Here is a 143,772-nt window from a genome sequence, read left to right on the forward strand (position 1 = left end):
TAAAGTCATTAGCAAATCAAAGAAATCTCTGATACAAAGTCACATTTCCAAGGCAAACCAAGAATTCTCCCCAGTGCAGAAAACTCTCCACCCTGCATAACATCTTCACAAAACATGATAAGAAAACTGCCTCCAATCTCTCTGAAGGATATGGAAGATAGGACGAGTAGAAACAATCCAGCATCATAGCTAACATGGAAGTTTAGGGGAAAACATAGCCTTTAGCAACTTAAGCAAGTGAGGTGGGTGGATGGGCAACCTATCAGCTTTCTGCCAGCCCCCCACACCTCTGTCCCCCAAAAATCTAAACTGCAAGGACACTGTCTGCTTGCAATCTCCAACAGGAAATGTTTAAAATGGAAGCACCACAATTCTTTGGTTCTTTCAGCATCCTGTCCTGCATTTGTGTGAGTTCTTTGATACTAGTGTCTTTGCATGCACCCTCCCTGAAAATCAACAGCATCTCAAAAATCGATATTGGATACTGCTCTCCTATGCTTTCTGACATAGCTATAGACTCGCTGCATGCAGTGTTCATATTTACATGCATCTACTGATGTTTTGTGTCCTGCTATTCTGAAGTCATTACCTGCAGCCATGTCCATGGCATTAGGTTTGTTACACAACAAACTACAGGGCCTCAGCTTGATGGGAGTCATTCCATTTTCCTGTAGTCTAGTAAGTAGTGTTGAGGTGTACTGATGCACATTATCCATATAGTAATTTTTTTCGCCTGACCTGTGGTGGCGCAGTGGGATAAAGCGTCAGCCTGGAACACTGAGGTTGCCGGTTCGAAGCCTTGGGCTTGCTTGGTCGGGGCACATATGGGAGTTGATGCTTCCTGCTCCCCCCCTTCTCTCTCTCCTCTCTCTCTCTAAAAATCAATAAAATATTTTTTTAAAATAATTTTTTTTCCTTGTGATTAGGAAAAGGAATCTGAAACTAGGTTCAGAGGGCATTCTGTCTTCGTTTTGTCTAGAATGTATTTTTTTTTTTAAGCAACAGGGAGAGATGGGGACAGACGAGAGTGATGAGAGGCAGCAACTTGTAATTGCAGCATTTTAGTTGTTTATTGATTGCTTTCTTATATGTATTTCTACTGTGTCCTTCATCTGAGCCACTGACCCCTTGCTCAAGCCAGCAACCTTTGGGCTCAAGCCAGTAACCTTGGGCTTCAATCCAGTTACTTTAGGTTTCTAGCCAGCAACCTTAGAGCTCAAGCCAGTGACCAGGATGTCATGTCTATGATCTCATGCTCAAGCTGGTTAGCCTGCAATTAGGCTAGTGAACTCAGGGTTCTCGGCATTCCAGGTCAAGGCTCTATTCAGCATGCCACTTCGTGGTCAGGCTAGAATATACATAGTTCTGCTTGGCATGAAATACTTTGATGAACCTCAAGTTTACCTCATTGAATGTATCATTTAAGACCACTATTTCTTTGTTGATTTTCTGCTTGAAAATCTAGCTGTTGATGTTAATTGAAGTAAAAAATTCCCTTTTATGACTGTATAACTGAATTTTAATATAGTGGCCATGACCAGTTAGCTCAGTCAGTGAAGAGCCTCGTCCCAATGCAAGGTGCTTGGTTTGACCCCCGATCAGGAGCAGCTCGATGTTCCTGTCTCTCTTCCTGCCTCTAAAATAAAATAAACTGGCCAAAATTGTATGCCTATCAGTTATCACCTAAAATAGAAATAAATGCTTCAATCAAAAGTCACAGATGAGTAGAATGGATACAAGAACAAGACCCATATATATATTGTTTATAGGAGACCCTCTTCAGATTAGAAGACAGACTGAGGGTAAGCAGAAAATCTCACCTTGATCTGTGGTGGCTCAGTGGATTAAGCATCACCCTGAAAAGCTGAGGTCACCTGTTTGAAAACCCAAGCTTGCCTAGTCGAGGTACCTATGGGAGTTGATGCTTTATGCTCTTCCCTTCTCCTTTCTTTCTCTCCCTTTATCTCTCTCTAAAATAAAATCTTAAAAAATATTGTTTAAAAAAGAGAAAATGTGCCTGACCTATGGTGGCACAGTCGATAAGGCATCCACCTGGGAATGCTCAGTTCACCAGTTTAAAACCCCGGGCTTGCCTGGTCAAGGCACATACAGGAGTTGATGATACCTGCTCATCCCCTTCTCTTTCTAAGAATGAATAAATACAATCTACAGATATAATTAAAAAATAAGAGAAAAAGTTCTTTTCCATGGAATGTGCTCTGCAGAGGATTATGCTCTAGTGAGAGATCCAACCATGATCTGTGTATATATAATAGGTTTGAGATAACTGTGCTCATACTTAGCTGACCCATGCAATATAGGTGACTATTAATGGTGTCAATATGTAAAACTAATTGTAGATACCCAGAAACTCATTGTGGAAGTTTGTTGGGCAGGTCAGAGCAGGCTTGATGGGAAACTCCAGTAAAGATGCTATTCTTTTATGTAAACCACTTTATTATGCTTTACTTTCACTTCTGAAAAATTAGGAATCACACAAAAGTAAGTGAAATAGCCAAACCCAGCCAACCTCTGCCTTAAAAGCCAAAGGGAACACGGAGTCCTTAGGGTGATGGCACTGTGCAGTCCACACCTATATAGTGTGTGATGCAATGGTCCCCTTTAACACATATCACCCTTCTCCCTTGGGAGTATATGCTGCAACCTAACTCTCAGTTCAACAATGCCATGTGGTGGTCTCAGGGAAGAACGTGTTTCTCCCATGTAGCTCATCGTTCACGTCAGGCCCTTTCCATCTATTGAAGGAGGTGGAGTTGAGCAGGTTCCAGTACTTATACCGAGATGGCAGGTCTCTTAATGGGTAAATGAGATAATGCTTCTCCCATTGGGGCATACAGATGGTTTTCCCAGGTTCTACTTTTATGGTGGCCACACCCAGTGACTTGCTGCACATTGAGGTCTGAGGTGATGGGTCTCATATTTGGCTTCAGTGCCTTACTGAGCCCTAAATGATTGACTTATATTGTATTTCCAGTGCAGTTCTGGGAATTATGGTGGGGTTGGGGGTTAACAGTGATACTGGCCTCATGGAATGTGAACCACAGGCAGAAAGCTTAGGAGGGACCAGTGAGAGCTTTCTCTCTGCAGTCTGGGAGTGCAATGTGGGATCCTGACACTGCTGGGTGTGTGATGTGAAAATACTGAAAAGTGTGGAGGATCAATCTTTGAATACAATGAACGGGGATTAAAAAAAAACACATGGAAGGGATTCCAAGATGGCAGCGGAGTAGACGCACACACTACCACCTCCCACAATCAAACTGGATTATAAATTAATTTAAGAACAATCATGGAGGAAAACCAACTTTGGACTAAAAGAACAGGACTCGAAAACCAAGGAGCACAGAAGAATCCACACTGATTCTGGAAGGAAATATGGGGGCGCGGTGGGGGCTCCCCCACTCGCAGGGAGCGAGGGGAGGCTGAGACTGAGAGTCCAGAAGAGCTCTCATTACAAGGAGAGAGTCCCTGAGATGCAGGGGTCCTCAGTCTAGACCGGAGACCCAGTCTAGAAAACCAGGGTTTGGAGGAGATAACTGGACAGCATTGAGTGGGGAGAAGAGCGAGAGTTCTGTCTGCAGGAAGTGGGTGGTGAAAAAAAGATCAGCTTTAAAGAGACAGAGCAGAAAATATCACTCACAGCCACTTGTCTGGGGCTAAAGGGGCGAGGAGGGCTATGAGAACTGATTCTTAGGAGAAAAGTGAGGAGAGTGAGACAAATGGTGACAGGGAGAGGAGTGCCTGGGCTGACCTGAGACACTGACTCATTCTCTAGTGTGGAGGTGACCATAGCTGGGGGAGGCATTGATTCCTCCACCCAGCACAAGCCTAAAGTGGTTCCAGGTGTCCCATCTCGAAAAAGCTCTCCAGCTCCAATCAGTGTGAAAGACACAGCGAAAAGGAGGAAGTAAAGGGGAGGGGCAATAACAAGTTTCCAGGGAGACCTGAGCTACACCTCTCCCTTCTGATACTGAGAACGCGCCCTGCCCTTGGAGAGCAACTGGCAGAACACGCCTTCAGATTCTCAGAAGTCACACCCACCACATTCCTGGATACAGTTTCAACTAAGCCTCTGCTGAGATCAGCAAACAAGCTCCCTGCTGAGTTAAGAAAACAGACAGCAGGAAAATTAAGACTTGAATGCATCTTTACTAGTTAAAGAGACCACAATTCCAACAGGCCTGCAAGCCACACACAGAAACAATGGGAAGACAGACGAAGTTAAGCCATAGGAATCAACAAGAAAAATCTCCAGAAAAAGATCTGGATGAAATGGAAGTAATCAAATTACCAGATGCAGAGTTTAAAATAATGATTGTTAGGATGCTTAAGGATCTCAAAGCTAAAATGGATGGACTTAATGAGCACCTAAATAAAAAAATTGTAAGCATCAAAAAGGACACTGAAGTCATAAAAAAGAACCAGATGAATGACAAACAAAATATCAAAAATGAAGACTACACTAGAAGGAATTAAAAGCAGGCTAGATGAAGCAGAGGATCAAATCAGTGACTTAGATGACAAGATGAGTGAAAGCATGGAAGCAGAACAGCAAAAAGAAAAGAGGATCAAAATGTCTGAGGAAACTCTAAGAGAGCTCTGTGACAACATGAAGAGAAACAATATCCGCATAATAGGGGTTTCTGAAGGAGAAGAGAAAACCAGAGATAGAGAACCTGATTGAAGAAATTATAGCTGAAAGTTTTCCTAAATTGATGCAGGAAAGAGTCACACAGGTTCATGAAGCAGAGAGAACCCCATTAAAAAGAACCCAAAGAGTGCCTGACCTGTGGTGGCACAGTGGATAAAGTGTCGACCTGGAAATGCTGAGGTTGCCGGTTCGAAACCCTGGGCTCACCTGGTCAAGGCACATATGGGAGTTGATGCTTCCTGCTCTTCCCCCCTTCTCTCTCTCTCTCTCCCTCTCTCTCCCTCTCTCTCCTTTCTAAAACGAATAAATAAAATTAAAAAAAAAAAAGAACCCAAAGAGACCTACACTAAGACTCATCATAATTAAAATACCAAAGCTAAGAGATAAAGAAAGAATACTAAAAGCTGCAAGAGAAAAGCAGTTAATCACCTAACAGGAGCCCCCATAAGGATGACATTTGACTTTTCAACAGAAACACTTGAGGCCAGAGTTAATGTCAAGAAATACGCAAAATAATGCAGAACAAGAACTTAAAACCAAGACTTCTTTATCAAGCAAAGCTATCGTTTAAAATTGAAGGGAAAATAAAAAACTCAGACAAAAAAAATTCAAGGAGCCCTGGCCAATTGGCTCAGTGGTAGGGCATCGGCCTGGCGTGCAGGAGTCCTGGGTTTGATTCCCGGCCAGGGCACACAGGAGAAGTGTCCATCTGCTTCTCCACCCCTCCCCCTCTCTTTCCTCTCTGTCTCTCTCTTCCCCTCCCACAGCCGAGGCTCCATTACAGCAAAGTTGGCCCGGGCACTGAGGATGGCCCTATGGTCTCTGCCTCAGGCACTAGAATGGCTCTGGCTGCAACAGAGCGGTGCCCCAGATGGGTGGAGCATCGCCCCCTAGTGGGCATGCCGGGTGGATTCTGGTCGGGCGCATGAGGGAGTCTGTCTGACTGCCTTCCTGTTTCCAACTTCAGATAAACACACACAAAAAAATTCAAGGAATTCATCACAACCAAACCAATGCTTCAAGAAATGTTAAGGGTCCTATTGTAGACAGAACAAGGTAGGGAAAAAATCTAGTAAAAGAGGAATGTAGATTTAAAGGAAAAAAATGGCAATAAACAACTACATATCAATACATGTAAATAGATTCAATGCTCCAATCAAAAGACAGGGTAGCTGCATGGATAACAAAACAGGACCTGTACATATGCTGTCTACAAAAGACCTACCCTAAAAGAAAAGATACACATAAACTGGAAGTAAAGGGATGGAAAAACATATTTCATGCAAATGGAAATGAAAAAAAAAAAAACTGGAATAGCAATACTTATATCTGACAAAATAAACTTTAAAACAAAGAATATAGTAAGGGGTAAAGAAGTCACTACATAATGATAAAGGGAGCAATCCAACAGGAAGATATAACCATTATAAATATCTATGCACCTTATATAGGAGCATATACATATATGTATATATATAGCAGACTTTGATGGACATAAAAAGCGAGATCAACAGCAATACTATATTAGTATTGCAAAAATATAAGAGTAGAGGATTTCAATACTCCACTAACCTCACTGGATAGGTGCTCAAGAAATAAGATTAGTAAAGAAACAGCAGACTTAAGGGACACACTAGATCAACAAGATTTAATAGATATCTTCAGAACCTTTCACGCTAAAGCAATAGAATATACATTATTTTCAAGTGCTCATGGTACATTCTCCAGAATAGACCACATGTTAGGGCATAAAGTGAGTCTCAACAAATTTAAGAATATTGAAATCATATCAAGCATCTTCTCTATCCACAATGGCATGAAACTAGAAATCAACTACAATAGAAAAACTGAAAAACACTCCAACACTATTAAATAACAAATGGGTCAAAATAGGATCAAGGAAGAAATTAAAAAATTTCCTTCAAACATATGTAAATGAGCATACAACAACTCAAAATTTATGGGACACCACAAAAGCAATACTGAGAGGGAAGTTCATAGCATTACAGGCATACCTTAAGAAGCAAGAAATAGCTCAAATAAACAACCCTGCAATTAAAAGAACTAGAAAAAGTACAGCAAGTAAGGCACAAAGGAAGTAGAAGGAAGAAAATAATAAAGATCAGAGCTGAAATAAATGACATAGAGGCTAAAAATACAACATAAGAGGATCAATGAAACCAAGAGCTATTTTTTTGAAAAGGTAAACAAGATTGATGAACCTTTAACCAGACTCACCGAGAAAAAAAAAAAGAGGACTCAAATAAAATTAGAAATGAGAGTGGAGAAGTAACAACTGACACAGTAGAAATACAAAGGATTGTAAGAAAATACTATGAAGAACTGGATGGCAAAAAATTAGACAATCTACTTGAAATGGACAAATTCCTTGAAAAATATAACCTTTCAAAAATCAATCTGGGAGAATCAGAAAACCTAAACAAACCGATTACGACAGGGGTCTCAAACTCTCAGCTGGCGGGCCGCATGCGGCCCGCCGAACAATTTTGTGCGGCCTGCAGACTAATCCACGAACTACAGTTTCTGGTCGTTTTGTGACACTGAAAAGTGTTGCATAACAGTTGCCTTTTGTAGACCTAGTGTGGCCTGCTGAAAGGCTGTGATCTTGCTCTGCGGCCCACATGCTGAGTTGAGTTTGAGAACCCTAGATTACAACAAGTGAGATCAAAACAGTTATCAGAAAACTCCCAACAAGGCCCTGGCTGGTTGGCTCAGCGGTAGAGCATCGGCCTGGCGTGCAGAAGTCCCGGGTTCGATTCCCGGCCAGGGCACACAGGAGAAGCGCCCATCTGCTTCTCCACCCCTCCCCCTCTCCTTCCTCTCTGTCTCTCCTCCTCCCGCAGCCGAGGCTCCATTGGAGCAAAGATGGCCTGGGCGCTGGGGATGGCTCTTTGGCCTCTGCCCCAGGCACTGGAGTGGCTCTGGTCACAACAGAGTGATGCCCCAGAGGGGCAGAGCATCACCCCCTGGTGGGCAGAGCATCGCCCCCTGGTGGGCGTGCCGGGTGGATCCCGGTTGGGCGCATGTGGGAGTCTGTCTGACTGTTTCTCCCCATTTCCAGCTTCAGAAAAATACAAAACAAAACAAAACAAAAAACCTCCCAACAAACAAAAGCCCTGGGCGAGATGGTTTCACAGGTAAATTCTACCAAATATTCAAAGAGGAACTAACTTCTATCCTCAAGCTATTTCAAAAAATTCAAGAACAGGGAAGACTTCCAAGCTCCATGACTTGTACTCTGAAAATTATAAAACATTGGTAAAAGAAATCAAGATAGATACAAACAAGTGGAAGCATATACTGTTTTCATGGTTAGTAAGAATAAACATTATTAAAATATCTATATTACCCAAAGCAATTTATAAATTCAGTGCAATTTCTATGAAAATACCAATGACATACTTCAAAGATATAGAACAAATATTCCAAAAATTCATATGGAACTAAAGGAGAACACGAATAGCCTCAGCAATCTTGAAAATAAAGAATAGGGCCCTGGCCGGTTGGCTCAGCGGTAGAGCATCAGCCTGGCGTGCAGGAGTCCCGGGTTCGATTCCCAGCCAGGGCACACAGGAGAGGCCCCCATTTGCTTCTCCACCCCTCCCCCTCTCCTTCCTCTCTGTCTCTCTCTTCCCCTCCCGCAGCGAGGCTCCATTGGAGCGAAGATGGCTCGGGTGCTGGGGATGGCTCTGTGGCCTCTGCCTCAGGTGCTAGAATGGCTCTGGATGCAACAGAGCAACGCCCCAGAGGGGCAAAGCATCACCCCCTGGTGGGCATGCTGGGTGGATCCCAGTCTGGCGCATGCAGGAATCTGTCTGACTGCCTCCCCGTTTCCAGCTTTGGAAAAATGAAAAAAAAAAAAAAATGAAGAATAAAGTGGGTGTTATCACACTTCCTGATATCAAGCTATATTATAAGGCCATTGTACTCAAAACAGCTTGGTACGGGCATAAGAACAGGCATATAGATCAATGGAACAGAACAGAGAACCCAGAAATAAACCTGCACCTTTTTGGACAAATGATATTTGACAAAGGAGGTAAGAGCATACAATAGAGTAGAGACAGTCTCTTTAACAAATGGTGTTGAGAAAATTGGACAGCTACTTGCAAAGAAATGAAACTGGACCACCAACTTACACCATTCACAAAAATAAACTCAAAATGGATAAAAGACTTAAATGTAAGTCGTGAAACCATACCATCCTAGAAGAAAACATAGGCAATAAACTCTGATATCACTTGCAGCAATATATGTATATTTGCTGATTTATCTCCACGGGCAAGTGAAATAAAAGACAGGATAAACAAATGGGACTATATCAAACTAAAAAAGCTTTTGCACAGCTACAGACAATATGAACAAAATAAAAAGACAATCCACACAATGGGAGAACATATTTGACAATATGTCTGATAAGGGGTTAATCACTCAAATTTATTAAGAATTCGTAAAACTCAACACCAGCAAGATAAACAATCCAATCAAAAAATGGGCAAAAGAAATGAATAGACACTTCTCCACAAAGGACATACAGATGAAAAAATGTTCAACATCACTAATCATTAGAGAAATGCAAATTAAAACTACAATGAGATACCACACCTCACATCTGTCAGAATGGCGCTCATTAACAAAACCACATAATAAATGCTGGCAAGGATGTGGAGAACAGGGAACCCTCCTGCATTGCTGATGGGAATGCAGACTGGTGCAGCCACTGTGCAAAATAGTGTGGAGATTCCTCAAAAATTAAAAAAGAAACTGCCTTTTGACCCAGCCATCCCACTTTTAGGAATATATCCCAAGAACACCACATCAATGATTCAAAGGGAGAAATACACCCCCATGTTCATGGCAGCATTGTTTACAATAGCAAAGATCTGGAAACAGCCTAAATGTCCATCAGTGGACGAGTGGATTAGAAAGCAGTGGTACATATACTCAATGGAATACTATGGGGTCATGAAAAAGAAGGAAATCTTACCTTTTGTGACAACATGGATGGATCTGGAAATTATTATGTTAAGTGAAATAAGCCAGGCAGAGAAAAAAAAAATCATATGACCTCATTCATTTGAGGAATCCAATGAACAATATGAACTGAGGAACTGAATAGAGACAGAGGCGGGATCAAAGGGACCAGAGGGAAAGGGGATGATAGTAAGGGATCAGAGAAGGGAGAGATTGGTGAAATTATATACACATAACACAACATTATAGAGTAGAAAAGCAAATACTGGAGGGAAGGAGAGAGGGTGTTGTGGGGAGGGGTTAAGTGGGATGTTGAAGGGAACACGGGGGAGGGGGATGCATTTGGGGGGACGCTAGAATCTATGTGAACACAATAAATTAAAAAAACACAAAAACACATGGACAGGCAGGCACAGACCCAAATCTTCCTCTGGTTTTTGAGTCATGCAGAATTTGTGGTTTGCAGAATCTTGGTCACATGAACAAGCTTCATGTCTCTCTGGAACCAGAGTCCTAAGCATAGAGAAGACAGACTCCACCAAGACAGATACTTTGAGTTTATCCTTCATCACACTAGTTATTTATAGAGAGCTTGTTTCTCAAAATCTTGAAGATAGAGGTGGAGACGTAAAGAAGCATCCTTGTATCTCAAACAACTGTGATAACTAGTGCCTGTTGTGGAAATGTGTGAGGATATGGAAAAAGCAGAGGATGCCCAGCTCAGGTAGAAGAAAATAGAAGACTCCCTGCTTGTGCTTGTCCTGGTGCTGATTCTGGGGCCCCGTAGAGTCATCCTGGCACTAATGGAAACAGGCTCACATCTGAATACAGAGTAAAGAGGACTCTTATTTTTGTGTCAGTGTGATAAAATCCACTGGGAATCTAAGCTGAAGTTCAGTTGGCCCAATCTCCCTACAGATGAAGCCCATTGACAAAATATTATTTATACCTAGTCATAGCCTGAAAACGTAAAATATTCCTGTGTGAAATAGTGCCTCTCCTGCTAAGAATGTAAAGCTCTCTTTCGTAGGATCAAATATTTGGATGCATGAACCTTCAAATTATAATGATGTAATAATCCTAATACTTCCAGAGCAGAAATAACCACACAACTCTCATTTTCCAGAGTAAGTTTTCTCAGGGACAATTGTAAAACTTCACTATGTTGAAGCATCTCAAGTTTATGCTTTAGATATTGAAAAACTGATTCTAAAATTTATATTAAAAAGCAAAGGAGGCCCTGGCCAGTTGGCTCAGTGGTAGAGCATTGGCCTGGCATGCAGGAGTCCCAGGTTCGATTTCCAGCCAGGGCACACAGGAGAGGTGCCCATCTGTTTCTCTACCCCTCCCCCTTTCCTTCCTCTCTGTCTCTCTCTTCCCCTCCCACAGCCACGGCTCCATTGGAGCAAAGTTGGCCCGGGTGCTGAGGATGGCTCTATGGCCTCTGCCTCAGGCACTAGAATGACTCTGGTTGCAACAGAGCAGTGTCCCAGATGGGCAGAGCATCATCCCCTGGTGGGCATGCCAGGTGGGTCCCGGTTGGGCGCATGTGAGAGTCTGTCTGACTGCCTCCCGTTTCCAACTTCAGAAAAAAAAAAAAAAAAGCGAAGGAATTTAAAGAGCCAAAAATATCTAAAACATAACCACTGGAATGGCGGGCTCTCATGATCACATTTCAGATCTTTTAAAAAATTTTTATTAATTTTAATTTATTGTTGTTACATGGATTCAAGTGTCCCACTGAATATAACTCCCCCCCACATTTCAAATATTAAAATATGTTTCCTATAATAAAGGAACTTTGGGATTGGCTAAAAGATAGACTCATAGATGAATGTAGTACAGAAGTAGTCAACCTTTTTATACCTACCACCCACTTTTGTATCTCTGTTAGTAGTAAAATTTTCTAACCACCCACAGGTTCCACAGTAATGGTGATTTATAAAGTAGGGAAGTAACTTTACTTTATGAAATTTATAAAGCAGAGCCTGACTAGGCAGTGGCGCAGTGGATAGAGCGTCGGACTGGGATGCAGAGGACCCAGGTTTGAGACCCTGAGCTCGCCAGCTTGAGTGCGGGCTCATCTGGTTTGAGCAAAAGCCCACCAGCTTGAACCGAAGGTCGCTGGCTCCAGCAAGGGGTTACTCGGTCTGCTGAAGGCCCACGGTCAAGGCACATATGAGAAAGCAATCAATGAACAACTAAGGTGTTGCAACGAAAAACTAATGATTGATGCTTCTCATCTCTCTCCGTTCCTGTCTGTCTGTCCCTGTCTATCCCTCTCTCTGACTCACTGTCTCTATAAAAAAAAAAAATTAGCCTGACCTGTGGTGGCGCAGTGGATAAAGCGTCAACCTGGAAATGCTGAGGTTGCCGGTTCAAAGCCCTGGGCTTGCCTGGTCAAGGCACATATGGGAGCTGATGCTTCCTGCTCCTCCCCCCTTCTCTCTCTCTCTCTCCTCTCTATAATGAATAAAAAATATTTTAAAAAAATTAAATTAAAAAAAATTTATAAAGCAGAGTTACAGCAAGTTAAAGCATATAATAATAATTACTTACCAAGTACTTTATGTCGGATTTTCACTAAGTTTGGCAGAATAAATCTTTATAAAACAACTTACTATAGTTAAATCTATCTTTTTATTTATACTTTGGTTGCTTTGCTACCACCCACCATGAAACCTGGCATGCCCACTAGTGGGTGGTAGGGACCAGGTTGACTACCACTGTTGTAGTACAACACAGATTGACAAGTAGACCCATATAAATACATTTAACTGAGTTTTGACAATGGTGCCCAGACAAACCAAGGAAGAAAGAACACACTATCAAATGTTGTTGGAGAATTTGGATATCAAGGGTGTTTCAGGATTGCTTAGTTTTATAAGATGCCAGTAAGCACTTTCCTAGAGTGGCCACACCATTATCATTATCATCACCAGTGTATGAGGGTCACGGTAAATCTACACCTATGTCAACACTTGGCATTTCTGTTTTTATATTTAAGTCATTCTGTGTATGTATTGGTACCCTGCTGTAGGTTAATGTCCACTGACTGATGAATTTTGGAGCTGAGGAATATTTCAAAGGCAAATGTATGTTTTATATCAATGTTTGCAAATCGCATGTTAGAGTATGCTTTTTTCTCTTTTTGACTTCTGTCATTTTACAGTTTTGTACATATTTTTTACATGTTCTCAGTACTAATTTATTGTCTCATTTGGGATCACAAGTATCTTCTCCTGCTTTGTACCACTGTATGGTTTTATTTTTGCACTCTGGCTGGTGTTCATGAGGAACAGATTTACTCTTAGTGGATTGCAGTTTGCTGAATTTTTCACTAAGTTAGTGGTTTGGTATCTATTTCAGGAAACCTATGATTCCACAGAGCTATAAAATATTAGTCTACACTTTTGTTATAAAAACTATAATTGATTTTCTCTTCACATTTTTATCTGTATTTTATCTGAGATTGGTTATTGTTAATGATGTGAAATACGAATGAAAGGTCACCTTGTTTCTTAAACACTCAATCCAGAATAAGGTCATGGAAAGTCCATAATCTCCCAGTCTCAGGTAGAGCGAATTATCACCAATTTGTAGGGGTGGTATCTGTGTGACTGTGCTACAAATGACGGAAATGTGACCTAGAGAAGAGGTAGGCTTTTCAAGTGTCCCTCAAGCATTTATAATCTGGAGGTGCCACAATGATATTAAAACTAGGTGTGTTGCCCTGGCCAGTTGGCTCAGTGGTAGAGCGTCGGCCTGGTGTGCAGGAGTCCCGGGTTTGATTCCCGGCCAGGGCACACAGGAGCAAACCAACAAAAACTAGGTGTGTTTTACTGCCTTCCAACTAGACTCTGAAGACTGTTAATTTTATCTGAATCCTGAAGAGTCTTCATAGTTTATGGATTTTGGTTTTTTTTGTTTTTTGTGTGTCTTTTTTGGTATTTTTCTGAAGCTGGAAATGGGGAGAGACAGTCAGACAGACTCCCATATGCGCCCGACCGGGATCCACCCGGCACGCCCACCAGGGGCGATGCTCTGCCCACCAGGGGGTGATGCTCTGCCCACCAGGGGGCGATGCTCTGCCTCGACCAGAGCCACTCTAGTGCCTGAGGCAGAGGCCAAGAAGCCATCCCCAGCACTCGGGCCATCTTTGCTCCAATGAAGCCTTGGCTGCGGGAGGGGAAGAGAGAGACAGAGAGGAAGGAGGGGAGGGGGGTGAAGGAGCAAATGGGCGCTTCTCCTATGTGCCCTGGCCGGGAATCGAACCCGGGTCCCCTGCATGCCAGGCCGACGCTCTACCGCTGAGCCAACCGGCCGGGGCCGAGTCTTCATAGTTTAAAGAGGAGAGTTACAAGCAGGAACATGGTGCTCTGAAGAGGCAGAAATGACTCAAAAGATTTACCCCCAGGAGATGGAGGGAGACCTTGCTTCTCACAGAAACATAAAGTCAGGTAGAAACTGTGTGTGAAGTAAAGCCTGTATTCCAGGGCCAGAAGGGAGAGCTTACCTTTCCCATGGAAGCAGAATGTATGGCACAGCTTCCCATGGAAGGGGAGAGAATACCTGTTGGCCCTTTAGATCAAGATTAAAGGCTAGAGCTACAAAGCATTGCCTACTTATTAAAAAGCAAATCAAGACTCCTTTTAACATATTGTGGACCAGTAGTTGTTGGAGACTGCAAGCTGACAGGGTCCTTGCAGTGTAGATATTTGGAGCACGGAGGTGTGGGGGACTGGCAGTAAGCTGACAGCCTGCCCAACCCCCCACCTCATTTGCTAGATTAAGCTGCTAAACGCTGTTTCCCCCCACACCTCCAGGTTATCTGTGATGCTGGATTGTTTTTACTCTCCTATCCCCCACGTCCCTAGAAGAGACTGGAGGCAGTTTTCTTTTTACTCTTTGTTTTGTGAAGTTAAGATGTTTTGCAAGGTGGGAGGTTTTCTGCACTGAGGAGAATTCTTGGGTTGCCTTGGAAATGTGACTTTCTTTCAGAGTTCTCTTTGATTTGCTAATGACTTTTCCTATAAATAAAGTGGTTTGGGGGGGTAGCGACTTGGCTCTTGCAAGCTACCAATGTTGCAGAGACCTCCTGATCTTATCTTTTTTCTTTCTGAGTTTATTTCTTCATTCCTTGTTGTTCTCACTCAGGACCTGGACAATTACTAGCTGCACAGGTCTGCGGCAAGTAGTTTTATTGCTAGGTTTACCCAGTGGCCAGATAAGTTTCTATTGAATGAGTACAAAAAAATGTTTTATGTAAATGTTAAATTTAGAGCAGGGGTCCCCAAACTTTTTACACAGGGGCCAGTTCACTGTCCCTCAGACCATTGGAGGGCCGCCACAGACAGTGCTCCTCTCACTGACCACCAATGAAAGAGGTGCCCCTTCCGGAAGTGCAGTGGGGCCGGATAAATGGCCTCAGGAGGCCACATGTGGTCCGCTGGCCATAGTTTGGGGATGCCTGATTTAGAGCTTGAGGGCTCTAGCAGCAGCCACGCTCCTCACAGAAGAGAGCAATAAACTCACTTTTGGAAATCAACAGCAGTTTTTTTCCTTCCACAATCTTTCTGTTTTACTAACTCACAAAGCTACACAAACTCTTCCTCCCAAATTCAAGTTTTTTATATTGTCTGTATAGCCTGTTCACATGTCACCTTGGCCAAATAACCAAAACTTTTCTTTTATATATAATTTTTAAAAGATTTTATTTATTCATTTCAGAAAAAGAAAGAGAAGGGGGGGGGGGTGGAGCAGGAAGCATCACCTCCCATATGTGCCTTGACCAGGCAAGCCTGGGGTTTTGAACCAACAACCTCAGCATTCCAGGTAGATGATTTATCCTCTATGCCACCACAGGTCAGGAAAATGCACAAAACTTAATCCTGCCACTCTCCTGCCTCTGCCTGTTCAAGATACCACCCATTCATGTTCAGACAATCTTGATTTCAGGGCATCTCTCTTTCTGCACATCACTTTACAATCTGCCTAATGCAAAACCACACTTGGTTCATTGATGACAGCCTCTACACATACCAAGAAAATGGGTAGTTGGATATGCCATACTCCTCTTCCAAGACCATATCCCAATAAGCTGACATCACCACAAAACTATCTCTTTGCCCAACCCTGTTATAACTTTCACTATGCCCTTACAAAACAGGCGAGAATTAAAACTCTTCACATCTGAAAAAGGGGGGCCTTTGTTTCTTCAAATGTCAATCCAATGTTTGGGATGCTTTGTTAGACAAGATTAATTGGTATGCATGGCTAACCCTTTTATAGGTCCTATAGCCCTCCTCATCTTCAGCTTAATTTCAGGACCACGGCTTGTATGCCACCTTTCTTTTCTCCAGGACCACCTTGGGGCATTTACAAACCAATCCATCAGAGACATTATGTTACTTTAAGCCACTACTTCATATCAGGCACTAAATAGAACCTCAGAAGACTGATATCAATAACCAGCCAACTCCCATTCATTCCCTCCCCCTAAATATTTCCATGACTCTAACCAGCAGGAAGTAGGTACAGAAGAAGAGAACTTCATCCCTGATCCTTAAATAACAAAAGGCTGGAATGTTAGGTTCAGGTCCAGGGCCCCTTACCAAAAGCCTTAAGTAGCTAGGTTGAGCTCTGGGTGACTCAGCATCAGAGCTGTTCTCATAAATCTTCACATGAGCAATCCTGATAGGTATCTTACCTCTTCCCAACCCTGGGACATTCTGTCAGTCAACCTCCATCACTTATCTGAACATTCTTAGTCAACACCATCCTACCTCCCTTGTTGCTTAAAACTCCATGGGTAAGAGAACTTTTCTCTTGCAGTGAGAATGATACCCAAACTCAGTCCTGTATAGCAGTGTTTTCAACCAGTGTGCCGTGAGACATGGTCAGGTGTGCCGTGGGGAAATTAAACATGGGTCCCCAAACTATGGCCCGCGTGCCGAATACGGCCCGCGGAGGCTATTTATCCGGCCTGCCGCCAGCTGCCTCCATCTGAACATAAACATTCCCCTCACAATCCCTCCAGCTATCAGCGACAGGAAGAGTGGAGGCACAGGGAACACTCACTGACCAATCACCTTCTAGGATTCATCCCAACCACTAGCGTTGAACCAATAGTAGGCCGCCTCTCATCCACACCCAGGAAGGTCCTGCTCGGGCTGCCACGCACTTGTCATTGTGTGGCCAGGGAGAGTAGTTGAAGCTGCTACTCCTCCCCATGGTCCCGATTTCTAATCCTGGTCAGGACTGGAGGTAAATGTTGCCACCACTAGATGAAGCCTCAGCCTCAGCTGGTTATGTCTATCCTGATGGTGTATATAGATATTTGACCTTTTTTTTTTTAAAAGAGGCCCCCGCAGAGGGTGATATACAATGCATCACAATGTTATCTAACTTTAAAGCTAAAGTTTGCTGATCTTCCTTTGGACAGTTTTTGGTTATCTGTTGCCAAAGAGTTCCCCATTCTGGCCAACAAAGCTATTTTGACATTGCTCCCGTTTTCAACCACATATCTATGTGAGCTGAGCTTCTCAAGCTTGACTGCGAGAAAAACTAAAAACAGAGAGAGAGGCCTGACCTGTGGTGGCGCAGTGGATAAAGCGTCAACCTGGAAATGCTGAGGTTGCTGGTTCGAAACCCTGGGCTTGCCTAGTCAAGGCACATATGGGAGTTGATGCTTCCAGCTCCTCCCCCCTTCTCTCTCTCTCCCTCTCTCTCACCTCTCTAAAAAAATGAATAAATAAAATTAAAAAAAATATATTAAAAAAATAAAATAAAATAAAGAGAGAGACTGAGAACTGTTGAGGAAGAGCTTCGTGTGTGTCTTTCTACCATTCCTGCCAGGATATCCCTTTTGTGTTCATCGAAACAGGCCCAGGTTTCACACTAAGTGAGTATAAATACATTTAGAAACTATATTATTAACTATATGTATAATATGTACTGTGTTAGAGTGTCATTTTTTGTCATTTTGGTATGTGATGTGCCCCAGGATTTTGTAAATGTAAAAAATGTGCCGCAGCTCAAAAAAGGTTGAAAATCACTGCTGTATAGGATGTGGCTTATAATCCTTTCACTGCTGATTCCATGAAGGTCTCAGGCCATCTGTTCATAGATGCATAAAGAATTTTATAAAATTCACCAGGTTGGCCTGACCTGTGGTGGCGCAGTGGATAAAGAGTCGACCTGGAATGCTGAGGTCGCTGGTTCGAAATCCTGGGCTTGCCCAGTCAAGGCACATATGGGAGTTGATGCTTCCTGCTCCTGCCCCTTTCTCTCCCCCTTCTCTCTCTCTCTCTCTTTCTCCTCCCTTCTCTAAAATGAATAAATAAAATCTTTAAAAAAAATTAAAATTCACCAGATCTTGTGAGTCACTTTTTTGGTGAGCTAACAGTTGCCTGACCAGGTGGTGGCATAGTGGACAAAGCACTGCTGTCATAGGATGCTGAGGACTCAGTTTCCAAACCCTGAGGTTGCCAGCTTGAGCGTGGGATCATAGACATGATCCCATGGTCTCTGGCTTGAGCCCAAATGTTGCTGGCTTGAAGCCCAAGGTCACTGGCTTGAGACTAAAGTTGCTAAGTTGGGCAAGGGATCACTGGCTCAGCTGGAGCCCCCTGGTTAAGGCACATCTGAGTAAGCAGTCAGTGAACACCTAAAGCGCCACAGCAATGAGTCGATGGTTCTTATTTCATCTCTCTCTGTTACTGTCTGTCTCTTTGTTTCTCCCTGTTTTTCTCTCTTTTGCTTAAAAAAACAAACAAAACAACTTTTGATAGTGGTAAATATTTTGTGTTCTGTGTCCTAAAGAATATATCATCGAAATATTTTTTTTGTATTACAGGGTTTACTTCACTAATTCAAACTACTTCCTGTGTTTATAAAATTTTTGAAATCTTCCATAATTTTGAAGGCCTTCCTTCCTTATTTCTTTCTTTCCTTTCTTCTTCTTTTTTTTTCATAGAGAGACAGTGAGAGACAGGAACATTGAACTGCTGCCCTTCTACATTCCCTGACTAGGGAGTCAAACCAACAACCTCCATGCTCCAAAATGATTCACCAGAGCTATCAGGCCTGGGCTTAATATTTGTTGATTTTTAGAGAGACAAGGGGAGCAAGGGAGAAAGAGGGGAGGGAAAAGAAATATGTTTGTTGTTCCATTCAGTCATGTATTTTTTTGGTTGCTTTCCATGTGAGCCCTGACCAGGGATTGAACCTGCAACCTTGTTGTTTCAGGATGATGCTTTTATTCGAGTGAGCTAACTGGCCAGGGCCAATTTTGTAGTCTTTCATGATATAAATATTAGCATCTGTTTTATAATGAGAAAACAGGGAGCTATGTGTCCAAATTTTGCATCAATTGATTAAGTAGTCTTTTCTCTCTTATAAATGTTTATTTCACTCCCACATAAATTTTACAAGCAACAAAACTTCCCAAAACAGAATAGAATTCTTCACTTTTTTTGAAAATTAGCCTTTCTCCAAATGTTTTGAGTTTGATGAAACATTCTAGCAGCCCTGTATTTATTAGCTTATGAACACGAGAATGCACATGAAATGTCTTTCATGCCAACATGGCTGATGGAAATACTATACAGCTGTTGTTGTAATATAAGGTTATAGTAATTAAATAGATAGAAATATAAAAAATATAGAAGATATATAAAAGTAATTAAAATAATATTTAAAATAATTATTAAAATGAAATAAAGTTATGCCATTTAGATAGGAATTAATATAGTGGGTGCAGATGTGATAAACAGACTCTGACTTTCAAGCAGGGCTCAGTTAGTGTGTGTATGAAGTTATACATAGATAAGAAGTGGCTTGGTGTTATTTACATTAACTTTGTAAATTGATGTAAATAAGAACATCTTAAAAAGTGGTTTGATGTAAACATTTCAGTAGATTAACATAAAAGGGGATTCCCAAAAATGTGGTTTGAGGTGATAATCCTGTATATTGACACCTGTTAGAAGGGGTTGGCCAGAAAAGGTACGAAAGCTGAGGGCCCCCATGCTGTGGTAGTTGCCCAGACTCCAACGTTGATGTGGACTGTCTCCATGCCGCTCTGAGCTCTGACCAAAGCCAGCCAAGAGGAGCAGACCGACGGGGCCCCCTTAAGCTGTACCCAGGCACGCCAAAAGGATTCATGAGTAATAAATTGCCTGTGTGATTATTGCAACTAATTTGTGTGTCGGTCATGTCTTTCTTCCGGTGGCACTTAACAGTAGCATCCTCATAGCCGCCTCAAGAGTAGTCTCCAAGAGGCTGCCAGCCCTGCTGATAAGCAAGAGTGTCCCACTGCACGGGGAAGTCGAATCAGGGATGCCTGACCGACTAGGATCTTGGGCTCTACTGGGACAACAGCCCTGTATGATCTCCATAATCTGCATTCCACAGATCCCCAAATTTTTTTACCAATGTTATATAGTTTTAAAAAGATATTTAGGAACCAACACATGAAATGATTTGACAAAAGCATTACATTGAACTTTCAGTCCTATCAGAATCAACCTTAGAGATTAAAACTATTATGTAGAATATAAGTATAATCAAGTTAAAAATCTGTAAAAATTGTTTTTTAGTTTTTAAAACTGGAAAAATCTCTCCTGGTACCAAACCCACCTTTGCAATAAAGATAGGAAACTTTTGATCTATTCTTCATGAATAACAATATATCACAGTTATACCAGTTAGAGAAAAACTACAGAAATATTCAGTTTGGAAGGACTTTCATCAGGATGAATTTTTACATAGAATCAGGAATGCACACTGAGGGAAATAGTAAAATATAATGAATAAGGCAATGCATTTAGTCAAGAAATACATTAATACTAAACATCAGTTGATATATATTGGGGAAAATATTTTTCAAAATAATATTTGAATTTAAAAAATATTTATTTTGTTTAGAGAGAGAAGAAAGAAACATCCACTTGGTTGTTTTTATTTATATAATTGTTGGTTGATTCTTTTTTTCTTCTTCTTTTTTTTTTTTAAGTGAGAGACAGAGGCACAGACAAGCAGGATGGGAGAAAGATGAGAAGCATCAGTTGCTTGTTGCAGCACCTTACTTGTTCATTGATTGATTTCTCATGTCTGCCTTGATGAAGGTGGTGGTGTGCTCCAACTGAGCCAGTGGCTCCTTGTTCAAACCAGTAACCATGGGCTCAAACCAGCAACCTTTGGGGTCAAGCTGGTGATCATGTGGTTTTGTCTATGAATTCATGCTAAGGCCAGTGACCCCATAGTCAATTCAGGTCAGGTGGTGACCTCGAGGTTTTTAACCTTGGACTTCTGTGACATAGCACAGTGCTCCAACTACTGTGCCATCACCTGTTTAGGCCATTGGTTGATTCTTGTATGTGCCCTGACCAAGGATCAAACCCACAACCTTGGTATATTGAGCGGATGCTCTAACCCTTTGAGCAACTGAACCAGAGCCATCTAGGAAAAAATCTTACAATATGTGTGTCAAAGTTGTAATCTAACATTCAGTCCTTGTGATGTCAAGACAGTGTTCCTTAATATTTTTTTTAATTTTTTTTAATATATATATTTTTTTATTGATTGATTTCTAGGTTGATGCAGAGGGCAAGAGTCAGAGAAACATGGATTTGTGCCCCAAAGTTAAGCCTTCATTGCTTGCTTTATATATGTGCCCCATACAGGTTTCTGCAACATTGGTGTATCTCACAATGACATTTTAACCAAACTACCCAGCCAGGACTTCATCATTATATTAACTTTATGGGAAAAACCATACAAAATTTATGAGTAATGATATTTAAGTTTTACTGAACATTATCTTAGTCAAATTCAATGACTAACAAAAAATTATAGCCCTGGCTGGTTGGCTCTGTGGTAGAGCATTGGCCCAGCATGTAGATGTCTTAGGTTCGATTCCCAGCTAGGGCACACAGGAGAATTGCCCACCTGCTTCTCCACCCTTCCCCCTCTTCTTTCTCTCTGTCTCTCTCTTCCCATTTCGTAGCCAAGGCTCCATTGGAGCAAAGTTGGCCAGGGCACTGAAGATGGCTCCATAGCCTCTGTCTCAGGAGCTAGAATGGCTCCCGTTGCAAGGGAGCAATGCCCTAGATGGGCAGAGCATCGCCCACTAGTGGACATGCCGGGTGGATCCAAGTCAGGCGCATGCAGGATTCTGTCTCTCTGCCTCCTGGCTATTCACTTCAGAAAAAAACACCCATTCAAAAAAATTACAACCACCGAGAAAGGTGGAGGGGAGCTTAAGACACGGCGCGATTAGGTATCTCCCAACCTAATTGATCAGTTATAAAGCCCTGCACACTGTCGGAAAAGCTCAGCCGGCCACTCTCCGGGCTTTAGCGGCAATGCGCACGCGCAGTTCTTTTTTTTTTTTTCCTTTCCACCGCGGAAGCGGCTGAAGCGAAGATCTGGGGGATCTGGAGACGGCCTTCCCGTTTTAAACCTGACACTCCCCGTCCCCTTTCCTGCACGGGGAGCCTGAGGGTCGTTGCGGACGCCGAGAGCCCCGCTCCCGAGCCCCCAGCGGTGAGTGCGGAGTCCCGGTGAGAGGCCCCGAGCCTGCCCGCTGCGCTGCCGGGTGGGGGCTCCGCGTCGGTTTCCGGGGAAACTCTAAGGCCGCCCCGCCCGTGTCCCCCCGCCGTGGGGCGTAGGACCCCCCCTGCCGCGGGGTTTCCTGCCTCGGTCCTGAGGGGGCAGCCCCGCCCCCACGCTGTTTAAAGTCCAGGGAGACGGACAGTGTGCGCCCCTCCCCCGCCCGGCCTCTCTCGGCTGTAGAGCCCGGACTGCCCCCTCCCCCCGGGCCTGGGGACCTGCGGACCCCCTCCTGAGACCCCACCCCATTTAATAAGAGGCCTGGGTGCAGGAAGAGCACACTCTCCATGGGGCGGGGATTCGGGCGAAAACGCGGGGTCCCCAGAAGAGCCCCCGGTCCCGCGCGGGGAGTCCTGTGTGGGAGCGGCGACAGCGAAGGGGCCCCGGGGACGCGCAGAGCGGGGCTGGGAGGGGTCAGGGGACGGAGAGAGACACGGGAGGGGCCATAAAGAGACGGCAACGTGGGGGTGCGGGGGGGACGGGAGCGCGATGGGGAGAGTGACAGTAACCGGGGAGAGGAGCGGGAGGGGAAGAAGGGAGAAACCCCGAGGAGAGGGAGGGGCCCGGAGAGAAGGGCGCAGGGAGGGGACTGGGGAGCAGAAGTGGGGGCGCAGGACCTAGCCGTTCAGAAGGAGGGAGTGGCTCAGAGGAGGAGAGCTGGGGGAGCGAGGAGGGACAGAAAAGGGGTTTAGGGATGAGGAGCCGAGGGAGAAACAGCTCTGAGTCAGCCTGCGGGGGAAGGGGGGAGCAGGAATGACGAACAGGGGCAGCAGGAGACACAGGTGTATGTGTGGGGGGAGAATGACGCGGACATGCGTGGAGATCGGAGTACTCAGAAAGATCAGGGAGAAAGAGCACGTTAAGATCAAATAGGTTTCAAGAGTTTCACGAAGCAGGTGTAGGGACAGGAGCAGAGAAAACGGGAGAAAGAGCGGCGGAGGGGGTGAGGAAAGACCGGAAAGGACAATGGTGCATAGAAGCTGGGAAGAGACAGAAACAGACCCACAGACAGAAATACATAGAAGCAGATAGAAGGGGAGCGGGGACCTGCTGAATGGTGAGCCCCTGGGATTTCATGATTAAGGTGTGATACACGGGCTTGTGGCTTTATAATCTATTTAACAGTCGCTGAATTGTTTTAGTTAAAAAGATTTGAATGAGAATTACCAATTTCCAGTTTCTAAGACTTGTGAATTTTACATTTATTTTCTTACAAGTTGCAGTCCTTGTTCACTCAGAGGGGTGACAGGTGTCAATCATGGGTCTCTTTACATTTCCTGGGATGGCAAGAGGGAGGGGACTTGGGTCAAAAAAATGACTGTCAGCATGTGATACTTTTTCTTTTTCTTTTTTAATTTTTTTTAATTTATTCATTTTAGAGAGGAGAGGGAGAGACAGAGAGACAGAGAGAGGTGGGGGGGAGGAACTGGAAGCATCAACTCCCATATGTGCTTTGACCAGGCAAGCCCAGGGCTTTGAACCAGCGACCTCAGCATTTCCAGGTCGACGTTCTATCCACTGCGCCACCATAGGTCAGGCGTCTTTTTCAAGTAATATTAAAAGATTTGCTCTTTTAAAAAATTTTTTTCTAGTTCGCTGGATTTACTTTTTCATTTTGTGTCTCACATTTCTTTTATTAAAAACTTATTGAGATAAATTATAGTCTGCAGAATATCTGCTTCCCTGTAAATAGTTATTAACTTCTGAAATAATCATTGGTGATATCTCATAACCAGTGCTTAATATTCATTGCCAAATATGAGGCTGTCTGAACTTTTTAAAACTCTGACTGTATATCATTACATTAACAAAGATTTCATATCATTATCCTTTTAAACATATTGCATCTAGTTTACATTCTGAGCCTTACATTCTTTGTAGTGTGTCATATGTTTAAACAGCCATTGGTATTTAGAAATAATATTAGGCTATATGAGTGTGCACTTGGTAAGGACGTCTATGATCTTGTGTCTTGAGCTTTTCTAATGTTCATCAGCTTTTTTTTTTTTTTTTTTTTTTTTTTTTTTTCTAGAGACAGAGAGAGGGATAGACAGGGACAGACAGACAGGAACGGAGAGATGAGAAGCATCAATCATTAGTTTTTCATTGCGCGTTGCGACTTCTTAGTTGTTCATTGATTGCTTTCTCATATGTGCCTTGACCGTGGGCCTTCAGCAGACTGAGTAACCCCTTGCTGGAGCCAATGACCCTGGGTCCAAGCTGGTGAGCTTTTTGCTCAAGCCAGATGAGCCCGCACTCAAGCTGGCGAGCTCGGGGTCTCGAACCTGGGTTCTTCCACATCCCAGTCCAATGCTCTATCCACTGCGCCACCGCCTGGTCAGGCTCATCAGCTTTTTAATCTTTTATGTGATTGTTGAGTTAGGGAGTGTGAGCCACCAAGCTGCTGTTCCTCTCAAGTCCCTCTTGTCCTCTCTGAAAACACTGAAGGATGGCCTGGATTGACCTGAAACTTGGTCCTTATACAACTCTTTTCTATTCATTGTTAATTTGATGTGCATATTTTCATAACTAATTGTTTCTCCATGTTTTCACACTCAAAATCTGTATTCATCAATTACTCTTTTTAAAATAATTTGTGTAATTTCCTCAGGAAAAAAAAAGGAAATTGTGCCCAGGGAGCAGGTCCTCACAATACTCAGAGATCTGAGGGTGCTGTGTCTGATACCTGTCAGCCAGTGCTGCTGAAAACAGCTCTGAGGGAGCAATGCAGGCACCACAGGGACCTAGATAAAGATGCTGTATCCTGGGCCACTGCAGACCCGCAGAACCACAGCTTAGCGTGGAGCCCTCATCCCCAAGGACCTGTGTGCTTATTAAAGCTAAACTGTCCCCACTGTTTCAGATTAGATCGCTTGAGGAATTTTAAGGAAGGATATCATCAGTTCCCTCCCCCTCAGCCTTGGAGAGCTGCTCTGGGTGGGGCGTCATTGTTGTGTTCATGAGCTGCTCCTGGTGATTCCAAGGTGAGCCCACCTATTAGCAGGAAAGTTTTGTGACTCTTGTTTCTTCTTTAAAACAATATTTATTTAGACTGTCATGGAGGTAAAGGTTAGCTTAGGCCCTAAGCCTTAGGGAATACATTTCAGAGGCAAAAGAGGGACCATTGGAGTTTAGGAGAGGGAAAGGTAAAGTTAGGTGGGGAGGCACCGACATGCCCCAGAGAGGAGAGCACCCGGGATGCATTAGTGAGAGTGGGGAGCGGGATGGTCAGGGCAAGTGACAGGGTGTTGTGTTGGGTTTGGGCGTTCAGGAGAGCAGCGCCGTTCTCATTGCTGTGGGAATGTGTGTACGTCTGAGGGAGGACAGACAGGTGAAGACAGGAAAATAATACAGTGTAGTCTCCCTGTAGGAGCTCATTTGTCCTGACTATTCTGTGAGAAAAGACAGAAGAACATGTTTTATTCAGCATTTCCAGGTCCTTCTGTCTGTGACTGAGGTGGAAGTGGATAGAGGGGCTGTGTGGACACCTGTGGTGGCACATTCTCCAAATGCAGACTTGACTCCTCAACATATTGTCGCCTGAGAAAACAAGCAGGAGCAGGACCAGGACAGAATGGCTGCTTCTCAGGTAAGCGATGTGTCCTGCTCAGAAGCTGTGCTTGCTTTTCCTCCTAACTTCAGTGGATTTAGGACCTTCAACCTTTAATTCTCTACTTCTGATGTTCTTGCCTAGTGAGGTTGCTTTTATTTACTTGTTTTCTCTTCTTTTTTACTGTAAAGGTCAGGAGCTTATATACTTCCCTCCTTTTTGTCCCAGAGCCTTCTGTGCATTCTCTCCATTCAGGCTCCCTGAGGCCGTGAACAATCCCCACCATGAATTAATGACCTTCCACTTCTGAAAACATCCCCTTTGTGACAGATCAACCTGGGAGGGCACCGTGTTCACCATCCCTGTGGGGATGGTCAGAGGCTCGGGCATCAGTGAAGAAGGGAGTGTAGGCTTTAGGTTCATGTGGCTGCAGCGACAGCTCTGTGGGACAGGATTAAGGAAATCACCTTCCACAGGTCCGAATAGCACAGAAAGTTCTGGCAGAGAAGAACAGCTGGAAGAGAAATTGTCACTTGATTGGTGAGAAAGACTCACTGTTTAAGGGGAGTGTTAAAGAACAGAACCTGGGGGGATACATGGGATAGACATTTGCAAAAATTATAGAGTACATTTGAAGTAAAACTCAAGGTCTACGCTTCGCTCTGTGTTTCAGAAAATAGTTTCACAACAAAGGAAGAGTTACCTAGTTCTAAGATTATGTATAGTAAACTTTCAGATAGGACTGTGGTGGCTCTGCATCCTCTGTGAGAACAATAAATTCCTGACCTGAAACAAAAATCTTTCAGGTCAGTCATGTATAAATTTCTTCCCATGTATTCTTTCCCTGTGCTATTCAGAAGTATGGCATGGGGACCAGAGACATTGGTGTCAATGGTAAAAAATGAGCTCGTTAAACATGTGGAAACACAGTTTCCATCCCAAAACTCTTGAGTGAGAATTAGCATTTTTAGCAAACTGCAGTTTATTATTGTCCACATGAAAATTGAAGAAGTACTTACACGTACAACTCACCCTTTTTCAACTGAGAAAGATACATGATTGATTGTGAATGATACAAATCCACACGCCTATGTTGATACCTTAATTTTACTGATTGATTCATTGACTGATTTAGAGAGAAAAATATGAATTTGCTCTTTCACTTGTTTTGTATTCATTGGTTGATTCTTGGATGTGCCCTGACCGGGAATTGAATCTGCAACCTGGCATATTAGAATAATTCTCTAACTGATTGAGCTACCTAAACAGCGTGATGCCTTAATTTTAAAATTTGTATTCCTGGCCATTTGGCTCAGCCATAGAGCATCTGCCCGGTGTGTGGAAATCCTGGGTTTAATTCTTGGTCAAGGCACAGAGGAGAAGCGATCATGTGCTTCTCTACCTCTCCCTCTTCTTTTTCTCTCTCACTCTCTTTTTCTCTTTCTCTTCCCTTTCTGTCACCATGGCTCGAATGGTTTAAGCAAGTTGACCCCGGGTACTGAGGATGTCTCCACGGCCTTGCCTCAGCTGCCAAAAATAGTGTGGTTGCCGAGCAATGGAACAGTGGCTCCAGATGGGCAAAATATTGCTCGATAGGGAGCTTGCTAGGTGGATCCTGGTCGAGGCACATGTGGGAGTCAGTTTATTGGCCTCCTGCCCTCTTATTTAATAAAAAAAAATTTGTTTTCCTGAAAAGTAAAGTCTGTGTAGTGTATTTGTAGACAGGTGTTATCCTCTTTCCTCAGTGTTAGAATATATGTTAAACAATATTACTGGTGTAAAAAAAAACAAACAGAAAAATAAACACCCCCCTTTTTTTTTGTGAGAGACAGAGAGGGACAGATAGGGGCAGACAGACAGGATGGGAGAGAGATGGGAAACAGGGAAACGTCAATTCCTCGTTAAGGCTCCTTAGTTGTTCATTGTTTGCTTTCTCATATGTGCCTTGCTCTGGGGGCTACAGCAGAGCAAGTGACCCTTGCTCAAGCCAGAGACCATGGACCCAAGCCAGCGACCATGGGGTCATATCGATGATCTGAGCTCAAGCCAGCAACCTCAGAATTATTAACATGGATGCTGTGCATCCCAGTGTGGTGCTTTATTCACTGTGCCACCACCAGGTCAGGCAACAATAACAACAAAAAATTTAAAAAATTATATTACTTGGAGAAAATGATCTTACTTGATAATTTAGGATTCTGTTCAAGGTCAAAACCCTCTCCTGTGTTTTCAAGTTGGGTGACATTATGAACCCTGCTCATCAGCCTTTGGCAATGTGTCCTTTCTTTCAGGGAACTTTGACTTTCAGGGATGTGGCTGTAGATTTCTCTCAAGAAGAGTGGGAATGCCTGGATGCAGCTCAGCGGAAACTGTACGTGGATGTGATGTCGGAGAACTACAGGAACCTGGTCTCCCTGGGTGAGGATGACTTCCTTCCTGACTTTATTCTCTACCTGCAGGGTTTTGTCTCCTTGATTAGGAGAACATCTCCTTTGAGCTTCTGCCTTGAATGGCTGATTTCAGACCTGCCCTCAGGGAACTAATATGGGGGTTTGCTGGTGTAGGAAGAAAGGCTTCATGCTGTACATTAATCAGAAGTCAGTGTCTGAAAACTTTTGTGTTGTCTAGAATAATTAAGATGTAGCAGAAAACAGTATTTTGGAAAATTAATTTCTTTTTTTTAAAAATTTTTATTTATTTATGTATTTTTTACAGAGACAGAGAGTGAGTCAGAGAGAGGGATAGACAGGGACAGACAGACATGAGAAGCATCAATCATTAGTTTTTCATTGTGCGTTGCAACACCTTAGTTGTTCATTGATTGCTTTCTCATATGTGCCTTGACCGCCAGCCTTCAGCAGACCAAGTAACCCCTTGCTGGAGCCAGCGACCTTGGGTTCAAGCTGGTGGGCTTTTCCTCAAACCAGATGAGCCTGCACTCAAGCTGGTGACCTCGGGGGTCTCGAACCCAGGTCCTCTGCATCCCAGTCCGATGTTCTATCCACTGTGCCACCGCCTGGTCAGGCTGGAAAATTAATTTCTGTAATACTGTAATATTGTACCATGTCCTCTCAAGTTGGGATAAACTGGATTGGAAATAGAAGGTTCTCTGTCAAAACTAATATTCCCTTTTTTAACAAGCGTGTTTTGCTGTCTGTAAGTCCTCGCCCTCTCTTTTTCTCCTTTATTTTATTTCCTATGAGACGGAGGGAGAGAGAGAGAGAAGTGAGAAACATTAACTTGTAGTTTTGACACTATAGCTTTTTTTTTTCTTTCTTTCTTTTTTCATTTTTCCGAAGCTGGAAACGAGGAGGCAGTCAGACAGACTCCCACATGCGCCCGACTGGGATCCACCTGGCATGCCCACCAGGGGGCGATGCTCTGCCGCAACCAGAGCCATTCTAGCGCCTGAGGCAGAGGCCACAGAGCCATCCTTAGTGCCCGGGCCATCTTTGCTCCAATGGAGCCTCGGCTGTGGGAGGGGAAGAGAGAGACAGAGAGGAAGGAGAGGGGGAGGGGTGGAGAAGCAGATGGGCGCCTCTCCTGTGTGCCCTGGCCAGGAATCGAACTCAGGACTTCTGCACGCCAGGCTGATGCTCTACCACTGAGCCAACCGGCAAGGGCCCACACTATAGCTTTTTATTGGTTTCTTCTCACATGTGCCTTGACCAGAGGCTCAAGCCGAGCCAGTGACCTTTTGCTCCAGCCAGTGACCATGGGGTGATCTCATGCTCAAGCTGGTGAGCCTGCACTCAGGCTGGTTTTTATCTTGGGACCTCAGTGTTCCAGGTCAGCACCCTTTTCAGTGTGCCACATGTGTCAGGCTGTCCTTTTTCTCTTCTTGGAGCACTGGAATGTGAAGGAAAATGACAGTATCCTTCCATCCAGGTGGGTGGGATGAGGAAGCAGATGAGGCAGGTAAGAGACCTGAAGAACACGGAGGAGGCCAGACCCTACAGTGTGGTTGGGAAGCTGCTGCAGTGGGAAGGGCTGTGAGAGGCCCAAGTGTATCCCTGTTGTCATAGAGGGACAGCTGGTCTCCAACACGTCCCGTGCTCCTGCGTCCTCTCGGGACTCTGCTTTTGCTTCAGTGACCTCTGTCATCACATTAGCTGAGGGGGCGGGGTCCTCCCTTGAACTGTGAGGGCCGCTGTAATCTGGCTCTTATTCCATTGCTTTGGGGACCTGGGAAAATCTGTGCTCATAGCTGAGGAATTGTATGATAAGCTGCTTTTTTTCTCATGTAACAGTGTATGAAGGAAGTGGTTGAGGATGTTAGAATTAACTGCAGAAATTTCAGGAATCCTGGGGACAGATGTCATGTTTTCAGGTTTATCATTTCTAATCCTGTGGTTTCCCACGAGACCCTACGGAGTGTAGACTCAGTGATCTCATCACAGCACAAGGCAGTTCTGCAATGTGCGAAGATTGAATTCCCTTTCAGAAGGTCCTTTTGTTTAGTATGAAGTATCATTTAAAATTTTCTGCCTATATTTTCTAATTTTTCATGTGAGAATGATTTTGTGTCTGTTTTTTTTTTACAGGGACAGAGAGAGTCAGAGAGAGGGATAGATAGGGACAGACAGACAGGAACGGAGAGAGATGAGAAGCATCAATCATCAGTTTCTCATTGAGACACCTTAATTGTTCATTGATTGCCTTCCCATTTGTGCCTTGACTGCGGGCCTTCAGCAGACCGAGTAACCCCTTGCTTGAGCCAGCGACCTTGGGTCCAAGCTGGTGAGCTTTTTTTTTTTTGCTCAACCCAGATGAGCTTGTGCTCAAACTGGCGACCACGGGGTCTTGAACCTGGGTCTTCTGCATCCCAGTCCAATGCTCTATCCACTGCGCCACCGCCTAGTCAGGCTGTGTCTGTATTTTATAGAGTTCTTTAATAAGTTACTGCCTTAGGCAGTGTTGGCCCCCCCAGGTAGGAAAGTGTCCATGTTACCTGCTTTCATCATCACTGTCATTCTGTAATTCTCTCCTGCCCAGTCCAGAGCTCCTAGCACTGTGTCCTATATCTTCACTTTCTGATGAGATCTTTGTTATAGTTATGCTTTGAGATTCACAAGTGCTAATGCGATGTGCTGGAATGTTCTCCTTTGATAAGAATTGGGTTACAGGCTTAATAAGCATTTTATATTTAGAAATAGGCTTTCTTCCTTAATTCAAGTTCACTTCAGGCAAAAGCAATGATGAGGGTTTTTATTTGCTTTCTCAGCATTCACCTTTATCATGGTGTACTTAATCTGAAATGTGTAAAGTTTTTTTTTCCCCCAATATTTTACAACTTTCTAATGATTTTTTTTTAATTAGAAATGAACATTTTCTTTTTTTTTTTTTCAGTGAGGTGCATTACAGCCTATTCATTTTGTGTAAGAGTAGTTGAAGTATATTAATCCTGAAAAGATTTCTCATGTCATTTAAATGTTACTATATTACAATTATCCTTCAGTTATTTTTCAATGATTTGACTGCTTTGTCTAAGAAATTTTTCTGCTGTATAATACAAGTCATGATGCAAAATGTTTGCTTTTGCAGGATACACTCAGTTATAAATTTTAATTATATAGAACAATATTGTACAAATGGAACTTTTGTATAGTATTCAGAATTCTGGGGATAAATTTTCTATTCTCATTTTGCTTTTTTTTTCATTGAGTAGTATTTTTTAATTAGTTCCAGCTGTACTGCACAGTGGTTAGTCCTTCATATATTTTACAAAGTCTGAAAGTATTCGTTGTGATATTTCTAGGACCCAGCATAGTTATTACAATATTATTTACTATGTTCCCTATGCTGCACTTTACATCCCATGACTATTCTGTAACTACCAGTGTGTTTTTCTCAATTGCTTCTTCTTTTTTTTTTTTTTTGCATTTTTCTGAAGCTGGAAACGGGGAGAGACAGTCAGACAGACTCCCGTATGCACCCGACTGGGATCCACCCGGCACGCCCACCAGGGGCTACGCTCTGCCCACCAGGGGGTGATGCTCTGTCCCTCCAGGGCATCGCTCTGTTACAACCAGAGCCACTCTAGCGCCTGGGGCAGAGGCCAAGGAGCCATCCCCATCGCAGGAGGGGAAGAGAGAGACAGAGAGGAAGGAGAGGGGGAGGGGTGGAGAAGCAGATGGGCGCTTCTCCTGTGTGCCCTGGCCGGGAATCAAACCTGGGACTTCTGCACGCCAGGCCGACGCTCTACCACTGAGCCAACTGGCCAGGGGCTTCATTTTTTTGACCCAGTCTTCCAACCCCCTCTCCTCTGAAAACCATCACTCTGTTTTCTGTACCTATGAGTCTGTTTGTGGTTTGCATATTCATGTATGTTGTTCTTTATTTATTTTTTATAAATGAAGTTGGTTTTTTTTTTGGTTTTGTGACAGAGACAGACGGAAAGACAGACAGGGAGGGAGAGAAATGATGAGCATCAATTCTATGATGGCGGCATCTTAGTTTCCCACTGATTGCTTTCTCATATATGTCTTGATGGGGGGGGGTCTAAAGCAGACCGAGTGACCCCCTTGCTCAAGCTGGTGAGCCTGGTTCAAACCAGAGGAGTCCACGCTCAAGCTGGCAACCTTGGGGTTTCAAACCTAAGTCCTCCGTGTCCCAGTTCATCGCTCTATCCACTGCACCACCACCTGGTCAGGCTAAATGAATTGTTTTTTGTTTTTTTGTTTGTATTTTTCTGAAGCTGGAAATGGGGTAAATGAATTGGTTTTTAAGTGACAGGAAGGGAGATAGAGTAACAAACTACTCCATGTGCCCTGACAGGCTTTGACCCAGCAACCCTAGTCTGGGCCTGATGCTCAAATCAACGCAGCAAACTTCAGTACCTGAGGGTGACACTTATACCTAATGAGCCATCATCATCACCCAAGGCCGACAACCTAACAAATCTGGCTTTTTGATGTGGGAGGGGAAGGAAGAGAGAAGATGAAGACTGAGGGAAGAGAAGCAAATGGTCATTTCTCATGTGTGTCCTGACCAGGGTGCGAGACCAGGACTTCTGCACGCCAGGCTGACACTCTGTCCACTGAGCCAGCTTGCCAGGGTTATATTGTTCTTTATATTCTATATATAAATGACATCATATAGTTCATGTCTTTCTGTGCCTCACCTATTTCACTTAGCACAATTTATTCTATATGTGTCTAAGCTTTTGCAAGTGCTAAGCTTTCATTCTTTATTAAAACATTTATTTCTTCACATTTATCATTCACATTTTTTATCTCTCTTGCTCCTTTTTTTTTTTTTTCTGAAGTGAGAAGCAGAGAGGCAGAGTGACAGACTCCCACTGGGATACACTGGCATGTGCACTAGGGAGCGATGCTCTGCCCATCTGAAGCGTTGCTCTGTTGCAACTCAAGCCATTCTAGCACCTGAGGCAGAGGCCATGGAGCCATCCTCAGCGCCAGGGCCAACTTTGCTCCAATGCAGCCTTGGCTGCGGGAGGAGAAGACAGAGACAGAGAAAGGAGAGGGAGAAGGATGGAGAAGCAGATGGGCGCTTCTGTGTCCCCTGGCTGGGAAATGGACCCAGAACTTCCACATGCTGGGCCGATGCTCTACCACTAAGCCAACCAGTCAGAGCCTCTTTTGCTCTTTTTAACTATTTTTTTTTGTTTGGTAGGTTTTTCTGTTAGTTTTTTTTTTTTTTATTTAGTGAGGCAGAAAGGGAGAGAGATGAGAAGTATCAACTCCTATTTGAGGCATTTTCTTATGGTTCATTGATTGCTTATTATATATGCCTTGACTAGGGGGCTCCAGCTGAGCCAGGAACACCTTGCTCAAGCCAGCGATCTTGGGCTAAAGTTAGCAACCATGGGATCATGTAGGTCAGTGGTTCTCAACCTGTGGGTCGTGACCCCGGCGGGGGTCAAATGACCAAAACACAGGGGTCGCCTAAAACCATCAGAAAATACATATTTCCGATGGCTTTAGCCACTGAGAAGCCGCGCTACCGTCTGCAGCAGCGCTATTCAGCTTGAACGCACGCTGTTATGGACGTGCATTCCAAACTGAATGCCTGCGGTCACTCGTCCGGGGCCTAAGGGGCGGAGGAAGTGGGGGGGGGGGGGATGCTCCACAGTCCATAGCAGCCCGGCTGCTCGTCCATAGCAGCGCATTACGTGTGTCCGGCGCTTGCTGACGTCATCAGTGGGCGGGTGCAGCAAGCGCCAGAGGACAGAAGCCTAGGAGGTGGAGAGGCAAGAGCAGAGAGCCAAGAGAGCCTGCGAGACAGTCTGCTGGTGTAAAAAAGGTTAATAATGTAAAAACAGTACACACACCATACACACAATACTGTGTAAGTGTAAGGTGCTTTGTGTGTAATCATTACACAGTACACAAAGCAGCTTACACTTACACAAAGCACCATACATTTACACAGTGTGAACTACATCGGTCTTATACTATAAGAGACCACTATAAGATGTAGTTCACACTGTTCCCCAATGTATAATTATCTCCCATATCTCCCACTATTTTCCCATATTCTGAATGAGGAAACTGCTGAAATCAGTGGTTTCCGGCATTGAATCCGCCTCCTATTGATTTCATTGAGAGTGCGGCGGATTTTGTGGAAGAGAGCTCCTGAGAATCTCGGGTTACCACACAATCCGACGCAGCCTCCTTTTGATTTCAATAAGAGGTGGAGAAATGACAGTTTCCGACACATTTCTTCCTCTCCTATTCAAGTCAATGGGAGGCCGCAGCAGATTCCGCTCAAATATAGAGCATGTTGCTTAATTTTTTTCACACTAGAACTTTTCCTAGAGCAGAAAAATTCCAAAGGTGGAATCCGCCACCCCCAATAGACTGAAAGAGGCCTCACACTGAGGAATCTGCTGTGCGGATTCTGCAGTGTAAAGGATCTGCCTCCTATAGAAGTCTGGCTCAATGTCATGTTCCTCAAAGAAGGCAGATAATGTAGGAAACATGTAAATTTTATTTTTATCCAATTTATTTTTCCAAAGCTGAAGTTTCATTTGGAATGATTTAATTTTTCGGACAAATCGAGGCACGTTGCATTTGGTCCTTGCAGTGATAAATTTAAGTCATTCAAGATGACAAAGATGTCCACCAAGTAAACTATTTTCTGCAGCTCAGTTTTATTCCTAAAAAGTGCTTCGAATTGCTGTCTTGCTTTCTGATTAAAAAATGTTTTCAGTTCATCACAAAGCTCAAAGACATGTTTTAAAACTTTTACTCTTGACAACCATCTGACTTCAGTGTGAAATAACAGAGCATTGTTTGGCGCATCTAGCTCGTTGCACAGTTGCCAAAACAGCCAACTGTTTAAGGCGCTCGACTTCTGTGAAAGAACATTTGCACATGCTTGCAGACGAAATTTCATCATACTTTCCTAATCTACCTGACACCCCATTTGCACTTGCCAGAAGTCCATTCACAGTGAAAGTTGAAGATGTTCCGGAGACAGCGCAAGAAGAGTTCATTGACCTAATTAACAATGATGCAGCGAGAACAGATTTCTCTACGATGCCACTGACAAAATTCTCGATTAAGTGTTTACAGTTATATCCTATTCTGTCTGAGACTGTGCTGTGCCTTCTTCTTCCTTTTCCAACAACCTATCTTTGCAAAACAGGGTTTTCCAGCTTGCTGGTAATCAAGTCTAAATACCGAAGTAGACTTGTTGTGGAAAATGATCTTCGCTGTGCCCTTGCAAAGACTGCCCCAAGAATTTCTGAATTGGTAAGCAAGAAGCAACCACAACCGGCTCACTGAATTTGGCAGCATACTGTTGCAAAATATTGCACTGTTGTTTACTGTTATATTACTGTTGTTATATTTAAACCCATGCTATGCCATGGTGAAATGTTATTTATTTGGAATTGTTGTTATATTTAAACCCATGCTATGCCATGGTGAAATGTTATTTATTTGGAATTGTTGTTATATTTAAACCCATGCTATGCCATGGTGAAATGTTATTTATTGGAATTAGTAATAAATATTTCTCAATATATAATTAAATATTGTTTTTGTGATTAATCACTATGTTTAAATTATGTTTGATTTGTAGCAATGAGACTACAGAATGCATATCAGGTATTTACATTCTGAATCATAACTGTAGCAAAATTACAGTTATGAAGTAGCCACCAAAATTATTTTTTGGTTTGGGGTCACCGCAACATGAGGAACTGTATTGCGGGGTCACAGCATTAGAAAGGTTGAGAACCACTGATGTAGATGATCCCATGTTCAATTCTGCAACCTTGCACAGAAGCTGGTGAGCCTCTGGTTCTGAGGCCAGAGATCTTTGGGTTGCAGACCTGGAACCTCAGCATCCCAGGTTGACACTCTATCCACTGCACCACCACTGGTCATGCTGTTTCTGTTTTTGATATGTGTCTTCAGTGCTGCAGTCTCTGTGTTTGAACAATTACTTTATTTCAGTAGTCAGTACAGTGCATTTACTATGTACTGCCATTCTCTTTGCACTCTGTGTCATGCAGAACAGAAACAGGTCTCTAGAAGCAGCAAAGCAGTCAGTTCATTGATCAGTACTGTCATCTCTGTCTCTCCTGAGAAGTCCCTGGGAATTGGGAATTCTTATAATATTGCCATTGTGTGGCAGGGTGTTTGAGCAGCTATTATCAGTATTGAAAGCAACTTTGCATCCCTCTCTGATGTGATGTTTCCTCATTATCTTTCTTGGTCTTTTATTTTTATTTATTTTTATTTTTTGTATATATATTTTTTTCTTTCTGAAGCTGGAAACGGGGAGAGACAGTCAGACAGACTCCCGCATGCGCCCGACCGGGATCCACCCGGCACGCCCACCAGGGGCGATGCTCTGCCCACCAGGGGGCGATGCTCTGCCCCTCCGGGGCGTCGCTTTGCCGTGACCAGAGCCACTCTAGCGCCTGGGGCAGAGGCCAAGGAGCCATCCCCAGCGCCTGGGCCATCCTTGCTCCAATGGAGCCTTGGCTGCGGGAGGGGAAGAGAGAGACAGAGAGGAAGGGGGGGGGTGGAGAAGCAAATGGGCGCTTCTCCTATGTGCCCTGGCCGGGAATCGAACTCAGGTCCCCCACACGCCAGGCCGACACTCTACCGCTGAGCCAACCGGCCAGGGCTATTTTTATTTTTTTAATATGCAATAGTGAGAGGAGGGGAGGCAGAGAAATAGACTGCTGCATATGCCCTGACCGGCATCTACATGGCAAGCCCACTAGGGGGCGATGCTCTGCCCATTTGGGACCTTTGCTCCATGACAACTGAAGCCACTTTTATTTAGCACCTAAGACAATGGTTATGGAGTCATCCTCAGCGCCAGCTTCCAAGTAGCTCAAATTGAGCCTGCAGGATGGGGGGAGAAGAAAGAGAGAGACAGAGAGAGAAGCAAAACTGGAAAGGATGGAGAAGCAGATGGATGCTTTTCCGGTGTGCCCTGCCCAGGAATGAAACTCTGGACATCCACACGCCTGGCCATCGCTCTCCCACTGAGCCAACTGACCAGGGCCACCTTTCTTAGTTTTTCTTTGGAATCCTAACCTGCCCATGGAGTACTAAAAATGTAATTTGTTCAGTAATTGCTGACATATCCATTCACTTTGTTTAATTACTGTGAACATTTATTTTGTCTCTTTCAGCTATGTCATTAGTAGAAAACAAGACTGTGTTACAAAAAGCAAGGCTAGAAGATTTCTTCTCTAAAACAACACTGGTAAGATATGGAAGATGTTGCTTTGATAATGTACACTTAATGAAATCCTTGGAATTTCAGGAAGAGTATAGTGAGAAGAAAGGAAGATAATATGGAAAGAACTACCTTGGGGCGCTTATTGCTCTTTTAGAGACAAAGGAGTATAGAGAGATCCTGAGACAGAGAGACAGGGTCAGACAAATATTGACCTGTTCCTGTGTGTGCCCTGACCAGGGATTGAACCGGAAACCTTTGAATATTGCAGAGATGCTCTAACCAACCGAGGTATCAGAGCAGTGCATTACAATTATTTTTAATTAAACTTTTTTCCTAAGGAGGTAAAAAATATTACATTATTTGGGAAACTCCTTTTTTAATTCAGTTAACATTGCATATCAATGTGTTTGTAGAAACAAAGATCGAAAACTAGTTTTTATTATTGTTAATTCTTGGAAGGGAAATCAGAAAAACCTAGGAATTTATGTAATCTTTGGTGTGAATAATCATCTGATTTGTTTAAAATGTATGGTGGGATTACACTTTCAGTCATTTTTTTTTTTTCCTGTATTTTTCTGAAGCCGGAAACGGGGAGAGACAGTCAGACAGATTCCCGCATGCGCCTGACCAGGAACCACCCGGCACGCCCACCAGGGGGCGACACTCTGCCCACCAGGGGGCGATGCTCTGCCCCTCCGGGGCGTCGCTCTGTTGTGACCAGAGCCACTCTAGTGCCTGGGGCAGAGGCCGAGGAGCCATCCCCAGCGCCCGGGCCATCTTTGCTCCAGTGGAGCCTCGGCTGCAGGAGGGGAAGAGAGAGACAGAGAGGAAGGAGAGAGGGAGGGGTGGAAAAGCAGATGGGCGCTTCTCCTGTGTGCCCTGGCCAGGAATTGAACCCGGGACTTCTGCACGCCAGGCCGACGCTCTACCGCTGAGCCAACTGACCAGGGCCTTTCATTTTTAACGTTTAAGATTTATAATGCACATTGAAAATTCAAATTGTGATCAGTTTGGCAAGGCCTTTAACAAGGAATACTTTTTAAAAAATTTTTTTACAGAGACAGAGAGAGAGAGTCAGAGTGAAGGATAGACAGGGACAGACAGACAGGAACGGAGAGATGAGAAGCATCAATCATTAGTTTTTCGTTGCATGTTGCAACACCTTAGTTGTTCATTGATTGCTTTCTCATATGTGCCTTGACTGTGGGTCTTCAGCAGACTGAGTAACCCCTTGCTCGAGCCAGCGACCTTAGGTCCAAGCTGGTGAGCTTTTGCTCAAACCAGATGAGCCTGTGCTCAAGCTGTGACCTCAAGGTCTTGAACCTGGGTCCTTTGCATCCCAGTCTGGCGCTCTATCCACTGCGCCACCACCTGATCAGGCAAGGAATACTTTTCAGCAAGAAATAACATTCTTTTTCATCTCAATGTCTAGCTTTCATAAACTTGGCAGTATATTTTATACAACCATCATGGTTTAATAGTTATCTTAGTTACTTGGGAAATGTGTACAAGTTAAATAAAATTATAGCCTTCATTAATGGCCTTTCTCTCTTCGATGATTACCAGAGTACACATAATGGAGACAGAAGTGATCAATACAATGAACACTGGAAGGACTTTAACCAAGAATCAATTCCTAATCAAAATGAGAAAACTCCATTTCCAGAGAACCAGTATACACATGGTAAAGTGTTTGACCAAATGTCACATTTCAATATCCACCAGGTTATTCATATTGTGGAGAAGAGAAATGAACAAAGTAAATGTGTCAGATCTTTTAAACAATCTTCAAATCATACTAAAGCTGAGCATACTCATACTGAGAAAGAAGTTTACAATTATAATTCATGTAAGAGAGCCTTTAGTGAAATTTTCAATTTCAGTAAACGTAAGAAAGCCCATAGTGGAGAAAAATTTTATAAATACGAAAAATTTGGTAAAGCATTTGATTGGCATTCATGTCTTGCTTTACATGAGAGAAGTATTCACACCAAAGTGAGACCTTACAATTGCAGAGAATGTGGTAAAGCCTTCAGCTATTCCTCAATTCATACTAACCATCAGAAAATTAATACTGGAGAGACGTCTCATCAATGTTTAGAATGTGGCAAAACTTTTATCCAGAACTTAAACTTTACTGTACATCAAAGAATTCACAGGGGAGAAAAACCATACAATCGCAAACAATGTGGCAAAGCCTTTAACAATTCCTCAACTCTTCCTAAACATAAAAAGACTCACACAGAAGAGAAACCATACAAATGTAGAGAATGCAGCAAAACCTTTAGCCATTCCTCAAGTCTTACTAAACATCAAAGAAGCCACACAGGAGATATATCATACAAATGCAGGGAATATGGCAAAGCCTTTAGCAGTTCCGCAACCCTTACTACACATCAGAACATTCATATCAGTGACAGGCCTCATAAGTGTTTAGAATGTGGCAGAACCTTCTTGCGGAACTCAGAGCTTACTATACATCAAAGAGTTCACACAGGAGAGAAACCATACAAATGTAGACAATGTGGCAAAGCCTTTAGCCATTCCTCAACTCTCATTAACCATCAGAGAATTCATACTGGGCAGAGGTCTTATAAGTGTTTAGAATGTGGCAAAACCTTTATGTGGGTCTCACAGTTTACTATACATCAAAGAATTCACACAGGAGAAAAACCATTCAAATGCAGACAATGTGGAAAAGCCTTTAACTATTCCTCAGCTCTTACTAAACATCAAAGAACTCACACAGGAGAAAAACCATACAAATGTAGAGAATGTGGCAAGACCTTTAGGCAATCCTCAACTCTTACTATACATCAAAGAAGTCACACAGGAGAGAAACCATACAAATGTACAGAATGTGGCAAAGCCTTTAGCCATTCGTCAACTCTTACCTACCATCAGAGAATTCATACTGGAGAGAGGTCTCATAAATGTTTAGAATGTGGCAAAACCTTTATCCAGAACTTACACCTTACTGTACATCAGAGAATTCACACAGGAGAGAAACCATACAAATGCAGACAATGTGGCAAAGCCTTTAAGCATTCTTCAACTCTTACAATACATGAAAGAACTCACACAGGAGAGAAACCATACAAATGTACAGAATGTGGCAAAGCCTTTAGGCAATCTTCAAATCTTAATATACATCAAAGAAGTCACACAGGAGAGAAACCATACAAATGTACAGAATGTGGCAAAGCCTTTAGCCATTCCTCAACTCTTACCTACCATCAGAGAATTCACACTGGAGAGAGGTCTCATAAATGTTTAGAATGTGGAAAAACCTTTATCCGGAAATTACACCTTACTGTACATCAAAGAATTCACACGGGAGAGAAACCATACAAATGCAAACAATGTGGCAAAGCTTTTAGGACTTCATCAGATCTTAATAAACATCTGAGAGTTCATACTGGAGAGAGGTCTCATAAATGCTTAGAATGTGGAAAAACCTTTATGTGGAACTCAAAGCTTATTATACATCAGAGAATTCACAAGGGAGATAAACCATAAAAATGTAAAGAATGTGCTAAAGCCTTTAGCTTTTTCTCAAACCTTACTGAAAACCAGAGAATTTATACAGGAGAGAAGCCATACAAGTATGAAGCATGTGGCAAAGACTTTACCTGGCGTTCCTGTCTTACTTCACATGAGGTAGTTCCTACCGGAGCGAGACCTTACAAATGGCAGAGTATTTGCCAAAGTCTTTTGTCATTCTAGGACCTTTACTGAACTTCAGAGAATTCATACTGGAGTGAGGTCTTAAAATGTTTAGAAATTTTCAAAACATTTATGTAGAATTCACAGCTTATTATATCAGAGAATTCACATGGGAGAGAAATGATACAAATGTAAAAGAATGTGGCAAAGCCTTTCTATTGTTATCAAATCTTAGCATAAGAGAGTTCATAATGGACAGAAACTTTACATTTGTAGGGGTACCAGAGAGGCACCTTGCAAATGTAAAGTATGTGGCAAAGCCTTTTACCTGTGCTGAAAACTTGAACATTGCAGAATTCATGATGGAGGTAAAATGTCAGTAATTTGGCAAAACATTATCCTTTGTTCAAGCCTCCTTGAACATCAAAAAAAACAAGCCTTAAAATGCAATTTATGTTCCAGAGTCTTTGTACTTATTCATATGTTACTCAACATCTGATAATACCAGGTAGAAGGAGAACAGACATAAAAAATATGGACAAGCTTTACTCAGTATGCTAACCTTTTTCGACACCCCTGTGAGCAACAATTTCTCACATCTTAGGGCTTTCACCGTGTATTGCTCTTAGAAAAGTTCCTGCGTAACTTAACAAAACCTCACTTTTTTGCTTTATTTTTAACAATCTAAAGTTATCTCGAGAACCATGAAAATTCTGCAGATCCTATTAAAGGCTTGTGCTCTGGGTCCTGCTTCTCTCTTCCTGCATTCTACCGAGGCCTCCACGGGTAGACTCAGGCAGGCTGTGCCGTTCCTCCAGGGCTTACGAGTTGTCCATGTGTCTTGTTTTTATCTTCTTTGTTGTCTCTTGTGTAACTGTTGCCCACCCTCCAATATTACAGTGTTCTGCTTCACACTCTAGTAATTGAAAAAGATCTACTTTGGTATAATTAGTAAGTCCTTTTAACTGTTGAGCCTATATGTATTATTACACATATCTTTCTTTTTTGAGTCCATGTAAACAAATTTCCATGGTTTAATACACAAAATTGCAGTATGTACATTAGTAACCTGAAGATGTAATGTAGGAACAAGGCAACTGAGAAATAAAGAAATCATGCATCAACATAGGTAATTTAACATAGCTGATCAGTAAGTAGCCAAGTAGAATTCTCACAAATTTCTAATGTGAATGATTTTCTGTAAATTGCATTTCTGTACATGTAACCTTTTTCTAAAACTTGTGACTCTTGGTTATAGAAACTCACTATGCAGTTATCACTTTTATTTTAATACAAAACCTACTACAGTTTCCCATGTATAAGGTACTTCCATGTATAAGATGTACCCTAATATTTGAGCCCAAATTTTGAGAAAATGTATTACATAAAGTTATTGAACTCATTTTATTCATAAAATTCATACAACTCATCATTGTCAAAACTTCCATCCATTAGCTTGTCCTTATCTGTGTCTGATGATGAATCAGTCTTCAATAATGAGTGTAAAAACAAGGCAAAAAAGCAGAAAATGCAAGTAAAATAGTCTATAATTACTGTATAAAACCGTTTTTAGACCCCAAAATTTTTGTAAAACAGTGCATCTTATATGTAGGGAAATATTGTACTATAGTTTTTTCTTGTTTCATTGGTCATGGAATGTTGCTTATGTGTCCTGTTCAGAGATTTTAAGAACGGCTTCTTTTGAATATAGTAGCATAAAGATATCAACTGGAAAGTGCATGTAATTTCAGAGATCACATGAAGTTTCATCTTGTTTAGTGTATTTCATTTTACCATTTGAGAATAACAGCATTATATCAACATTTTAAAGTTATTCTCAGCCCTGGCCAGTTGGCTTAGTGGTAGAGCATCAGCCTGGCATTTGGATGTCCCACGTTCAGTTCCCAGTCAGGGCACATAGGAGAAGTGCCTATCTGCTTCTCTGCCGCTCCCTCCTACTCTTTCTCCTCCTCCTGCAGCCATGGTTACATTGATTTAAGCAAGCTGGCCCTGGGGGCTGAGGATGGCTCTGTGGCCTCTGTGTCAGGAACTAAAAGTAGCTTGGATGCTGAGCAATGGAACAATGCCTCAGATAGGCAGAGCATCATCCCACAGGGGTCTTGTCTGGTAGATCCAGGTTTGGGCACATGTATGAGTCTATCTCTGCCTCCCCTTCTCTCAATTAAAAAAAAATAGGGGGACTCAGGTTAGCTGAGTTTGCCCTTTTGTGCCTTTTGCCAAATGGAAAGCTTTGCATAATAAACTGCTTTGCTTGAATGTGGTGCTTTGGTTCTCTCTTGAATTCTTTCTCACGAGGGTGACAACTAAGAAGGGAGAAGGCCTTTTGGACTTGAGCCTTCTCCACTGATAAAGTGACCACCCTCCTGTCCTTCCTCACAGGAGAGTCAGAAAAAATAAGCTCCTACAGGGAGACCACACTATGACAATGTTCTTTACCGTCTTCACCTGTCTGTCCTCCCTCAGACGTACACACATTCCCACAGCAATGAGAACAGCACTGCTCTCCTGAACGCCCAAACCCAACACAACACCCTGTCACCTCCCCTGACCATCCCTGCTCCCCACTCTCACTAATGCATCCCGGGTGCCCTCTCCTCTCTGGAGCATGTCTGTGCCCCCCACTCACCTTCGCCTGTCTCACTCCTAAGATTCCAGGGCTCCTCTTTTGCTTCTGAAACTTGTTCCCTGAATCTACTTACACTTCTGTGACTTTAAAATAAACTTTCTCCTCTAAAAAACAAAACCCCAAATGAATTCAGGAAGTTTCCTGCTAATTCTTGGGATCCCCTTAAAATCAACTGGAGCAGGCCTGACCTGTGGTGGCGCAGTGGATAGTGTCAACCTGGAAATGCTGAGGTCGCCAGTTCGAAACCCTGGGCTTGCCTGGTCAAGGCACATATGGGAGTTGATGCTTCCAGCTCCTCCCCCTTTCTCTCTCTCTGTCTCTCCCTCTTCTCTAAAGATGAATAAATAAAATTTTTAAAAAAATCAACTGGAGCAGCTCATTAAAAAAACAATGATGCTCCACCCAGACCAGGTCTTCATCTCTGTTGGGGAAGGCTCAAGTGATGTCCTTCCTTAAGACTCAAGTGATCTAATCAAAAACAGGCTGGCTTTAATAAGCAAGCAGATCCTTTGTGGATGAGAGCTGCACTCTTAAGTTGTGGTTCTGCAGGTCTGCAGTGGGGCCCAGGATACGGCATCTTTATTGGGCTTGGGACTAGAACTTCTCTAAGGACCTGCCCCCTGGGCACAATTCCTTCTTCTTCTCCAGGAAATTTCAGGAATTATTTTAAAAACAAAAAATGAATTCAGAAAACATGAAAAAAATGTTAGCTATATAAATATGTATATGTGTACACCATGTTCATCACAGCATTATTCACAGTGGCCAAGATATGGAAACAACCAAAGTGTCCCTCAATAGAGGATTGGATAAAGAAGAAGTGGTACATATTTACAATGGATACTACTCAGTCATAAGAAATGGTGACAGTATCATTTTTGACAACATGGATGGACCTTGATAACATTATACTTAGTGAAATAAGAAAATCAGAAAAAGCTAAGAACTGTATGATTCCATACATAGGTGGGACACAAAATTGAAGCTCATGGACCTCTATAAGAGCACTGTGGTTGCCAGGGGAAGGGGAATGGGTGAGGAAAGGGATAAGGGAGGAAGGGGGAGGGTATAAAGAGGGACAAATATAAGATGATGAAGGATGATTTGACTTTGGGTGATGGGTATACAACATAATTGACTGTCCAAATGATGTGGAGATGTTTGCCCAAAACCTATGTACTCTTGACCAGTGTCACCCTGTTAAATTTAATTTTCTAAAAAAAAAGTGGAGACTGCAGATCCAATAAAGTACAATTTTGTTTCTGTTAAATTGGAAATCAAAGCATCTTCATCTCCTAGAAGAAAAAAAAAAGGAAAAGAAGTGAATAAAATTAAACAATGAATAGGCTCTGTAAAAACAAACTTTCAAGTTCTTCAGTGTTTTCAGAGGGTGGACAAAAGGGACTTGAGGAGAACAGCTCCTTGGTGGCTCACAGTCACTAATTCAACAAATCCCGGTAAAGGACAGAAAAAGCCGCTGAACATTAGACAAACTCATAACACAAGGTTCTACCTGTTAAGACCACAGACATTCTTACCAACTGCACACTGAAAAGCCTAAGATTGCTTATTGAATACCAATGGATGTTTCAATGCTAGACACTAGAAAGGATACAGGGCTCAGAATGTAAACTTGACACAATACATTTAAAGACAAACAATATGGAATTTATTATTATTATTATTATTATTATTTACAACAGAGAGAGAAAGGAAGTGAAAGAAAGGTACAGACAGTAAGGGAGAGAGATGAGAAGCATCAATTCTTTGTTGTGGCCCCTTAGTTGTTCACTGCTTGCTTTCCCATATGTGCCTTGATGTGGGGGAGGAGAGGAACCCTTCAGTCAAGCCAGTGACCCCTTCCTCAACCGAGCGACCTTTGGCCTCAGACCAGTGACCATGGGACATGTCTATGACTCCATGCTTCAGCTGGTGAGCCCACGCTCAAGCTGGCGACCTTGGTGTTTCAAACGTGGGTCCTCTGGGTCCCAGGCTATCACTGTATTATTCCTTGTGCTATAAGCTTCTCAGGTGGAATACTTTTTAATGTAATGATTTCTATGGTCAAAGTTTTAAAAGGTTGAGTCTGCCTCATATTGGGCAAAGAATATTGGCCCTGGCCAGTTGGCTCATTGGTAAAGCTCAAACTGGCATGTCGAAGTCTTGGGTTTGATTTCCAGGAAGGGCACAAAGGGGAAGCTACCATCTGCTTCTCCACCCTTCCCCCTTCTCTCTCTCTCTTCCCCTCCTCCTGCAGCCATGGCTCAAACATTTGAGCAAGTCAGCCTGGAGCACTGAGGATGGCTCCCTGGCCTCCCTCGGGTGCTAAGATAGCTCGGTTACCAAGCACTGGACCAGCTGCATCAAATGGGCAGAGTATCGCCCCAGTGAGCTTGCCCAGTGAATCCCTTCCTTCCTCTCACTTAATAAAAAATAAAAAGAATATTAAGCACTGGTTATGAGATATCATCAATTCTAATTTCAGAAGTTAATGACTATTTTTACAGGAAAGCAGATTTTCAACAAACTAAGATTTATCCCAATAAGATTTTAAGAAAATAAATGTGAGATGTAGAATAAAAAATTTAAATCTATGGCGGGGGGGAGACGCAATTCTTTGAATATTCCTTGAAAAAGCATCACATGTTCAGTCATTTCTTGTCCCTGATCCCCTCCCTCTTGCCATCCCAGGAGATGAGAAGCGACCTATGACTGTCAGACAACTCTCACCCCTCGGTAAACAAGGGCTGCACCTGGAAGCAAATGATCTTAAAATTCACAAGTCCTATAAACGGAAAATTTGTAATTCTCTTTCAAATCTTTTTAAGTAAAAACAATTCAGCAACCGTTAAATAGATTATAAAGCCACAAGCTCATGTATCAAAACTTAATCATGCACATCCATTGGCTAACCATTCAGCAGGTCCGGTTTCCCCTTCTTCCCGCTTCGATGTACGTTATTTCCGTTTATGGATCTATTCCTGTCTCTTCCTGGGGCTCTGCACTGTCGTCGTTGCATATTTCTCCTCTTTTATCTATTCCTGTCCCAGCACCCGTTCCTAGAAACTCTTGAAACCTTTTTGTTCTGATATTCGTGGATGTATGTCAGCATCTTCCTCTCTCACCCCAGGCCGTGACCTCGTGGTTTCCCCAGATGGTCTTTGCTGTTTCCTCCCACTCCTGCCGCAGGCTGCCTCTCAGAGCTGTTTCTCCCTCGGCTCCCTAATCGCTAAACCCCCTTTCTGTCCCTACTCGCTCCCCCAGCTCTCCTCCTCTGGGCCACTCCCTCCTTCTGAAGTGCCCCCTCCCTGCGCCCTTCTCTCCGGGCCCCTTCCTCTCCTCGGGGTGTCTCCCCTTTCTTCCCCTCCCGAGCCTCTCCCCGGTTACTGTCACTCTCCCCGTCACGGTCCCGTCCCCCGCACCCCCACGTGGCCCTCTCTTCATGGGCCCTCACTGACCTCTCCTCCCCTCCCGTGTCTCTCTCCGTCCCCTGACCCCTCCCAGCCCCGCTCTGCGCGTCCCCGGGGCCCCTTCGCTGTCGCCGCTCCTACACAGCCTCCCTGCGCGGGCCGGGGGCTCTTCTGGGGACCCCGCGTTCTCGCCCAGAATCCCCACGCCATGGAGAGTGTGCTCTTCCTGGACCCGGGCCTCTTATTAAGTGGGGGGGAGGGTCCCAAGAGGGGGCTGCCCCCACGGGACCGAGCCAGGAAACTCGCGGCAGGAGGGTCTCACACCCCACGGCGGCCTCAGAGTTTCCCCGGAAACCGACGCGGAGCCCCCACCCGGCAGCGAAGCGGGCAGGCTCGTGGCCTCTCACCGGGACTCCGCACTCACGACTGGATGCTCGGAGCGAGGCTCTGGGCGTCTGAAGCGATCCCCAGGCTTCTTGCTTGCAGGAATGGGGACAGGAAGACTGTCTCCAGATACCACCCGATCATCACTACATCCGCTTCCAAAGAAGCTGAGCATGCACATTGCTTCTAAAGCCCAGAGGGTGGGGCCGCGCGCTGAGAACCTTCCAGGAGTGGGTGGGTGGGTGGGTGGTGTTTTAATACTGACCAATCAGAAGTAAAGGCAACGAAAATAAAGGAATGTTTCAAATCAGGGCGTTTCCTGGTATCCCCTCCACCAGATAATTTTTTGTTGTTCATTGAATTTGACTAAGATAATGTTCAGTAAGGCTTAAATATTATTATTCATAAAATTTGTATGATTTTTTTCCAAAGTTAATATAATGAGTCCTTGACTAAGTAGTTCAGTTGGTTAGAACCTTATCTGATATACCTGTTGTATCTGTACCTCAATTCCGTGGGATTACATAGAGACACCAAGTCCAGATGAATTTTGAAGTTTTATTAAAGGAGGAGATTTGTTAAATATGCCAGCCACATATGGCTGACACAGGGCAGCAGATCCAAATTGTGTGCGAGCCCCAAAACTATTTCAGGGGCTGTTTATATACCCTGATCACACAGGTGGGGGAGAGCATGACATGATGGCACAAGCTGACAACATTTGTTCAGGGGATACACAAAAACATTAAGACTTTCAAGGTAACACAATCAAAATGTTTACAAATCTTTTAGGGTTCCTTTGCCTAGAGCAGTGGTCCCCAACCTTTTTTGGGCCACGGACAGGTTTAATGGCAGAAAATATTTTCACTGACCGGCCTTTAGGGTGGGATGGATAAATGTATCATGTGACCGAGACAAGCGTCAAGAGTGAGTCCTTAGATGGATGTAACAGAGGGAATCTGGTCATTTTTGAAAAATAAAACATTGTTCAGACTTAAATATAAATAAGACAGAAATAATGTAAGTTATTTATTCTTTCTCTGTGGACCAGTACCAAATGGCCCACGGACCTGTACCGGTCCACAGCCCGGGGGTTGGGGACCACTGGCCTAGAGGTATGTTACTCTCAGGATTCCAAGAAGGGGGAGGAATTACAATCAATGTAAGCTGGTATGTAAATTTTGTCTCCTATTAAAAAAGAAGAAGTTTCTCAGTTAACCTTAATTTTAGATTTAAAACTAAATGACCCATTGTTCTTGCAAGCCAGAAACTTTTACATTCTTCTCCCTCCCCTCCGCAAAGGAGGGACAGGACAGGAAAGCCTGACCTTTCCTCCTAGAATATCAATATTAAATTTGAAGATTTTTGGTACCTTACAACAATCCCCACTGGTTCTACTTCCTAAGGCATATCCTTGACAATTTACTGAAGAGCATGAGGCTGTTTTGTAGAAATATTAACTTATAGCCTGTAACAGATATTTAACAGACAGCATTAATAGCAATACAGTTCACTAAAGAAATAAATATTACTGGTTGATTTTCTGTAAACTGCACAAATCTTTTGCAACTTACATAAAATTAACTGGTTTTTCTAACAATTTACTTTAAGTCAGAACTCTTCATTTTAAAACCTTTAACTTCCTGGACATGTTTTCTTTGAATATATGTTCCCTGATTTATTGATTTCACCCCAATAACATTAATAAAAATTTATTTATAAAAAATAAAAACAATAAAACCTTTAACTTTTAGTGACAATTAAGTTGGCTTTTGTTTTACCCTAGTTTCCCTTTGTCCCAAAGTCTGATTAAAGAGGGAGTCCTTAGTAAGTTTCTTCATACATTCGCCGAATGTAGACCAACCAGCTTCCTGTTTGTGGTTGAGTAGGGCATGCCATTTTCTACCTTGGCAATAGTGGGAGTCAGTCCCTGGGTGATGTACTGAATCTCCTGGCAATGCTGGAAGCGCCTGTCATCAGTCTTTTGAACAGTCTGTTGTGTAACCTATAAAGTACTGCAAGTACTTAAGGAAGGGGTAGTTACATTTTCCCTGTGATTTGATTTATGCATCTTATTTGTCCTGACCCTTTTGTGGCCTATGGGCACAATGTAACTTCAAATTAGCTTCTAATTCATATTGGGTCCCTTTGCTACTAGCTTTGAGACTTTGTACATAAATGCAGGCCTAACACTAGAATGGGCAAGCTAAATTTGGAAAGAATTCTATATAGCAATTTCCTAACAATTGTCAATTATTTTATTAAAGTCTATTTCTAAATGTTTACTTGAGAAAGTTCCTTTTCTCTTGTTTTTTTAAAAATAATTTCCTTGGCCCTGGCCAGTTGGCTCAGCGGTAGAGCGTCGGCCTGGCATGCAGAGGACCCGGGTTCGATTCCCGGCCAGGGCACATAGGAGAGGCACCCATTTGCTTCTCCACCCCTCCCCCTCTCCTTCCTCTCTGTCTCTCTCTTCCCCTCCCGCAGCCGGGGCTCCATTGGAGCAGAGATGGCCCTGGTGCTGGGGATGGCTCCTTGGCCTCTGCCCCAAGCGCTAGAGTGGCTCTGGTCACGGCAGAGCGATGCCCCAGAGGGGCAGAGCATTACCCCCTGGTCGGCAGAGTATCGCCCCTGGTGGGCGTGCCGGGTGGATCCCGGTCGGGCGCATGCGGGAGTCTGTCTGACTGTCTCTCCCTGTTTCCAGCTTCAGAAAAATACAAAAAAAAAATAAATAATAATTTCCTTACTTTGCTTAGTATTTACTTGGATACAAATTAAATACTCAGATATTATGCCTTCTGTAATAGATTCTAAGTTTGGCTTCTCTAAATATCCCTTTCCCTGTTGGTAACATCTTTTTCTAATTGGTTTTGAATAAACCTTTGGCAATAAGGGCTCCCAAACCCCACTGGTTTTGGGTGGCATTTACTTATGTGAATTACTATGTTCTGATTTTGAGGCAGACTAGAAAAAAATATAAATAAACAATAAGATGTAAATAGCTAATTTTAACAAATACTACAACAAGTGTCTTAATACAATAAAGTGAGGAAAGCCTATTAGATTATTAAACAAAAACAAAGTTCTAAGCAATATAACAGGATTTAAAATAAAATTCTTACAGTCTCAACCTAGATGAAATGGACAAATTCCTTGAAACATATAATCTTCCAAAAATGAATCTGGAAGAATCAGAAAACCTAAACAGACCAATTACAACAAATGAGATAGAAACAGTTATCAAAAACTCCCCAAAAAGAAAAGTCCTGGCCCTGGCCAGTTTGCTCAGTGATAGAGCATCGGCCTGGCATACAGGAGTCCTGGGTTTGATTCCTGGCCAGGGCACACAGGAGAAGCACCCATCTGCTTTTCCACCCCTCCCCCTCTCCTTCCTCTCTTTCTCTTCCCCTCCCACAGCCAAGGCTCCATTTGAGCAAAGTTTGCCCGGGCACTGAGGACGGCTCTTTGGCCTCTGCCTCAGGCACTAGAATGGCTCTGGATGCAACAGAGCAATGCCCCAGATGGGCAGAGCATCACCCACCGGTGGGCATGTCGGGTGGATCCCAGTTGGGCACATGCGGGAGTCTGTCTGACTGCCTCCCTGTTTCCAACTTCAGAAAAATACAAAAAAAAAAAAAAAAAAAAAAAAAAAAAAAAGAAAGAAAGAAAGAAAGAAAGAAAGAAAAATCCTGGGCCTGATGGCTTCACAAGTGAATTCTACCAAATACTCAAAGAAGAACTAACTCCTATCCTTCTCAAGCTATTTCAAAAAATTCAAGAGGAAGGAAGACTTCCAAGCTCCTTTTATGAGGCAAGCATAATTATGATTCCAAAACCAGGCAAAGACAACACAAAGAAAGAAAATTATAGGCCAATATCCCTGATGAATTTAGATGCTAAAATCCTCAACAAAATATTAGCAAACCAGATCCAGCAATATATGAAAAAAATCATACACCATGATCAAGAGGGATTTATTCTTAGGAGGCAAGGCTGGTACAATATTTGCAAATCAATCAATGTGATTCATCACATAAATAAAAGGAAGGAGAAAAACCACATGATAATTTCAATAGATGCAGAAAAAGCATTTGATAAAATCCAGCACCCATTCATGATCAAAACTCTCAGCAAAATGAGAATACACAGAACATACCTCAACATGATAAAGGCCATCTATGACAAACCCACAGCCAACATCATACTCAATGGGCAAAAATTAAAAGCAATCCCCTTAAGATCAGGAACAAGGCAGGGGTGCCCCCTTTCACCACTCTTATTCAACATAGTTCTGGAAGTCCTAGCCACAGCAATCAGATAAGAAAAAGAAATAAAAGGCATCCAAATTGGAAAAGAAGTAAAACTATCATTATTTGCAGATGATATGATATTGTATATCAAAAACCCTAAAGTCGCAGTCAAAAAACTACTAGACCTGATAAATGAATTTAGCAAGGTGGCAGGATATAAAATTAATACTCAGAAAGCAGAGGCATTTTTATACACTAACAATTAACCGTCAGAAAGAGAAATTAAGGAATCAACCCCCTTTACCATTGCAATCAAAATAATAAAGTACCTAGGAATAAATTTAACCAGGGAGATTAAAGACTTGTACTCGGAAAATTATAAAACATTGATAAAAGAAATCAGGGAAGATACAAACAAGTGGAAGCATATACCGTGTTCATGGTTAAGAAGAATAAACATCATTAAAATGTCTATGTTACCCAAAGCAATTTATAAATTCAATGCAATACCGATTAAAATACCAATGACTTACTTCAAAGATATAGAACACATATTCCAAAAATTTATACGGAACCAAAAGAGAACACGAATAGCCTCAGCAATCTTGAAAAGGATGAATAAAGCAGGAAGTATCACACTTCCGGATATCAAGTTATACTACAAGGCCATTGTACTCAAAACAGCCTGGTACCTGCATAAGAACAGGCACATAGATCAATGGAACAGAACGGAGATCCCAGAAATAAACCCACACTTTTATGGACAACTAATATTTGACAAAGGAGATAAGAGCATACATTGGAGTAAAGACAGCCTCTTCAACAAATGGTGTTGGGAAAATTAGACAGCTACCTGCAAAAAAATGAAACTAGACCACCAACTTACATCATTCACAAAAATAAACTCAAAATGGATAAAAGACTTAAATGTAAGCCATAAAACCATAAGCATCTTAGAAGAAAACATAGGCAGTAAGCTCTCTGACATCTCTCGAAGCAATATATTTGCTGATTTGTCTCCATAGGCAAGTGAAATAAAAGACAGGATAAACAAATGGGACTATATCAAACTGAAAAGATTCTGCACAGCTAAAGACAACAAGAACAGAATAAAAAGACAAACTACACAATGGAAGAATATATTTGACAATGCATCTGATAAGGGGTTAATAACCAAAATTTATAAAATACTTGTAAAACTTAATACCAAGAAGACAAACAATCCAATCCAAAACTGGGCAAAAGAAATGAATAGACACTTCTCCAAAGAGGACATACAGATGGCCAACAGGCATATGAAAAAATGCTCAACATCACTAATCATTAGAGAAATGCAAATTAAAACCACAATGAGATATCACCTCACACCGGTCAGAATGGCGCTCATCAACAAAACAACACAGAATAAGTGCTGGCGAGGATGTGGAGAAAAGGGAACCCTCCTGCACTGCTGGTGGGAATGCAGACTGGTGCAGCCACTGTGGAAAACAGTATGGAGATTCCTCAAAAAATTAAAAATCGAACTGCCTTTTGACCCAGGTATACCACTGTTAGGAATATACCCCAAGAACACCATAGCACTGTTTGAAAAGAAGAAATACACCCCCATGTTTATGGCAGCATTGTTCACAATAGCGAAGATCTGGAAACAGCCCAAGTGTCCATCAGAGGATGAGTGAATTAAAAAGCTTTGGTACATATATACTATGGAATACTACTCAGCCATAAGAAAGAATGACATCGGATCATTCACAACAACATGGATGGACCTTGATAACATTATACTGAGTGAAATAAGTAAATCAGAAAAAACTAAGAACTATATGGTTCCATACATAGATGGGACATAAAAATGAGATTCAGAGACATGGACAAGAGTGTGGGGAGTTACAGGGTGGGGGGGGGAGGAGAGGGATGGGGTTGGGTGGGGGGAGGAGCACAAAGAAAACCAGTTAGAAGGTGACAGAAGACAATTGGGCTTTGGGTGATGGGAATGCAGCATAATCAAATGTCAAAATAACCTAGAGATGTTTTCTCTGAACATATGTACCCTGATTTATGAATGTCACCCCATCAAAATTAATAATAATAAAAAAGAATTTGTCTCACAGCTAATTCAGGCAGTTAGAAGAATAGTATAAGGATGCTAATTCTGCTTCTCAGGCCACATCCTGCAAAAGGGGCCCCAAGAGAATTGGTGATTGGGCTCCTCTGATTGTGCCAATTGGATTTAAAAAAAAATAGGTCAGGAATGCCCTGAAATGGCACTAACAATACAAGGGCATAAATTTAAAGGACTTTTAGATACTGGAGCTGATGTATCTGTTATCACTAAGCTACATTGGCCTCCTTCCTGGCCCACTCATGCAGCAGCTACAGAATTACAAGGTATAGGGCAGAGTAAATCCCCTCAACAAAGTTCTAGTTCTTTACATTGGGAAGATTGAGAAGGTCATTCTGGATTTTTTTAAATTTTATTTATTCATTTTAGAGAGGAGAGAGAAGGGAGAGAGAGACACAGAGAGGAGAGAGAGACAGAGAGAGAAGGTGGGGAGGAGCTGGAAGCATCAACTCCCATATGTGCCTTGACCAGGCAAGCCCAGGGTTTTGAACCGGTGACCTCAGCATTTCCAGGTTGACGCTTTATCCACTGCGCCACCACAGGTCAGGCTCATTCTGGATTTTTTAAGCCTTATGTGCTCCCTGGATGGCCAGTTAATTTGTGGGGTAGAGATGTTTTGAAAAATACAGGAGCATTGCTTGCCATTCCTAATGGTTTAGTCAGTACTCAGATGCTTGATCGGGGATTTTTGCCCACTAAGGGACTAGGGAAAGAACAGCGAGGTATTCTCACCCCATAGAAGTGGCACCCAATACCAGAAGGTGTGGATTAGGATATCAAAATTTAGCATAGGGGCCTTGGTAGCTCCTGCTACCCCAATAATAAATTGTGCAGACCCAATTACTTGGAAATCAGATAATCCTGTATGGGTAGACCAATGGCCCCTTTCTTAGGAGAAACTTAGGGCAGCTGCTCAATTGGTACAAGAGCAGCTACAGCTTGGGCACATTGAACCATCTAATAGCCCATGGAATACACTTCCATATTTTGATCCTGTCACCTCCTTGATTATCAAGGGGCATAGGCAACCCTTACAGCTTATAGGTTTTGAGCCTCAAAATTATTGTTGTTCTTTTTTTCAAAAAATCAACAACAATGGCTCTGGGAAACTTCCACTAAATGGCAAATCGCTCTTGCAAATCAATAGACAACTTTATACTGAAACAGTCAACTTAAAATCAGCTCACAGACTAGAATTATATGCTATTATCATGGCTTTTCAGCACTTGCCATATTCCTCCTTTAATCTGTATACAGACAGCAAATATTTACTCCCATCCAAGTACTAATTGGGCCCAACCCTGCTTAGCTTCCGAGATCAGACGAGATCGGATGCGTTCAGGGTGGTATGACCGTAGACGCAAATATTTACTTATGGTTGTTTCCACTATAAAGACTGCTGTCTCAGGGATAACTGCTGGTGAACTATTTCAGCATTTCCTTCTTCTTCAAAGACTTTTATGTCAACATAGAGCTCCATGTTTTATAGGACATATTTGAGCTCACTCCATGCTCCCTGGAGCTTTAGCACAAGGGAATGCCCTTGTTGATCAAGCTACCCAAAAGAAAATTATTTGGAGCAACCATGACAGATCGAGCAATTCAGTCTCATACTATTCATCACCAGAATGCTGCAGCCCTGTGTAAACAGTTTCAACTTTCTCGGGAAGCAGCAGATTGGTAAATCCTGTCCAAGCTGTCCTATTCTACAATCTGTCCCTTCATTTGGAGTTAACCCTCAAGGACCCATACCAGGACAACTTTGGCAAATGGGTGTTACTCATAAACCTTCATTTGGCAAACAGTCATATGTCCACATTACAGTGGATACTTATTCTGGATTTATAGTAACCTCTGCCAGAACAGAACAGGCTGATAAGCATGTTATAGCTCATTGTTTGTATGCATTTTTCTATTATTGGATTTCCTAAACTGGTTAAAACTGACAATGCTCTTGAATATGTAGCAAAAGCATTTACTGTATTTTGTCAAAACTTTCAAATTATGGGTATTTCTTACAATCTTTAAAGTCAAGGTATTATTAAAGTGTACCCAGCAAATATTTTAAGGTCAATTTAAAAAAATTTTACAGGGGGAAGTCATATCCTGGAACTCTACAGGTCTACCATATCATGCTTTTTACTTAAAATTTTTTAAATTTCTTTTGAATGCTGATGAACAGGAGACATCAATCTTTTTCTCCTGCAAACTTTTACCTTCTTTTATTTGATCAATCTAAAAACACTGTTTTGTCTTTTTCCAAATAGCTCCAGATATACAGAAAAGGTTTATATAAGCGGATGGGGATCCTAAAACCCCTCAGTGAGATCTTCTGAACATGGCTTTTAAGGCACCAAGAGGCAGAAAAAGCCCAATAGAGATCAAGTGAACTACCAGCTTCTAGGATACGTCCTTAAAGGCTCCAATGCCCCAAAGGGGTCTCATAGGATTCCATCTGGGTTCTGCTTCAATAGTGAAAAGGAAGGTCATTGAGCTAAAGCCTGCCAGGCTTACATGCCTTTGCTGTGAGGAAAAAGGGACACTGGAAGGTAGGCTTCCTCCTTGCTCCTCTAAGGGAGGGTTCAGTCTCTTCCAACCCTGCTCCAGCCACCTACGACCTAACCTTGCCCAGAAAGCTGGGGTTTGCCACTGAAGGCTGAAAATGCCCAGGGCCGTTGGCCCCATCTACGACACTGTGGACGAGCCTAGGGTATTTCTTTCAAGAAGCAGGTAAACTGATCTCATCAGCACAAGGGCCACTTAATTATATCTTGCCTGAATAATCAGGATTTTTATTCTTCCCTCAAAGATCTCTGTTGTGGGTGTTGATAGTCCTATGCCCCACTCATATTTCAGGCTGGGACCTACTCCTAAATTAGAGCTCTCTTTCACCCTTTTTGCCAACTTCTATTATTTTTTAAAAATAATTTTATTTTTTTAATGGGGCGACAACAATAAATCAGGATACATATATTCAAAGATAACAAGTCCAGGTTATCTTGTCGTTCAATTATGTTGCATACCCATCACCCAAAGTCAGATTGTCCTCTGTCACCTTCTATCTAGTTTTCTTTGTGCCCCTCCCCCTCCCCCTTTCCCTCTCCCTTTCCCCCCTCCCCCGCGTAACCACCACACTCTTATCAATGTCTCTTACTTTCACTTTTGTGTCCCACCTACGTATGGAATAATGCAGTTCCTGGTTTTTTCTGATTTACTTATTTCCCTTTGAATCATGTTATCAAGATCCCACCATTTTGCTGTAAATGATCCGATGTCATCATTTCTTATGGCTGAGTAGTATTCCATAGTGTATATGTGCCACATCTTCTTTATCCAGTCATCTATTGATGGGCTTTTTGGTTGTTTCCATGTCCTGGCCACTATGAACAATGCTGCAATAAACATGGGACTGCATGTGTCTTTACGTATCAATGTTTCTGAGTCTTCAGGGTATATACCCAGTAGAGGGATTGCTGGGTCATAAGGTGGTTCTATTTTCAGTTTTTTGAGGAACCACCATACTTTCTTCCATAATGGTTGTACTACTTTACATTCCCACAAACAGAGGTTCTCCACAACCTCTCCAACATTTGCTATTACCTGTCTTGCTAATAATAGCTAATCGAATAGGTGTGAGGTGGTATCTCATTGCAGTTTTGATTTGCATTTCTCTAATAGCTAATGAAGATGAGCATCTTTTCATATATCTATTGGCCATTTGTATTTCTTCCTGGGACGAGCCTAGGGTATTTCTTTCAAGAAGCAGGTAAACTGATCTCATCAGCACAAGGGCCACTTAATTATATCTTGCCTGAATAATCAGGATTTTTATTCTTCCCTCAAAGATCTCTGTTGTGGGTGTTGATAGTCCTATGCCCCACTCATATTTCAGGCTGGGACCTACTCCTAAATTAGAGCTCTCTTTCACCCTTTTTGCCAACTTCTATTATTTTTTAAAAATAATTTTATTTTTAAAAGGATATGTCTGTTCATATCCTTTTCCCATTTTTTATTGGATTGTTTGTTTGTTTGTTGTTGAGTTTTATGAGTTCTTTGTATATTTTGGATATTAGGCCCTTATCTGAGCTGTTGTTTGAAAATATCATTTCCCATTTAGTTGGCTTTCTGTTTATTTTGTTATCAGTTTCTCTTGCTGAGCAAAAACTTCTTAGTCTGATGTAGTCCCATTCATTAATTTTTGCCTTCACTTCTCTTGCCTGTGGAGTCAAATTCATAAAATGCTCTTTAAAACTCAGGTCCATGAGTTGAGTACCTATGTCTTCTTCTATGTACTTAATTGTTTCAGGTCTTATGTTTAGATCTTTGATCCATTTTGAGTTAATTTTTGTACAGGGGGACAAACTATAGTCCAGTTTCATTCTTTTGCATGTGGCTTTCCAGTTTTCCCAGCACCATTTATTGAAGAGGATTTCTTTTCTCCATTGTGTGTTCTTGGCCCCTTTATCAAAAATTATTTGACTATAAATATGTGGTTTTATTTCTGGACTTTCTATTCTGTTCCATTGGTCTGAATGTCTATTTTTCTGCCAATACCATGCTGTTTTGATTATCGTGGCCCTATAATAGAGTTTGAAGTCAGGTATTGTAATGTCCCCAGCTTCATTCTTTTTCTTTAGGATTGCTTTGGCTATTCGGGGTTTTTTATAGTTCCATATAAATCTGATGATTTTTTGCTCTATTTCTTTAAAAAACGTCATTGGAAGTTTGATGGGAATTGCATTAAATTTGTATATTGCTTTGGGTAATATTGCCATCTTGATTATATTTATTCTTCCTAGCCAAGAACAAGGTATATTCTTCCATCTCATTATATCTTTTTCGATTTCCCTTAACAATGGTTTATAGTTTTCATTATATAACTCCTTTACATTCTTTGTTATGTTTATTCCTAAGTATTTTATTTTTTTTGTTGCAATCGTGAAGGGGATTATTCTTTTGAGTTCATTCTCAATTGTTTCATTGTTGGCATATAGAGAGGCTATTGACTTCTGTATGTTAATTTTGTATCCTGTGACCTTACTGTATTGGCTTATTGTTTCTAGTAGTCTTTTTGTGGATTCTTTGGGGTTTTCAATGTATAGGATCATATCATCTGCAAAAAGTGATGCCTTTACTTCTTCTTTTCCGATATGGATGCCTTTTATTTCTTTGTCTTGTCTGATTGCTATGGCTAGAACCTCTAGTACCACATTAAATAAGAGTGGAGAGAGTGGACAACCCTGTCTTGTTCCTGATTTAAGGGGGGAAAGCCTTCAGTTTAGTGCCATTAATATGATGTTAGCTGATGGTTTAATGCCGGGGTCCAGCCCCGGGGGGGATTCAGGGGTCCCACAGGAGGAGACAGCGTCAGCAAAAATGGAGTGAGAGAGCCAAATTCTTTTCTTTCTCTTTATTCTCTGGTTAGCATTTACTGCCAGGCATCTCTGCCAAATGCTAGTATAGCTCCCTTTTTATACACACACACTGAGTTACAATCACAAGGTGTTAATTATTGCTTTTGTTTCACTATGTTTGCATGTTTCCAGATAACAGTTAATTTACATCTATGAATCACAAACCAGGTAACAAATCATTCAAAATACAAAATAACTTGAATAGCGATAACAACATCAGTAAAAGCTTTTAAAGTATTAGTACTAATAGTTTACTAACTTTACTGCTGTTGTGAGTTAAGGGGCAGAGAGAGATTTAGCAGATGACTAACAATGGACCACCACTTGCTCAGGTAAATGGCCTTGAGTTTATGCAGTGTCCTACTTTTTCTCACAAGATTCTAAAAGGCTTGCCTCTAAAGAAATTAACATAACATTAAGAATAGCTTACATCCAAAGATATGCAGAGTGCACTTGCAAGATAGCCCAGCAGCAACACACTCTATTCTTCTCAGAGTGTACCACTATCTGCAGATCAAATAAGAAGAAAGGAATGTTTCTCTACTTTATCACATGAAAAGGCTAGGGAGGAAAAATGTTGAATTAAGTGAAGGCCGAAGGGTGCTCTGTGCACAGCCACTGCCTCCTACCCATTCACAAGTCACAATCTATTCTTTCTAACATGATTAAGAAGGAATTCTCCTACAGACTTAACCCTTTACAAGGGATATCATAGCCAGCCTCTTATGTCTATGAGCCCAGTTCAAGGGGCTTACAGGCTTTTCTGTGGAACTCACACCCTCTGTCTCATTTCCAAAGAAATCACTATGAATCTACAGGGAAAGCATGGTACTATTATCTCTGTGCCATAATTAATAGCACACACCCAGGGGGATATAAGGCCAGATTAATTCAAAAAGTCAAAGGGGGAAGTATCGTTGTGCCTTTCCTTTGCGGTGACTTTGTCACCCCGCAGCCATTGGTCTTCACTGCAGTGACTTTGTCACCCCGCAGCCATTGGTCTTCTCTGCTGTGACTTTGTCAATCAGCAGTTTTTGATCTTCTTCTGCTGTGACCTTGTCAGCCAGCAGTTGTGGGTCTTCTTCTGCTGTGACCTTGTCAGCCAGCAGTTGTGGGTCTTCTCCTGCTGTGACCTTGTCAGCCAGCAGTTGTTGATCGGCTCCCGACAGTTTATCATATATGGCCTTTATCATGTTGAGATATTTTCCTTCTATACTCATTTTGTTGAGAGTCTTAAACATAAAATTGTGTTGTATTTTATCGAAAGCCTTTTCTGTGTCTATTGATAAGATCATGTGGATTTTGTTCTTTGTTTTGTTGATATGGTGTATTACGTTAACCGTTTTACGTATGTTGAACCATCCTTGAGATTCTGGGATGAATCCCACTTGATCATGATGTATTATTTTTTTAATATGTTGTTGTATTCGATTTGCTAGTATTTTGTTTAGTATTTTAGCATCTGTATTCATTAGAGATATTGGTCTGTAGTTTTCTTTCTTTGTGCCATCCTTGCCTGGTTTTGGTATGAGGGTTATGTTGGCCTCATAAAATGTGTTTGGAAGTATTGCTTCTTCTTCAATTTTTTGGAAGACTTTGAGTAGAATAGGAACCAAGTCTTCTTTGAATGTTTGATAAAATTCGCTGGTATAGCCGTCAGGGCCTGGACTTTTATTTTTGGGGAGGTTTTTAATGGTTTTTTCTATTTCTTCTCTACTAATAGGTCTGTTTCGGCTTTCTGCTTCTTCTTGACTCAGTCTAGGAAGGTTGTATTGTTCTAGGAATTTATCCATTTCTTCTAGGTTGTTGAATTTAGTGGCATAAAGTTTTTCATAGTATTCTACAATAATTCTTTGTATATCTACAGTGTCCGTGGTGATTTCTCCTCTTTCATTTTGGATTTTGTTTATATGAGTTCTTTCTCTTTTTTCCTTGGTAAGTCTTGCCAAGGGTTTGTCAATTTTGTTGATCTTTTCAAAGAACCAGCTCCTTGTTCTATTAATTTTTTCTATAGTTTTCCTGTTCTCTAATTCATTTATTTCTGCTCTGATTTTTATTATCTCCTTTCTTCGGCTGGTTTTGGGTTGTCTTTGTTCTTCTTTTTCTAGTTCCTTAAGGTGTGAAGTTAAGTGGTTCACTTGGGCTCTCTCTTGTTTGTTCATATATGCCTGAAGTGATATGAACTTCCCTCTTATCACTGCTTTTGCTGCATCCCATAGATTCTGATATGTCGTATTGTCATTTTCATTAGTCTGTATATATCTTCTGATCTCTGCACTTATTTCTTCTTTGACCCATTCATTTTTTAAAAGTATGTTGTTTAGTTTCCACATTTTTGTGGGATTTTTTCCCTCTTTTTTGCAGTTAAATTCTAGTTTCAAGGCTTTATGATCAGAAAATATGCTTGGTACAACTTCGATTTTTCTGAATTTGCTAATGTTGTTTTTGTGGCCCAACATATGGTCAATTCTTGAGAATGATCCATGTACACTGGAGAAAAATGTATACTCAGTCACTTTGGGATGAAATGTCCTGTAGATGTCTATCATATCCAGGTGCTCTAGTGTTTTGTTTAAGGCCACTATGTCTTTGTTGATTCTCTGTTTGGATGACCGTTCTAGAGCCGTCAGCAGTGTATTGAGGTCTCCAAGTATGATTGTATTTTTGTCAGTTGTTGTTTTAAGGTCAATAAGTAGCTGTCTTATATATTTTGGTGCTCCTTGGTTTGGTGCATATATATTAAGAATTGTTATGTCTTCTTGATTCAGTGTCCCCTTAGCCATTATGAAATGGCCATTTTTGTCTCTGAGTACTTTTCCTGTCTTGTAGTCAGCATTATCAGATATGAGTATTGCTACGCCTGCTTTTTTTTGGATGTTATTTGCTTGGAGTATTGTTTTCCAGCCTTTCACTTTGAATTTGTTTTTATCCTTGTTACTTAGATGAGTTTCCTGTAGGCAGCATACAGTTGGATTTTCTTTTTTAATCCATTCTGCTACTCTGTGCCTTTTTATTGGTGAGTTTAATCTGTTTACATTTAGTGTAATTATTGACACTTGTGTGTTCCCTATTGCCATTTTATATCTTGCTTTCTGTTAGTTTTGTGTCTTGTTTGATCCTTCTCTTTCATTTTTCTATCTTTTGTTTTCATTTGGTTGTATTCCATACATCTTTCCTCTGTTGCTATCTTTTTTTATCTCATGTGCTTCTGTGGTGGTTTTTTCAATGGTGGTTACCTTTAAGTAATGAAAAGGGTTCCTACACTGGCGAACTATTTTGTGAGTATTTTTGCACTCCATCGTCCTTTGCTACTGTTAGTCTCCATCTTCTCCCCCCCTTTCTTTTTGTTGTTGTCACAGTTTAAATTTGGTTTTATTGTGTTCTTCTTGGAGCTTTTACTTGTGGCTCTGTTTTTTTTTTTTGTTCTTTGTATCTGATTGGAGAACCCCCTTTAGTAATTCCTGGAGTGGGGGTTTTCTGATGATAAATTCCCTCATCTTTACTGTATCTGTGAATATTTTTATTTCTCCTTCATATTTGAAGGATAGCTTTGATGGGTATAGTATTCGTGGCTGAAAGTTCCTCTCTTTCAGGACTTTAAATATTGGGGTCCACTCTCTTCTAGCTTGTAGAGTTTCTGCTGAGAAATCCGATGATAATCTAATGGGCCTTCCTTTATATGTTGTATTCTTCTTTTCCCTGGTTGCCTTGAGAATTTTTTCTTTGCTGTTGGTTTGTGCCAATTTCATTATGATATGCCTTGGAGTAGGTTTGTTGGGGTTAAGAAAACTCGGACTGCCTGACCAGGCGGTGGTGCAGTGGATAGAGCATTAGACTGGGATGCAGAAGGACCCAGGTTCGAGACCCCTAGGTCTCCAGCTTGAGCACGGGCTCATCTGGTTTGAGCAAGGCTCACCAGCTTGAGCCCAAGGTCGCTGGCTGGAGCAAGGGGTCACTTGGTCTGCTGTAGCCCTGGTGGTCAAGTCACATATGAGAAATCAATCAATGAACATCTAAGGAACCGCAACAAAGAATTGATGTTTCTCATCTCTCTCCCTTCCTGTCTGTCTGTCCCTATCTGTCCCTCTCTCTGTCTCTGCCAAAAAAAAAAAAAAAAAAATTAAAAAAAAAAAAAAGAAAACTTGGACTTCTGTTTGCTTCTTGAACTTGACACTTTAGTTTTTTCCACAGGCTTGGGAAGTTCTCATCTATTATTTGTTTGAGTATGTTCTCCATTCCATTTTCTCTCTCTTCTCCTCTGATATACCTATTATTCTTATGTTATTCTTTTTGATGGAGTCAGATAATTCTTGTAGGGCTATCTCATTTTTTTTTAAATCTCTTTCTTCTTCTCTCTGTTGTGCCTCAAGTTGCTTGTCTTCTATTTCACTAATCCTCTCTTCTATCTGACCTGTTCTATTAGCTAAGCTTGTTACTTCGTTTTTCAGCTCGTGAATTGAGTTTTTCATCTCTGTTTGATTTGTTTTTATAGTTTCAATTTCCTTGGACATATATTCTTTGTGTTCATTGAGTTGTTTTCTGAGCTCCCTAAATTGTCTTTCTGTGTTTTCTTGTATATCTCAGAGGATTTTTAGGATTTCTATCTTGAATTCTCTGTCATTTAGCTCCAAGGTTTCTAATATATTAAATTTTTTCTCCATAGATTTTTCCTCATCTAGCTGTGTTACCTCTCTTTCTTTTGTATCCATGATATTCGATTTTCTCTTCCTTAATGGCATCTGAGGGTGGTTTTGTTAATAGTATTAATGAGATTTAATAAAGAATAAAAATTAAAAAAATTAAAAATCGAAAAGAGTTGGTTTTTAAAAAAAAATTAATAATGAAATAAAGAAAAATAAAATAAAAATTTAAAAAAAGGAAAAATTCCCCCCCCTCCTTTTTTCCTCTCTTCTCCTCTCCCCTCTTTCTTGAGAAAATCTTGTGGTGAACTGTGAATTATAACAAACAATGCCTGTAATGGAGGGCCTGAATTGGGGAAAAGTAATAAAAGGGCAAAAAAAAAAAAAAAAAAAAAAAAAGAAAGAAAGAAAGAAAAAAGAAGGGGGTATGGACCCACAAAAAGCAAGTAAGGAAAAAATTTGGGTCAAGAATAAAATGATTTGCTTTTAGGTGTTGGTTGACTAAGAGTTATGATGAGAGGAATAAGAGGAAAACAGAAAAATGGGGGGACAAATTAAAAAATTACTATTGTATTTAGTGGAACAAGAACTAGATAAAATGGAGAGCCAGGGGTGGGAGCACTGCTAGTGAGTTAAAAAGGTGAAGTAAACCCCCCCCCCCAAAATGCCACAAACATAAGTTTGAGTCCCAGATAAGATAATTTGTTTGTTATTGAGGTTTGAATGTGAGGAGATGTAAAGGAGAAAGGAAGAAACTAATATAGAGGGAGAAAAGAAAGAGAGAGAGAGAGAGAAAAAAGAGGGATCCACTAAAAGAAGAAAAAAGAAAAAAGAGGAGAGAGAGAGAGAGAGTTAAGGGTTTTGGAGTGCAACCCTCATAGAGAGAAAGGAAGAGGAAAGAAAAGATAATGGGAGATGTAACACTTATGAGTAGTGTAGTTCAAGGAGAGGAGAGAGTAAGACCAGCAGAGAGTTAATCAGCCAAATTGGAGGAGGAAAAGAAATATCAAGAATGAAGATAAGAGAAACAAACAAACAAATATAATAAAATGGAATAGGTTATAAAGTCTGCAGATTATTCTTGATTTTGAGAGGTTATCTTCTTGCTTTTTCTTTTCTCTCCCTCTTCCTGGTTGGTGACTCTGTACCCCGGGTTCTGCCCCTTTGACACGCTCAGGTAGAGTTTTGCAGTTGATAAGTCTCTATGGCGATGTCATGTATTGTGCTTTAGTCTCGTTGGCAGTCGAGGCTCATTAGCATTTATAGGCTCCGACAGTGAGAGAGTCCGTGTTCCTGGAGCCTTTCTCCTAGTCTTTCCTTCCTCAATTAGTAGCCTGATAATCCAGCTATGGGGTTGCTGCTGCCTCTGCCTGGATAGTAAGAGGCTCAAAGAGCTGGCAACTCCCCACTCTATTTCTACTCAGCACAAGGCTCTGGGTAAGGCTCAGTCAGTCAGAGCTGCTAGCATAATCAGGCGGGCTTTCTGCCCACTCAAAGACCTCTGGCTCTGCCACTGTGTCCGGTAACACAGGCAGGCGCCCACTCCCAGGGTGCTTGGAGGAAACTCTCGCTTACTATCTGTGCTGGCAGTCTCATGCTCTGAGTGAAACCCCCAACTGCATGGAAAAGTTCTAGCGTTGGAATTGGCTCTCGCTCCGTCCCCATGCACGGCTTTTGCAAGGTGCTGGGGCAGCCCGAGATTCCGCTTTGGCCCACACAAAGGCCCCTGACTCTGCCCCTCTGTGCCATAACACGGGCACGCACTGCCGAGGCACACGGAGGAATCTCTCACTATCTGCGCTCGCAGACCAGGATTTCAGGTCAGCCGCGTTTCCCTCTGAGTGAAACTCCCACCAGCACAGAAAAGTTCCACTGTTGGAATTAGTTCTCTCTCCCTCCCATGCGTGACTTTCCCAGGGCACTGGGGCTGCCCAGAGATTCCGCTTTTGGCCCACACAAAGGCCTCTGACTCTGCCTCTCTGTGGGGTAACACGAGCACCCACTCCCGGGGCTTTGGAAGAAATCCGTCACCCACTATCTGCACGCGCCGACCAGGAGATCGGGTAAAATGGCTGCCCCGCTTGTCTTTCTTTGTCTGGGTTTGGCGCGAGTGTTAGCTTGTATTGCCCGGGTTGCCATAGGAACAGTTTTTCCTCGGCTTGGATCTCCGTACCACAGCCTGGTTCGGCCGTTTGTGCCACGGCCTGGATCTATTCACCCTCTTTGCCTGCCTCAGTTTCTATATTCAGAGTTCCCAGAGAAAGCTGCCCTGTTTAGGTTAGTGAGGAAGGCGGAGCATTTCTTACTCCCTATTTCCTTCGGGGTTTGGTTATATATTTAGCCAATTTTTCACTCGACCATACCTTTGGGTGTATTGCAAACCATCTGGAGGCTCCAAGATAGGTTTTTCTGTTTCTGGTTGAAGATCTTGTTGAGTTTTGGGGGAGATTTATCGGTATCGCCTCCTACCCCGCCATTACTCTGACGTCATCTCCCCAACTTCTATTATGAATTGACCTTTGCCACCCAGCTACGTGTATCCCAAGGTTCTCTTTACCACGCCATAGTTGCAGAGCTCCAGGGAAAAACACCCTGGTCTCATCTGTCCAGGCAGAGGAGAAGAGAAGCTCCATCTCCACACAGGCTGCAGATGGCTTTTCCAGTCTACCTGAATCATTACCAGCTAGAAGCAGCAGTCATTGGGACTTGGACATGAGCTGCAAAGTATAGAATTGTGACAATTTTAGTGCCATGCGGACTTTTCCTGGATGTGGACTTTTCCTGGACTCCTGCTCCTTGTTACAGCTCCTAACTGAACTAGGGTTGGGTTGCATTTACAGGTGTTTGGAATGGTGTTGGTGCCAACTTGGACTTGGTGAACATGTTAAGGACACTACTCTTTTATGAATTGTTGTTGTATTGGCCAAGAGTTTGCTTAAAGGCTTTAATCACTGTAAAAAAATAGAAGACTGGATAAAAAAGATGTGGCACATATACACTAGGGTATACTACTCAGCCATAAGAAATGATGACATCGGATCATTTACAACAAAATGGTGAGATCTTGATAACATTATATGGAGTAAACTAAGTAAATCAGAAAAAACCAAGAACTGCATGATTCCATACATTGGTGGGACATAAAAACAAGACTAAGAGACATGGATAAGAGTGTGGTGGTTATGGGAGGGGGAGGGAAGAGGGAGAGGTGTAGGGGTAGGGGGAAGGGCACTAAGAAAACTAGATAGAAAATGACGGAGGACATTCTGACTTTGGGTGATGGGTATGCAACATAATTGAATGACAAGATAACCTGGACATGTTTTCTTTGAATATATGTACCCTGATTTATTGATGTCACCCCATTAAAATGGATAAAAATTCATAAAAAATAAAATAAAAAAATTCTTAGTCTCAAATGTTCTTAATATGTTACTATAATTTCACTAAGTCTATGTTGACACCATTACTGCCTTATATTATTTGCAAATGTAACCCAATTTTACTTCATTTTGAGAAATGTCCCAAAGAGTAGTAGTTGCATATATTCAGGAAAAGTCCACAAGGCACTTAAGTTGTGGTTACATTCCACACTTGTAGCTAGAGTCCAAGTCCTAATTATCACTGCTTTTAACTGGAATTAGGAGCAGGTCCTAGCCTACAAAAGGCATGGGGCATTGAGACAAGAAGAATAAAGGAGACACTATACATTAAACAAAGCTACAGAAATCAGACTGTCAATACCCACAGTAGAGATCTTCAAGAAATAAATAAAACTTGAATATTAAGGCATAGTAAGTGGCCCTCATGTTTACAAGAAATGAGATCATTTACCTGCTACTTGGAAGAAATACTCTAGTTTCATTCATGGTGACGTGAGATGGGGCCAATTGCCTGGGCAACTTTAGCCTTCAGTGGCAGGTCCCAGCAGGCTGGGCAAGGTCAGGTCACAAGTAACTGGAAAGGGCTGGAAGAGACCGAACCCTCCCTCCGTGGAGCAAGGGGGCAGCTTACCTTCTCGTGTCCCTTTTTCCCACAGCAAAGTCATGTCCCCTGGTTGAGGCCAAGAAGCCTGGCAGGCTTTAGCTCAATGACCTTTTCTACTCTTGAAGTAGGGCCCTGATGGAATCCTATGAAGCCCCATCAGGGTGCTGGAGACTTTAAAGGCGTATGCCAAAAGCTGGTATTTTCCTGATCTCTTTTGGGCTCTATTTGCCTTTTATGTTCCTATTTTGGTCATTATAGACCTTAAAAACCATGCTCAGAAGATCTCGCTGAGGGGCTTGAGGGCCCTTCTCTGTCTATATAAACTTTTGGAAAAAGACAGAAGCAGCATTATTAGCTGGATTGAATAAAAGAAGGTAAAAGCTTGTAAGAAAAACAGGTTTGATGTCCCCTTTAGATTCCAGAGTCTTTCCGCTGCTGAATAACTCAGTACACTAGCATTCAAAAGAAATTTTAGCCTGACCAGGTGGTGGCGCAGTGGCTAGAGCATCAGACTGGGATGCAGAGGACCCAGGTTCGAGACCCCGAGGTTGACAGCTTGAGTGCAGGCTCATCTGGTTTGAGCAAAAGCCCACCGGCTTGAACCCAAGGTCGCTGGCTCGAGCAAGGGGTTACTTGGTCTGCTGAAGGCCCGTGGTCAAGGCACATATGAGAAAGCAATCAATGAACAACTAAGGTGTTGCAACGTGCAATGAAAAACTAATGGTTGATGCTTCTCATCTCTCTGTCCTGTCTGTCTGTCTCTATCTATCCCTCTCTCTGACTCTCTGTCTCTGTAAAAAAAAAAAGAAAAAAAGAAAAAAAGAAATTTTAAACAAAGAGCATGATAAAAATAGATTTGCAGGAGTTCCAGGATATGACTCCTTTTCTTACATTACCTAGCATTGAACGATTTTTTTCAAAATGATAATAAACTAAACATTACATTAAAAGACATTATTAACAATTCCTAATATTTAAATTATGATTCCAATATCACAGGGCTATAATACTGTAAATAAAAGGAATTAACAAAAGGCCTTTGAAATAATATATACAGCCTGACCTCTGGTGGCGCAGTGGATAAAGCATTGACCTAGGAACACTGAGGTTGCCGGTTCAAAACCCTGCACATGTCTGGTCAAGGCATATATAGGAGTTGATGCTTCCTGCTCCTCCCCCCTTTCTCTCTCTCTCTCTCTCCCCCTCCCTCCTCTCTAAAATGAATAAATAATAAAAAGAAAGAAATAATATATACATTTTTAACATGGAAAATACTTTTTCACACATCAGTGGGAGATTCTTGGTACAAACTACCCAGCTGGCAAAGAGATATTAACTCTTTTTTTTTTATCTTACAGTAATTTACACTATTAAGTTAACATGAGGGGCGGGATGCCCAAGGGGAAAGCAGACTCCAAGAACTGGAAGTGGAGTCTGCCGCTTTTACCTTTTTTTTTTTCCTGATGTTTGTCTTGTATAATCCAATTTACTACCTGTAACTAATTGCCTTGCTTTGAGTAGTTAAATACAATTTTCACAAAATTACTTTCCCAATAGTGAGTTGTTTTAGCCTATATGAGGTTTCCAATTTCCCCCCCAATTCCCTGAAAATTGTTTTTACAATTTTTACTATTATGGCTAATGCAGCGGGTCTCCCTTATGAACTCCATGTCTTCTACATAACTGAGAGACTTGGAGAGAACCTAACACCCCCTCGACCCCACGGGAGAGTGTTGGAACCTTTCTATAATTTTTACACCAGTGGAGGGCAACAAGCCACTATCCCCAAACCCACGGGGGGGGGGGGGCTCATTTCTAATAATCGTATTCCTTTTTAATTCTGTTACTTATTATTCTATTACTCCTTCTGGAACTGCAATTTAAGGAACTGATAACTAGCAAGGTCCATACCCGTGGTTTGTTCATTTCTAAATTCTTTCATTGCCTTGTTTTCTTGTATAACCTGATGCAGGCTGAATCCTAGCCTAGCCAGGTGCCGGGAGGCAGCGGGGCTCTTCTCTTGGTGCTTGGATTGCTGTTTTCTGTTTGCCTTCAGCTCAGGTGCAGCATGATGGCTGAGGCCAAAGAATGACAGGGAGGGGAGGGAGCATGCCTACGTTCGCCTCTCCTCAGCTGCAGCCTTACCCCCTCACTCCACACACCGCACATGCCTGTTTGGCTTTTACTCTTTCATTTAAATCACTTGCTTGCCAGCCCTTTTCCCTAGACACTGGAGAAACACTTTCCTGGGTGTATTCCCTATTGCAATATGCACACTGATCTTTTTCTGAGTTCTAATTCTTTCCCTCAAATCCCCTTTTTGTCTTAGACATAAGTCTGGCTGAACTAGGAAGACATAGCACTCTTTCTGTATTGAACAAGCTTTTAGCCATTGTGGTGGACCCATTGTTAAATTCAGCCCATTGATCAGGGTGGCCTGGATCCTCAGTTACGATATTCCAGACTTCCCTTACTAGCCAGAGATTAAAAGTTCCAGCTGATGGCCATCCCGAAAGTAGGCCATTCTGATTCACAGAGAGAGCATAGCCTTTTTTTGGACCATTTAATTCCGTATTCACGGCTGTCTTCATAAGCTTCTTGAAAGTGCTTTAAAAGACAGCCCAAAGGGGTCTTCTGTGAACTGGCCCCTCCTCCCATATTTAATAGCTAAGGCCACCAATTATAAAGTTAAAATTACTTCAGGAAAATTCAGGAATTAGTACGCTAATAAAAACAAAAAAGAGGCCCTGGCTGGTTGGCTCAGCGGTAGAGCGTCGGCCTGGTGTGCGGGGGACCCGGGTTCGATTCCCGGCCAGGGCACATAGGAGAAGCGCCCATTTGCTTCTCCACCGCCCCCTTCCTCTCTGTCTCTCTCTTCCCCTCCCGCAGCCAAGGCTCCATTGGAGCAAAGATGGCCCGGGCGCTGGGGATGGCTCCTTGGCCTCTGCTCCAGGCGCTAGAGTGACTCTGGTTGCTTTGCATCGCCCCCTGGTGGACATACCAGGTGGATCCCGGTTGGGCGCATGCAGGAGCCTGTCTGACTGTCTCTCCCCGTTTCCAGCTTCAGAAAAAACACAAACAAACAAAAAACCCCACAAAAACAAAAAAGATAAGACAGATTATTAACCATCACCCGGAATAAAAGGGTGTTTGACTATAGAGGTATTAATTTTTACATAAGACAAGGGGAAGAAGCCAACAGAAGAGAAAAATTTCTTCAGGGGAGAAGTCAGACCGAGTGCCCTGAAGCTAGAATTTGAGAATAAAGAGAATAACAGCTCATTACTTAAGATTGCTTTTTTAGTCAGAAGTTTCCAATTATTACACAAAACTCAAGCCAGGCCTTAAAAACAGACACATTTAGATGTTAAACAAAAGACACACACACAAATGAGCTCATTTTATTTCAATTAAGATAATACCGGATATTTTGACCTCCCAATCCCACCTTTTTTCTCTTTAAGCTTATTTTCTTTATTTTGCGCCATTCCCACTCAGGACTTGGAATTACTAGTTGCGCTGGTTCATGGCATGTTTCTATGTGTTAGAACCGCTGTGATTCCCAGTCTTGGTGGGGTGGCCTTATGTAGTAGGTGTTCTGTTGGGTCCCGTAGTGCAGCCTCTTTGATCACTTGAGCTGGGTGCTCTAAGAATGCCCCTTGTGTGAGGTATGTGGACCGCCCAGTAGTAACTGAGACTGGATTTCTTTTTGTCCAATCTGTGTCATTTCAGGCTTCAGGCTGACTGACTGTGAGGCTCTACCTTGACCAATGCATGCAAACTACAGCACAGGTGCTGACCACAGGAAGTGGAATTTGCCTCAGCTGGGTTTGTTGCCTGACAAGATTTTGTTTTGAATATGCTGCCTGTGAAGCTAATCAGACTCTGCTCTGGTGTTGTCTGAAGCTGCTTTTGTGTACGACAGTTCTGGGCCTCTTGGGGGAGGCCTGGGGCAGGCCTATGTGAGACGTTGCCTCAGACTGGCCCTCTACAACCTCAAGCGATCCAAAGTTTGTGGCAGCCTCTGCTGGGCTGAGGTGCATGTGGGAAGGACCTAGCTGCACGCTAAAGTCAGCTTTTGCTAATAGAGTCAGGAGATAGGTCAGCAAAAGACCCTAGGCACCCTGAGGTCTGCCTCCAGGTGTCTCAACCTGCCAACTGCCTGTTAAGCTTGGTCACAGAAAGAGCCTCTGGTGGAGTCTGGAGGATGAGATCTACAGGTTTCCACTGAGGGGTGGGTGCCTGGCAGGCTTCAGGGAATGAGCTGGGAGAAGTACTCACTCCAGAGACTCTGGTCTGAGTCTGACCCTTTGCAACTATGAGGTTGGTTCTACTGAATTCCTGTGGAAGGGAAATGCCAGCCAGATACACTGGGAAATGGGGAAAATATCCCTGTACCCTAACACCTGATAACTGTGCTACTGTCACCCCCTGAGTCTGTCCAAACCTCTACTCTCTGGCCAGGCCACTGACTGCTCAGCAGGACCAATCTCCACAGGGTGGAGCGAGAGGGAATCCAGAGGGTGGATCAATTGGTTTCCACGAGGTTGACGCTCTTCAGATGAAAGAGCTCTGCCAAAGAATGACGGTGACTCTGACGTTGGAGAATGATGCAGCACAAGAGTCCTAGTGGCCCTCCCTGACCCTTGTCTTTCTCCAGAGTTTCCTATGTGCCTCTAGTCCAGCAGCTCTTCCTCCAATACTATACAGCTTGTCCTGAGTCTTAGCTGTTCTCCTGCCTCCTTGCACATGGGGATTTCAGCCTAGCTTCCCTCCAGGTGGGGTGGAAGAAGGGTGCTGTGTGTGCATTAAAAAGGGGAAGACATGTCCTTTTCCCAAAACCTTCCTTCCCTGTCACTGTCTCTATATCCCCCACAAGCCTCCCCTAAGAGAGAGCATCCCAAGAGTCTCTTCCGGTTACCACCTGCGGATCCCTCTGCACCACTGAGCATGGCAGAGAGGCAAGGCCAGCGTGGAGGTGGGGAGGGAGTGCCTGCCCCATGCTGGTTCTGTCACAGTGGGGGGCATGCCCCTGTGTAGGTGGATCCTAGCTGACCCTGTCCAACTCAATCTCCTAGTTTTCACCAGCAATTGTTGGTGATCTTGTCTTCCCACCTCTGCTGCTCTAGGCCAGGGAACCTTGCTTGGGCATGTGAGCCATTCCACACCCCGGGTTCCTGGGAGGAAATCTGGTTGCTGCAGCCACCACACCTGGTCGCAGGGCCAGCCCTTTCGGTGTCTCTGATCTATTTATCAGTCTCAGTGTGCCTTCTTTTGCAATCCTTGGTTATAATATCTCATTACAGCTGTCCTTCAGTTGGTTATTCAGATTGGTTGCACTAAAATTGAGCTGAAAATCCAGTTTGAGTCCAGGAGCAGGTGAGTCAGGCATTCACCTGCTCTACAGCCTTCTTGGAATCCCCAATATGTACTTCTTAATTTCTTCACCTTTCCACCCAGTCCCCCAGGTGGTTGGGAACACTTCAGATTGGAAGGATCATGTGGTCCAGAGTGGAAGCTAGGCATTGGGTTTGGATTTATCTTAGGTTTGTGTCTAATTTTGCCCAATTGCTTAGTTGTTGAATCCAGATAAAGTCCTGTGAACTGAAGAGATGAAGACTCTATAATGTCCATCTGGTCATGTGGTGATAAAAATAAAGAACAATGTATTATATAAAAATATACAGATGTATTATAGAATTGGACATTTGAAACTCACTATTTTACTAAGCAATATCACTGCAATAAATTTAATATTTTTAGAAAGGAAAAAAATATTTTGTAGGGAGCATGAGGTTTCCAAATGTGTGAACCCAAACCAGATGTGAGATTGGACGACCCTCATGTCATTCAAACGAGAACACAAGGGTGATCACTACAGAAAGTCAAACAAGATAAGAGGAGAAAGTACACAATTGATGGAGGAAGATCCTGTACTAGAAGCATGCAGACATTTCCAGCACCCAAACCTTGTTGACTCCACTGCACATTCTCAGCAGACAGTTTCCTCCTTGTGGTCCAGACTTCCATGCTGCACAACTGGCTCAACTCAGGGAAATCAAGTTTATGTTATCCCTTCCTGGATAGCTTGGTTGGTTAGAGCATCGTCCCAAAGCACAGAGGTTGAGGGTTTGATGCCTGGTCAGGTCATATGCAGTAACAGATTAATGTTCCTGTCTCTCTACATTCAATAAAAAAGTTTTAAGTTTGTTTTCCATTTCTCATTTCTTTTCATTTTTATTCTCAGCTTCAGACTTCACAGACATTTGGTTGAAGTTCTATTGCAACAGCATCTCACTACTTTCTCTATAGCCATTCAAGATTTGTAATTTGGAATCTTTTAAACACAATTATACATCAGAATTACGTGAATATTTTACATTATTTATTTCCCACAGTATGTAGCTCACTACTCATGTTTTCATTCAGAACCTTTTGCTTTTTAATGTGAATATGGATTTTTGTTAAATAACGAAATGGCATTTGTGTATTTGAAAATTGAAATGATCTTCCTGGTCTCGATTTTCATTACACTCCTGAATTTTTCAGTATTACATTACTGACTTCTGCTTCACTTAAGTGGAAACAGGACAAGTTTAACCTGTTTGATTCTCAGTTATAAACTGTTGGTCATTCTTTTTAGCAGAATTGAAATCATGGAAGCTTTGGCTTGAAATATTTTCCCATTCTTTCTCATAAAGGAAATTAGATATGAAGCATCAAATTGTAGTTGCATCACTTTAGTTATTGCTTGCTTGTCACATGAACTTTAGCCTGAGGGGCTGAAGCCAAGCCAGTGACCGTTGCTTCGAGCAAGTAACCTTGGGATCAAGTTTGTGAACCTGTACCAGCCTGGTGTTTGGATGGAAAGTTTTCTAAATTCACTAAATGGCCAGAGTTATGTCCGTTGGCACTTGTTGTGTTTTGAGTGTATTTTAAGTAATCCATCACTGTTAGTAAGAATTCCAGGTGTGAAGAGTCTAAAGTGGAAGCACCAAAGTTCATTGGCCCTTTCAGTGTCCTGTCCTGCATCTGCACAAGCTGTTTGATATCAGTTCATTTCCATGCATCCTCCATGAAATCTAAGAGCATCCCAAAAACTAGATATTGAATATAGCTCTCCCATGCCTCCTGACATAGCTATAGACTCACTGTGTGCAGCGTTTATATTTATATGCACCTATATGTATTGTGTCTTGCACTTACCACCTGCAACAGTGTCTTTATGGCTTTTGGTTTGTCCCAGCACAAACTACAGGGGAGTTCTTCCATTTCCCAGCAGGCTAGTGAGGAACGTTGAGGAGGTCTATTGATGCACATTATCCATATACCATATTTCCCTATATACAAGAAGCTCCCATGTATAAGATGCACCTTAACTTTGGGGCCTGAATTTTGAAAAAAAAAAAAAAGGAATTACATAAAGTTATTGAACTCAAGTGTGTTTTAGTGCTTGGGGTTTTGTGGGGTTTTCTTGTATTTTTCCACAGTGAGACACTGGGTGGGGGGTGGGGGGGGCATGCTCAGGACCGGGATCCCCCACCCCCACCCCGCCACATGCCCACCAGGGGGTGATGCTCTGCCCATTTGGGCCGTTGCTCCGCTGCAACTGGAGCCGTTCTATCTTGAGGCGGAAGCCATGGAGCTGTCTTCAGCGACCAGGCCAACTTTGCTCCAATGGAGCCTTGGCTGCAGGAAGGGAAGAGAGAGAGAGAGAGAGAGAGAGAGAGAGAGGAAGGAGAGGGGAGAGGATGGAGAAGCAGGTGGGCACCTCCCCTGTGTGCCCTGGCTGGAATTGAACCCGGGACTTCCACATACCTGGCCGATGTTCCACCGCTGTGCCAACCAGCCAGGGCACTATTGATTGCTTTCTTATATATGCCTCCACTGGGGACCTCCAGCTGAGCCAGTGATCCCTTGCTTAATCAAGCAAACTTTGGGCTCAGGCCAGCGACTAGGGTTCATGTCTATGATCCCATGCTCAAACTTGTGAGCCTGCACTTAGGCTGCCGAACTCAGGGTTTCTAATGTGGGTCCTTAGCATCCCAGGTTGAGAATATCCAGAGTCACTTAGTGGTCAGATTAGAATGTATAAAGTTCTTTGCAGTGAAATGCCCATTTTTCCTCTCTCCACTCCTGATTGGTCCGTATTAAGTTTCCGCCCACTGCCAGAAGCGCTCAGACCGCCAGTCACTCCAGCCAGGCTTTATGCGCAGGCTCAGCTTCTTTCCAACCCGGAAGCGGCTGAAGCGAAGGTCTGGGCCGGTGACGGCCTTCCCAGTTTAAACCTGACCCTCCCCGTCCCCATTCCTGCACGCGGGGAGCCTGAGGGTCGCTGCAGACGCCGAGAGCCCCGCTCCCGAGCCCCCACCGGTGAGTGCAGAGTCCCGGTGAGAGGCCCCGAGCCTGCCCGCTGCGCTGCCGGGTGGGGGCTCCGTGTCGGTTTCTGGGGAAACTCTGAGGCCGCCCCACTGTGTCCCCCTGCCGTCGGGCATGGGACCCCCCTGCCGCGGGTTTTCCTGCCTCAGTCCCGAGGGGGCAGCCTCCCCCCCCTCCCCCACCGCCCCGCGCTGTTTCAAGTCCCGGGAGACGGACAGTGTGCGCCCCTCCCCCCGCCCGGCCTCTCGGCCCGACTGCCCCCACCCCGGGCCTGGGGACCTGCGGACCCCCTCCTGAGACCCCACCCCATTTAATAAGAGGCCCGGGTCCAGGAACAGCACACTCTCCATGGGGCGGGGATTCGGGGCGAGAACGCGGGGTCCCCAGAAGAGTCCCCGGCCCCGCGCAGGGAGGGCTGTGTGGGAGCGGCGACAGCGAAGGGGCCCCGGGGACGCGCAGAGCGGGGCTGGGAGGGGTCAGGGGACGGAGAGAGGCACGGGAGGGGAGGAGAGGTCAGTGAGGGGCCATGAAGAGACGGCAACGTGGGGGTGCGGGGGAACGGGACCGCGACGGGGAGAGTGACAGTAACCGGGGAGAGGAGCGCGAGGGAAGAAAGGGGAGAAACCCCGAGGAAGGGGAGGGGCCCGGAGAGAAGGGCGCAGGGAGGGGGGCTGGGGAGCAGAAGTGGGGGCGCAGGACGGGGCACTTCAGAAGGAGGGAGAGGCTCACAGGAGGAGAGCTTGGGTGGGGGGTGAGTAGGGACAGAAAGAGGGGATTAGGGGTGAGGGAGCCAAGGGAGAAACAGCTCTGAGACTCAGATTCCACGGGGCAGGAGAAATGAATGGGCAGCAGGGAACACAGGCACGGGGAGAAGAGTATAACAGAGATGCACGGAGATTGGAGCACTCACAAAGATCACGGAGAAAAAGTAGGTTAAGGCAAAACAGGTTTTAAAAGTTTCTCAGCGTTCTGGCCCCTTGGCTAATTGGTAGAACCTTGGTTCGGCATATGGGAATCCCAGGTTCCATTTCCAGACAGGGCACACAGAAGAGGTGACCATCTGCTTCTACACTCCTTCTTCTTCTACTTCTCTCTCCTTTTCTCACTCCTCTCTTTCTGCAGCCATGACTCAGTTGAATTGAGCACAATGCCCCCAGCGCTGAGGATGGCTTTGTGGAGCCGCCTCCTCAGGCACTAAAAATAGGTTCATTTTGAGCATGGTCCTAGATGGGCAGAGCATCCACCCCAATGTAGGCTGCCGGGTGGATCCTGGTCAGGATGCATGTGTCACTCTGTCTCTGTATCTCACCTCCTCTCACTTGGAAAAGAAAAAGAAAAAAGACTCACAACAGGTGTAGGGACAGGAATAGAGAAATGGGGAGAAAGAACGGGAGGAGGAGGGGAAACACAGGAAAGGATGACAATGCATAGAAGCTATGAAGAGACAAAAACAGATCCATAGACAGAAATAGGTAGAAGCAGAAAAAGGGGAACCCGGACCTGCTGAATGGTGAGCCCATGGGGTGTTCAGGGTTAAGTTGTGATACACGGGTTATGGCTTTATAATCGATTTAACAGTCGCTGAATTGTTTTACTTAAAAAGATTCAAAAGAGAATTATAAATATAAAATTTCAGTTTCCAAGGTTTGTGCATTTTATGATTATTTGCTTCCAGTTGCAGCCCTTGTTCACTCAGAGGGGTGAGACTTGTTTGTAGGTCATGGGTCTCTTATTTTTTGGGTGGCAGGAGAGAGGGGGGACCTCACACAAGAAGTAACTGGAAACTTGTATGCTTTTTCAAGGAATATTAAAAGAATAGCATTTTTTTTTGTTGTGTGAAATAGATTTATCTTTTTCATTCTACATCTCACATTTAATTCATTTTCTGGAAGACTTACTGAGATCATTCTTAGTTTGTTGAATATCTGCTTTCCTGAAGTAGTTGTTAACTTCTGAAATAAGCATTGGTGATACCTCATAACCAGCGCTTACTATTCTTTGCTAAATATGAGGCTGTCTCAACTTTTTAAAACTTTGACTGTAGAAGTCATTACATTAAAAAGATTCTAAACCGTGTTCTTTTAAAGTATATTGCATCTAGACTAAATTCTGAGTCCTGCGTCCTTTCTAGTCATATGGTGTCATATGTCTAGTCATATGTCACTCATATGGTGAAGGATCCATTGGTACTTAGTAAACAATATTAGGCTATTTCACTGTGCACTTGGTAAGGATGGCTAAGATCATAACAGTCAGCACGTTGTATCGTGAACTCATCTAGTGTTCAGCAGTTTTTTCTTTGCTTTTATGTGAATTAGTAACTGAGCCACCAAGGAGCTGTTCCCCTCAAGTCTCTCTTGTTCACTCTCTGGAAACAGTGACAGGTGGCCTGGATTGACCTGAAACTTGGTTCTTACAGAGCCAGTCTATTCATTCATTGTGCAAGTTGATGCACATATTTTCATAGCTAAGCTTTTATCCATGTTTTCAGCCTCAAAACCAGAGTACATCATTTTTTAATTATTTCCTGGAAAAGAAGGAATTGTGCCCAGGAGGCAGGTCCTTCTAAAACAGCGGTTCTCAACCTGTGGGTCGCGACCCCGGCGGGGTCACCTAAAGCCATCGGAAAATACATAATGCATATCAGGTATTTACATTCTGAATCATAACTGTAGCAAAATTACAGTTATGAAGTAGCCACCAAAATTATTTTTTAGTTTGGGGTCACCGCAACATGAGGAACTGTATTGCGGGGTCACGGCATTAGAAAGGTTGAGAACCACTGTTCTAAAAGTTCTAGTCCCAAGCCCTCACAGAATCCAGAGATTTGAGGATGCTGGGTCTGATCCTCGTCAGCCAGTGCTGCTGAAAACAGCTCTAGGGGAGCAATGCAGGCACCACAGGGACCTAGATAAAGATGCCGTATCCTGGGCCCCACTGCAGACCTGCAGAACCACAACCTCAAGTAGAGCCCTCATCCCCAAGGGAGCTGTGTGCTTATTAAAGGTAAATGGTCCCCACCTGTTTCAGATTACATCCCATGACGAGTTTTTAGGAAGAACATCACCTGAGCCCTCCCCCTCTGAAATGGAAAGCTGCTCCAGATGATTTTTATGACGGCCTAGGGGTTAGCAGGAAGGTTCCAGGAGTCATTTCTTGTTTGTTTTTTAAAAGAAATTTTATTTAAAAGTCACAGAAGAAGAAGTGAATTCAGGGAACAAGCTTCAGAAGCAAAAAAGGGGCCCTCAGAGCTTAGGAGAGAGACAGGCAAAGGTGAGCCAGGAACGCTGGGGATGCATTAGTGAGAGTGGGGAGCAGGGATGGTCAGGGGAGGTGACAGGGTGTTGTGTTGGGTTTGGGCGTTCAGGAGAGCAGCGCCCGTTCTCATTGCTGTGGGAATGTGTGGACATCTGAGGGACGACAGACAGGTGAAGACAGGAAATTAATACAGTGTGGTCTCCCTGCAGGAGCTTATATGTCCTGACTCTCATGTGTAGGACAGGAGAGTGTGGCCTTTTCAGCATTTCCAGGTCCTTCTGTCTGTGAGTGTGGTGGAAGTGGATGAAGGGGCCGTGTGGGCACCTGTGGTGGCACATTCTCAAAATGCAGACTTGACTCATTAACATACTGTCGCCTGAGAGAACAAGCAGGAGCTGGACCAGGACAGAATGGCTGCTTCTCAGGTAAGCGAGGTTTCCTGGGCAGAGGCTGTGTTTGCTTTTCCTCCTAACTTCAGTGGATTTAGGACCCATAACCTTTAATGCTCTACTTCTGATGTTCCTGCCTAGTGAGGTGGTTTCCATTTTGTCATTTTTTTTCTTGTTTTCAATTATCAAGGTCAGCAGCTTATATACTTTCCTCCTTTGTTCCAGAGCCTTCTGTGCATTCTCTTTGTCCAGGCTCCCTGAGGGTGTGAACAATCCCCACCATGAATTAATGCCCTTCAACTACTGGAAACATCCCCTCTGTGACAGATCAACCTGGGAGGGCACCGTGTCCACCATCCCTGTGGGGATGGTCAGAGGCTCGGGCATCAGTGAAGAAGGGACTGTAGGCTTTAGGTTCATGTGGCTGCAGCGTCAGCTCTGTGGGTCAGGATTAAGGAAATGCACCTTCTCCGGGTCAGAATAGCTGAGGAAGTTCTGACAGAGAAAAGCAGCTAGAAGAGACTTGCTGTGAAAGACTTGCTATTTAAAGGGAGTGTTGAAGAACAGAATTTGGGGGGTACATGTAGATGGACATTTGCAAAAATATCTATTTTTTGTGATCATTTTTAGATAATTTCCTTATTCATGTTGTTTGCCTGTAATGTCACAAGAGATAGTTCTCCAAGAATGATGTTTAAAATTTTTCAAAGAAATTAGAGACAAAAATCAATAGCTCTAACTTTTTTTTTCTATTATTATGGGTGTTTTTGCTACTATGTTTATAAAAAATGAGTATCATCTACAACTGATACATAACTTATACAGAATCACAAAATAATCTTGCCTAACCTATGGTAGCGCAATGGAGAAAGCGTCAACCTGGAACGCTGAGGTCTCCAATTCAAAAGCCCGGGCTTGCTGAGTCAAGGCACATACAGGAAGCAACTACTATGAGTTAATGCTACAGATTCTCTCTCTCTCTCTCTCTCTCTCTCTCTCTCTCTCTCTGTCTCTTTCTGTCTCCCCATCTCCTGCCTCTGTCTAAAAATCAATCAATAAATTTTTTTTTTTTTCTTAAGCTGGAAACGGGGAGAGACAGTCAGACAGACTCCCGCATGCGCCCGACCGGGATCCACCCGGCACGCCCACCAGGGGCGATTCTCTGCCCCTCCGGGGCGTCGCTCTGCTGCGACCAGAGCCACTCTAGCACCTGGGGCAGAGGCCAAGGAGCCATCCCCAGCGCCCGGGCCATCTTTGCTCCAATAGAGCCTTGGCTGCGGGAGGGGAAGAGAGAGAGAGGAAGGGGGGAGGTGGAGAAGCAAATGGGCGCTTCTCCTATTAGCCCTGGCTGGGAATCGAACCCGGGTCCCCCGCATGCCAGGCCGACGCTCTACCGCTGAGCCAACCAGCCAGGACAATAAAGAAAATTTTTAAAAATTATTTTGATTTTATTATATTTTCTATCACTTTTTTTTTTTTCCTTTCTTTTTTTTTTAATTTTTTTTTCTTTCATTTTTTCTGAAGCTGGAAACAGGGAGAGACAGTCAGACAGACTCCCGCATGCGCCCGACCGGGATCCACCCGGCACGCCCACCAGGGGCGACGCTCTGCCCACCAGGGGGCGATGCTCTGCCCCTCCGGGGCGTCGCCATGTTGCGACCAGAGCCACTCTAGCGCCTGAGGCAGAGGCCACAGAGCCATCCCCAGCGCCCGGGCCATCTTTGCTCCAGTGGAGCCTTGGCTGCGGGAGGGGAAGAGACAGGGAGGAAAGCACGGCGGAGGGGTGGAGAAGCAAATGGGCGCTTCTCCTGTGTGCCCTGGCCGGGAATCGAACCCGGGTCCTCCGCACGCTAGGCCGACGCTCTACCGCTGAGCCAACCGGCCAGGGCTATTTTCTATCACTCTTAAATTGTACCTAGTTCCCCTATGATTGTCTGTGTGCATAACTTTTTTTTTTTTTTTTAGATTTTATTTATTGATTTTTAGAGAGAAAGAGAGAGAGAAGGGGGGAGGAGCAGGAAATTTCAACTCCCATATGTGCCTTGACCAGGCAAGCCCATATGTGCATAACTTTTAAACATTATTTCACCTATATTTTCTTCTTGCTTAAGAAAACAAATTTCTATGCAGAAACTTCAATAAAAGCTTATGAGGTTTCTTATGAGTATGGGCCTATGTTCTTTTCTTTTGAAAAATTGTAGATTATGAAAAATCGTAAAATTCAAGGTCTACCCCACAATATGTATTTCACAAAACAGTATTATGAAAAGGAAGAATGATCTTGATCTAAGATTTACATATGGTTTATTTGGGGGTGCTGTGCATCCTATTCCATGAGAACAAGAAATTCCATTAAAATTTCAGCTCAAAGTCATGTATGAATTTTGTTCTGTATATTCTTTCCCTGTGCTCTTTACAAGTATGGCATGTGGACTGGAGACGTTGGTGTCACTGGTAAAAAGGGAGCTTATTACATATGTGGAAACACAGGCCCCATCCCAGAACTCCTGAGTGAGAATGAGCATTGTTAGAAAATGGCACTTCACAGTTGTCCACGTCAAAAATTGAAGAAGTACTTACACTTCCAACTCACCCTGACTTTTCCAGCTGGCAAATACACAACTGATTGTGAATGATACAAATGCAACACTGACAAACCCACATGCCTGTGGTAATGCCTTAATTTTATTGATTGGTTTTAGAGAGAGAGAGAAAGGAAAAAAATACATGAATTTGCTGTTTCACTTATTTGTGAATTTATTGGTTGATTCTTCTATGTGCCCTGACCAGGAATCCAACCTGCAACATTTGCATATCAGGAGAATGCTCTGACTGAGCTACCAGTTCACAGTGATGCCTTAATTTTAAACTTAATCTTCTAGAAAAATAAAGTCTGTGTAATACAATTTTGGACTTGTGTCATCCTTGTGTTAGAAAATATGTTAGAGAGTGTTTCTGTGTAAAGAAGAAAAACAGCGAAAGAAAAGACAATTTTTTTTTGGAAAAAATTGCTGCATGACTAGGTGGGGGTGCAGAGGACAGAGTGTCAACCAGGGAAACTGATGACCCAGATTCAAATTCCCGAGTTTACCGGCTTGAATGCAGGATTACCGGTTTGATCGTGGGATCATAGATATAACCCATTGTCACTGGTGTGAGTCCGAAGCTCCCTGATTTAGCTCATGGTCTCTGGCTTGATAAAGGGACACTGGGTCAGCTAGAGGCCCCCTGGTCAAGACACATATGAGAAAGAAATCAATGAACAACTAAAACTGCCATAAATATGACTTGATGCTTCTTAACATATCCCTGTCTCTCAAAAAATAAGTATATAGTTGGCTGAAAATTATCTTACTGGATAATATAGGGTACTCCCGTAAGACAACATTACTTCTTTTAACCCTGTTTTTATGTTGGGTGACATTAATTTGGACCATGAACCTTTGATAATGGGTCTTTTCTTTTAGGAACCACTGACCTTCAGGGATGTGGCTGTAGATTTCTCTCAGGAAGAGTGGGAATGCCTGGACCCAGCTCAGCGGAAACTGTATGTGGATGTGATGTTGGAGAACTACAGGAACCTGGTCTCCCTGGGTGAGGATGACTTCCTTCCAGAGCTTATTCTAGCCCCACAAGGTTTTGTTCTTTAATTAGGAGAATGTCTTTCTTTTGGGAACTTCTGCCTTGCATGGTCGAATTCAGAGTCCTGCCCTCAGGGAACAGATATGTGGGTTTGCTGGTGTAGAAACAAACGCTTTGTGGTGCACATTAATCAGAAGTCAGTGTTTGAAAACTTATGTGTTGTTTGGAACAATTATGGTGCTATCACAAAACAGTATTTTGGAAAGTTATTTTCGAGAACATTGTAATTATATACTATACTCACGTGGGCACAAAATGAATTAGAAATTGGAGAATCTATATCAAAACTCATGTTCTCTTTTTTTAATAAGCATGTCTTTCTTTCTGTAAGTCAGTCCTGGCTCTTTTCTTGTAGCAAATGTATGAGTGCTGTGAAGTGAAGGGAAGAAAGACAGTATCCTTCCAGCCAGGTGGGTGGGAGGAGGAAGCAAATGAGGCAGGGAAGAGACCTAAAGGTCATGGAGAAGGCCAGACCTTATAGTGTGGTTGGGAAGCTGCTGCAGTGGAAAGGGCTGTGAGAGGCCCAGGTGTATCCCTGTTATAGAGGGACAGCTGGTCTCCAACATGTCCCGTGCTCCTGTGTCCTCTCGGGACTCTGCTTTTGCTCCAGTGACCTCCGTCATCACATTAGCAGTGAGGGCGGGGTCCTCCCCTCGGAAGAGGGCCGCGGTGATCTGGCTCCTCTTCCATAGCTTGGGGGACCTGGGATAACCTGTGCACCAAGCTGAGACATGATAAGCTGCTTTTTTCTCATTTGGAGTTTTTGAAGGAGTGGTTGAGATCTTGTAATTGAGTGAAGAAATTTCATGAACCCTGGGGTCAGATGTCATGTTTTCAGGTTTGTCATTTCTAATCCTTTGGAGGTTTCCGTCAAGACCCTACAGAGTGTAGACTCAGTGGTTTCATCACAGTACAAAGCATCTCCCCAAAGTACAAAGATCTGATTCTCTGTTTGACTTTAAAATGTTCTTTTGCTTAGGATGAACTATCATTAAAACTTACCGGTGTGGGCTCTGGCCATTTTCCTCGGGAATAGTGTCAGCTCTGCGTGTGGACGTCCTGAGTTCAGTCCCATTCAGGGCATGCAGGGGAAATGACTATCTGCTTCTTTACCATTTCTTTCCCCTTTCTCTCTGTTTTTCTGTCTCTTTCTCTCTCTCATTCCCTCCTGCAGCCATGCCTCCATTAGTTCCATTGTACTGTCCCTGGGTGCTGACGATGGCTCTGTGGTGTCTCCACCTCAGATTCTAAAAATAGCTCACTTGGGAGCATGGCCCCAGATGGGTAGAGCATCAGCCCTAGACGGGGATATTTATGTGGACCTCATCGGGGCACATGTACGAGTCTGTCTCTATCTCCCCTCCTCTCACTTGGAAAAGAAGAAAATATTTTCCAGTCTGTATTTTTTTAATTGTCCACTTTACAGTAATGTCATGTCTCTATGTATCTTATAGGGTCCTGCAGTAAGTTACTGGCATAGGCAACCTTAGAGTATTGCCCAGCAGGTAGGAAAGTGTCCATTGTACCTGCTTTCATCATCACTGTCATTCTGTAATTCTTTTTTGTGCAGCTGAGAGCTGCCTGGGACTGTGTCTTTTTCTGTTTTCACATTCTGATGAGATCTTTGTCATATTTGTGCTTTTCGAATTACAAGTGCTGATACAACATGCAGGATTGTTCTCCTTTGGTAAGAAGTGGGATACAGCATTTATTGGGCACTTCATATTTAGGAAGCTGCTTTGTTCCTTAATTCAAGTTTACTTCAGGGAAAAACGAGTTTTTTCATTTGCTTTCTCAGCATGTTCCTTTCTCATGGTGTGCTTAATCTGAAACATTTAAAGGTTAGTCTTTTCATATTCTACAACTTTCTAGTGGTTTCTTTATTTAGAAATGAAGGTTCCTTTTTGTGTGTGAAGTGAATTACAGTCTACATGTTTTCATAGGAGTAGCTGAAATACATTAAACCAGAAAAAAATTCTCATGTTGTTTAAATATGTCTATATTACAATTATACTTGACAGTTATTATTGAATGATTTAAATGCATTGTCTAAGAAATTTTTCTGCTGTATAATATGATGCAAACTTTCTGCTGTTTGAGGGTACACTCAGTTTTAAATTCTAATTATATACAAGTATTTTTGATCACTAGAACTTTTATATGATTTTCAAAATTCTGGAGATTAATTTTAGTTCTTGTTTTGCATTTTTTTTTCATTCCATATTATTTTGAACTAGTTCCAGATGTACAGATAGTGGTGAGACCTTAACATACTTCACAAAATCAGAAAGTATTCCCCATTATATTTCCAGGACTAAGCATAGTTATTTTGATAATATTTACTATATTGCCTGTGCTGCTCTTTATGTCCCATGACCGTTCCGTAACTACCAGTGTGTTCTTAGTTGTTTCATCTTCCAACTCCCCTGCCCTCTGGCACCCATCACTCTGTTCACTGTACCTGTCTGTTTCTGGTTGTTTCTTCATTTATGTTGCACTTTGTTTTTATTATATATTTTAATTTATTTATTGTTTGGTATTTTTCTGAAGTGAGAAGCTGGGAGGCAAAGAAACAGACTCTTGCACAGGTTTGACCGGGATCCACCTGGCATGCCCACCGGGGGAAGTGCTCTCTGCCCATCTATGCCATTGCTTTGTTGCAACCTGAGCTATTCTAGCATCTGAGGCAGAGACCATGGAGCTGTCCTCAGCACCTGGGCCAACTTTGCTCCAATGGAGCCTTGGCTGTGGGCATTTTCTTATCATATTGCCAGTGTGTGTTTGGGTGTTTCAGCAGATATTTTCAGAAATGGTAGTAAGTTTTCATTCCTCTCTAATGTGTCTTGTTTTTACTGTTACTTTCTTGGTCTTGATTTGAACTCTTAATCTGCCTTTGGAGTACTTAAAGTATAATTTTGTTAATAATTGCTGGTATGTCTATTTACCATGTGTCATACAGAGAACATTTATTTTGTGTCTTTCAGCTATGCCATCTGAAGACAACCAGACCTTGTTACAAAAGCCAGAAATAGAAGATTTTTTCTCTAAAACAATACTGGTAAGATATAGAAACTGTGGTTTTGATACTGTACACTTAATGAAAGGCTTGGAATTTTAGGAAGAATGGTGATAAGAAAGAATGTTAATATGGACAGAACTAACCTGCAGCAATTATTTTTTGTTGTTATTTATTTAGAGAGACAAGAATGGGGAGAGAGAGAGAGTGACAGAAACATTGATCTTTTCCTGTATGTGCCCTGACTAGGGATTGAGCCTCCAACCTTTGCATACTGGGATGACATTAAAACCAACGCAGGGTTTCAGCCATGGTGGGAAAATTATTATTGTTAATATTTTAAGTGTTTACTCTGGCCTGTTAACAACTCAATTGGTTAAAAGCGTCATCCTGAAACAACAAGGTTGTGGATTTCATCCCTGGTAAGGGCACACATGAGAAGGAGTCAATAAGTGGATGACAGGGTGGAACAACAAATGAATGCATCCCTTCCTTCTCCTCTCTCTCTCCCTGCCTCTCTCTGTTTCTCTGAAAATAGAAAAGAAACTAAACCCTGCCTGGATAGGTCAGTTGGTTGGAGAATTGTCTAAGAGCGTGCACATTGCTGGTTTGATTCCCTGGTCAAGGCTCATACAGTAGCAGCTCAGTATTCCTGTCTCTGTCTCCCTATTTCTCTCAAAAAAGGAAAAGAGCACCTTGCATTGATTTTAATGAAAGAGAAGGAGGAAGAGATAGAGAAAGATAGGGACATCGATATGCTCCTGTATGTGCACTAACTGGGAATTGAACCAGCTATGGGATAATGCTCTAAACAACTGAGCTATTTGGCCCAGGCAGGACAGTTATCTGTGATTAACTCTGTTTTTTCAATAGGTAAAAAATATTATACGTTTAGCAAATTCCCTCCTTAAGTCAGCTATATTGTGTATCATTTACTTTCTGAAAATGAAGATCGGCCCTGGCTGGTTCCTTCAGTGGTAGAGCGCAGGCTCAGTGTGTGGCTGTCCTGGGGATGATTCATGTCAAGGCACACAGGAGAAGCAACCCTCTGCTTCTCACCCCTTCTCCCCTGGGTTTTTTTTCTTTCACTCTCTGCACCTTCCACAGCTGTGAATGGACTGGTTGAGCCAGATGGCTTTGAGCACTGAGGATGGCTCTGTGGCCTCTGCTCCAGCTGCTAAAAATATGGCTCCATTGCTGAGCACTGGAGCAGAGGCTCAAGATAGGCCAACCATACCCTTCTGGTGAGTTGGCCAGGTAGATCCAAGCCAGAGCATATGTAGGGCTCTGTCTCTCTGCCTCCATCTTCTCACTAAAATAACAACAAATTAATTCTAAAAAGGTAGGTCAAAAAGTATTTGTTACTATTACATATTTTTGGGAAAATAAATCTAAAAAATCTAGGAATTTATGTAATCTGTGGAGTAAATAATCATTCAGTTTATTTTCCAAAACTTTTTAATTTCAATGTCTATAATTTTTATAAACTTTGAAACAAATTTTGTGCAGCCAACATGGTTTAATAGGTATTGCAGGGTAATTATTTGGGAAGAAGTATATATGTTAAATGAAATTATACTTTATACTAAAGGCTTTTCTGTCTTCAATGATTACCAGAGTACACATAATGGAGACAGAAGTTATTGGAAAAACATTAAACAAGAATCAATTCATAATCAAAATGAGACGTTGTTTCCAGAGAACCATTATGAACATGGAAAAGTTTTTCACCAAATGTCGCATTCTGATATTCATCAGGTTATTCATGTTGTGGAGATAACAAATGACCAAAGTAAATGTGTCCAATTTTTAAAGCAATCTTCAAATCATACTGAAGATGAGAATATTAATACTGAGGAGAAAGCTTACACTTATAACTTATGTAAGAGAGGTGAAATATATAATGTAAATAGATGCAAGAAAGTCCATAGTGGAGAAAAACTTTATAAATATGAAGAATATGGTAAAACATTTGATTGGCATTCATGTCTTACTTTACGTGAGAGAAGTGTTCACACTGAAATGAGACCTTACAAATGCAGAGAATGTGGCAAAGCCTTTAGCCGTTCCTCAAATCTTTATAACCATCAGAAAATTCATACTGGAGAGAGGTTTCATAAATGTTTAGAATGTGGAAAAACCTTTATCCGGAACTTACATCTTACTGTTCATCAAAGAATTCACACGGGAGAGAAACCATACCAATGCAGACAATGTGGCAAAGCCTTTAGCCAATCCTCAACTCTTACTATACATCAAAGAAGTCACACAGGAGAGAAACCATACAAATGTAGAGAATGTGGCAAAGCCTTTAGCCAGTCCTCAACTCTCTCTAATCATCAAAGAATTCATACTGGAGAGAGGTCTCATAAATGTTTAGAATGTGGCAAAACCTTTATCCGGAACTTGCACCTTACTGTACATCAAAGAATTCACACGGGAGAGAAACCATACCAATGCAGACAATGTAGCAAAGCTTTTAACCATTCCTCTGCTCTTACTATACATCAAAGAACTCACACCGGAGAGAAACCATACAATTGCAGACAATGTGGGAAAGCCTTCAGAAGTTCATCAGACCTTACAAAACATCAGAGAGTTCATACTGGAGAGAGGTCTCATAAATGTTTGGAATGTGGCAAAACCTTTACAAGTTCCTCAGCTCTTAAAAATCATCAGGGAGTTCATACTGGAGAGAGATCTCATAAATGTTTAGAATGTGGCAAAACCTTTATGCAAAACTCACAGCTTATTATACATCAAAGAGTTCACACGGGAGAGAAACCATACAAATGTAGAGAATGTGGCAAGGCCTTTAGCCAATCATCAACTCTTACTGTACATCAAAGAAGTCATACAGGAGAGAAACCGTACAAATGTAGAGAATGTGGCAAGGCCTTTAGGCAATCCTCAACTCTTACTATACATCAAAGAAGTCACACAGGAGAGAAACCATACAAATGTAGAGAATGTGGCAAAGCCTTTAGTCATTCCTCAACTCTTACTGAACATCAAAGAAGTCACACAGGAGAGAAACCTTACAAATGTAGAGAATGTGGCAAAGCCTTTAGGCAATCCTCAACTCTTACTATACATCAAAGAACTCACACTGGAGAGAAACCATACAAATGCAGACAATGTAGCAAAGCCTTTAACTATACCTCAACTCTTACCATACATCAAAGAACACACAGAGAAGAGAAACCATACAAATGTACAGAGTGTGGCAAAGTCTTTAGCCAATCCTCAACTCTCACAATACATCAAAGAAGTCACACAGGAGAGAAACCATACAAATGTAAACAATGTGACAAAGCTTTTAGAAGTTCATCAGATCTTACTAAACATCAGAGAGTTCATACTGGAGAGAGGTCTCATAAATGTTTAGAATGTGGCAAAACCTTTAGAAGTTTCTCTGTTCTAAAGAAACATCAGAGAATTCATACTGGAAAGAAGCCCTATCAATGTTGAGAGTCTGAAACAGCCTTTAATTGCTCCTCGAACCTTATTGGACATCAGAGAATTCATTCTGGAGAGAAGCCTGACAAATGAAGAGAATGTGGCAAAGCCTTTTGGCCAGTCCTGACACCTTACTCATCAGCAGAGAGTTTATACTGTACAGAAACCTCACATGTGTAGGGAGTGTAATAAAGTTTATGCTTGGTAGGGGAATCTTACTAAATGTTAGAGAATTCATACTCAAGAGAAACCTTAAAAATATGGAAGTTGTGGCAAAACCTTAAATGATCTCATCTTCCTAAACAAGAGAATAAATACCAGGGAATCACCTTGTAAATGAAAAGTATGTGGCAAAGCGTTTTTAACTATGCTCAAAACTTGTTCAACATTGCAAAATTCATGATGGAAACAGTAAAAATATCAGTAATTTGGCAAAACATTTAAACTTTGTTCAAGTCTCATTGAGCATCAGATAATTAAATCTTAAAATGCAATTTATGTTCCAAAGTATTTATGCTTATTTACATTTTACTCAACACCTGGTAATGCATGGAAGAGGAACAGACATAAAGAACATGGGATAGCTTTACACACTGCAATCTTTACTTGACACCCCTGTGAGCAACAGAATTTCTCACACCTCAAGGTTTTCATTCATGTATCACCCTTAGATAAGTTCTCTGCATAACTTAAGTCTGCACTCTTTTGGTTTATTTATAACAAGCTGAAGGTAACTTGAGAACAGAAGACCTAGCTGTTCATAGTAATTGAAATTAAAATTTCTTTTTTATGATTGTCATAACCAGTTACCTTAGTCAGTGAAGAGCCTCATCCCAATGCAAGGTGCTGCGTGTGAGCCCCGATCAGAACACATATGGGAGCAGCTCAGTGTTCCTGTCTGTCTTTCTGCCTCTCAAAAATACAATGAAATAAAATAGCAAAAAAAAAGTTTGCCTATGAATTATCACCTAAAGTAGAAGTAAATAAATATTTCAATCAAAAGTCACAGGTTAGCTGAATGGATACAAGAACAAGACCCATACATATGCTATCTACAAGAGATTCTCTTCAGACTAGAAGACAGAATAAAGGTAAGGAGAAGATCTCAGCTTCACCTGTGGTGGTGGTGCAGGAGATAAAACTGGAAAGCTGAGGTTGCCAGTTTGAAAGCCTAGGCTTGCCTAGTCAGAGCACATATGGGAGTTAATGCTTCTTGCTTCTTTCCACCCCCCCTTCTCTCTCTCTCTGACCTCTATAAAAAAGATTAAAAAAATTTTTAAGGGACTGTGTTATTTTCCATGGAACCTACTCTACAAATAATTGTGCTCTGGTGAGAGATCTAATCATGGTCTATGTACATATAATAGGTTTGAGATAACCGTGCTCATACCTAGATGACCCATGTGGTATAGGTGACTATTAAAATAAAATCAAAATGAAAGACAGTTTGTAGGTATCCAGAAACTCATTGTGGAAGGAGGCTGAGCAGGTCAGAGAAGATTTGAAGGGAAACTCCAGTAATGATGCCTCTCTTTTATGTATACCACTAATCATTGCTTTACTTTAACTATTGAAAACTTAGAAATCTCATTATGGTGAGATACCAAGACCTAACCAACCTTCTGTCTCAAAGGCAGAAGGAAATAGGGTGTTCTTGGGGTGTTTGCAGCCTGCACAGTCCACAACTGTGGTGTACAAGGAGATGGTCCCCTTTAACACGGATCCCTCTTCTCCCTCAGGAGTATATGCTGCACCCTTCCTCTCGGTTCAGCAAAATCTTGTGGTGGCCTCTGAGAGAATGTGTTTCTTTCATGTAGCTCACTCTTCACAGCAGACACTTTCCATCTGTTGAAGGAGATGGGGGCTGACCCGCCCTGACACATGGAATCCAGTACCTGTGCTGAGATATGGCATGTCTCTCCTTGACAGACTCATGGGATGTGTGCATCTCAAATTGGGGGGTACAAATGGTTCCCACAGCTTCTAATCCTATGGTGGCCACACCCCCCAGTGACTTGCTGCACTTGAAGATCAGAGGTAGTGGGTCTCCTCAGCTTCAGCTTTGTTCTTGGTCAAATGATTGACTTTTACTACGTACATGTCCAGTACAGTTCTGAACAGCACGGTGGGGGTGGGGGTTAACAGTGACATTGGCCTCCTAGAATGTAAACCACAGGTAAAAGTCCTCAAAGGAACTAGTGAGAACTCTAGTCCAAGAGTGCAATGTGGGGTCCTGACACTGCTGGGTGTGTGATGTGAAGATACTGAAGAGTGTGAAGGACCCATCTTGGAAAATAATGGGGATAAAGCACATGAACAGGGAGGCGCAGACTCACATCCAGCTCTGGTTCGAGGGTCATGCAGGATTTGTGGTCTGCATACCCTTTGTCACAGACAAGTTTCATAAGTGTGGTACCAGAGTCTTTTTAGCGTACAGAAGACAGACTCCACCAAGGGAATATTGACCTGAAACATTTAGTTTGTCAGTGTCCCTTTGTCCACGAAAGGGAGGAGGGGGTCATGGCCCCTATCACAAACCAATAAGGATTTTTTTGTCAGTTTATTTGAGCCAAATTGTTGGGAATCAAAAGTCGCAGTGAATTAAGAACGTGCTCCAGAAAGTAGTAGTATCACTTTTTATGAAGTGAGAAGCAGGGAGGCAGAGAGACAGACTCCCACATGTCCCTGACTGGGATCTACCCACCATGCCCTCCAGGGGGCGATGTCTTGGCATCTGGGCCATTACTTCGTTGTAACTGGAGCCATTCTAGGACCTGAAGCGGAGGCCATGGAGCCATCCTCAGTGCTTGGGTCAACTTTGCTCAGTGAGCCTTGGCTGTGGGAGGGGAAGAGAGAGAGAAATGAAGGGGAAGGATGGAGAAGCAGATGGGCGCTTCTCCTGTGTGCACTTGCCAGAAATCGTACCCAGGACTTCCACAAACTTGGAGGATCCTCTACCATGGACCCAACTGACAAGTGCCACAACTTACTTTATACATCAGAATCGGGAGGAAAGACATGGGGTGGGGTTTACATAAAATTGGTGACAGATTAGGGCACCAGGAGAAAGCAAAGCAGAGAAATAACTGGGATGGAATAACAAAAATATGTACAGTGGTACCTTGAGATACGAGTTTAATTCGTTCTGTAACCTAGCTTGTAAGTCAACTCGTATATCAAACAAATTTGTCCCATTTAAAATAAAAAATAGATTTAATCCATTCCAGCCCTGTCAAACATCCCCAAACCATCCTAAATTATAAAAAAGACGTTTTTAATTAAACACACATGTATACTTTACCAATGCATAACAAAATATATGAAATGAAAGAAAAAAGTTTAGTACTGTATTCTTACCTTGGATACAGATGAGTGCAGCTAATGGAGGTGAATGGCGGAGGAGGAGGGAGGGAGGAAGGGATAGAGACACTGTAGACACGTAAACTAAAACTGCACTTTCTTAAAATGAAACCACAAAAACTTAATTGTAAAAAGGTGCACTTTCTTAACTTTAAACTTAACCTAAGCTTAACATTACATACTTTTCATTTAATCATCACCTGTTTTTGCCTTTTTGGCTGCGCTTTCGGCACTTTCACTTGCAGAACTTTTGAATAAAAATCTATCCAAAGAGGTTTGCTTTTGCCTGCCTTTTAAAATGTTACGGAAATGTGTCTGACAAGGCAGCATAGTGGAAAGAGCATTGGACTGGGATGCAGAGGACCCAGGTTCAAGACCCTAAGTTTGCCAGCTTGAGCATGGGCTCATCTGGTTTGAACAAAGCTCACCAGCTTGGACCCAAGGTTTTTGGCTCGAGCAAGGGCTTACTCAGTCTGCTGAAGGCCCACGGTCAAAGCACATATGAGAAAGCAATCAATGAACAACTAAGGTGTCACAACGAAAAACTGATGCTTCTTATCTCTCTCCATTCTTGTCTGTCCCTATCTATCCCTCTCTCTGACTCTCTGTCTCTGTAAAAATAAGTAAATAAAAATAAAATGTTACAGAAATGTGACAAGTGTCATTAAAAAGTGCTGAAGCATGACCAGTTGAAACTTTTTCTGGGTGTTTCTGTTCAATGAAACTTGAAAGCTGTTTCCCACATTGCCAGCATGTCTTTAATTTTACTTGTAGAAATGACTCCCTCCGACTCTACCTCCTCCTCACTACTAATCTCTTGCAGAATGTCTGTATGTTGCATCTGTAGCTCCTTCAACTCCTCAGTTGAGAGTTCCTTCTCATGTTCCTCAAAGAGCTCATTTATGTCACCCTCTTCTACCTCAAGACCCATCCCTCAAGACTCTGAGGGACATAATCTCTCCAACGCTTCTACCTCAGTCTTGGTCTCTGGTTCGAATCCTTCGAAGTCCCTGTCTGCAACAACATAAGGCCATAACTTTTTCCATGCCGAGTTCAAGGATTTTCTTGTAAACTCTTGCCATGCCAAGTCAATAATGCGTAAACATATCACAATGTTGTAATGATCTTTCCAAAACTCTTGAAGGGTTAGAATTGTATTCTCAGTTACCTCAAAACAGCAGCAGAACAGGTGCTTTGTGTAAAGCTTTTTAAAGTTGGAAATGACCTGCTGATCCATAGGTTGCAAGATTGAAGTCGTGTTGGATGGGAGGTAGAGGACTTTCATGAATTTGAACTTATCGAGAATGTCATCTTCAAGACCAGGTGGGTGGGCTGAAGCATTATCAAGGATTAATAATGCTTTCATCGGAAGTTTATTTTCTTGAAGATATTTCTTCACTGCAGGACCAAAGATGAGATTTACTCATTCAATAAAAAACTGCATAACCTATGCCCTAGCATTGGCACACCACATAACCTGAAGTTTTTCTTTAAGAATCTTGTGAGTTTTAAGGGCTTGAGGATTTTTGGAATGATATACTAGCAGTGGCTTTACTTTATAGTCACCGCTAGCATTTGCACACAATGCAAGGGTCAGATGGTCCTTCATGGGTTTATGGCCTGGCAGCTTCTTCTCTGCAGTGATGAAAGTCCTCTGGGGCATTTTTATTTCCAAAACACTCCTGTTTCATCACAGTTGAACACTTGTTGGGGGATATAGCCTTCCTTTGCAATAAGCACAGCAAAACGTGTGATGTACTCCTCAGCTGCCTTAACGTCAGCACTCGCAGCTTCACCATGCCTCACCACTGAGTGGATGCCAGATCTCTTCTTGAAATTTTCAAACCAGCCATGACTTGCCTTAAACATATCTTCTGCTGCCTCTTTGAGGTTGATGGTTCTTTCTTCTTCAAGTTGCTGTAAATAATATGTGCCTTTTCGCATATTGTAGTCTCTGTCACTGTATCTCCTGCCAGCTCTTTCACCCACACTAGCAGAAGCTTCTCCATTTCTTCACGGGTATTTGTCCTTAATTGGGACAGAATTGTAGTTCCTTTTGCTGCATTTGCACTTTTGATGGCATCCTTTTGTTTAAGGATGGTACAAATTGTAGATGTATTGTGGTCATACAGCCATGTTAGTTCAATCACTCATACACCATGCTCATGTTTTTCTATTATTTCTTGCTTTACTTCTATCAACATCATTCTCCTCACCACTGCTCTTTACACTCACTTTCTTCAGCCCTGTGATAGCACACAAAAAAAGTTGGTAAAAAATGCAGAAATGATGCAAGAACAAGTACAGCACATGAGATTCTACTTGATTCTGTGGGTAACACGTGAGAAAGAACGAGATGCTGGTATTATGCTGCTGATACTGGACCCATGCGCCAATGTGCCAATTAGTGGCAGCTTTCCAAATCACAACTCGTATCTCAGAATTTTGCTTGGATTTGGAACAAAAATATGGACCAAGTCACAGCTCTTATCTTAAAAAAAAGGATGTTGGTCTGCTCCTATCTCAAGGTACCACTGTATACTGAAATTTCTTTTACATAGGAATAAATGAGTTAACAATTAACATGATAATAACAACAATGAGGCAGGAGTGGTGATTTCTGCTCTGCTGGGATGCCTGCCCTGACTGGGGCAGGAAAAGTAGATTACTCTTATATTTCAAAGGCATGGTATCAGGTACCTTATTGTAGATGCAAAAGACAACAGATAGGCTTGATTAAGGTAAGAATTGACAGTGTCAGGGAAAATTACCTCCTTAGAACATGACTACCCACCACAACTGCTTTTTGTTAGAATGCTTTAATTTTAGATCATCCTGTGTGGTATTTTAGGTCTCTGAGTCTGCAAGACCACCATGCAGGCCTCTCGGAGTTTGTCACGTTCACAGTATGGCCCCTTTCTCATCCACACAGGAAAAAAACTTTTGATAGATTTCTTAACTTGATTACACTTATGCCTCATCAGTTTTATTTATTTATTTATTTGTATTTTTCTGAAGCTGGAAATGGGGAGAGACAGTCAGACAGACTCCCGCATGCGCCCAACCGGGATCCACCCGGCACGCCCACCAGGGGCGACGCTCTGCCCACCAGGGGGCGATGCTCTGCCCCTCTGGGGCGTCGCTCTGCCGTGACCAGAGCCACTCTAGCGCCTGGGGCAGAGGCCAAGGAGCCATCCCCAGCACCCGGGCCATCTTTGCTCCAATGGAGACTTGGCTGCGGGAGGGGAAGAGAGAGACAGAGGAAGGAGGGGTGGTGGAGAAGCAAATGGGCGCCTCTCCTATGTGCCCTGGCCGGGAATCGAACCCGGGTCCCCCACATGCCAGGCCGACACTCTACCGCTGAGCCAACTGGCCAGGGCCTGCCTCATCAGTTTTAATCTTCACAGTTGACACTTATGTACCTGAAAGTTTAAGCCAATTCTTTCATCAAATCATTCCATATGTTTGTTTCCTGAACATGTTTATTTTTTGTTTTTGTTGTTTTGTTTTTAATACAACATTCAGAATATTTTGGGAATATTTGGAAGGTAGATTATAGAGATTATACATTGTTCTATAATCGCAACTAATTATGTTGGGATAAAATTGATTTCAATGTTGACACCCATTAAACCAAGTAAGTACATATCTGGTGGAACTTTTCATCAAATTTAAAACCTTTGGAGACTGGCAGATTATAGGTGAAAGCCAAGAGTTCATTTTGTTTATGGGAAGTTTTGTCATTTGTAAAACTTACAAGTGAAATAAACATTCACAAAAGAAAAAAGAATACATTCTCATTTAATAGAAAGTTCTGACATATTTCTGTAATATCCTTATAAAACATGCAATTTGTTAGATTATTAAAGACAAAATTATTGCAGACTTCAAAACTTGAAAACACAAGCACTAGTGGGACTTGTTGAATTAAAACTCTATCTCAAAAAGGAGTCTGTTTTTAAACACAAATGGAGCATACAATTTTTAACGTCAAATTTTTCAAAATCTAATCTGAGAAAAAAGTTGGTCACTTTGGACTTGAATTGAGGAGGGAGCAACCATCCCTTCTGCTTTGGCTTTGAGAGGAGAGAAACCAGAAGAATACAAGGGAAAGGAGCCAGCAGGGATAACTGTCAGCCTGTTATAAAGTAACTACATCACATAATTCTCTAAATGGTTGCTTAGAGCCTTTTGAAACACAAAACAAGAAAAGCAGGATTTCTATATAGGTGCGACCAATGATCTGGACACCCCTTACCCCTTGCTGACCCCATCGAAACCTTCCCTCTTTTTGAGTCATAGTAAACCTTAAAAAAATGAATCACATGCCCATTGCTTGGATACTGTAAAGGTATATATTCTGTAAGAAAATAGAATTTGGGAAACTTGTGCTTTGGTGCTACATGTGTCTCGTGCACCACCAGCTACTAATAAATTTTTATTCTTCCATTAATCAAGTTGAGTGTCACCTCCATTGGTGTCGCTTCCTGTAGCAGATTTTTGGTGCATTGGCTGGGAATTGAGAAGGAACAGACACTGGTGTTTGGCAGACTTCGGGCACCACACTGGGGAGTCCCCAAACTGCCATGTAGACAGGACTATTGAGTGCGCACTGGGGATTTCCCCTTGTGCACACCTCACAGGATGGAAGGGGAAATCCCATCTGCTGGCCCCAGAAAGGATCAGACAACAGAGGAACAGGAAAGCGGGGGCGTGTCTGGAGACACAGTAAGGCAACTGGACACAGGGTTGCTAGCTGAGGTTCTGCATCACTGGGCTAAAGGGAGGCCTGATCACCCTTTGGAGTAGTAACTCATCAACATCCACAGGTTGGGAGTGGTGATTTGCCACCCCCGATGGGTTGTGGGAGGTTGTATGAAAGAGAGTAAATGCAGAGTGAATGAGACAAACACCGGGAGAGGGTTCTGACTCTCCCACTGGGCCAAAGCAAGTGTTGAGTCTCGACCCGCGGTTCTGTAGGGCACCTCATATGGCTAGGGGGCAGAATTTCATGCTGATGGTTTATATCAGCCCACCATAAGCCAAGAGGGCCCACTAGCTCTAGAGGGGAGTAGCCAGTGACAAAATGGCCTCCACTCCAAGTTTCCCCTACCTTACCCCAGGACACTTCTTGTGGCATGATTGGTGTTTGTCTGGGAAGTATGGGAGTTCACAGGGAACACCTACTTCCCTGGCCACAATGATTAAGAACTTTAAGAAAGGGTTTTCAAGGGATCATTGAGTAACTATGTGCCCAGGCAAACTGAGGACCTTGTGTGAATTAGAATGACCCACTTTTGTGGTGGGCTGGTCAGTAGAAGTGACCTTGTGGGTCCCTTGTGCAGAAATTGTGGCAGGTAGTTACTAGAGACCCAGGCTGCCCCAACCAGTTTTCCTACATAGACACCTGACTCACACTGGTGTCTGCACGCTCCCTCTTGGCTTAGTGGTTAGGCTTCCACTGTGTTTGGAGCAAAGGCAGGGGAGCATTCCATCAAACCCAGAGAGCCACAGCCACCACCAATGCCAGAAATCTTAACCCTGAGTAAACCAGAAGGAGCAAAAACTTTGGCTCCCCCACCGTATGTACCGGCAAGTCTCTACCCTTCCATAGCTAGCTCCGCATCTACCACAGAGACTGCTACTGACTCAGGCCCTTCACCACTGGATCTATCAAGTCCCAGCATAAGTTCTCCCAAGCCAGAGCTGCCTCTCACTGCCCCTCCAGAACCAGGTCCAGGCTTTCCTCCCCTAGCTGGGAGGTTGTGCTCAGAGACAGGGCCTGGAGTGCAGGTGCCTGTGAGAGAAATGAGGAACATGGTGATAAATGAACAAGGTGCATGGTAGTATAGCCAATGCTGGAGTACCAACATTTCATCACCACCGACCTGCTCAATAGGAAGCATCACACTCCCTCTTATACAGAAACGTCTCAGGCTGTAATAGATCTCATGCAATACATCCAGGTCCCCAGCACGAGGAGACAAGTTAGAGACTTCTAGATTCTGCCATTTGTGGATCCCCAACATTGCTGTACTGACCAAACCCCTCTATATAAAGTTAAAAAGGGGAGAGAATTAAGAGCCCATGGAATTGGGACTGGAACAGAACCATGCTTTTTGTACTCTTAAAAGGGAATTACAAGTTGCCCCAGTTCTAGGTTTTCATAACTTAGCAAAACCTTTTGTGCTGTGTGTCTGAGAGAGGAGCAAGGCAGCAGTGGGTGTATTAAACCAGGACTTGGGGTCATGGTGTAGACTGGTAGCCTACCGATCCAAACAATTAGGGTTGCAAAGGGCTGGCCACCATGCTTGAGAGCCCTAGCAGCCACAGCAGGTACAAGAGGCAGACAAATTAACTTTGGGACAAGACCTAAAGGTGCAGGTGCCACATGTTGTAGTGACTCTGATGAATGCCAGAGGACATCACTGGGTCACTAATTCCTACCTCATTAAGTACCAGAGCTTGTTATGTGAAAAATAAAGATTGGTAATACAGGTGAGTGCCACTTTAAATCCAGCACCACTGCTCCCAGTGAATGAGGGAAAGCCTCAGCATAATTACTTAGAAGTGCTTGGTTCAGTATACTCCAGACGGCCAGGCTTACTAGATCAACCCTAAGGGAGCCTGATCCGGAGTTGTATGTGGACAGAAGCAGCTCTGTCCCTCAAGGAGAGAAAGGCAGACAGGGTATGCAGAACTGACTCTAACAAGGCTATAGAGGTGTGGCCTCTACCCCAAGGGACCTCAGCTCAGCAGGCAGAACTGATTGCCCTGTTTCAAGGCTTGGAGCTCAGTGAAGAGTAATATTTTTACTGATTTTCATTTTGCCTTCTTCACTCTCTAAGTACATGGGGCAATTTAGAAAGAGAGAGGACACTTAAATGCTGGTAGCAAAGATCTTAAATATCTAGGAGAAATTCTCCAGCTGCTGAAAGCAGTCTGGAAGCCAAAACAAGTAGCAGTGACCCACTTCCCTGGACACCAGAAGGGAGGAACGGTAGAAGCCCAGAGAAATGCCAGAGCAGATGCAGAGGCAAAGCGGCTTCTACTCTGCCCTACCTCAAGGGCACTATACCCCTTTCATGCCATGGGCCCCCGAACTTGTACCCAGATATTCTGAGAGAGAGAAAAGGTGGATAGAAAAAGAAGGAACCAAATAATTGAAACTCGGCTGGATGCTGCTGCCAGATGGTAGAGTTGTCATTGTCCACCCGAGGACCGGCAGTAGCCCAGGCTTTACACACTGCCACGCATCTAGGACAAGAAAAGACAGAAAAACTTTTTAGGGAATTATTTCTACATCCCTCTCCTAGCAACCTTAGCCAAGAAAGTCAGCCTTCGCTGCCCAACCTGCCACCAGAACAGTGTGGAACAAGGACCTTCGGTGCCCCCGGTACCCAGTCTTACAGGGCAGCCCCCTTTGAGGATGCACAGGTAGACTTCACCGAGATGCCCCAAACCCAAGGCCACCAGTGCCTGTTGGTAGTAGTATGCACCTACTCAGGGTGGGTGGAAGCCTACCTCACTTGGACTGAAAAGGTTGGAGAAGTAACTAGGTCATTGCTCACAGAAGTTATTCTAAGATTTGGACTGCCACTTTGGATAGGCTCTGACAACAGACCTGCCTGTGTGGCTAAAGTAGTGCAAGTGACTGCTGAAGCCCTCAACATCACATGGAAACTTCACACAGCATACAGACCTCAAAGTTCAGGAACAGCGGAACACATGAATAGAACTTTAAAGTTAGGGTTTAGCAAGTTATGTCAAGAAACGGGTCTTAAATAGGTGCAAATCTTTCCTTTTATTCTGTTCAAAATTCGGTGTACCCCATCCAAGAACACTGGGTTCTTACCTTACAAGATATTATACAATAGGCCTCCCCCAATATTACATAATTTGCCTGACCCCTCCCCCCCAAGAACTTGGAGAAACAGAACTACACAGGCAATTAGAGGCTTTAGGCAAGGTAGCCTGTACCATTTCCAAATGGGGACCAGATAGGGTTTGTCGGTGTGACCAAGGGTCTGCGACTACAAGTCCAGCCTGACAGTGGAACCAGAGGAAGATGTGGGGCTGTGGCTGCCTGTTCATGTGCTTTATCCCTATTATCCTCCCTCAAAGATGGGACCTTCACATTCTTCAGTATCTTCACATCACACACCCCGCAGTGTCAGGACCCCACACTGCACTCTCAGACTACAGAGTTGTCACTGGTTCCTCCGAGGACTTCTGCATGTGGTTCACATTCCAGGAGGCCAGAGTCATTGTTAATGCTCACCCTCACCGTGATGTTCAGAACTGTACTGGACATGCATGTAGTAGAAGCCAGTCATTTAGGACTAAGGACCTGAAGCTGAGGAGGAGACCCAATACCTCAGACCTCTCGGTGTAGCCAGTCATTGGGGTGTGGCCACCACAGAAGTAGAAGCTGGAAGAACCATCTGTACCCCCCAAACTGGAAATACACACATCCCGTGAGTCTGTGAAGGAAAGAGACCTGCCATATTCCGGCATAAGTACTGCATTCTATTTGTCAGGTCGGGTCAGCTCTCCACTTTCTTGAACAGATGGAAAGAGCCTGCTGTGAACAGTGAGCTACATGGGAGAAACACGTTCTCTCAGAGGCCACCACAAGATTTTCCTGAACTGAGAGGAAGGGTGCAGCATATATTTCTGAGGGAGAATGGGGGTTCGTGTTAAAGGGGACCATCTCCTCACACACCACAGCTGTGGACTGTGTGGGCTGCAGTCCCCCCAAGAACACCCTATTTCCTTCTGCCTCCAAGGCAGAAGGTTGGTTGGGTCTTGATATTTCACTTAGTTTTGTGGGATTTTCAAATTTCAAAAGTCAAAGTAAAGCAATGATTAGTGGTACACATAAAAGAGAAGCATCATTACTGGAGTTTTCCATCAAATCTTCTCTGACCTGCTTAGCAATTTTCCACAATGAGTTTCTGGGTATCTAAAAATTGTTTTCTTTGTTGACTTTATTAATAGTCCCCCATACCACATGGGTCATCTAGGTATGAGCACAGTTATCTCAAACCTATTATATGTACTAAGTGCAGGATTAGATCTCTCACAAGAGCACAATAATTTGCAATGTAGGTTCCATGGAGAATAACATAGTCCCTTAAAATCTATAAATCTATTTTTAATTTATTTTAGAGAGAGAGAGAGAGGAAGAGAAAGAAAAGAGGGGTGGGGAGGAGCAAGAAGCATCAACTCCCATATGTGCCCTGAGTAGGCAAGCCTGGGGTTTTCAACTGGCAATCGCAGCATTTCAGTTTTATCCACTGCACCAGCACAGGTCAAGCTGAGATCTCCTTACCTTTACTCTGTCTTCTATTCTGAAGAGAATCTCTTGTAGATAGCATATGTATGGGTCTTGTTCTTGTATCCATTCAGCTAACCTGTGACCTTTGATTGAAGCATTTCCTTTATTTCTACTTTAGATGATAATTTATAGGCATATAGTCTTTGCCATTTTATTTTAGAGAGGCAGGAAGAGAGAGAGAGAGAGAGAGAGAGAGATGGGAACATCAAGCTCCTCCTGTATGTGTTCTGATCGGGGTTCAAACCCACCACCGTGCATTGGGATGAGGCTCTTCACTGACTAAGGTAACTGGCTATGGCAGCCATTTTAAAATTCAGTTATACAATCATAAAAAAGAATTTTTAACTTAAATTATCAGGAACAGCTAGCTCTTTTGTGCAAAAAATCAACAAGGAAAGAATGGTTTTAAATGACACAATACATAAGATAAACTTGAGGTTCGTCAAAGTATTTCACCTCAAAGCAGAACTATATATATTTTAACCTGATCATTAAGTGGCACAGTGGATAGAGCCCCAACCTGGATTGCCGAGGACCCTAATTAGAAACCCTTAGGTCATCAAATGCAGCACAGGCTCACCAGTTTGAGCATGGGATCATAGACATGAACTCCTGGTTGATGGCTTGAAGCCCAAGATTGCTGACTTCAAAACAAAGATTGCGGGCCTGACCTGTGGTGGCGCAGTGGATAAAGCGTCGACCTGGAAATGCTGAGGTCGCCGGTTCGAAACCCTGGGCTTGCCTGGTCAAGGCACATATGGGAGTTGATGCTTCCAGCTCCTCCCCACCTTCTCTCTCTGTCTCTCTCTCCTCTCCCTCTCTGTCTCTCTCTCTCTTCTCTAAAATGAATAAAATTAAAAAAAAATTAAAAAAAAATGCATAAAAAAAAAAAAACACAACAAAGATTGCTTGCAGTGACCCACTTCCCTGGACACCAGAAGGGAGGAACAGTAGAAGCCCAGAGAAATGCCAGACCAGATGCAGAGACAAAGCGGCTTCTACTCTGCCCTACCTCAAGGGCACTATACCCCTTTCATGCCATGGGCCCCCGAACTTGTACCCAGATATTCTGAGAGAGACAAAAGGTGGATAGAAAAAGAAGGAACCAAATAATTGAAACAAGGGGTCACTGGCTCAGCTGGAGGTCCTCAGTGGAGGCATATATAAGGAAGCAATTGATGCCTGATCAGATGGTGGCATAGTGGATAGAGTGTTGGACTGGGATGCAGAGAGAAGAACCAGGTTCAAAATCAAAGGCTCACCCACCTTGAACAGGGGTTCACAACTTGAGCACTTGTTAACAGGCTTGATCTTGGGTCATAAATATAACCCCATGGTCACTGACTTAAGCCCAAAAATCATGGGCTTGAAACCCAAGGTTGCTGGCTTGAGCAAAGGGTTACTTGGTCTGCTGTAGCCCCCAGGTCAAGGCACATGAGAAACCAGTCAATGAATGACAAAGGTATCACAATGAAGAATTGATGCATCTCTTCCTTGTAGTGGAATAATCCATTGTGTGACCTCGGATGGGAACACAGCAAACAAGAAAAGAATGTTTTGCCAAGAGAATTGTTTTGTGATTCGAAGGCGAGTCACTGAAACAAGTCTATGTGACTGAAAGCAGTTGCTAGACTCTCTTCTCAGTAAAACATTCTCATAAGATTTTACTGCTCCCTTCAAGGCTATTCCTTGAGATAAAAGAAAGGAATTTGTGAGAACCATAGAAGCAATAGCAGTTAATGCCTTTTGATATTGTATTGTTATTAAGCTATCATGCAGATATATTCCAAGTATCTTTAAGTAAAGGTTATGCTTGATGCTATACCAATTTCTAAGTAAACAAGCTTTTTGAATTCTTGTGAATAAAAATAGGACACAGCGCAAACTCGGCGCCATTTACCTGAGTGAGCGGTGGTCCTTTGCTAGTTCACTGACATTTCATCTGCTGATCTCTCTCTCTCTGCACCCCTGACTCACAACAACATTTGGCGCCCACCGTGGGGCCTTAAGGGAAGATTAGGAACCGACGAAACTGAAAGGGTAAGTTGGATGCACTGTGTACGCAAAACTTTCGGGATTTACTAGTAAAGTCATGGGGAATTCCCATTCATTATTAGATGATTATGTACAAGTCTTAAAATCCCTTTTAAAGGGATATAGAATTCATTTAAAAGACAAGGTTTTGTTACATCTTCTAAATCAGTAGTCCCCAACTCCCGGGCCACAAACTGATACCAGTCAGTGGGCCATTTGGTACTGGTCTGCAGAGAAAGAATAAATAACTTACATTATTTCCATTTTATTTATATTTAAGTCTGAACGATGTTTTATTTTTTTTAAATGACCAGATTCCCTGTTACATCCGTCTGAGACTCACTCTTGACACTTGTCTTGTAAGTACGACAATTATATTTTAAAATACCACAGTTTTTACAGCAGTCACATAATTTTATTTTGTGCATTTATCTGTCCCACCCTAAAGGAAGGTCCGTGCAAATATTTTCTGACATTAAACTGATCCATCGCCCAAAAAAGGTTGGGGACCACTGTTCTAAATGCTATTCAGGAATATTGTTATTGGTATACTCCTGAACATCGTAATCAATTGAATTTGAATATTTGGCAACAAGTAGGGAAAACTTTATGCCACATTCATCAGCACAGAGATCCGCTTGATGCTGAAATGTGGGCTGCTTATAATGTTATTGCTACAGCTGCTGGCCCTTTGCAATCAGGTGGGGATTCTGTCAAAGACTTGAGTGAGGTTATTTATAATGAGCCTGAAGGACTTGACTCAGCACAGAATGAACAGAATGATGATTTGGACAATACTGTCTCTGCTTCTGAAGTTACTGATAATTTTAATGAAATTCAGCCATCCACAGGCTTTATTTCCTCTTTCCCCAAAAGTGAGGGAACCCATATAGATGATGTTGCCTGTCTAAAACATTTGTTAAATAAATTACAACGTACACTGGAACAACAGGAGATTGGAAATCAGTATATTGCTTATCCTGTTCAAAAGCAAAATACATGTCAAAAATTCATTGGTACTGGCAGGAGAAGCATTTTTCAATCCCTGAAATATCTGAAATGCAACAGGTGCTTATGATGATTTAGAATCTAATTCTAGTAATTTTTCTGCATTTATTTTTTCAATTATTTGACTGCCTTTTCTCCTAATGCTCAATATCCTGAGGGAGAGCATAATGTCCAATTGAACCAAATTAAATTTACTTTTTTAAAGCTAGGCAAACAATCTGTTGCTACATATGGACCTCAGTCCCCATATGTTCAGGGCCTTATTTCTTCCTATTGTAATGATGATTTAATAATTCCTTTGGATTGGGATTTACTTGCTAGTATGGTTTTGAAGCTGGGACAATATTTACAATTCAAATCTTGGTGAAGAGAGGAGGCTCTTCGAATATCTTGCATAAACACCAGAAATAATCCCCTGGGAGCTACTTTTCAAATGCTCGACATTGGCGCTTATGCAGCTGTGGGACAACAAACTGATTATACCAATGCTGTTATAGCTCATATTAAATCTGCTTGTCTTAAAGCCTAGATACAAATCACTGGAGTTGGAGACAAGGGAGAAAAGCTTGCAGCTTTACATCAGTTGGTACAAGCTCAATTAGAATTAGGACATATAGAAGAGTCATGAAGTCTTTAGAATTCTCCAGTCTTTGTAATAAAAAAAAATTGATTTTCTTTGGTGTTTTAGCTACAATCCTCTGAGCTATCATTTTGTTTCTTTCTTATTCTTTTCCTGGAAGCTGAGGCAAGGAACGTGTGTTGAATCTGACTATAGAAAATATTCCAGCAGCTGCCAAAAAGTTTTCTTGGGTAAATTTTGTTTAGTCCCATCCATTATCAGTCCCTCTGTCAGAAAATGCCCTGATTAAAATCAGGCAGGCATCTTTCTAGTCTGACTGTGCTCTGAAATCCCGGGTTTCTCTTTGGTTTGTCTGGTCTGGTTTGTCTGATTCTAATTTCAGTTTAGTTTTTGTTTAATGTTGTCTAAAATGTGGTTTTTAAGGCCTGAATTAAGTGTTTACATGCAAAAATTAAAAATGCCGGCTTTTATATTGAAAAAATAGTTTCATCCATATATTTTTTGCTTTAAAATTAGAAATTATAAGAAGCACTCATTTAAATTTAAATTCAATCGTACATGAATCCTTAAGACTTGCTAATTTGGTTAATACATTGTAAGGCATATTCAAAGTTTAAAATCAAATAAGAATTCAAGTATTAGGATTAATTAAAGTTATATGTTATACTTGTGTTTCTGTGTTGAAAATTGTCTTGTTTGGAGCCTGACCTGTGGTGGCACAGTGGATAAAGCGTTGACCTGGAAATGCTGAGGTCGCCGGTTCAAAACCCTGGGCTTACCTGGTCAAGGCACATATGTGAGTTGATGCTTCCAGCTCCTCCCCCCTGTCTCTCTCTCCTCTCTCTCTCTCTGACTTTCTCTCCTCTCTAAAATGAATTAAAAAATTGTCTTGTTTGTGTGTAAAGATATGCTCAAATCTGTAAAAACTAAGGAATTAAGTAAAATTAAATCATTTTAAGAATTTATCTCAAGCTGCTTTAGGCAGTTGGCTGCTTGTAAGGCCACATCCTGAAAAGGGAGACACTGAGGAAAGTGGGAATTTAGTTCCTCTGATGCCCTATAATAGACTTAACAATACAAAGACTTTTAGATATAGAAGCTGATGAACCTCTTATTACTAAGCAACATTACTTTTGTTTTTAGCCCACTTAGGCAGTAGTCACTAAGGTGCAAGGCTTAAGAAAAGTCCCTGACAAAGCTCTAAGATTTTTTTTTTTTACAATAGGAAGATAACAAGGGTCATTTAGCCTCTGATGGGGAAAACAGTTATCTTATAAATAAATTAAAAAGTAACTTTTAAAATTACAGTCTAAATTTTCTGACAAGGAGCTTTTTATACTCACTATGATCAAATTTCTGTCAAAGCTCTTAAAGAGTTAAAAATGACTTGCTCCCAGTATAGAACTAACTGTCCTTTTTTTTTTTTCTTTTCTTTTCATTTTTCTGAAGCTGGAAACAGGGAGAGACAGACAGACTCCCGCATGAGCCCTACCGGGATCCACCCAGCACACCCACCATGGGGTGGCGCTCTGCCCACCAGGGGGCGATGCTCTGCCCATCCTGGGTGTCACCATGTTGCAACCAGAGCCACTCTAGCGCCTCAGGCAGAGGCCATAGAGCCATCCCCAGTGCCCGGGCCATCTTTGCTCCAATGGAGCCTTGGCTGCAGGAGGGAAAGAGAGAGACAGAGAGGAAAGCACAGCAGAGGGATGGAGAAGCAAATGGATGCTTCTCCTGTGTGCTCTGGCCAGGAATCGAACCCGGGTCCTCCGCACGCTAGGCTGACACTCTACCACTGAGCCAACCGGCCAGGGTAACTGTCCTTTTTTAAAAATAAATACATATTTATTCATTTTAATGGGGTGACATCAATAAATCAGGGTACATATATTCAAAGAAAACATGTCCAGGTTATCTTGTCATTCAATTATGTTGCATACTCATCACCCAAAGTCAAAGTGTCCTCCGTCACCTTCTACCTAGTTTTCTTTGTGCCCCTCCCCCTCCCACTCTCCTACCTTCCCTCCCCCTGCCCCCTGTAACCACCACACTCTTGTCCATGTCTCTTAGTCTCGTTTTTATGTCCCACCAATGTGTGGAATCCTGGAGTTCTTGTTTTTTTTCTGATATACTTATTTCACTCCGTATAATGTTATCAAGATCCCACCATTTTGTTGTAAGTGATCCGATGTCATAATTTCTTATGGCTGAATAGTATACCATGGTGTATATGTGCCACATCTTCTTTATCCAGTCTTCTAATTTTTTTTTACAGTGATTAAAGCCTTTAAGCAAACTCTTGGCCAATACAGCAAGAATCCATAAAAGAGTAGTGTCCTTAACATGTTCATCAAGTCCAAGTTGGCCCCAACACCATGCCAAATCCTTGAAAAATGCAACCCAACCCCAGTTCAGTCTGTTAGGAGCTATCCCAAGGAGCAGGAGTCCAGGAAAAGTCCACATCTAGGAAAAGTCCGCATGGCACTGGAATTGTTGTCACAATTGTATACTTTGCAGATCACATCCAAGTCCCAATGACCACTGCTTCTAGCTGATAATGATTCAGGTAGACTTGAAAAGCCATCTGCAGCATGTGTGGAGATGGAGCTTCTGTTCTCCTCTGCCTGGAGAGATGAGACAAGGTTGCTTTTCCCTGAAGCTCTGCGACTGTGGCTTGATAAAGAGAACCTTGGGATACACTAAGCTGGGTGGCAAAAGTAGATTCATAATAGAAGTTGGCAAAAGGGGGAAAGGGACTCTAAATTAGGAGTAGGTCCCAGCCTGAAATATGAGTGGGGCATTGAGGTAGGTGGAATAAAGGAAACACTATATATTAAAAAAAAGCAGCAGAAAATAAGACTATCAACACCCACAACAGAGATCTTCGAGGGAAGAATAAAAAATCTGACTATTCAGGCAAGACATAGTTAAGTGGCCCTTGTGCAGATGAGATCAGTTTACCTGCTTCTTGGGAGAAATACCCTAGGCTTGTCCACAGTGTCATAGATGGGGCCAATGGCCTTCAGTGGCACACCCCAGCATTCTGGGCAAGGTTAGGTCATAGGTGGCAGGAGCAGGGCTGGAAGAGACTGAACCCTCCCTTAGAGGAGCAAGGGAGAAGCCTACCTTCCAGTGTCCCTGTTTCCTCACAGCAGAGGCATGTAAGTCTGGCAGGCTTTAGCTCAATGACCTTCCTTTCCATTATTGAAACAGGACCCAGATGGCATCCTATGAGACCCCTTTGATGTGTTGGAGCCTTTTAGGGCATATCCCAAAAGCTGGTAGTTCCCATGATCTCTATTGGGCTTTTTCTCCCTCTTGGTATCTTAAAAGCCATGCTCAGAAGATCTCACTGAGGGATTTGAGGATCCCCATCCGCCTATATAAATCTTTTCCATATATCTGGGGCTATTTGTTATTAGCTGGATCAAATAAAGAAGGTAGTAGTTTGCAGGAGAAAAAGATTTGGCGTCTCCTGTTCATCAGCATTCAAAAGAAATTTAAAAAATTTTAAGTAAAAAGCATGATATGGTAGACCCATAGGAGTTCCAGGATATGACTCCCCCCTTTTAAATTTTTTAAATTGACCTTAAAATATTTGCTGGATACACTTTAATAATACCTTGACTTTAAAGATTGTAAGAAATACACATAATTCGAAAGGTTTGACAAAATACAGTAAATGCTTTTGCTTCATATGCAGGAGCATTGTCAGTTTAACCAGTTTTGGAAATCCAATAATAGAACAATGCATACAGACAATGAGCTATTACATGCTTAGCAGCCTCTCCTGTTCTGACAGAGGTTACTATAAATCCAGAATATGTATCCACTGTAACATGGACATAGGACTGTTTGCCAAATGAAGGTATATGAGTGACATCCATTTGCCAAAGTTGTCCTGGTAGGGGTCCTTGAGGGTTAACTCCAAATGAAGGGCAGATTGTAGTATAGGACCCCTTGGACAGGATTTCCCAATCTGCCATGCTGCTTCCCAAGAAAGTTGAAACTGTTTACACAGGGCTGCAGCGTTCTGGTGATGAATAGTATGAGACTGAATTGCTCAATCTGTCATGGTTGCTCCAAATAATTTTCTTTTGGGTAGCTTGATCAACAAGAGCATTCCCTTGTGCTTAAACTCCAGGGAGCATGGAGTGAGCTTGAGTATGTCCTATAAAACATAGAGCTCTATGTTGACATACATGTCTTTGAAGAAGGAGGAAGTGCTGAAATAGTTCATCAACATTTGTCCCGCAGTCTTTATAGTGGAAACACCATAAGGAAATATTTGCTGTCTGTATATAGATTAAAGGGAGAATATGGCAAATGCTGAAAAGCCATGATAATGGCATATAATTCTAGTCTTTGCACTGATTTTAAGTTGATAGTTTCAGTATAAAGTTGCCAATTGATTTGCAAGAGCGATTTGCCATTTAGTGGAAGTTTTTCAGAGCCATTGTTGTTGATCCTTTGAAAACAGGAACAACAATAATTTTGAGGCTCAAAACCTATAAGCTGTAAGGGTCGTCTATGCCCCCTGATAATCCAGGAGGCAACCAGATCAAAATATGGAAGTGTATTCCATGGGCTATTAGATGGTTCAATGTACCCAAGCTGTAGCTGTTCTTGTACCAATTGAGCAGCTGCCCTAAGTTTCTCCTGAGAAAGGGACTGTTGGTCTACCCATACAGGATTATCTGACTTCCAATTAATTGGGTCTGCACAATGCATTACTGAAGTAGCAGGAGCTACCAAGGCCCTATGCTAAATTTTTATATCTTAATCCACACCTTCTGGTATTGGGTGCCACTTCTATGGGGGTGAGAATTCCTTGCTGTTCTTTCCCTAGTCCCTTGGTGGGCACAAATACCCGATCAAGCATCTGAGTACTGACTAAACCCATTAGGACTGGCAAGCAACGCTCCCATATTTTTGAAAACATCTCTACCCCACAAATTAACTGGTCATCCAGGAAACACATAAGGCTTAAAAAATCCAGAATAAAAAAAAAATCCAGAATGACTTTTTTAATCTTCCCAATGTAGAAAACTAGAACTTTGTTGAGGGGATTTACTCTGCCCTATACCTTATAATTCTGTGGCTGCTGCATGAGTGGGCCAGGAAGGGGGCCAATGTAGCTTAGCAATAACAGATACATCAGCTCCAATATCTAAAAGTTCTTTAAATTTATGCTCATGTATTTTTAGTTTTATTTCAGGGCGTTCCTGACCTTTTTTTTTTTTAATTCAATTGGCAAAATCAGAGGAGCCAAATCACCAATTTGCTTGGGGCCCCTTTTGCAGGTTGTGGCCTGAGAAGTAGAATTAGCATCCTTATACTATTCTTCTAACTGCCTGAATTAGCCATGAGACAAATTTTTTGTTGTTGTTTAATTTTAATGGGGTGACATTGATAAAATTGTCTTCCATCACCTTCTAACTGGTTTTCTTTCTGCCCCTCCCCTCCCCCAAACCCATCCCTCTCCTCCCCCCGACCCTGTAACCCCAACACTGTTGTCCATGTCTCTGAGTCTCATTTTTATGTCCCACCTATGTGTAGAATCATATAGTTCTTAGTTTTTTTTTATTTACTTATTTCACTCAGTATAATGTTATCAAAGTCCATCCATGTTGTTGTAAAAGATTCAATGTCATCATTTCTTATGACTGAGTAGTATTCCATAGTGTGTGTGTGTGTGTGTGTGTGTGTGTGTGTGTGTATCAGAGCTTTTTAATCCACTCATCCTCTGACGAACACTTGGGCTGTTTCCAGATCTTTGCTATTGTGAACAATGCTGCCATAAACATGGGGGTGCATTTCTTCTTTTCAAACAGTGCTATGGTGTTCTTGGGGTATATTCCTAAAAGTGGTATACCTGGGTCAAAAGGCAGTTCAACTTTTAATTTCTTGAGGAATCTCCATACTGTTTTCCACAGTGGCTGCTCCAGTCTGCATTCCCACCAGCAGTGCAGGAGGGTTCCCTTTTCTCCACATCCTCGCCAGCACTTATTCTGTGTTGTTTTATTGAGGAGCTCCATTCTGACTGGCGTGAGGTGATATATCATTGTGGTTTTAATTTGCATTTCTCTAATGATTAGTGATGTTGAGCATTTTTTCATATGCCTATTGGCCATCTGTATGTCCTCTTTGGAGAAGTGTCAATTCATTTCTTTTGCCCATTTTTGGATTGGCTTTTTGTCTTCCTGGTATTAAGTTTTACAAGTTCTTTATAAATTTTGGTTATTAACCCCTTATCAGACGCATTGTCAAATATATTCTCCCATTGTGTAGTTTGTCTTTTTATTCTGTTCTTACCCTCTTTAGGTGTGCAGATGCTTTTTAGTTTGATAAAGTCCCATATGTTTATCTTGTCTTTTGCTTCACTTGCCTGTGAAGACAAATCGGCAAATATATTGCTTCGAGAGATGTCAGAGAGCTTACTGCCTATGTTTTCTTCTAAGATGCTTATGGTTTTACGGCTTACATTTAAGTCTTTTATTCATTTTGAGTTTATTTTTGTGAATGGTGTAAGTTGGTGGTCTAGTTTTTTTTTCAGGTAGCTGTCTAATTTTCCCAACACCATTTGTTGAAGAGGCTGTCTTTACTCCAATGTATGCTCTTCCCTCCTTTGTCAAATATCAGTTGTCCATAAAAGTGTGGGTTTATTTCTGGGTTCTCAGTTCTGTTCCATTGATCTATATGCCTGTTCTTATGCAGGTACCAGGCTGTTTTGAGTACAATGGCCTTATAGTATAACTTGATATCCGGAAGTGTGATACCTCCCACTTTATTTTTCCTTTCAAGATTGCTGAGGTTATTCGTTTTCTCTTTTGGTTCCATATAAATTTTTGGAATATGTGTTCTCTATCTTTAAAGTAAGTCATTGGTATTTTAATCGGTATTGCATTGAATTTATGAATTGCTTTGGGTAACATAGACATTTTAATGATGTTTATTCTTCCTAACCATGAGCATGGAATATGCCTCCACTTGTTTGTATCTTCCCTGGTTTCTTTTATCAATGTTTTATAATTTTCCCAGTACAAGTCTTTAATCTCCCTGGTTAAATTTATTCCTAGGTACTTTATTTTTTTGGTTGCAATGGTAAAGGGGATTGATTCCTTAATTTCTCTTTCTTACAGTTCATTGTTAGTGTATAAAAATGCCTCTGATTTCTGAGTATTGATTTTATATCCTGCCACCTTGCTAAATTCATTTATCAGGTCCAGTAGTTTTTTGACTGAGACTTTAGGGTTTTTGATATACAATAGCATATCATCTGCAAATAATGATAGTTTTACTTCTTCTTTTCCAATTTGGATGCCTTTTATTTCTTTTTCTTATCTGATTGCTGTGGCTAGGACTTCCAGAACTATGTTGAATAAGAGTGGTGAAAGGGGGCACCCCTGCCTTGTTCCTAATCTTAAGGGGATTGCTTTTAATTTTTGCCCATTGAGTATGATGTTGGCTGTGGGTTTGTCATAGATGGCCTTTATCATGTTGAGGTATGTTCCCTGTATTCCCACTTTGCTGAGAGTTTTGATCATGAATGGGTGCTGGATTTTATCAAATGCTTTTACTGCATCTATTGAAATCATGATGTGGTTTTTCTCCTTCCTTTTTTTTATGTGATGAATCACATTGATTGATTTGTGAATATTGTACCAGCCTTGCCTCCCAAGAATAAATCCCACTTGATCATGGTGTATGGTTTTTTTCATATATTGCTGGATCCAGTTTGCTAATATTTTGCTGAGGATTTTTGCATCTAAATTCATCAGGGATATTGGCCTATAATTTTCTTTCTTTGTGTTGTCTTTGCCTGGTTTTGGAATCAGAATTATGCTCACCTCATAAAAGGAGCTTGGAAGTCTTCCTTCCTCTTGAAGTTTTTGAAATAACTTAAGAAAAATAGGAGTTAGTTTTTCTTTGAATATTTGGTAGAATTCACTTGTGAAGCCATCAGGCCCAGGACTTTTCTTTTTTGGGAGTTTTTTGATAACTGTTTCAATCTCATTTGTTGTAATTGGTCTGTTTAGGTTTTCTGATTCCTCCAGATTAATTTTTGGAAGATGTTTCAAAGAATTTGTCAATTTCGTCTAGGTTGTCTAGTTTTTTGGCGTACAGTTCTTCATAGTATTTTCTTCCAATATTTTGTATTTCTGTTGTGTCAGTTGTTATTTCTCCACTTTCGTTTCCAATTTTATTTGAGTTCTCTCTCTTTTTTTCTTGGTGAGTCTGGTTAAAGGTTTATCAATCTTGTTTACCTTTTCAAAGAACCAGCTCCTGGTTTCATTGATAGTCTGCATTGTTTCTTTAGCCTCTATGTCATTTATTTCTGCTCTGATCTTTATTATTTCCTTCCTTCTACTAGCTCTGGGCTTTACTTGCTGTTCTTCTTCTAATTCTTTTAGATGTAGGGTCAAGTTATTTATTTGAGCTTTTTGTAGCTTCTTGAGGTATGCCTGTAATGCTATAAATTTCCCTCTCAGGATTGCTTTTGCTGTGTCCCATAAATTTTGAGTTGATGTATGCTCATTATCGGTTTGTTTCTAGGAATTTTTAAATTTCTTCTTTGATCTCATTGTTTGAGTATTTTTCAGTTTTTCTGTTGTGGTTGATTTCTAGTTTAATGCCATTGTGATCAGAGAAAGTGCTTGATATGATTTCAATCTTCTTAAATTTGTTGAGTCTGCTTTTGTGCCCTAACATGTGGTCTATTCTAGAGAATGTACCATGAGCACCTGAAAAGAATGTATATTCTGATGTTTTAGGATGAAAGGTTCTGAAGATATTTATTAAATCGAGTTGATCTAATATGTCCTTTAAGTCTGCTGTTTCTTTGTTAATTTTCTTTCTTGAGGATCTATCTGATGATGTTAATGGGGTATTGAAGTCCCCTACTATGATAGTATTGCTGTTGATCTCGCCCTTTAAATTCATCAAAGTCTGATTTATATATTTAGGTGCTCCTATATTAGGTGCATAGATATTTATAATGGTTATATCTTTCTTTTGGATTTCTCCCTTTATCATTATGTAGTGACCTTCTTTATCTCTAACTATAGTCTTTGTTTTAAAGTTTATTTTGTCTGATATAAGTATTGCTACCCCAGCTTTTTTTTCATTTCCATTTGCGTGAAATATTTTTTTCCATCCTTTTATCTTCAGTCTATGTGCATCTTTTGATTTAAGGTGTGTCTCTTGTAGACAGCATATGTATGGGTCCTGTTTTCTTATCCATGCAGCTACCCTATTTCTTTTGATCGGATCATTTAATCCATTTACATTTAAGGTTATTATTGATATGTAATTGTTTATTGGCATTTTATTCTTTAAAACTATTCCTCTTTTGCTATATTCTTTTTCTCCTTTGATCTGTTTACAACAGGCCCCTTAGCATTTCTTGCAGCCTTGGTTTGGTTGTAGTGAATTTCTTGAGGGTTTTTTTGTCTGTAAAACTTTTTATTTCTCCTTCAATTTTAAATGATAGCCTTGCTGGATGAAGTAGTCTTGGTTGTAGTCTCTTGTTCTGCATTACTTTGAATATTTCTTGCCATTGCCTTCTGGCCTCAAGTGTTTCTGCTGAGAAGTCAGAAGTCATCCTTATGGGGGCTCCTTTGTAGGTGATAGTCTTTTTTTGTCTAGCAGCTTTTAATATTTTTTCTTTATTACTTAGCTTTGGTATTTTAATTATGATGTGTCTTGGTGTTGATTTCTTTGGGTTTCTTTTTAATGGAGTTCTCTGTGCTTCCTGAACATGTGAGATGTTTTCCTGCCTTAATTGAGGGAAGTTTTCAGCTATGATATGCTTGAACAAAGTCTCTATTCCTTGTTCTTTCTTTTCTTCTTCAGGAACCCCTATGATGCGGATGTTACTTCTCTTCATGTTGTCACAGAGCTCTCTTAGAGTTTCCTCAGACTTTTTGAGTCTTTCTTTTTTCTGCTCTGCTTCTGTGCCTTCATTTATCATGTCCTCTAACTCGCTGATTCAATTCTCTGCTTCATCCATCCTTCTTTTAATTCCTTCCATTGTGTTCTTTATTTCAGATACTGTATTTGTCATTTCTGACTGATTCTTTTTTATTATTTCAATGTCCTTTTTTATATTTGCTATCTCTTTATTTTGGTGTTCATAGTGACCATCTATTATTGTTCTAATATCTTTGAGCATCCTAACAATCATTATTTTAAACGCTACATCTGGTAATTTGGTTATATCTGATTCATTTAGGTCCTTTTCTGGGAATTTCTCTTGGTTCATTTCTGTTGCATTTCTTTGCTTTTGCATTTTCTCTGTGTAAAGGAAGGTTTTGGCCACTGGCATCCACTGGGTATGGCCTCTGTTCCCTAGGTATGGTCTGTCTGCAGGCCTGCCACCCCCTCTTCTGTTGCTGCCTAGGGCTTTTTGGTTTGGGCATTGCCAGTGCCTGCCCTCTGGGGCTGTTGCTGTGGTTTCCATCTCTCCTTCATGGGAGTAGCTGTGATCACCATGCTCAGGTGCACAAGCCTTGGTGGCCTTGGCCTTTGCCCCGCCCCTGTGGGTGGCATTATGCTCGGCCCTGAGGGCAGTGGTGAGCACGTTTGCTTAGCTGTGGGTCTCTGCCTGTTTCCGGGCTTTCGCCCCACCCTTGCAGGATGAGCCCACTCATGGAAAGGCTGCTAGCCTTGGCTCTATTGGCCAGGCAGGACTGCATGCCCACGCTCAGCTCAGTAGCAGAACTCTACCTGTTCTGGGCTTTTGGCTCCACCCCCATGGGAGGAGCTGGCTCCCAAGTCAGGCCACAAGCCTTGGTTCCACAGGCAGCTAGAACTAACTGTCCTTATATGCAGGAACTGCTATCCTCCTTCATAGACTCTGAATGTTTTATCTAAAAAAATTTAGAAATGTTAGCTCGGACTGTTCTCTCAAAAGTGAAATAGTTACAATTTATGACTTAGTAGGAAAATCAAATTTGTATTAAAGCTAATCAAAATGCTAATGCTAACCCTCTTATTAATATTACACAAGGTGAATATTTTAGATAGACGGTTTACTAATTTACAACAGCAATGTAGGCAAAATATATGGGTGAGGATTTGCTCTTATCTCCACAGATACAGGAGATCAGTAGATACCTTCCAGAAGATTGAAGCCTCGGCATAAGTCAGAAATAGAAAAAGGGGAGATTTGACAATCAAATAAACTTACCCAGTAGGCAAAAAAAATGTTTTAATTAAGACTAAACTTCAAAAACATCTTTGATTCTGTGTCCAGCAGTGCTAGCTGTTGTGTCTATAACAATAAGCAGAACTATTCTTACTAAATTTATATTACTTCCACAAGCAATGTTGAATAGCCCAACACTGTATCAACATTATATAAATCAACCTTTAAAAAATTCATCAGAAATATCCTCAATATTTAATAATCCATTATATAGATGACATATTAATAGCTTGTGAAAATAATTCTGAAATTTCAGTCATTCTTAAAAATGCTTCTAAAACCTTAAATCAGTATAGTTTAATTATAGCTGAAGACAAAATTCAAACATCCTGTCCTATTAACATTGTTACTGATTCATAATATGTAGAACATACAGTTAAATTTATAGAAACTGTTTATATTTCAAATGATAGTTCTAGATTGCATAAATTGTTTCAAGAGTTACAACTTTTATTGTAAAAATGAAATTCACCTGTCTATATAACTCGCATTTGTTCTCATACAGCTTTACCAGGACCTATGTCTACTACAAATAATAAAGTTAATCAACTACTCATTGAATCAATAGAAATAGCTACTAAGTTTCATGCAAAGACTCATACAAATATAAAAGGTTTAATGCAAAAATTTAGAATAACCAGGCAAGAAGCTTGGAATATTGTTAGAAACTGTCCTCAGTATAGTATTGTAAATGCTCCTCCATTACCAAGAGAAATGAATCCTAGAGGACAACACAGTAATAACCTATAGTAAATAGATATTACTCATATTTCTTCTTTTTATTTTTTATTTTTTATTCATTTTAGAAAGGAGAGAGAGAGAGAGAAGGGGGGAGGAGCAGGAAGCATCAACTCCCATATGTGCCTTGACCAGGCAAGCCCAGGGTTTCGAACCGGCGACCTCAGCATTTCTAGGTCGACGCTTTATCCACTGCGCCACCACAGGTCAGGCCTCATATTTCTTCTTTTAGAAAACTATCTTATGTACAGTTTTATTGATATTTATTCTTCCTTTCGATAGGCCACACCTTTGCCTAGAGAAAAAACTGTGTCATTCAACATCTTATTGAAGCTTTTAATGTTATAGGCAATTAAAACTGACAATAGCCTGACCTGCGTTGGCGCAGTGGATAAAAGCATCGACCTGGAATACTGAGGTCGCCGGTTTGAAACCCTGGACTTTCTTGGTCAAGGCACATATGGGAGTTGATGCTTTCTGCTCCTCTCTCCCTTCTCTCCCTCTCTCCCTCTCTCTCTCTCTCTCTCTCTGTCTGTCTCCTCTCTCTAAAATTAATAAATAAAATCTAAAAATAATAAAATCCTTTAAAAAAAACCTGACAATAGTCTGGCTTATACTTCTGCTAAATTTCAACAATCCTTAGCATTTTAGAATATTAAACACACTACTAGGATTCCATATAATCCACAGGACAAGCAATTGTTGAACGCCGTAATTGCACTCTGAAAAATATGTTACTTAAACAAAAGGGAGAAGGAAGGAGATTATCCCCTAGAATTATGTTACACAAAGCTTTATTTACTTTAAATTTTTTAAATACAGGAGAAGATAATTTGACTGCTGCAGACAGACATTGGACAAAAAATAATAGTTCTAAGATTAATCAACCTGTGCATTATAAAAATGAGTTGGATCACTAGGTACCTCGTGTAGTGCAACATTGGGGAAGAAGGTTTGCTTGTGTCATTGCAGAATCTGGTGAAGTTCTTTGAATTCCTGCTTGCAGAATTAAACTAACAACATGAATAAGAACAATAGATTCTTTTCATATCTGCCCATTGCTGAAATAGAAGAAATTAATTTCAAAAGAAGAACCTTAAAGGTGCTGGTGCTTGGTATTGAAAAGGCTAAAATACCAAGTTGGGGTCAACTTAAAAAGCTGACCTTTATTTTTTTTTTCAAAGCTGACCTTTAATGGTAAAAAGATGCTACAAGCTACTAGAAAAGAAAAAAATACTACTAACCTGTTTTTAGCAATGATTGCTTTGGTAACAATTCTGGTAAGTAGAGTTGAAAATTTTATTTATTAGGCATATGTCCCGAATCCTCCATTAAGTAGAGCTATTCATTAGGAAAATAGTGCCTTTTTTATTTTTGTTAATGACTCTAATTAGCTTTCAGGACCTTTTAATGATAGAGGTCTCTTAGTACCTTCGGAAGAAGGCATGAAATTAGAAAACTATACAACAGGGGTTGAGGGATTACCTATATCTATAGGACATGAGCCACATTGTTTAAAAATAGAAGCCTAAGCTTGGCTCTCTATTGTCAAAAATAACAATAAAGGAGAAGGAAAAAAATGTTTGTTACAAGGATATGGATTTAAAAGTAATACATCTGGACCCTGGCCGGTTGGCTCAGCAGTAGAGCATCGGCCCTGTGTGCGGGGGACCCGGGTTCGGTTCCCGGCCAGGGCACATGGGAGAAGCGCCCATTTGCTTCTCCGCCCCCCCTTCTTCCTCTTTGTCTCTCTCTTCCCCTCCCGCAGCCAGGGTTCCATTGGAGCAAAGATGGCCCGAGCGCTGGGATGCTGAGGTACCAGGTCTTAATCTCTGAGGTCTGTGGCCAGAACATGACCTCATTTTGCTTGAGTGCAGGGTCAAAAGTTTAAGAGCAAGGAAATCAGGCCTGACAGGCAGTTGCACAGTGGAGAGAGTGTTGGTCTAGGATTTTGAGGACCCAATTTGAAAATCTCAAGGTCTCTGGCTAGAGCATGAGCACCAGTTTGAATGAAGTCACTGGCTTAAGAATGGGATCATAGACATAAGCCCCTGGATGCTGGCTTGAGCACAATGTCACTGGCTAAAGCAAGGAGTAGTGGCTCAGCCAAATCCCTCTGACCCCCACCCCACCCACCAGTCAAGGCACATATGAGAAAGTAATCAGTGAACAACTAGGGTTATGCAACTATGAGTTGATGCTTTTCATCTCTCCCTGACAGCTCCTCTCTCTCTCACTTAAAAAAATCAAGGTTGCCAACTTGAGCATGAGATCATCATGATTCCATGTTTACTAGCTTGGGCCCAAGGTCGCTGGCTTGAAGCCAAGGCTGTTGGCTTGATTAAGAAGTCACTGCCTCAGCTGGAGCCCCCTAGTCAAGATACATATGAGAAGCAGCCAGTGAATAACTAAAGGGACTCAACTATAAGTTGATGTTTTGTCATTTCTTTCCCTTGCTGTCTATGTCTCTCAGACAAAATAAAAAAAAAGTTAGAGGGTTATCTAGAAACAAAGAAAAAAGAACAAGGTTATCTTAACACATTGCAGATGGATTATGAGAATTTTTGTGTTACCTGTTTTAAGGCTGTGGACAATCATGAGAATTCTTTTAAAAGATATTACCTTGTAAATACATGTAAAAAATAAGTAACTTCAAAATACAATTGGTATTTAATTTTAAAGTGTGCCTTTCACACTTATGTAGAACATTTTCTGTACTTGTTCAATAGAAATTTATCTGGCCACTGGATAAAGCTAGCAATAAAACTACTGGTTTGCAATGTGTTAAAATGAAAAAAAAAAAATCAAGAATGTGAATTTAAATGTGAATAAATAAGTGGATGATAAAAAAAAAGAGTGAAACTTTAGCATTTGCAGAACCATGGACACACATAGAAAGTATTTTGCTAAGTGAAATAAATCAGGCAGAGAATCACATGTATCATATGATGTCAATTATATGTGGAATCTAAAGGCCAATATAAATGAGTAAAGTGTGATAAGGTGCCAAGAAATTACAAAAATTGTTAACATTAGTATTTTAAAAGGAAGAGTCAGGCCCCCTTACCCCTCCTCTCTGAAAAGAAAAAAAAAACCCAGAGAAAGAGATTAAAGGGGCAAAATTTAATTAGTAACTAATTATAGTTTTCTGGAAGAATAAAACTTATCTAAAAACTTCCTCTTCCCCATCATTAAGATTTTTTAGGAGACAATGTTTACATATCTTAATTAAAATTCCTACACTGATTCTAACTCTTCCCCACCCCACTCCTGGAGTCCTGAGAGTAATGTATACCTCTAGACAAAGAGATCATGAGACCACTCCCCTTGCTTGAAAAACCTTCATTCTGTTAAATTTTATATGCTTTCTAATAACCATTCCTCTTGAAGTCCTTTAAATGTATAATAACTTGTAAACTAAACAAGTGGGGGCTAGCATATTAGGAAACCTAATAAGCTAGCCCCAACACTTTTAGCAAAGGTATTTTCATTTAGCCTCTCTCCTTATCCTAAGCTAACCATTTCACTGTGGCAACAGGGATGGGGGGTAGACACTAGAAGATTTGGGAATGTCTTTGCCAGGTATGTAAAATAATGATCACTACTGTGTTATCTTGTGGTCTCAATGTGTAAGAATGCTTTTTCCTTTTAATAGATCCTATAGATAGATGTTGTAAGCTTGTTAGTAATTGACTATTGTACCATGCTCCCTCCTTACTCACCACAAGCAGTACTTGATTTTGTATAAAAGAAGGTCTAGAACAGTAAGAGAGCCCCATGTAGCTAGCTAGCTAGCTAGTTCATAAACTCCTCAAGAATTCATTTGGACTTGGTGACTCTATGTAACCCAAAGATTTAGGTACATTACTTTACAAAAAACAGACTGACAGGTACAGGGAAAAGAGTGATGGCTGCCAGAGGGCAGAGAAGTTGGAAGATGTAGCAACTGAGAACACATTGGTAGTTACAGAATGGTCATGGGATATAAAGGGTATCATTGGAAATAAAGTAAATAATACTGTATTAACCGTGCTTCTTCCTTCAGAAAAATATTACACACACACAAAAGAAATCTATTAGAAGGTTGTTGTTTTTATAACTGGGGCCACACAGTGAACTTGACAAGCTCAGGGGAATCCTGCATGGTGGCCTTGCAGGCTCAGAGACTTAAAGTAACCACACAGGATGATCTGATATTAAAACTTTCTAACAGTGTCCTAAGCTCTGCCAGGATGGGGAGGGAGACAGTGGTTGCCCACAGCTGCCGAGATTCCTACTGATGCCCCCGAACCTGCCGCCTCCTCCTTCACTTGTCTTTGGGGACTCCAGATGTTCCAACAGCTCCTGGAGTGAGAACCCAGAGCAGCAACTGGACCTCTGAGTCGATACGCTCAGGACAGCTCTTTCTCACAGGACATTACCAGTGAAGCAAACCATTATAAAGTCTAAGAGGCCAATCTTGCTCAGATTTTACATATGGAAAAATAAAGTAAAATTCTCCAGTGGAGGTGTGGCCAGTGTTTTGCACCATAGTGAGTGTTCCCTTCAATCATTCTGTGAGGCTGAGATTCTGAACGTGAGCTCAAGGAGATCAGGAACTGTGTCTATCTTGTTGACCACACTTTTCCTGGGACCTAGGACAGGCCTGACTCAGAGAGATACCAAGATGGCAGCAGAGTAGGAAGATTCACAGACTCCCAGCTCACACCACTAAATTGGATTACCAATTAATTTAGGAACAGTCAGCATGAAAAACCAACTTTGGACTGCAAGAACAACTCTCACAAACCAAGGAGCAAAGAAGAAGCCACACCGAGCCTGGTAGGGAGTGCAGAGGTGGGGAAGCTCCCTTGCTTCCAGGAGCAAAGGGGGGGTGAGGTTGAGAGCCCAGAAGAGCTATCATTACAAGGAGAAGAGCAGAAAATATCACTCACAGCCACTTGCCTAGGGACCTGGGAATGAGGTGTGCTGAGAGGGCTGGCTTGTCTTCCAAAAGGAAAGTGGGAGAGAGAGACAGACAGTGACTGGCAGAGGAATGCATGGGATGACCTGATAAGCTGATTCATCCAGTGCAGAGGCAGCCATAGCTGGGGGATGGGTTGATCCCTCCACACAGCATAAACCTAAAGTGGTTCCGAGTGACCCACCTCCACAAAGCTCTCCAGCTCCAATCAGTGCAACAAGACACAGCTGAAAACAGGAAGTGGGGAGGAGTGGCAGTAACTCAGGTTTCCATGGAGATCTGAGATATACCTCCCCCTACTGAAGCAGAGAAAGCACCTCACCCTTGGAGAGAAGCTGGCAGATCACACCTTCAGAGTCTCAGGTTACAACCACTGCATTCCTGGATACAGTTGCAAATAAACCCCCTGCTGAGATCAGTAAATAAGATTACCACTGAGTGAAAAAAACTGAGAAGAAAACAAACAAATCAAGACTTCAAAAAGGTTCCATTAAAAAAGCCAAATTCAACAGCAGATTACAAACAACAGCTGATGCCAACACAAGAAGACCTAGAAATAACACAACTGAAAATTGGAGGCAGACAACACCAACCTTCAACTTAGCCAGCTCTACAAACAACACACCCAAATGAGAAAGATATAAACAGGCAAAATAGGAAGACAAAGAAGTGCAATCCAAATGAACCAACAAGAGAAACCTCCAGAACATGAACTAAGTGAGATGAAAATAAGCAAACCACTGGATGCAGAGTTTAAAATAATAATTATTAGAATGCTAAAAGATCTTAGAACAACAGTGGATGGACACAATGAGCACATAAATAAAGAGATAACAAGCATCAAAAAGAACATTGAAATAATAAAGAAGAAGCAGTCAGAAATGACAAATACAATATCAGAAATGAAAACTACACTAGAAGCAATTAAAAAGAGGCTAGATGAAGCAGAGAATTGAATCAGTGATTTAGAAGACAAGATAAACAAAAACACAAAAGTGGAGCAGCAAAAAGAAAGGAGGCTGAAAAAAATCAGAGGAAACTCTAAGAGAGCTCTGTGACAACCAAAAGAGAAACAACATCTGCATCATAGGGATTCCTGAAGAAGAAGAGAAAGAACAAGGGGTAGAGACCTTGTTCAATGAAATCATAGCTGAAAACTTTCCTAAATTGATGCAGGAAAAAGTCACACAAGTTCAAGAAGCTCAGAGAACTCCATTAAAGAGAAACCCAAAGAAATCTACACCAAGACACATCATAATGAAAATACCAAAGCTAAGAGATAAAGAGAAAATATTAAAAGCTGCTAGACAAAAAAAGGCTATCACCTACAAAAAAAGCCACCATAAGGATGACATCTGACTTTTCAACAGAAACACTTGAGGCCAAAAGGGAATGGCAAGAAATATTCAAAGTAATGCAGAACAAGAGCCTACAACCAAGACTTCTTTATCCAGCAAGGCTTTTGTTTAAAATTGAAGAATAAATAAAAAGCTTCCTAGGAAAAAAAACTCAAGTAATTCATTACAACCAACCCAATGCTGCAAGAAATGTTAAGGGGCCTGTTGTAAATAGAAAAAAAAGGGGGAAAATAGAGTAAAAGAGGAATATAGCTTTAAAAAATAAAATGGCAACAAACAATTACATATTAATAATAACCTTAAATATAAATGGATTAAATGATCCAATCAAAAGACACAGGGTAGCTGCATGGATAAGAAAATAGGACCCATACATATGCTGTCTACAAGAGACACACCTCAAAACAAAAGACTAAAGGTAAAAAGATGGAAAAAAATATTTCATGCAAATGAAAATGAAAAAAAAGCTGGGATAGCAATACTTATATCAGACAAAATGGAATTTAAAACAAAGACTATAGTTAGAGATAAAGAAGGTCACTACATAATGATAAAGGGAGCAATCCAACCGAAAGATATAACCATTATAAATATCTATGCACCTAATATAGGAGCGCCTAAATATATAAAGACATGTTGGATATAAAGGGCGAGATCAACAGAAATACTATAACAGTAGGAGATTAATGATCCTTTAACCAGACTCACCAAGAAAAAAATAGAGAGGACTCAAATAAAAAAAAATTAGAAATGAGAGTGAAGAAATAACAACCGACACAACAGAAATACAAAATATTGGAAGAAAATACTATGAAGAACTGTAAGCCAAAGAATTAGACAACCTAGGTGAAATGGACAAATTCCTTGAAACATAACACCTTTTAAAAAATCAATCTGGAAGAATCAGAAAATCTAAACCAGTGGTTCTCAACCTTTCTAATGCCGTGACCCTGCAATACAGTTCCTCATGTTGCAGTGACCCCAAACCAAAAAATAATTTTGGTGGCTACTTCATAACTGTAATTTTGCTACAGTTATGATTCAGAATGTATTCTCATTGCTTTAGGCGACCCCTGTGTTTTGGTCGTTCGACCCCCATCAGGGTCGCGACCCACAGGTTGAGAACCGCTAATCTAAACAGACTGATTACAACAAATGAGATAAAAACAATTATCAAAAAACTCCCAACAAACAAAAGCCCTGGGCCAGATGGCTTCACAGGTAAATTCTACCAAATATACAAAGAACAAACTCCTATCCTTCTCAAGCTATTTCAAAAAATTCAAGAGGAAGGAAGACTTTTAAGCTTCTTTTATGAGGCAAGCATAATCCTGATTCCAAAACCAGGCAAAGACAACACACAAAAAAAATTATAGGCCAATATTCCTGATAAATTTAGATGCTAAAATGCTCAAGAAAATATTAACAAACTGTATCCAGCAATACATAAAAAAAAATTCATACATCATGATCAAGTAGGATTTAGTCTGGGAAGGGAAGGATGGTACAATATTCGTAAATCAATCAATGTGACTCATCACATAAACAAAAAGGAGAAAAACCACATGATAATATCAATAGATGCAGAAAAAACATTTGATAAAATCCAGCAACAATTTATGATCAAAAGTCTCAGCAAAGTGGGAATACAGGGAACATACCTCAACATGATAAAGGCCATCTATGACAAACCCACAGCTAACATCATAATCAATGGGCAAAAATTAAAAGCAATCCCCTTAAGATCAGGAAAAAGGCAGGAGGCCCCCTTTCACCACTCTTATTCAACATAGTACTGAAAGTCCTAGCCACAGCAATCAGACAAGAAAAAGAAATAAAAGTCATCCAAATTGGAACAGAAGAAGTAAAACTATCATTATTTGCAGATGATGTGGTACTATACTGTACATAGAAAACCCTAAAGTCTCAGCCAAAAAACTACTGGACATGATAATTGAGTTCAGCAAGGTGTCAGGATATAAAATTAATACACAGAAATCAGAGGCATTTTTATACACCAACAATGAACAGTCAGAAAGAGAAATTAAGGAAACTATCCCTTTCACTATTGCAACAACAATAAAAAAAATAAAGTACCTAGGAGTAAATTTAACCAAGGAGATTAAAAACTTTTACTCAAAAAATTATAAAACATTGATAAAAAAAATCAAGGAAGATACAAACAAGTGGAAACATATACTGTGTTCATGGATAGGAAGACTAAACATCATTAAAATGTCTATATTACACAAAGCAATTTATAAATTAAATGCAATACCAATTAAAATACCAAAGACATACTTCAAAGATATAGAACAGCCTGACCTGTGGTGGCACAGTGGATAAAGCGTCGACCTGGAAATGCTGAGGTTGCCGGTTCGAAACCCTAGGCTTGCCTGGTCAAGGCACATATGGGAGTTGATGCCTCCAGCTCCTCCCCCATCTCTCTCTCTTTCTCTCTCTCTCTCTCTCTTTCTCCTCTCTAAAATGAATGAATAAATAAAAAAAGATATAGAATACATATTCAAAAAATTTATATGGAACCAAAAATGAACTCGAAAAGCCTCAGCAATCTTGAAAAAGAAGAATAAAGTGGGAGGTATCACACTTCCTGATATCAGGTTATACTACAAGGCCATTGTACTCAAAACAGCTTGGTACTGGCATAAGAACAGGTATACAGATCAATGGAACAGAACAGAGAACCCAGAAATAAACCCACACTTTTATGAACAATTGATATTTGACAAAGAGGTAAGAGCATATAATGGAGGAAAGACAGTCTCTTTAACAAATGGTGTTGAGAAAATTGGACAGCTACCTGCAAAAAAAATGAAACTAGGCCACCAACTTTCACCATTCACAAAAATAAACTCAAAATAGATAAAAGACTTAAATGTAAGTCATGAAACCATAAGCATCTTAGAAGAAAATATAGGAAGTAAGCTCAGCGACATCTCTCACAGCAATATATTTGCTGATTTATCTCCACGGGCAAGTGAAATAAAAGACAGGATAAACAAATGAAACTATATCAAACTAAAAAGCTTTTGTACAGCTAAAGACAATATGAACAAAATAAAAAGACAAACCACACAATAGGAGAACATATTCGACAGTATGTCTAATAAGGGGTTAATAACCAAAATTTATAAAGAACTTGTAAAAATCAACACCAGGAAGACAATCAATCCAATCAAAAATGGGCAAAAGTTGCCTCACCAGGTGGTGGCACAGTGGATAGAGCATCAGACTGGGACGTGGAAGACCCAGGTTCGAGACCCCAAGGTTGCCACTTGGGTGCCGGCTCATCTGGTTTAAGCAAAAAGCTCACCAGCTTGAGCCCAAGATCACTGGTTCGAGCAAGGGGTTACTCGGCCTGCTGAAGGCCCGCGGTCAAGGCACATATGAGAAAGCAATCAATGAACAACTAAGATGTTGCCATGCACAATGAAAAACTAATGATTGGTGCTTCTCATCTCTCCATTCCTGTCTGTCTGTCCCTGTCTATCCCTCTCTCTGACTCTGTCTCTGTCTCTGAAAAAAAAAGGGGGGGGGCAAAAGCAATGAATAGACATTTCTTCAAAGAGGACATACAGATGGCCAAAAGACAGATGAAGAAATGCTCAACATCACTAATCATCAGAGAAATGCAAATTAAAACCACAATGAGATAGTACCTCACACCAGTCAGAATGGCGCTCATTAACAAAACAACACAGGATAGGTGCTGGTGAGGATGTGGAGCAGGGGTCCCCAAACTTTTTACACACGGGACCAGTTCACTGTCCCTCAGACCATTGGAGGGCTGGCCAGGGCACACAGGAAAGCGCCCATTTGCTTCTCCACCCCTCCGCCGCGCCTTCCTCTCTGTCTCTCTCTTCCCCTCCCGCAGCCAAGGCTCCATTGGAGCAAAGATGGCCCGGGCGCTGGGGATGGCTCTGTGGCCTCTGCCTCAGGCGCTAGAGTGGCTCTGGTCGCAACATGGTGACGCCCAGGATGGGCAGAGCATCGCCCCCTGGTGGGCAAATCGCCGCCCCATGGTGGGCATGCCGGGTGGATCCCAGTCGGGCGCATGCGGGAGTCTGTCTGACTGTCTCTCCCTGTTTCCAGCTTCAGAAAAATGCAAAAACAAAAACAAAAAAAACTATGAACAAATCCCTATGCACACTGCACGTATCTTATTTTAAAGTAAAAAAACAACACGGGAATAGATACAATATTTAAAATAAAGAACAAGTAAATTTAAATCAACAAAACTGACCAGTATTTCAGTGGGAACTATGCTCCTCTCACTGCCCACCAATGAAAGAGGTGCCCCTTCAGGAAGTGTGGCGGGGGCTGGATAAACGGCCTCAGGGGGCCACATGTGGCCCGTGGGCCATAGTTTGGGGACCCCTGATGTGGAGAATGGGGAACCCTCCATGACTGCTGGTGGGAATGCAGACTGGTGCAGCCACTGTGGAAAACAGTATTGAGATTCCTCAAAAAATTAAAAATGAAACTGCCTTTTGACCCAGCCATCCCACTTTTAGGAATATATCCCAAGAACACCATATCACTGACTCAAAAAAAGTAATGCACCCCCATATTTATGGCAGCATTCTTCACAATAGCGAAGATCTGGAAAACAGCGCATGTGTCTGTCAGTGGACGAGTAGATAAAGAAAACTGAGGTACATATACACAATGGAATACTGTGGGGCCATGAAAAAGAAGGAAATACTAGTTTTTGCAACAACATGGATGGAACTGGAAACTATTGAGTGAAATAAGCCAGGCAGAGAAAGAAAAATATCATATGACCTCACTCATTTGAGGAATCTAAGAAACAATGTGAGCTGAGGAACGGAACTGAGACAGAAGAAGGATCAAAGGGACCAGAGGAAAAGAGGACAGAGGGAAAGGGCATGATAGGATGGATAAACCTGAAGGGAAGGGGGAGGGAAATGTTGGAAAGCGGGCAAGGGAGATATTGAAGGGAATACGGGTGAAGGAGGGATGCATTCGGGGCAACAAATCTATGTAACACAATATGTAACATAGAATCTATGTAAACACAATAAATTAAATTAAAAAAAAAACCCTTTCTAATAAAAAGCAGTTCATGGTGGGTAGTCATGGTCTAGGGAGGTAATTTTCTCTGACAATGTCAATGCTTACCTTAATCAAGCCTGTCTGTTGTCTTTTGCATCTACAATAAGGTACCTGATACCATGCCTTTGCAATGTAAGGGTAATCTCCTTTTCCTGCCCCAGTCAGGGCAGGAATCCCAGTACAGCAGACATCACCACTCCTGCCTCATTGTTGTTAATTAACTGTTAACTATTTTATGCCTGCCTATGTAAAAGAAATTTCAGTATATACATTTTTACTTTTTATCCCATTCTTGGGATTTCCCTGCCTTGCTTATTTCTGGCCCCCTAATCTATCACCAAACAATTTCCTGTAACAGCCACCCTATGTCTTCCCCCTTTGATTCTGATGTATAAACTAAGTGGTGGCCCTGGCCAGTTAGCTCAGTGGTAGAGCAACCGCCTGGCGTGTAAAAATCCTGGGTTTAGTTCCCTGTCAGGGCACAGAGGAGAAGCGCCCATCTGCTTCTCCACCCTTTCCCATCTCCTTTCTCTCTGTCCCTCTTTTTTCTTCCCACAGCCAAGGCTCCATTGGAGCAAAGTTGGCCCAGGTGCTGAGGATGGCTCAATGGCTTCCACTTCCGGCTCTAAAATGGCTCCAGTTGCAATGGAGCAATGCACCAGATGGGCAGAGCATCGCCCCCTAGTGGGATTATCAGGTGAATTCCAGGTAGTGCATGCGAGAGCCTGTCTCTCTGCCTCCTGGCTTCTCACTTCAGAAAAATACAAAAAAAAAAAAAAAAAAAAAAAGAAAGAAAGAAAGAAAGAAAGAGAAAGAAAGAAAAGAAGTGGGGAAACTGCTATTTTCTGGAACATGTTTTCAATTCGTTGTGACTTTGTTTCCTAACAATTGTCAAGAGTTTGGATAAAATAAACTCACAAATGTTATAAAGTACTGTACCTCATTTCTGCGGGTTCATGTAGAGACACCAAGTCAAATATGAATTTTGAGGAGTTTTATTATGAAAAGCTGGTGGCATACATGGGGCAATCCTCCTACCCAAATCATGCAGCACTGATTACCTCTCAGAGGTAATATACTGCTTATATACTCTTTGACCACATACAGGTGAGGGGAGGCATAACATCATGACACAAGCTTACAACTACATACAGGTGGGGATTCATAAGACAACATTTCACAGATTCTTCCAATGTCTTTCCCCTCCCTCCATTGCCTAGGGACATGTTATTCCTAGGATTCAAAGAGGGGGAGAAAGAAAGCAATATACAAATTCTCTCTCCTATTGAACAAGCAAGAAAGTTCTTCAAATACCTTACTACAGAAAAGGTTCTTAAAGGTTTGGAAATTTATACGGTTTCAGGTGGGGGCCATGACTTTTTTCTTTTTTAAGTGGACAAAAGGACATTGACAAAGAGAAGTTCCATATCACCTTCACCCAGGCATCTGGACTGACTCCCTGGGTGTGGACGGCCCCCTAGCTTATTTATGGTTAATCACTTTTTCCTGTAATGACTATCAGCTCCCACCCATGAATCCCCTATAAACCCTACCTATTAGAGAACCAGTTGCTGACCTCTGCCTTAGGAGCCAGCTGGGTGGATTACCCCCTAATAAGCTTTCCTTCCTAAACTCGGGTGTCATCCTTTTGACCTTACAGAAGTTTCTTACGTTGACAATTGGAAAGACCTTTTTTTAGTGTAAAAAGCAAAATTTGCCATAAAAAGAGGACAGTTTTGAACCATTGTTCATTGATAAACAAATATTACAGTTATGTTCTGTAAATCCAGTAGCCACGGCCACCATCACAGCCATCTGGCCCACACAGGTTTGCATTAGATTCAGACAGACAGTAATGAAACAATGGAGCAAGATCTGGTGGGACATTAGCTTTAATCCTAGCTTGCAACCGACGGGCAAAAAATACACACAGTGGGAAAAAACTTCCTTTTCCATTCAGGGCTCCCAAAGCCACTGACTTATCTGAGTTCCCTAGAATCAAAGGTTTCTAGCTCACCAGGCTTATTCACCTCTGTTCCCCATCTCTTTCTCTCTGCACAAACTGGCTTCTCCCTCAGCACCCCACCATCTTGGCTGCTTCTCCTCTCCTCCACGTGGCCTTTATCTGCTCTCCTAAAGCATGGGCTTCTCCTAGAATGTAATCACTCTTCTCACAGAACAACATGATCTCTCCTTTTAAAACCCTTTGGTGCAAAAGCCCTTCCCCAACACACATTAACATTATCATGCCCTTCCCAAGGAAGAAGGGCAACTAATATCACCTGGGCAACAGGCTTCCACGTGGGCAGTGTCATCTTTAACAAAGTGAGCATAATATATTTTATCTGTCCAACAATCTACTCCTATGCTCACTTTACTGCCCACAGTCTACACCACCGGCATCCCTATGCAAGGAAGTTAGGCACATTACACAAGTTACAACAACATGACAAATCATACAGTTTCAACAATTACAAAGGTACATTTCACCAGTCTCTGAGCACTTTGCCAAAAGCACAAAATGTCCTCAGCCTTTTTTCTAGCCATTTGAAAGGCTTCCTGAGGCAGGGGAAGGGCATCCAGCAAAGCCACCCCCAAACCCATCAGGGTATTTCACATTGTCCAAAATCCGTAAGTCCATACAACAAAGGAGCCAGTGCTCACTCCGGTCATAGTCCAAGAATCAGTCCAAGCACATGGGGCCTCAGCCACCCCCCTCATCCCTGCCATCCTGGCAGGTCTTACACTGTCCCAAGGAGAAGCATGTGGCAATGGCAGTAAGCATTTCTATCTCTGCTCTAGAGAGTGTGATGGCATTCACCCCTATGTCCCAAAATCGCAGACCTACCAGGGGTGTAGTAAGAACTCCCTGCTGCTTGACTCTCATCTTCTGGAGACTGCGGATTGCAACTCCAGCCTGATTCTCCTCATCCTCCAAAGAGGAACTAAAAACACCAGCTCCTGCTGCCAGGCTTAGCTCTGGGCCACTGCCACCTTCGGCTCTGCAGGCCTTGCAGCTCCAGCCTTGGTCTCCTGCTGCTGCTGGCTCTCCACAATGTCCAGGGCAATCTGCAACTCACGAACCTGTGAATCCTCCTCCAGCATCTGCTCCATTTCCAGGCAAATCTCACAAACCTGATCGGCCTCCTCCTCCAGTGCTTACCCCAGCTCTATGGTTAGCATCTTTCTCCAAGATTTGCTCCAGCTCCTTCCACTGCTCAGTTTGCAGGTCCCAGGCAACCTCTTCCACAGAGCTCTCAGTCTCCTCACGCATGGCTGTAAAAGTCAGCCAGCCTATGGTCCCCAAAAGGACAGCCATGGGGAACCCTAACAGCAGCCAGTCCTCTACTCCACTGCTTAAATGTGGTGGTGGCTCCATACTCATCTGTATTGAATCCTGCCACAGACTACGCCAAATGTAAAGCCAGTAGCCATGGCCACCATCACAGCTGCCTGGCCCATGCAGGTTCGCATTAGATTCGGACAGACGGTAATGAAACAATGGAGCCAAGAACTGGTGAGCCATTACCTTTAATCCTAGCTTGCACCCAGCAGACAAGAAATACACACAGTGGGAAAACACTTCCCTTTCCATTCAGGGCTCCCAAAGCCACTGACTTACCTGAGTTTCCTAGAATCAAAGATTTCTAGCTCACCAGCCTTATTCACCTCTGTTCCCCCTCTCCTTCTCTATGCACAAACACTGCACAAGCTGGCTTCTCCCTCAGCACTCCACCATCTTGGCTGCTTCTCCTCTCTTCCATGTTTCCTTTATCTGCTCTCCTACAGCATGGGCTTCTCCTAGAATATAATCACTCTACTCACAGAAAAACGTGTTCTCTCCTTTTAAAACCTTTTGGTGTGAAAGCCCTCCCCCAACACATATTAACATAATTATGCCTCTTCCAAGCAAGAAGGGACACTGATATCATCACCTGGGTGATGGGCTTCCATGTGGGCAGTGCCATCTTTAACAAAGTGAGCATAATATATTTTATCTGCCTAACATGTTCATTCAAGAAAAATACAAATATAATGAATTTGGAAGGACTTTAGCCAGGATGAATTTTTGCTGAGCATCAGATAGTTATTCTGACACAGATGATAAAATGTAATGAGTTGAGCAATACATCTGAGAGTTGTTAGACTTAATTGGAGTCCTAAAAGACCAGTGAAACAGGCTTACTGAAAGGAAACCTGCCAGTCTGGCTCTCAAGGGAGAGTCGCACCAGGCACAGACAAAAATGTGCTTTTTTAATGGTTAGGGGAGGGGGAGTAGGAAGGGTTGTGGGGTTTTCAATCATCCAGGACTTCTCAGCTTGTGACATCAGACATTCCTTTGCGGTTGGTCATCAGCTGCAAGCCCTGAAACGAGACTTACTGGCAGGGTTAAAGAAATGAAACCTAAGATTCCCAACTATTTGATATATAAGAAAAAGGAAAGAGAGTGGTTTCTAGAGAGGCCTCAAGGGAAAAGGGACAGAGGTCATTATCTTCTGTAAATTCTTCCTGCTGAGTAGGGGCAGTGAAGGGTTACGGCCTCTCTAAAGATTACTCTCAGTGAGGGGTAGAGAGATGCAGTGATGGCTTCTTGTTGGGTAGGGGTGTATTTATAGGGTTCCAGATTTTTTGTTTTGCGAGGGCAAATTTCAGGGTTGGTTTGTAGGGTTAGGTAGATTTTTTTCCAATTTTCTGATTGGCAGTCTGCATGCGGTTTTGTAAGAAACTAGTGAACAAACATAAGAGGCAAGGTCCAAAAGTTAGAAAAATAAATAGGAGAGTGATTGGACCAATGAAAGGCAATAGTCAAGACACCCAGTTTGTGTGAAACCACTGATTCTATGACTCAGTTTGTTTTTCATGAATTTGCTGGGCTTCAGAGAGAGAGGGGGGGGGGAATAAGACAGGGCAGTGGCCAGTCCCCTGTCCCTAGACATATTTTTATAGAAATTCTTAAAGAAATAAGAAGAGAAATTACCTGTACAGCTCATTTGGTCCTTAGATTGATGGATAGTGTACTAGAAACTGGAAGAGGCTCCTGGGGGTGGGGTTAGGTTGATATTTGGGGTGAGATAGATTAGTATAGGTTTCTGTCCAATTACTAGGGGGACACATATAGGTGTTGGTCCCACACAAATAGAAAGCCCCTGATTGGGTGAGGTAGGTTGAGAGGTGAATAGAGAATAGAAGGACAAGGGGTCAGTTTTGTTTCTCTGTTTCTGAGCTCCAGATGGTCAGGGTGGAGGAAATAGCCACTCCAATAAGTGGGGAGAGTAGAGGATTGTTAGCTAAGGTGACTAATTAAACATTCTTCAAAAACCAGTTTTCTGACTGTTCAAATTCTTTTTTCTCTGTACAAAACTCCTACAACCTGCACAAACCTTCTACAACTTACATAAACCCTCAGCTTTCATGAACTTTCTTATCCAGAAATAACTGGCTTTCATAACAACTTGCTTTTTCCTTTTTCTTTCAAAAGTATTTCCATACCATATACATTCTATTATCAAAACCATACAATTCCTTTCTATTCAGAACTCTTGATTTAAATTTTTTAACCTTTAGTGACAATTAAGTTGACTTTCCTTTTACCCTAGTTTTCCTTTTCCCAAAGTCTTAAAAGAGTCTTTAGTTTCTTCATATATTCACCATATGTAAACCAACCAGCTTCTGGTTTGTGGTTGGAGTAAGGCATGCCGTTTTTCTACTATAGCAGCAGTGGGGGTTGTCAGAATCACGGTGTGTGGACCTGTCCACGTGAAAGTCAGTCCTTGGGTGATGTAATGCTGGAAGTGCCTCTTGGACAGTCTTTGAACAGTTTTCTGAGTAACCTGAAATCCTACAAGTACTTAAGGACAGAGTGGTTACATTTCTTTTACTTTGCAGCTAGAATTTAAGTTCTAGTGACCACTGCTTCTAGCTGGAATTAGCAGCAGGTCCCAGCCTATAATAGGCATGGGGCATTAAGACAAGAGGAATAAAGGAGACACTATACATTAAATAAAGCAACAAAATCAGATGTCAATATCCACAGTAGAGATCTTTGAGGGATAAATACTCAAATATTCAGGCAAGGCATAGTAGATGGCCCTTGTGTTCACAAGAAATGAGATCAGTTTATCTGCTACTTGGAAGAGATACCTTAGGCTCATGAACGATGTCCTTGGGCCTTCAGTGGCAATTCCCAGCACGCTGGGCAAGGTCAGGTCACAGGTAGCTGGAGCAGGGCTAGAAGAGACTGAACCCTCCCTCCATGGAGCAAGGGGGCAGCTTACCTTCTCATGTCCCTCTTTCCACAAGAAAGATGTGCCCCTTGGTGGGGCTAAGAAGCCTTGCAGGCTTCAATTCAATGACCATTCTTTCCACTCTGGAGCAGGGCCCTGATAGAATTCTATAAAGTCCTTTAGGGTGCTAGAGCCTTTAAGAGTGTATGCCAAAAGCTGGTATTTCCTGACCTCTTTTGGGCCTTACTTGCCTTTTCTGTTACTTCCTTGGCCATTATAGACCTTAAAAGCCATGTTCAGAAGATCTCACTGAGGGGTTTGAGTAAGAGAGCAAAATTGGGAATCCAGTGTCTAAACAAGCCTATTAGAAAGAGGAAAGAAAGGATTTGATCTGCAGTGGAAGGTGGTTGAAGACTGCAGAGGGTCTGAGTTTGGTCCAGGGTGAGACCCCAGGTGGTGGGGGTTAAGGCAATGCCCAGATAGACTACAGACTGAGAGTGAAGTGGAGCCTTAGCAGAGAAGACACGATATCCCTTCATGGTGAGGAGGTTAAGAAGGGTGGAGGTGTGTCTCCTTGAGGCAGGCAGAAAGGTGCTGCAGAGGAGTAGGTTATCTACATATTGTAAGTGAGTACTAGTTTTGAGATTACATGCTATTAAATCCTGAGCTAGTGCCTGCCCAAACAGGGCTGTTTTTGATCCCCTGGGGTAAGACAGTCCATGTAAGTTGCTGGGCTGCATTAGTGTCCAGGTCAGTCCAAGTAAAGGCAAACAGAAAGTAAGAGTCAGGGTGTAGAGGAATGGTAAAGAAGGCATTCTTGAGGTTTAGGACCATGAAGTGAGTGGTGTTTGAGGGAATGTGTGACAGTAACCTGTAGAGATTAGGGACTACTGGATGGAGGGGAACAACTGCCTCATTGATTAGGCATAAATCTTGTATGAGGTGATAAGCCCCTGAAGGTTTTTTTTTTTTTTTTTTTTTATCTTTCTGAAGCTGGAAATGGGGAGAGACAGTCAGACAGACTCCTGCATGCGCCCGACCGGGATCCACCCGGCACGCCCACCAGGGGCGAAGCTCTGCCCACCAGGGGGCGATGCTCTGCCCCTCCGGGGTGTCATTCTGCCGCGACCAGAGCCACTCTAGTGCCTGGGGCAGAGGCCAAGGAGCCATCACCAGCACCCGGGCCATCTTTGCTCCAATGGAGCCTTGGCTGCGGGAGGGGAATAGAGAGACAGACAGAGAGGAAGGAGGGGGTGGGGTTGGAGAAGCAAATGGGCGCTTCTCCTATGTGCCCTGGCCGGGAATTGAACCCGGGTCCCCTGCACGCCAGGCCAATGCTCTACCGCTGAGCCAACCGGCCAGGGCCCTGAAGGTTTTTGAATAGGAAGGATGGGGGGTATTGCAGGGAGAGTCGGTGGGGATGAGTAAGCCTTGATTTAAGAGGTGAGTAATTATTGATTTAAGGCCATAGAAACAGACAACAGTTACACATTAAACAAGATTTTACATATAAATCAAGATGGTAGGGAGTTGTCAGCATAGAGGGGAGGAAGAGAGGAAGCAGATGGTTGGACATCTTGAACAGCTGGATAGAAAGAAGGAGGGTCAGAATTTGCAGGAGGAGGAGGAAGAGGATGTTGAAGTGCTTGTGGTGGTGCCCCGTGGTCAGAGGAGTTAAAAAGATTAGAGCCTGTGAGGAGAAGGGAAGGGAAATAGGAGTGGAAGGCACATTCACAGCCGGTAGGGTGGGAGGATGGGGCAAAGAAGAGAAAGGGACAGCTGAAGCCGGAGGGGAGGGGGCATTGGAGGGAGAAGAGAAAGGAACCGCTGCTTCTAAGGAGGGGGAAGGGGACGGAGCCACAGCTTCTAAGGAGGGGGAAGGGGACGGAGCCGTAGCTTCTAAGGAGGGGGAAGGGGACGAAGGAGAGACAGGCACCACCACCACAGCCTGTAAGGAGGGAGGAGGAGTCTAAGAGGAGAGAGGCAGAGCCTGTGAGGAGGGGGTTGGGCGAGGAGAAGAAAGGCAGAGCGGCAGCCTGTGGGGAGAATCTGATATGTAGAGCAAGAAACACAGAGTGAAAGGCAAGAGAGAGCGAAGGAAGAAGAAAGCCTGAATGTAAGGAACTTCTGAGGCCTTCCTAGTCTGGTGGCAGACTAGGTCCTGGAGGATGTTAATATCAAAAGTTTCATTTTCAGGCCAGTGGGAGCCATTATCTAGTCTGTACTGAGGCCATGCCATGTTACAGAAGATTGATTTTTTTGGTTTGAGATCTGAGAGACCGAGTTTGGTGAGGTTTAATACTAGGCATCCCAAGGGAAGTAGCCTCTGAGGGTCAGGACTGCGAGGAGCCCATTGTGGTGTGAGCATAGAGAAAGAGAAGAGCGTCCTCTGACTCTTTCAACTATCCTTTATACTGTGCATGGAAAAGGAGAAGGCCAATCATCACTGGGAATCTTGCTTTCAAAGAGGAGTGGAGCAGCCTGGCTAGGCGCCTAGACTTTCGAGGAAGTCCATGTGAACAGGCTGCCCGGAGTAGAGACCTCCCAATCAGCAACCCCGAGAGGAGAGAGAGTGCCGGTGAGGGACAAACAGGGGCCTACTGGAGATAGGAAAGAGCAGAAATTCCTTACCTTCTGGTCCAGCAGGGGTTCAAGATAGGGTCAGGTAGCCAGCCAATCAACCTACGTTTACACAGCCAAACAGAATCAGGGAGTAAGTCCCAGACGAGCTGCCTCTGCCCCCTGCATCCCTGGTAGTAAGTTTGGCTGGTGAAGGGGATCGTCCAGGCGCCCAGTACCCTGTCCTGGGTTTTGGCACCAAATGTTAGAATTAATTGGAGTCCAAAAAGACCAGTGTAACAGGCTTTTTTGAAAGGAAACCTGTGGGCTGGCTCTCAAGGGAGAGTCACGCCAGGTACAGACAGGACCGTGCTTTTTTAATGGTTAGGGGAGGGAGAGTAGGAAGGGCTGTGGCTTTTTCAATCATTCAGGACTTCTGGGCTTCTGGCCTCAGACATTCCTTTGCAGATGGTCATCTGCTGTGAGCCCTGAAAAGAGACTTACTGGCAGGGTTAAAGACATGAAACCTAAGAAGAGTCAAACATCAATAAACTTCCGTCAATACATACATCTCAAAAAAATTTTTTAAACATATCCTGTATAGCAAATATCAACAATTGAATTCATGGGGCCCTGGCTGGTTGGCTTAGCGGTAGAGCGTCCGCCCGCATGTGGAAGTCCCGGGTTAAATTCCCAGTCAAGGCATACAGGAGAAGCAACCATCTAGTTCTCCCCCCCCCTTTTCCTGTTTAGCAGCCTCGCTGGAGTGAGCAAGGTGGCCCCAGGCGCTGAGGATGGCTCTGTGGCCTCGCCTCAGGAATAGAATTAGCTCCATGCCCAGCAACAAAGAAACAGCTCCAGATGGGTTGCCGGTGGATCCTGGTTTGGAGGTGTTGAGGCACGTGGGCACTATTTCTGCACCTCCCTGCCTCTCAATTGATTAAAAAATAATAATAATTGTGTTACATCCCAGGAGATGTTCCCTTGTGTGGGTTGCCTGCAGTCCCTGCGCAGGTTTGCAACAAAGTGAATTTTATAAGTTTTATTGCAAACCTGTGCAGGGACTGCAGGCAACCCACACAAGGGAACACTAAGCCCCGAGCTTCTAAAATGGCTTTTTTTTATAGGGTGGCTATCTAGGCTGAGCAAGCTAGCAATGTTTACAAGGGCGGGACAGGTGCGATTAGCTGACCTTGTTCTTAGCTAAGTCTTTAGGGTAGGGCTTCCTTGATGTTGGGTACATAGAGTTCTGTGGAAAATATTGCTACATTTCTAACAGTTGTTTATCTTTTTTTTTTTCTCCAGCCATGTACTGAATGTACTCAGTTTTCACGGCTGGTGGCCTGCACCACTTGTCCTAAAATGTCACATTCCCCCGTTTTCTTCTTACTAGTTCAAATCATTGAACTTTGGTATTGCTCATCCGAACTGGGTATAATCTGGTAGGGCTGAGCTAAGACCATAAGTCTTATAGTATCTATTCTTTCTCGAACAAATGCTGTGGTGCGACCACAACAAACTGGAACTGGACCCTAAACTGATATAATCAATTTGGGTTTTATACACTGACCAGTGATTAGCCTACTACGCCTCTCACAATGGTCAGCGATGAGCTCAGGGGGAGAGGGGTATTTATAGGTGAAACCTACAAGATTACAATGTTTTCAGCACATTTGTACAATATCTTTGCAAAAGTACACAAGCACACACTGTTCTAAGATAATAAACTACTTTCCTGCAATATCTGCAGAGCTGATACACAAGGAACGTGTCCTTCCTTTGCTAGCAAGATTAGATTTGCTGAGGATCATGAGAATTTTCTACTTTAGCTGTAGCTATAAGCTAATTGGGTTAGGGGTCCTCCCTAGTATGTGTTGGCACGCTGATAGTGTGCCCTTAGTACTATAAGCTTTATGGCTTGAATTCTCTCTTGTACATACTGCGTGAGACAGTTGATAATATACGGACTAATGGTGACCACCCCCTACTATAAGAAAACGAGGGGTCTGGTAAGAGCAGTAAGTAACGTAGTGAGCTAAGGGGATGAAGAGAATGAATTCTTATACTAATTTCTTTCTGCCTTGTATTTTTCTTCTCTGTACTTAACAACTTTTCTTACAACTTGCACAAACCTTCTGCAACTTACATAAACCTTTAATTTTTATGCACTTTCTTATCCAGAAATAACTGGCCTTCATAACAACTTGTTTTTCCTTTTTCTTTCAAAAGTATTTCTATACCTTATACCTTCTATTATCAAAACTATACAATTCCTTTCTAGTCAGAACTCTTGATTTAAAAATCTTTAACCTTTAGTGACAATTATGTTGACTTTCTTTTTATCCTAGTTTCCCTTTTTCCTAAAGCCTGATTAAAAGAGTCCTTAGTTTTTTTCTCTAGGCATTAGCCATGCGTGGACCAGTTAACTTCTGGTTTGTGGCTGAAGCAGGGCATGCTGTCCTTCTCAGAGTCAGCTTACAAGGGTTGGCGGGGTCAGTCTTCGCTGCCCACAAAAGTGTCTCTGCTGGGACTGCAAGCTTCAGCCGGCTGCAGTGGACCCAGGCGGGTATGCCTTCTACCTTGGCAGTGGTGGGAGTGGTCAGGATCATGGTGTGTGGACCTGTCTACGTGGGAGTCAGTCTTTGGGTGGTGCACTGCTAGAAGTGCCTCTTGGACAGTCTTTGAACAGTTTGCTGAGTAACCTATAAAACCTGCAAGTACTTAGGGGAAGGGTGTTACATTTCTACACTTTTCATATAGAGTTCAAGTCCTAGTGACTACTGCTTCTAGCTGGAATTAGCAGGTGATCCCAGCCTATAATAGGCATGGGGCTTTGAGATAAGAGAAATAAAGGAGATACTAAACATTAAATAAAGCAATAAAATCAGACTGTCAATACCCACAGTAGAGATCTTTGAGGGATAAATAAAACTTAAATATTCAAGCAAGGCATAGTAGATGGCCCTTGTGTTTACAAGAAATGAGATTAGCTTATCTGCTACTTGGAAGAAATACCTTAGGCTCGTGAAGGATGTCCTTGGGCCTTCAGTGGCAATTCCCAGCATGCTGGGCAAGGTCAGGTCACAGGTAGCTGGAGCAGGGCTAGAAGAGACTGAACCCTCCCTTCATGGAGCAAGGGGGCAGCTTACCTTCTCATGTCCCTCTTTCCACAGCACAGGTATGTCAACCGGTGGGGCCGGGAAGCCTGGCAGGCTTCAGTTCAATGACCTTTCTTTCCACTCTGGAGCAGGGCCTTGATGAAATGCTATGAAGCCCCTTAGGGCGCTGGAGCCAAAAGTTGGTATTTCCTGACTTCTTTGGGGCCTTATTTGCCTTTTCTATTACTTCATTGGTCATTATAGACCTTAAAAGCCATGCTCAGAAGATCTCACTGAGGGGCTTGACTAAGAGAGCAAAATTTGGAATCCTGTATTTAAAGAAGCCTATTAGACTGAGGAAAGAAAAGATTTGATCTGTGGTGGTAAATCAGGTGGAGGTTCAGGATTATGTCTCTAGAGTTCTCCTTTCTACCTATTATGTTAATAATTCTTCTATTAAGCCAATCAATAGTAATATTTGTTACTCTGGGTTTTGTGACCTAACATTGAACAGTTAACAATTACTGAATTATTATATATCCCCTAATATTTAAACTAAAATTTTAACATCACAGGCTATGAAATAGCAAATAAAAAGGAGAAATAACAAAAGACTGTTGAAATAACATATACATTTCTAACATAGAAAAATTTTTTTTTTACAACAACAGATCCTTGATACAAAAGGAAGTCTTTGTATTTGGCAGACTATACAATTCCATATGCTTTACTATTAGTATAAATTTAGTACGATTTACAATAAGAGATTATAAACTACTATTCCTAATGAACTACTGATTTTCAGAGAAAAATAAGGAATGGTCAAAATGTAGTTACTATTTTGTGGCTTCCCAGCTGGCAAAGAGATGCTCACCCTCTTTTGACCTATAGAGCTTTACAACATTAAGTCATTATAAGGGTCGGGGTAGTAAACTAAAAAAACACTCAATTTTATAAACTTATTTTCTTAACAGTGGGGTATTCTAGTTTACATAAGGTCCTCAATTTTCTCAGGGACATAGTAACCCTATAATTCCCTAAATCTTCTCCTCTGGTCTGGCTCCACATGGAGGCGGAGATTTCCTGGAGCCAAAGCAGAGGAGGGCAGGGGCTGTAGCAAGGTAATGATAACCTCTAGCTTACTGCACTGTTATCTTTTGCCGACTAAGCAGTGGAGCAGCCCCTTAGCTAAGAAAGAAGTTTCTTTGTTATACAAAAAAGGGAATCAGGGTGCCTGGGATTCCCAGTGCCCAAGGGGGAGGGGCAAGTGCCTGAAACTGTGAGGGGAGCCTGCCGCTTCTTCTTCTTTTTTTTCCTTTTCTCTGCCACTTCTCCTGCCTCTGCTGCTATACTGGGCTGCATACTGACCATGCCACCTGCCTGCAGGTGGGTGCTGGTGATAGTACGCTAGACTCTCTATGTTTTCTATGGGTCTAGCAATCCTTGGTTTGGCCAGTCTGCTCTTAAGTTGGCCATTCTAGTTCACAAAGTGTCCCCAACGTGGCGGAATCAACAGGAGTCCCATAGTCTCGTGCTCTGTGAGAGAAATCAGAAAAGTTATCAAGCAAGCACTGAAGAGACGTTAGGACAGCAGATTGTCCCTGACCCATGGCCCTTGACTCTCGAAGGAATCCTGTGAGGAAGCAATGGGCGAAGCTGGCAAACCAACCAAATATGCACACAAAACAAACAAAACTTCTAAACCAAAACCAAAGGGAGAAGGCAGCGTCCTGCGTTCCCCAATCGACCGGGTGGGTAGAAATCAGGTGGCATCCCGCCTGCTCCACTACACCCTTTTCTAACTAGAGCTCTGTTTCCAAATATTCAAAGAGGAAGCTTTCTTACCAAACAGTCTCGAGACTCCAAATGTTTCGAACCAGCCAAATTTAGTTTCCAAACAGCAACTGCCTGAGGCTGGCCAGCTACCAACGTCTCCTGCAGCCCACTCCATGAGGAGGGGTCTTACACAGCCTATCTCGCTGGGGGCCTCCCTGTGTTACATCCCACGAGACAGACCACAGCAAACACAAAGTGAATTT

At 42.3% G+C, this 143,772-nt stretch overlaps 1 protein-coding gene and 1 long non-coding RNA gene across 2 annotated transcripts; both read left to right on the forward strand.

Annotated features, from left to right (window-relative positions):
* Positions 1-22,066: 22,066 nt before the first annotated feature.
* Positions 22,067-91,432, forward strand: LOC136331946 (zinc finger protein 91-like). Its single transcript, XM_066271121.1, is given in 7 exon segments — positions 22,067-22,216; positions 25,653-25,871; positions 28,124-28,250; positions 37,456-37,529; positions 39,072-41,168; positions 88,711-90,276; positions 90,278-91,432. Coding segments are annotated over 6 exon segments (3,975 nt in total). The 5' UTR covers positions 22,067-22,216; positions 25,653-25,856; the 3' UTR covers positions 90,374-91,432.
* LOC136331949 (uncharacterized) lies at positions 76,263-80,753 on the forward strand. Its single transcript, XR_010730568.1, has 3 exons — positions 76,263-76,395; positions 79,869-80,084; positions 80,274-80,753. It is a non-coding gene; the product is annotated as an uncharacterized lncRNA (long non-coding RNA).
* Positions 91,433-143,772: the final 52,340 nt, after the last annotated feature.

Source organism: Saccopteryx bilineata, chromosome 3 (genome assembly GCF_036850765.1).
Source record: "Saccopteryx bilineata isolate mSacBil1 chromosome 3, mSacBil1_pri_phased_curated, whole genome shotgun sequence".
Classification (NCBI taxonomy): Eukaryota; Metazoa; Chordata; class Mammalia; order Chiroptera; family Emballonuridae; genus Saccopteryx; species Saccopteryx bilineata.